Source organism: Sinohyriopsis cumingii, chromosome 7 (genome assembly GCF_028554795.1).
Source record: "Sinohyriopsis cumingii isolate HCF-2022 chromosome 7, ASM2855479v2, whole genome shotgun sequence".
In the NCBI taxonomy this organism is placed as follows: domain Eukaryota; kingdom Metazoa; phylum Mollusca; class Bivalvia; order Unionida; family Unionidae; genus Sinohyriopsis; species Sinohyriopsis cumingii.
In genome coordinates, this window is record NC_142967.1 from 18,761,154 (window position 1) to 18,882,899 (window position 121,746).

The 121,746-nt window shown below is 35.4% G+C and overlaps 1 protein-coding gene across 2 annotated transcripts; it reads left to right on the forward strand.

Moving 5' to 3' along the window:
- The first annotated feature begins 16,445 nt into the window (after positions 1-16,445).
- Positions 16,446-112,556, forward strand: LOC149794812 (triacylglycerol hydrolase DDHD2-like). Of its 2 annotated transcripts, XM_089964468.1 has the most exons (21): positions 16,446-16,706; positions 25,057-25,362; positions 27,027-27,431; positions 28,293-28,489; positions 31,973-32,116; positions 36,944-37,007; positions 41,102-41,191; positions 45,129-45,270; positions 53,170-53,272; positions 54,440-54,545; positions 59,657-59,787; positions 64,361-64,489; positions 71,647-71,742; positions 72,180-72,307; positions 72,919-73,138; positions 77,855-77,866; positions 79,168-79,261; positions 84,852-85,052; positions 87,732-87,870; positions 94,223-94,237; positions 105,269-112,556. In XM_089964468.1, exons 1-21 carry the CDS (start codon positions 16,565-16,567, stop codon positions 105,600-105,602), a joined length of 3,198 nt encoding a protein of 1,065 aa, XP_089820594.1. In that variant the 5' UTR covers positions 16,446-16,564; the 3' UTR covers positions 105,603-112,556. The 2 variants fall into 2 exon arrangements, with proteins under 2 accessions (XP_089820594.1, XP_089820595.1); XM_089964469.1 differs by lacking the exon at positions 94,223-94,237 and having other exon boundaries at positions 16,449-16,706.
- Positions 112,557-121,746: the final 9,190 nt, after the last annotated feature.

Genomic DNA, 121,746 nt, shown 5'->3' on the forward strand with positions numbered 1-121,746 from the left:
TAGTAAATCTGCGTTACTGTCACACACACACACACACACACACACACACACATATATATGGATTGGTTGATTGATTTACTAGTAATAAACTATTCCTCATTTTGTTAATTCAGTCGAATTTAATCATTTTAATATTAAACATAAAGCAATACTACTGCATCACCTACTACTACTCCTGCTGCTAATACTACTACTCTTGCTGCTAATACTACTACTACTCCTGCTGCTAATACTACTACTACTACTACTACTAACAATAATAAGTAATCAAAATTACCCTTCACTGCTTCTTCGATAGTTATCTAATGCATACTTTGAGGTCCTTTCATAAAAAATACGAACTTCCCATGAACAATTTAAAGCATTTCCCCCCCCCCCCAATATCAAGTTTTGTGTATAGCTACACTGTACACTGTTATGATTTTCACACTGAAGAAGCGACAGGTCTCTCGTGAGAGACGCAAGGAAATTTTATCCTGGGGAAAATATACCCTATCTCTCAGCCCACTACTAAGGGAAAGTATGACATACGAGTGAAATCCTTACATACTTAGGCACATTGTGCCGTAATTCTAAAAATCACAACGTACTTGTGAAAAGTAATTGATTCTTTGCATACTATAGTATTCAGCTAGCTACACTTTTGCAAAATATAAAAGGTTCGGGAGAAATAACACAAAACTTATTTCTGACAATCATTTAGCTAAACGTTCCAACTAGTCCTTGTTTCACAGTGGAAGATCCAGTTGAAACTTGGGTGAACCGGAAAGATGTATGACGTTGACATATTTGGAGAAAGGTAAGAGCAAATACTGGTATGGTTGTACACTTGTTTCACGACTGCTCCGGTAGCATAGTGGTTAGAGCATCCGCCTCGGATGCGGGAGGTCGTGGGTTCCAGCCCCGGCCGAGTCATAACAAAGACTTATAAAAATGATACTAACATCTGTCTCTCTTGGCGCTCAGCGTTAAGAGGTTAGTGTTAGGACTGGTCGATGTCAGGATAATGTGACTGGTGAGACATCATGCTACATGTCTGCGGCATGATGCCCATGTGTTAGACATCACTATACTATAAACTGCCACACTGCAGACATCGTAGCGATATGACTGAAAAATTGTTAAAGCTACTTTAAAAATCCAAATCAAACCCCCCACACACACACACACATACACACACACACAATTGTTTCACCTTATAACTAAGGCAGCGGCCTTTCCAGATCACTCACGTCTTAAATTTGTCCGCTTAGCCTCGAGTCTCGGTTTCACAAGCGTGCGTAAGTGACAGTTTGCCAGTAGCTTTTCGTGGGTCGTGGGTTCTAGAAGGGTCTTTCTTGCTACCGACCGGCATGTGTAACATACAGTATCATGTACTGAAAAATTGCATTAAACCCAACCCTCACCACGACACAGAAACAAGAAAAATACATTTTAAAAGAGATAAAATATTAAAGCATATAGAAAGATGATTGACACCAATGTATTATGTTAAGGTCAATGGGACGCATTGTTTAAAATTTAGACAACACTTGTTTTTTTTAAAAATTGAAATAAGCTATATCATTCCGAGATTACGCCGATGTACTGTACACTTTATTACAGAGTTTTACAATAAATGCGATCCATTTTGCTTGTTGATCTTTATTTTATTAGGATTAAATGCGTGGCCATAACCTAAAACGTATTAATGCACACGGATCACAGGCTATTACGACCACATGTGTGCGCATCATCTGGCTTCACTCGACAATGACAGACTTTCAAATCGACTATTACATATCCGACTGCTACTATAATTGGGAAGTTACAACGTAAAATATATTAATTTTGTGTTATTATATTCTATGATAATGAGTATGGCGATATTATGTATGCTTTGACGAAAGATCAATTTAAGTGCTTCTAGTGTTGATGACATTTTAAAGAGGGTCTCTCCTTTACACGATATATAAAAAGTATAGTTTTACTTGTTCGTGATTTCTTAAAACATTTTTCACATCATGCGCTGCCAGACATACATGTATACTTCATTGATCCTTTGCCTTGGGAGTGTATGCTAGCTACCACTAACCACTAGTGACGTGGTTAATGTTGTCCTTGCAGGTGATGGTAGCAGTACATAAAGAATTATGTTGCCTTTGCGTGCCAGATAGAGCGTGATCATTATAAATACTTCTTTGAACGTTTATTTGATTTTTGCTCACTTAACTACTCTTATAAAATTAGGTATAAGATGTTCAATTAAGAAATTGTCGGATCAGTCCTAATCCCGTTACTCAGCCACGCATCAATGAGCCGCTTGCAACCACTGTTGCAACAGTTCCGGCACCCATTATAGACGTTCGACATGGCTTGCGCAATGCGTGGAAAAAAGTGAGTGAATATACCGTATTCGAACATCTCTGTATATTTCTGTTCACTTGAAGGTAGGAATATATACCAGGAAATTTCGTTACTGTAAAGACATTTGATTAAAATATAGAGATAGGGATGAATTATGGTACTTAGAAGCACACACACACACACACACACACACACAACTTTTGAATGTGTAAGGGATGAAATAACAAAGAGATTAAAATGTAGGGTAAAACAGGACAACTGTGGGGGTGGGGTGCTGGAAGAGAACTTGGCTAAAATGGGATAAAATAAAATCACTTGCATATCTTATCTCCGTAAGCGTAGGTTTGAGTCTCCGATCGACAAGAGAGGTTATGTGAGAAAGTTTTCCAGCAGCTTTCCACTTAAACCTTATTTTCTACCAGTGTCTTTCTATGTAATTTATCCACAAAATATACTAATAGACATCTATAACATACCATATTAAAAAAATGGCACAAACTCATCCCACCGCATACACAGACACAAACCAAATATGTTTTGAAAGAAAAATAATAACTAGGGAGGGAAAACAAGTTTAACATATTACTTACAGCATGGTGATAGATGATTGGCACAAATGTATTATGTTAGAGTCATACTGAAAAATGTTTATTCCTACTCATCTACACTCCGCCCAATTTACCGTCTTCGTTAACGAGAATAATATATAGGACGTATTGTTTAAAATTTAGACATCACTTGCTTTTAAAATGAAGTAATTTTTGTCTTTGTGACAAATTATTAACTATTAGAAAATAAACTATGTCAATCCCGAGATTACTTTGACGCAATGCATACTTTAGTTTTTAGTTCTCCAATAAATGCAATCCATTTAGCTTAATAATGTGTGTTTTATTAGCATTAAATGCGTGGCCATAACCTAAAACGTATTCATGCAAATAGGTAACCAACTATTACGACCGATGGTAGGTACATCATCAGATGTCCCGCCACACTGACAGACTTTCAAATCTAATCTCAGTTACGTATCAGACTGCCACTATATATATCACATGCAAATTCCAATCGTTATCACTGAAATATTTTCCAACCAATTGTATGAACGTTTCAGTCTCGACATTAAATTAATACTAATTTACACTGGGAATCGTGAATGTAAAATACGTTAATTTTGTCTTATGTTCTATGCTTATGAGTAAGGCGATATTATGTCTGCTATGGCGAAAGATCAATTCAAGTACTGCCTATAATTAGAGATTCTTAAGTTTATTACGATTTATAAAGGGTCTCTCCTATACAAGATATATCAAGAGTATAATTTTACTTGCTCGTTAATTTTTTTTAATTTTTTTTTGTTGTACATCATCCGGTGCCAAACATTCGTGTATGGAATGGCTAGTGGTAGCATACACTCCCAAAGCAAAGGATGAAGGGAATCTTCATCCTTTGCTTTATTGGTATGGTCCCTCTCACACTCCATCATAAAGAGGACCCCCTATTGCCGAAAGCTGTAATGGTTTTTATGTGTACCTGTTTCCCCCATAGTGTGCATCGTGTTTGTGAGGTTTGAAGCGGAATTTTGTAAAAGGTTTATGAATTTTGATTAGGGTTTTGTACACCTTCGTACTCGATTATTATAATTGCTCTCTAACCCTGGCTGGTTTCGGAGCTTACTTAAATAGTGTGATCCTTGCCGTGGATCTATGGTGTCCAATGTATGATCTGTATTTTTGCTATAGTGTACTGTTTGTTATACTTGTGTTTTTGTATGGACTGACTAATAGTCAAATTCAGTAAGTTGTCTTAATTTATAAGATCTATCTATAAAAAAACATATTGCGGCTAAGGATGTCTGGGTTGGCATGTGATGGTGGCAGGAGGTTGTTGACCCACCCCCCACTTCCATCATAGCGGCCAGTTCCTTCGTTCCTATGCCTATCGATTTGGAGAAGGGAAAACGAGAGAAGAGAGAGAAGAAAAGAAAGAAAAAGAAAAATAATATTGTTTTTGTTAATTGTATGCGTGACGTGTTTATTATACCTCATAGTATTAGTAAAGTGTAGTTGTGATCCCATATTTGTGTTTTCGTAATGTTCTTATTATTCGTCATACCCTTTGGGGAGCTCCTTTGCTTTGGGAGTGTATGCTGCTACTAGCCACCTGTGATGTCCGTGCGGGCGACGGTGGTAGGTCATACATAATGATGTCACCCTAACGTGCCAGATAGAGCGTGATCATTGTAAATTCTTCTTTGATTTCTGCTCACTTAACTCCTCTTATCAAATCAGGTATAAAATGATAATTTAAGAAATTGCTGTGTACACTTGTCAGTCTTAATCCTATTACTCAGCCACGCATCATTGCGCCGCTTGCAACCACTGCTGCAAGAGTTCCGGCACCCAGTATGGCTGACTTGCGTAATACGTGGATAAAAGGGCGTGCATATACCGTATTCGAACATATATATATACTTCTGTCCGCTTGAAGGTAGGAACATATACTCCAACATGGCAATGTATGCTGGCGTTCAAGAGGAGCTTAGAATTGCTGATAACTTTTTCCATAAAGCACGTTTGCAGGTGTTCCTCCTGAATAGAAAATTGCAAGAACTCACTAGAAGACTGGAAAAGGCTGAGGAAGCGCGATTTTACCCATTGCGGAACCTGCTTTCACTCCGATTGTCCGTTCTTGAAGGTGTACGGAACATGTTTGATGAGTACGCCGCAAAAAAAGCAGAGCAGATAGCAGAGCTTCACAGGCAAATTATGGATATGGATCTTGTGATGCACAATATGGAAATGGATTTGCCTCTCGACGTAGACAATAGCGACGATGTCATCAATGGCGTATACAGAGGAGGAGACTGACGAGATGTCCGGTGACAATTTCGGCAGTTGATGAGCTGATCAGTTTGGTGTAGTTACATAAACGGCCCTTTTCAGGGCCATACAAATACCTTGAAAAGATAACAAAACCTTGCCATTTATTCACAGGTTCAATATTTTATTGTCCCATATGTCTAAGCATATGGAGATCACGGTATTATTTGTCCTGTTTAGTAACGGTATTTAAAAAGTGAGGAAAATATCCTTTTGCCATTTCTGTCATTCCAAACGTTAGAGGTATTCTACTAAAATGCATGGTCAACTAACTCATGTAATATTTAAATTTGATTATATGCTCATCTGTGTTCTCCGTTAACTTTACATTGTCAGAATCGGACAGTATTTACGATACTAAACACCTTTATAGTGTATGAGACGTGCGTCTAAAAATAGTATCGTGTATTAGAAACTACTTTGTAAACAAACCATGTACACCCATGTGGTAGACGCTTTGGGTTTTAGTTTATTAAATTGTTTATGGATGGACAAAAGAAGCTGTTTCGTCAATTTGAAAATAGAGATGATAAAGTTAACAACGTGGACGTACCATTTTACTAGTCAGTCAAAACAGTAAATTCGAGGGGAATAACTGCAACTGAAGGTTTTGGTTGGAAACTAAGAGCCTCTGAGCCAATAAGCCAAGACGATCAAAAAGTATTATTTCCGCTGGCTAATGGACTGTCACATAATAGCTGCTTTCCACGTTTAACTATTTTGATAATATGTTAGGCTAGCGATAGAAGACGTATGATACAAGTCATAGTTGGGGTACCTCCAACAGCGAACATGCAATTGACAGGGCATAAACAAATGTCTTCTTTAGCTGGTAATAAGAATAGTAATAAATATATTTACACTTATGCATCTTGAATTTCCTCAAAATTTAAATATAAATTTCAACGCGTACGTGTAAGAAGTGGTTCTAAAGTTTCTGGAAGTCATTTTGGAGGTCTCTAGAATATGAAAACAATCTTTAGAACCTACTGAACGACTTTCTCTTTTAGTGGACACAGGTTCTCTCGATCTTGGGGCTGAGTTAGCTTGATGGTTGATTCAAGTTCACTCGTGTCATCTTCGAAATCACTGGCTTATACTTGTACTAACCCTTCACTTAGTGTCTCTCGTAAATTGATACTACTACTACTACTACTACTAATAATAATAATAATAATAATAATAATAATAATCACTCTCATACGCATAATAAAATAATAATAAAAGTTGATAACGTGAAATAGAAGGTTATGTTACTTTAGCTTTGGCAGTAGTCACAATGATTACTTTAGTTTTGTAACTTTCAAAAACTTGCATCCGTAAAAATTATAGATCCCTTTTTCTTCAGTGGGCAAAAGTTCATTGATTATATAAAATCTTGAGTTAAGTTGAACTTGTGCGTGTCAGATATCTTAGTTTTGTGTATAGTGTAGTCCTACTGCAATGTTTTACAAAAAGAAATTCTTACATTAGATCTACCGTTCTCGACGAAAAAAAACCCAACAACAAATAACATGGCTTTACAGTATGATATTAACTTGAAAATGACCGGTCCTATTCTGCACTCTCATTCTAGAGCCAAAACATGCTATTCTGCACTCTTATTCTAGAGCCAAAACATGCTATTCTGCACTCTCATTCTAGAGCCAAAACATGCATAGTCATCTTTTCTTAAGAAAGACATAAAAAGTGTAACATTTGAACTTAGCATAAAATGGTTTATATTTAAATCAAAATTATTTAAATCATAACAATATCCGCTTCCACTAAATATACATACAATACTCTAAATTTTGTCCAAGTCCAAATATGTTTTTAAAATAGGAGATTTGGCAACACAAAGGATTTTTTTTAACTGCATGGCTTGAACAAAACGATATGTTGGGTACAATATTTACTGAGTTGTGAATCTAGGTGAATCAATCTGAAACGGAATGCTTTGAGGAAAACTTAATTTCATCCACTGCTCGCATTAGTGCGTAAATTTATTGAAATTAATAATTATTTTTATTATTGCGAAGGAATGACAAGTGATGATTTTTTCTGTACATTATGCTCGCAGCCGGATAAGGCCAAAATAGTGCACAAATCAGGATAAAAGTCAATAGCAAAATTATTTTGTGAACATTATCATCCATGCTTCTTTGTTCAGAAACGTAGTGTGCATCGATGGCAAAGTGGCGCTGTACTAAATAATTTGCGATCGAGTCTTACGTTACAGCGTTAACTTTTAATCATTGCCAATTTGGTAGGTTTGTTGGTGGATGTCTGTCTGTGTTTGCAAGTAAAGCGTAAGCTTCCTTATCCCTGTCCGATGTGTGATTGCGTAGTATGACGGTATGAGGATATAGTCGCGTGTCTATAAACACTCATTCCTTGTGTCATAGTGTATTATGTTTACGTGAAAGTGTGTCTATTTCATCCTCCCTCTCTTACATCATGACCCCTTCATGGATGAAAGTATATTTGTGTGTTTTGTAAATGCTATGTGTGTATAAACACTCCTATCATTTTCATCGGATTGTGCTCTTCATAATCGCCGCTCAGTATGGCTATTAAACATCCAATATTGGATATTAACCCTACCCCGATCATCTCGGAGTTCAGGTTTACATGATACGGGCAAACAAATTAGTTCCAAATACGTAGACCCATTACTTTATTTATTGTCATGACTTACTAAGGTCAGTCTAATATATTTTTTTATTGAAATTAAATTAAGCACAATTCTTTGTTAAAAAAGGCATGCAAAAATTGTGTTTCTGAAGCGCAAAATTGCCCACGCTTATTTGGAGCACTTCCCTTGTCGAATATTTAGTATTAGAGATGTATAGTTTTACACGTTGTTAACCTCTTTAATTTCGGAGGTAAGTAAAGCAAGTGGCGCATATTGAGGTCAGCTCTGATAATGTTCCCATACAACCCCGTTCGAGGTTAACCACTTCTAATAATGTTACCATCTACCCCCAATTTTAAACCTATGAACAATTTCAACATATGATTTCACATTGACCCCCAAGAGCAATTTCTATGCAAACCTATGTTCCCAATGTTTGTCTCGAATGAACCGCACTTTGTAGATATAAGTGCTATTGCACCTGTGGAATCATAAGTTCTTTTAAACTGTCTTGCATCTGCAGAGGAAAATGCGAAAGATAGAATAACTTTCGCGCGAAATCAGAAAATAAAAGCTTTAGGCCTTTTAATGGTCTTCCTGTTAGTATGCATAGTAGGGGTGAAACGATTCATCGATATATCGTTGCATCGATACTTTTGCTGAACGATACACATATCGATACATGAGAAGGAGAACCGATACAAAACGATACTTACCGCATGCATGTTATTTTAGTCTTCATCAGTCATGAATAATAATTATTAGTTGCCTTGTTATTCTGTAAAATTAAATTCCATCTGAAACAGCATTTGCAGTCACAGGTATTCATGTTTATTAGTAAAAACGAAAAAGATTATTTGAGAATACCCACTCAAAGTGACATGGTTCGTAATCTGCCCCACCCCCACCCGTTCCATGCTAATTATCTTAACCCAGAAGCATGCTGAAGCATATACTATTTATTCCAAACGTGTTCCACGTGTTTAATGAAGTACGTTACTAATCATTTAATAACCACTTTCACGCGAAGTTTCTACTTTCAATTGTATCTGGACTCCTTTGGTCGATTTCAAACATACGATACCGGTGTGTTGTACGTTGAAATATGTTTCGTTTAATTCTCATTTGTGGTTACTGCTTGTTCCGTTCCAGGCTAAAAAAAATAACCAACAATCACAAATCAGTATAGCTTATTCTCTGCGTGACAAACAGGAAGTATTTCCAGAGGAACAGAGACTTCGCGGGAAAGTCATTAAATATGTCAAGTACTTAAGCGGAGATGCTGTCAGGGTGTGCCATTGTGCGAATCGTGCAAACTTTGTACGAATTCGCGAGTTTGCGGAACAATGAGGCACGAGAACTTCCGCAAATTCTTTGGAAGTCCTACATATGAAAATGTGCTCGGTGAAGAATACAATTTTTATTTAACTATTCCTGTCGTGTTTTTCTGGTAGTAACTGTTTCACATCTGTGTCCTTCAAGCGTGACATGAATGGTTGTAAAACTAAATTTGATTAGAACTACGTGCCCAGGAATACAAATTATGGTTAGTTTGAACCATTCATGAAGAATGTTTTACAAATGCGTGTTTAAAATACGGGCTACCGAGAAAACCTCAGATGTCTGATTCCCGGCGTGGCAAATACTTGCTGATGATAGTGATGATGAAAATAATTTTTAAAGTTATGAAGTATATCAGATTATTGGAGCTGGGAAAGTGTTAATGGAGATACCAGTGAGTGATTTTGAGCCCGAAGCAGTGTTAAATGCGAGTCAGATTTACATGCTGTATGGACAAATAATACATGGCATGACCCTTTCAGGGGTATTTCGTAATTAAATGTACAAAGAGCATAATACTGAGCTAAATAATATACAGACAATTTAAAAGTATAATACAATTTTCATTTTTTAATTAATCAAATTCGCCCTGCGGATCATATGCTGCAAAATTATATACACGTATCCATATCTGGGTTCAGATAAATTGAATAAAGTAAGGGTGAAGAAAATGCAATTAAGATGTAAAGATATTTATTTTAACACCTCTGTCTGCACAGCCATTGATGGACTCAATACCTTTATACAGCATTATGGATTGTGTAAATCCCTTCATATTATTTTCTTTTAATCCTAAATCAACACAATATATTTTTATAACTTAATTGTCATATACGTTTCTAAACTGATGTTAATAAGATTGAAGATTCTGTATTGATGTCAAGAAAACTTGATCATTGCTTTTGAACAAGAAAAAATATTCATCCAGCAGATGAAAGACTCTGTCTTATTAGTATTGCATAACAGTACTTTGAGATTCCTCTGACACAAACAGAATGGAAAACTATCTAACATGGTGTGGGAAGGGTCATAGAAAACTGGATTAATTTAACAGCAAAGCACTGTATGTTGGTTTACTAAATGTTAACAATTATACCAACATTTAAATTAATCTCAAAAGGATATTGGCTAGTTCTTTTGAAGTCTTTTAGTATTAAATGCTTTTTTATTATGCTCAGATGTGGTGATTGAGAACAGATACCATTAAACTTGAAGAGCAAACAAATGCTATATTGTATATAATTATACTGAAATACAAAGTAACAGGATTCTTCGGATTAAATCTGAGCAATGTCTGTTTCAACTACCGTCAGACTTTCATTTAATTAAAGCCGAACTAAATATAATACCTTGGCCGGTACTTTCCTCATGCAGGGCCGGCGCTACCATATAGGCAAACTAGGCAGCCGCCTAGGGCGCTGATTTCAGGGGGGCGCATTTTGAATTTATTTTAATTGTTTATAAATTTGGAAATTGATATTTTCCGGGGGGTGGGGGGGGACGCCAGAAACTAACCTTGCCTAGGGCGCCAGATAGTCTGGCCGGGTCTGGCGCCGGCCCTGTCTTCATGCACATATTTAGATTGTCTACCTCTTTTTCAATAATGATTCGCGATTTCTGCAAAGGGCTTTGTAATTATTGGCAGGACTGAATATACTTTAGAATTGCTCTGTATTACTTTCGATTTTGTTCTGAACTTGGAATTTTCAGCATACGTTTCTCGATTTTCTGGCGACGAGGTGACGGTAAACTTACTCATAATGTCTCCCTCGTTCGTTTTAGAGAAAGTGTCAGTTGTTTCTTTAATTGCATGACTTTTTGCTCCATTTTCGACACCTTCTCTGTTGTTCTGAAGCATGGAATACAAACTCCATTCAGACCTACTTCACTCAACTGTAATTCGCCCATTACATCCTCTAATGAGTTTTGTATGTCAAGTGTACTTTTAATTTTTGACTGGAAAATGTCTTTATAACCTCATATAATCTGCATATAATGCAAATATTGTCCAGAAAATACACTCGCTTTTGTGTTTTGTGTTAGTTCTGTGGGCGCATCTATATTTGTTATGTTATATGCTATCTACTCAGATGTTTTCTATTAGCGTAAATGTGTCTCGAACGATTTAATTCACTGTCAGATTTCTGAAAGCTGCATTTCCATTGGCTAATTCAAAGGTCACCAGAACATGACCCATAAGCGGTGGTCGTCACATCTTCATGTAGTGCAGTGAAGATCTGATTTTAATCAGATTGATTATTACTTTTGAAAAGTTTTAAGCTCTGGCTTTCTGTCAGTTGAGGTTTCCCTTTTGTTTTCTTTTTATATCTTTGCAGACAAAACGTATTTGAGAAGTTTCAGTGTGCGAAAGATGCAATGGAATACTTCGATCATGCGAGTTTCATGATTGTTATGTGATGACACTTTAATGGTGTGGGACGTATATGAAGAATCTAGTTCAAACCAGATCCATTTTATTACAGACTGCTTACAATGATTGTACCGATATGTAATCAGAGACGATACCAGATGGAGATACGTACCTGAAGACAGAGTTTGTCACAGGTCTGTGATAATGAAACAAGAGGAGGTATTGATACGGCCTGTTTACGATACTTAAAGACCAATACCTTGTGTTTGAAGAATGTATGATCCGCGTTAGGACGATCACAGTCAACCAATCTGTTAAAATGGGACATGTTGAAGTACTTGTCGCAAGGGTGAGTCAGATGGACAATACATTCAATCATGTCTGCGAAAGATATTGCCTGAAATGTTGATTTTGAGACAGATAGATTTATACGAATATTTCAACAACTACGTTGGTTCCTGACGATTCTAATATCTACACAAACAACTGATTGAAGAAGGGGAGTACAAGCTTTCAAAAGTAAAATGTTAATGCATGCCTTGTGTAATGAGACAAATTATATTCTTCTCTGCACGAATCTCAAACATTACAAGAGATTAGGTAAACAGCCTAATGCAGTTCACAGAGGAATCGTTTTCTTTCAAAAGCCTTGATGAAATAATACATTGCTTTGAACATATTGTAATAAAATTTGGTTAAAGCGCCCCGTTTTAAGGAATTCTTAGATTTTTGTGATTTACTTGTTTGATTATGGGAACTCGGTCCTGTGGAAATATTCCTTAGCCCGAAATAATTAGGCAATTACGAGAAGCAGACATCACGGAGTGAAGTGTTAGTGAGTTTCCATGATGCCATGGTTTACGTTTGGTGAGTTCCGGTCAGAGCCGCGTGAGTGTCCCTGTCGTTCCATAGTCCTTAATAAAATCTAATAGTTTACATTGGTTGTGTGACACCAGGTGTATTATTTATGATTGGAGACTGGTAAAGTATGCCATGGAATAAACAAGAAAGGATTGTTCCGTCGTCGGAAGGTACAGTTTATGTCGCCATAATGGAAAATGTGATACAATTTTACAGGCGAAATGTGGCCCAAAAACATGATTTGACTGGCCTAAGGTTGCTTAGTAAAAATAGTTCCCTGTATTAGGGGAAGCTGTATAGTGAAAAGATTACGGTAGGGAAAGTTGATGAAGAGAAACCATGCAGATGTGTGGTTGATAGACAATTGGAAAGTTGTGAGATCTGTGGTCTTGTATTGATTAGAGTAACATTATTTATGGAATGGACACGCTGTACTTTTTAATTTACAACAGAAGTTACATGGAAATCTTTGTAAATAGGCGAAACTTATAACTTCTAGAGGGATCGCGCCAGGGTTTGACACCGCTCGGTCGAGCAAAACCCCTGGGTTGTAACAATACGTCTGAGACAAAAAGCGACGTTGGAAACCGACAATATAGTATTCAGTAAAACAAAGGAAAATGTCACCAACAACCCCCACCCACCCTAAAATCCCCAAAAGAAAAACAAATGTTCGAGTTATCAAGAATTCTAAATAATTCAAGAGATGTTAAAGAAACTGGTGCACCTCACTGTGTGAATTGCGCTAGCTGTTGACATCTATAATTGTTCCAAATTACAGGCGTCTGCGCGAACGGAGCAAGGTATGCTTTCAAAATTGTAAGGAGAGAAGAAATTAAATCATTTTCAGCTAGACTGCCATTTTGACTTATATACTTTTGGAGATTGAAGGCGTGATACGAGTCATAAGAGATCGGAGCTGACTATAGTTGGTAGAATCCTTAAATACGAAATCAAGCTAAGTCCATAATAGCAGAGAAACTTATTAAATTACATATATAGTATATTTAAGTAGTCATTAGATTGCCGATTTTTGTGTTTACTTTTGTTTGCCTTCTATTCCTAAGCAATTGACTCTAACTTGGTTTCTGACAGTCTAACAGGCTTTAACTAAGAAAATGACCGTTACGATGAAATGTTAAATGTTTAAGCAATTTAGGGCCAAAATCTAGCTTAGTTTGTACAAAATTCTTAACTCAGCTTCAAACAAATGGGTAGTGAATTCTGGCCTTTCAACAGAGTTCATTGGTGAATATTTGATGGCTGGAGGTCAAGTGTTTAAATCTGAAAATAGCTGCTTACTAACATTTTCATTGCGAGTGATATTATTCATTTTCATCTTCATGAAAGTAATATCTTTGACGCAATTATCATTGCCTTCGATGTCGTTAACGGATCAGCTTGTAAATGTTACCAGCATGTGCTTAATCTCACACACAGTAATGGACTTAGACACTCAGACGGTCTCTTTGTTGAGGTAAATGAATCATCACTTGATCTTCTATATTTGCCGAAGAAAATAGGATCTTTCGTAAAATATCTTCTAATGCATCTTACACATATGATATAGGCTTTAGGATAAAATATCAAAACGTATTCGTTCAGAGACCAAATATAATTCCACCTTTATGCATACAAAATTTGCCCTCACCTAAAACAACAGCAAAATCAGTGCTGGAAATACTGCAATAGTCTATGTTCCAAAATCACCTCCTGTGGACCACACTGAACCGCTTTCGGGCAGGACAGGGTCATTGTGCAGTCAGCCTTGTCCGATGGGGCCAGGTCACTAACTTTTCCTGTTGCTGTGGAGCTCTTCAGACCATGTTATACGTTGTGAACAACTGTCCACTGACAAAGTTCTCATGTGGACTGCAGGCTCTGCACCTTGCTGATGATGACGTTGTTAAATGGCTGAGCACGCACTGCACACGATAATAATAATAATATAATAACCTCCTGTTTCTTAATAATTTGTGCCAAATTAATTGATTCGGACGAAACATCAGGCTGAATCGGAGCATGTTAAACATTATATTATTTAGAAAAACAGTAGTATATTGTTTTGTAAACATCGTAAAAGAATGTTCAAGGTTGATTTTCAGCTCATAAATATGCATCTCATAGTTGCTATATGAAGATCTCCTGGTCTTTTCTTCATGTCATTTCAAACTATTTTTCGTAAATTTGTAGCGGAAATCAGGACAAAATATATATGAGCTATTATTTTTATTTTTAAAAACTTAAATAGCTTTTGCAAAATGCGCAGTAAATAAAGCATAAAGTTTATGTGATGCATATGATATTGTATTGAATTTAATTAAAAAAAATTGATTGGCCCAAGTTTAATTTTTTTAGTATGTAACTTTCATTTAGTACAATTAATGGTGCACTATACCGTATAAGATGAATTATACGTATATCTTATAAACAATATATTTAAACCAAAACAATTAATGCTGTTGTTTACGACTTCTTTTAGTGTATTTTTATTGTATTATTTATGAATAAAATAAAAGTCAAATTTGCATAATTGCGAATGAGCTGCTTTTAAATATTCACTATTAAATTGGCGCACCGGTGACCTAGTGGTTAGAGCGTCAGCCTCAGATGCGAGAATCATACCACAGACTTATAAAAATGGTATTAGCAGCTGCCTCACTTGGCACTCAGCGGTTAGTGTTAGGACTGTTCGGCCTGTTGTCAGGATAATGTGACTGGGTGTGACATCATGCTACACGTCTGAGGCATCATGCCCCAGTGCTGGACATCACTATAAACAGACACACTGCAGACATCGTAGTGATATGACTGCAAAATTGTTAAAGCTACTTTAAAAATCCAAATCATACACACATGAAATTGGCAATTCAAGATAAACAATCGTATGTTATTTCATTTGATTTGTGTACACAATGGCCTTATATCTCAAAATAATTTGCTAAAATTATTTTTGTATGTTTGTTTCCTTAAATGAAACTTTTCATTGCTCAGTGGGAAATAATGCCAAATATAATGTTTTAGATAAATTTAAATACCTCATTTGCATCAAAGACAAAACTTAATATTTCGCTTGGCCTAATCATCCTTAATAAGCCAAGTCAGTAACAGCCAGTGCCCGGATTAGTATTCATCCTCCCCACCTTGGTTACCACCTCCCCCAAAATTTGATATTTTCCGATTCAGAAAGTCTTACATTTATGTGTGTTGAGTAAATAAATTCAATGAAATCAAAACCTCCTGGAGTGGACATATGTTACGCTGTATGCAAACGGTTTGAAAGAGGGAAATAAGGTCGGAGCTGCCGTTGCGTCACATTGTAACTCCTACTCGAGCCGGTCACAAGATAAAGGCTCCATTTCGTAATACAGAAGCTGCCGCCATTTTCAGATCTCTGTACTGTTGAATAAAATTAATGTAGCATAATTTGAAACAGAGCATAGTAGATTCATTCAGTTTCTCAGTGTACTCACATGACTGATGTCAGTTACTAGCCTATGATGGAATGTGTAGTATGTATATGATGACCTAATAAAAGTTGTATTGCTCTGAGAACAACGTCTAGTTTTATCTGCCTGTTAAGCAGCTGACTGGTATGTCCCCTTGTAGTGGACAATATATCAACATGCACTACATGGAAACTTCTTCCAAAAAAAAGTTCAGTCATCTTTTCGGATTCCCTTTTACACCATAAGCCTTGCAAAATCTAAAAACTGACAACCCGTTAGTATCCTTGATCTTGCAAAAACATGATATCCTCATGCAATCTGGAACAAGAATTCGGTTCTGTTGGATGATAAGTCATCTTGGTAATAAGAGTAACTGAAAGGGCGGATAAAGCAACCAAAGCTGCTCCAGTCACCCTTTTCAGAAAGGAATATACCATATAGAATACACTGACTTCAAATAATACAGAAATCGGCATATAAGTTGAATTAAAACTCTGCTAAAAAAAATAATACAATTTAAAAAAAAAAAAGGCTTTCGTACAGTCGAACCCAACAGTGCACAGTGGCATCCCTCATATACATACAATAACAGCTATATGACATTATTGGTCGATACACACGTTTCTGTTGTGCTGTTGTTTCAGTGTTTCTTTTGCCATACAGTAACTAATTTCCGTTTCCGTTCTCGACGTGTTTCAATATGGCAGACAAGGGGAAGAAAGACCCTACCCCTCCCCCGTTGCTTTTTAAGCCAGCAGGAGGAGGACTTACGCTTGATCCCCCAGAACAAAGAGATATTCTTATGCCAGTTATTCAGTCAGAACCATCATTGTTTGGACCAGGTATAGTATTTGATCAAATTATGCTTCTTAGTATGAAGTGACAGGCAGTCATTGATGGATGTCTGCTAAATTTTTGTGGTTTTTCGTACAGTAACAGGTTTTGTCTGACTTGATTTTTATTATAAGGACTCACGATGCTTACCGATTTAGTCATGCAGTGTAAGACGTCTACCCTAGTATTTTGAACGCTACATTACAGGGATTGTATCCACGTTTATACACTTTTACACTTTATATCATTGTAGAGGTAAATATAATCATATAATGTAAAACGTGTCCCTTGATATTTATGTTTAGGTTGAAGCACCGGAGTCTGACGTTTTGTCAATAAAGCACGGCGAAATCTCTGACAACATGAAACCACCTTGTCAGTAATATAAATGAACACAATGAGTGCAAGCGTGACCACAACCCTACACTCGATTAGACTTTTCTCACACGTCTCTTATCACTTCAGAATCGCAAGGAGATTGAATAACTATACATATACATTTACAAGACAGTGATGTACCAACGCATAACTCTTCAACAATCATTGCTTGAAGCCACTCAGGCAAATTGATCTTTATTTTCACCATTATAGTCACAAACCCTTGCTAGTAGACTCCATCAGATGGAAGTAGCCCATTCTACCAGTTTCTACCCTGCACTAAATATGTGTTAGGATCTAATAATCATACCAAACATGGCACAGAATCTGTGGGTTTTTTTAATACTAGGGAAATTTAATAATGCGGAATCAATAGATTAGTTGAATTTGCTCAGAATAATGAGGGGCCCTGAGTGGCCAAGTGGTCTAAAGCACCCTTCGTTACAGATCACTGCCATCTCACCTCTGTCTGCGGTGGTTCGAGTCTAAGATTCAGCCAATGTGGGTATGTGAGAAAGCTTGCCAGTAGCTTCTCGAGGGTCGGTGGTTCTTTCCGGGGTTTTCCCGGGTTCTTCCTCCACCATTAATACTGGCCGCCATGTATAGCCTATCATGTGCTGAAAAATGGCGTTAAACCCCACAACAACAACAACAACAACATCAGAATAATGAATGCATCATGAAAATTTTATTTACAGTATTACATTACTACTATTTTCAAAAGTTGTAAATAAAATGCTCTCACTCTGCACATACATACATACACACACACACACACACACACATACATACATAGTGCAGGGCTTGAATTTAACACAAATTTTTTTTGTAGCTTGAAGGACTAATATACTGAGAAATTTACTAGTCCAGCCAAATATTTACTAGTCCTGTCCACAAAACAATGTCACACACTTGTGTACACCTTCTATAAAATGCCACATTTTGCCTGTCTTATAAGGCGGGAATTGTGCCTCGTTTTGGAATACGAGATGTTACAGTATAGCTGATGCAAATTATTAAAGTAAGAAAAGGAATGGCACAGAGTCCTTTATATAAGATAGTTCGAGCAAGAAACACGTTCCAAAACATGTGCCTTTGCTACCCCCACCCCTAAATTAAATGGCCTCTCCCTAATAAAGATTTGACTTAAGCGGATGTTCTGCAGGATCAAAGCAGTGGCTATTGTAAACACTGTTATAAAATATTAACATCAAAAGATAATGTTAGTTTCAGCTTGGAAAATGTGGTCCCATCAAACGAAGCCATCTGACTCGGCGTGTTGTATTTAACAGCTCCAATTACAGTCTCATCATTAATAGCGTAAGTTTGGTAATTGTTCCTAATTAATCAGACCTCAATGTATTGTTGAAATTAATAATAAGCTGGAAAATTTTCAAATTTTAGATGCCCATGCTGAGAGATTTTAATTCCCAACAAATGTATGGCATTCTGCTTGGATATCTCCACGTGTGTTCAATTATTTGTTCATTCTTGTATGGGGAAAAATTTATCATAGAAAAAGTAGTTGTATGGAAAGGATGTGTCAGTAATGTAATCATAATAAATTGATCTAATTCTTATAATTATTTCGATGCAAACGTAAAATATGCAGTTTCCCGTTTGTAACTGTTAGAGCATTTGGCTAGCAAGCAAAAAAAAATTTTTTAAAAATTAAACAAACAAACATGCAAACTAATTTCTTTGAATAGTTGATGCCATGTTCTTTGGTATGGTGTAACGCTTTGTAGTTTGTTACTGTAGTCACGTGAATAAAGTGTGATACCAGGTTAATTTTCATTTAATTCGCTATCAGATTAATTACCAAACTTCCGTTGTTGATGATGGGACCATAATTGGCGCTGTTAAGCGAAATGAACAAAATCAGATGGCTTCTTGTTATAGAAACACACAATTCTGAGGCAGAAATTGACTTCATCTTCTCATGGTAATATTTTATGACTGTGTTTACATCGGTCACTACATTGATTCTACAGAACATCTGCTAAGTCAAATCTTTATTAGGGAATGGCATAAACAAATGCTGACTGTTGATAAACAAAATTTACTAGCCCATCGGACTAATAACATTTTGAAAGTTACTAGTCCGATAGGAAATCTACTAGCCTCGGGCTAGCAGACTACCGCTAATTTTGAGCCCTGTAGTGTTCAGACTGTCCTCGCATTGTATACACATTAATCCTGATAATTTTAGTATTCATCAATGGTTAATCAGTGGTATAAAGTATCAGCTTTTCTCCTTTCCTACAGTTTTTGTACTCTCTATCATTATCATCATCATCATAATAAATAATTCATCTCTCATACAAGTATCATATTTTCTTCATTATTATTTTCTGTTATGAAAAACATTAGTACATATGATCTTACCAGGTAGCAACCTCTAGAAATTCAATCAAACACGTTTTTTAATCTACTGGGTCCAGCATCCATCTTTAATACTTAAAGTGTGATGATGTCATCAACCATGAACTGTTCTTTATACTATCTGAACTTTAACTACATATTTCTGTTCTGGAAATTTATATAAAATTATAAAACGATACAATCTGAATTAGAAAGAAAACTAAATGTTTTACCTTGTGAAGTTACTTTCATCATGTTATTCAGCCCATGGTAGAATGGGCTACTTCTGTCTGGTGGATTCTAATAGAAAGGGTTTGTGACCGTAATGGTAAGAATAAAGGTTAATTCACCAGATTGGATTAATGCAATGGTCATTCATGAGTTATGTGTTGATACATCACTGTCTTTTAATGTATATGTGTAGTTTTTAGTCTTCTTGTGATTCTGAAGCTATTAAAGACGCATGAGAAAAGACTAATCGAGCGGAGGGTTGTGGTCACGCTTGCACTTCTTGTTTTCATTTATATTACCAATAAGGTGACTTCAAGTTGTCAGAGATTTCGCTGTACTTTGTTGATAAAACATCAGACTCCTTTGGTTGAAGCCTTATTGCCTACATAATGGTGCTATGTAGTATGTTCCCTGGTCGATTGACAGGGAAAAAGAGGTAAAATTTTCAGGAATAGCTCACAAACTTGCCAGCCCATATCCACAAATTAAAGTCATATTGCTTTAGTTGGTTTGACTTCTCTGATATCTTTTTCAAAATGGTGTCAAATTCTGGCACAAGTAATGGACATGTTTTCAGGTCCCATTGACCAACATTTCTTTGACTGCAGTGTGATGGAAGCAGGAATGCTGAAAGTGGAAGTATGTTTCTTTCATGAAATGAATAAAAAATATGCTAATATTGAATATTGCCCCCCCCCCCCCAAAAAAAATGGTCTCTCAAGACAGGTGGTCTCTCATAACAGGTTTGTACAGAATGACTAGTTTCTAAGGTCCAGCTTCAGCAAAAAAATTTACGGTGAAATAACCACAATCACTGTACATATATTTTATTCTTTATTAATAGTTCTTGCTAAGCTATGGTAAGCATTCATCTGAAGAATTCTTTTATATAGTAATAAAGACAAACCTCTAACATTAAATATGAAATCACATTTACATGTGAAGATCACATGTATTAGCATATTAAATCATTTCTGATTTACTCCTTTTTGTTTATAACAACCTAAATTTGTTTCACTGACATTGAAACAGGCATTTTGTGAGTGGTCAGCTCTTTTACCTTCTTTCAATCACAATATTTTTTTTTCTCCAACATTAAAATTTGTCTTATTGTAGTTGGAGGTTCTTCCATTGTTATATTCTTCCAGTGTTATAAGGCACTGTGTGTTAACATTATTAGTGCTCAGTTTTAGTATTGATTGTAGAAACGGTTTTGACTAGGCTTTGGGAAAATATGAGAAAAATCTTTACATTGCAATGCATATCTGAAATTAAAAAAACAGTTATCTCATCCAGAAACAGAATCATTTACTCAAAGCCAGAAGTCAGTGGCTTAATTCAGAGAAGATGCCCAGGGTTAATTCAATAAACAAAGTGTATAGCCCAGTCACACCAACTTGAATAAACGACAGCTTGGTGGCTGGGATGAAACCATGCTAACATTGGGATAAAAAACAAAACAACAAACATCACAAGCCTTTAACACTATCAGTCAAATCCCAAAAACGATACTCACTTGCTGGTTTAATAGACAAAGACCTTATTCAACCCCAGGCAGTACAGGTTAACTGTAAAGACAAACAATATACGTGACCACTACCTTAATTTTGGCACCACATTGGGAACTTGTGACATGTACATAGCTTGGCTTATGGACTATACCATCTGTAACTATATACAAACTGTTAGCCAGAATGATTAGATAAAGATCAGTGGTGTCTGTCTCTGTTCTTGTGACATGGTCATTCATAGAGCTGGACGTTGGGTCCTACTCATACAATAAGGCAGGGAATCAGGCTAAATGCTGGGATACTCGACAGGTACTTTAGTCTGGTTTACAATAGAAAATAAAAAAACTACATAAGCAAAATTTCAGTTACCAGTATCCAGCCTCTTCTATTTAAAATAGCATATAAAGCAGTCATTGGATGAAATAAAGGTCAGTCAAGTTTATTCCTGTCCTTGCAATGTGGTCGTTCATAGCGGTGGCAAACTGCATATTTTGCAAGACATAGTGGTCGCTGGTCACTTTCATCAGGTGGTCGTTCTCGACAGAGCGTTTATATAATAAAATCAATCTGTGCATTACGATTGTGGTCGGAAATTACAGGTGGCTGCTCATAGCAGAGGTCGCTCATAACAATTTTTACTGTATATGCCAAAAACGTATTTTGATTTGATTGTTTAGATATTTAAGTCAGATATAGTAAACAGCCAACTAAACTATACTTCCACATTAAATTTCAAAGACTTAGTTACTTTTAATATGAAAGCTTCTCTTCAACTGGCATTCATGATTGGCCAAGATAATGTCACAGCATGGCAGTAGTAGATGTGGGAACTAGGATAAATAGTTCACATATGGAGCAAAATCACGTAAAAATTGTATCATGTCTTTTGTTCAGAATTTTCTGGCCTATTTTTAATCCATTTGAGAATTTGTAAAATTCATTGGTTTTAAGAAATTAAAGTAATAATCTCTTTTGTCCACATTGAATCTATGCAATACTGACACCCAGGGTGAGATATGAAAGGAGTTAATTGATGAAGTTGTAAAGTGCATGTAAGGGCTCACAGCATGCACATTCTGCATGAAAATGGCTTTCATCATCAACCCTCAATAAGGTACAAAAAAATGCATTTTGTAACTGCTCTGTGAACTAATGTTGTTTGCATATATCTTCATGTAACTTAAATTTTGTATGGACCATTCCATTGGCCAAAGTGGTTAGAGTGTCTGCCTTGGATGCAGAAGGTTGCAGGTTTGAATTCTGGCCATGTCATACCAAACACTTATTAAAAAAATGTTGCTAGCAGCTGCCTTGCTTGGCACTCGGCACTAAGAGGTTAATGTTAGAACTGGTTGACCTGGTGTCAGGATGATGTGACAGGGTGGGACATGATGCTACATATCTGCGTCATGAAGCTCCAGTGCTAGACATCACTATTAACTGCCACATTGCAGACATCGTAGTGATATGACTGAAAAATGGTCAAACCTACATTAAAAATCCAAATCACACACACACATTTTGTATGTCACAATAGGCCTTTTTTTAATGTTACAAATATTATTAGAAAAAGTTTCAAGCTTCCATCATGCTTCCCACAACTGTTCTCTGGCTGTCAAGAAGACCAATGTTGTAGACTTGTATTTGAAAAAATGTCTTTGTCACAGGACCAAGATATCCTGCTAGTGAGATGTTTTACATATAGTACTTAATCTGTCCAGTCATTCAATAATAGGATGCGGAAGATCGTGGGTTCGATCCCTTGCCAAGTCATACCAAAGACTTACAAAAATGGTACTAACAGCTGCCTCGCTTGGCGCTCAGCATTGAGAGGTTAGTGTTAGGACTGGTCGGTCTGGTGTCAGGATAATGCGACTGGTTGGGACATCAATGCTACATGTCTGCGGCATGATGCCCCAGTGCTAGACATCACTATAAACTGCCACATTGCAGACATTGTAGTGATATGACTGAAAAAGTGTTAAAAGCTGATTGTTATCTTGACGATGAAGAATTCTGATTTTGAAATGGTATAATAGTCATGATGATAAGAAAAATAATTTTGAGACAGAATAAGAACAATTCCTTTGGATGGAATGGCTAAACAATCATCTGTCAATCAAGAACATTTTTATGTATAATAATAAACCAAAATAATGTAAATACCCCAAAGCATGGAAACAATATATTAAACAATTTCCTTCCTGAAAACTTGCAACATACATCAAATGGTATGTATGAATTGATATATGTAATTTAGTCTTATTGACATAAATGGAAACAAATAACCATTGTAAATCAACCAAAAATAATCACAATTGAACATTTTGCAGAAAATTTTAGATTTTTATGTTTCTGTGATCTATTATTATTGAAGTCGGCCATATTCTCTTTGAGAACTGATACTGAAAGTAGCATGAAGTATGAAAGAAATGTTTAATAAATTAATAATTAATTAATTAATTCAAATGAATGATCACCAACTAACAGTCAGATAGGAATAAAAATAATCACCTTTCATCACAGAGGCATAATTGTGTTTCTCAGTGATATCTCTGGTTGTAATGATCTTGAAAACTGACTTTCATCACAGAGGCATAGTTGTGTTTGTCAGTGATATCTCTAGCTGTAATGATCTTGAAAACTGACTGTAGATTATTACTTTTAATTCTTTAATACATAATAGAGTAAATATTGATGCAGATAGATATTGTTAAAAAATTTCAACTCAAATAAATGTTTGAGTGAAATATTTATAAATTCAGACATAAAATATAGAGTAAATGAGCATGTACTATATCATGTAGATATCATTGAAAATAACATTTTTAACTCGACATTTGTTACCCAGATTTTTCATGCAGATTGTTAGGAATTCCAACCTAAGTTACTACTCTTCCCACGGCTTTAAAAACTGGTTCTTAATTTTTCAAGCTAATGGGCCAGGCAGCCCAAGGGCACAAAAAAACAAAACAACAAACACAAGATTGTTCCATTATATGATGGAAATTAATGTTCATTATCTGTGTTCCCCAGCTGTGAATTTAGGGGATACATTTGCTGAGGCATTAATATGGTAGAATCTAGGGGATATATTTACTGAGGCATTAATACAATAGAATCTAGGGGATATATTTGCTGAGGCATTAATATAATAGAATCTAGGGGATGCATTTGCTGAGGCATTAATATGATAGAATCTAGGGAATATATTTGCTAAGGCATTAATATGATATAATCTAGGGGATATATTTGCTGAGGCATTAATATAATAGAATCTAGGGGATACATTTGCTGAGGCATTACTATGATAGAATCTAGGGGATATATTTGCTGAGGCATTAATATGATAGAATCTAGGGGATATATTTGCTGAGGCATTAATATAACAGAATCTAGGGGATATATTTGCTGAGGCATTAATATAATATAATCTAGGGGATATATTTGCTGAGGCATTAATATAATAGAATCTAGGGGATATATTTGCTGAGGCATTAATATAATAGAACCTGGGGGGATATTTACTGAGGCATTAAACCCAAAATAAGATGCTTCTGGAATCAAGGTGCTTGGGTTATTATAATGTGAAACTGCTAATGGGTGAGATGGTATGAATCAAAACATTTTTCAATGTGGGTCATCTTTAAATTGGTGGGCAAAGAGGAAATTACTCCTATGTATTTAACTGGGAATTTCTTAGCCAAAAAAAGGTATTCCAGTCAAGTGAGAAATACAATGTATGCCATAAAATAAACTTAAATCCTTACACAAGAGAACACCATATCTGTGAGGAATCTTTAATGTTACATCAAGCTTTGCTTTTAATTATACTTTAATGTTTGCATGTTTTGTCATTAATTTTACATTAAAGATGATGGCTTAGGTGAGGTAGACAGCTTTGTTGGACAGTCTCCACCATCATCATCCTCAGCAATTCTACAGAAACCACCAGCAATTTCAAACCTGTTCCAGGGAACAGCTGGCTCCAGTTCTAGCTTTCAAATTGGTCATGGACCACCTCCACCAGGATTGCAAGGTATACCACAGGGATCACCAAGACAAACCCCAACACCCCCAAGCAGTCATTTTGGAGCGAGTGGGGTACAGCCACCTGTGCAACCTCCGATGAGCAATCCAAGCCCCTTGGGATTCACCCCACCTTCAGTCTCCAATACAGGTATGAACATATATGTATTTCTGTTGAGTCCACATTTTACAGCTCAATGGTCTAAAATGAAGTAACAAAAAAGTGGAAACCAACATGTAAAATTCAACAACTAAATCTATTTCCCTGCGATACAAAGTGAACTACCTGGAATGTACTGATGTACCAAAAGCCTCTATACCCCCCCCCCCAACCCAAACAAACTAGACCTTGAACTTGACATCTGTAAACAGTCTGTTTATAACTTACAATAAGACAAATAGATATGAGTAATCAGGTAGGCCTGCCTCTGCCCTCAATTACTGACCAAGGTAATCCACACAATGTAGCTATACAAAACAACATTAGTGGAAAAGCCAGACACAGTAGCCACATTTCCAACAGCAGCAGTTTCAACAGTTTGCAAAGATTTGGTGGTAGTTTTCATTTGAATTTTCCAAACCATTTCATGGATTCTCTTCAGGCTTAGAATGAATCAGTAAAATGTAACAATAGTTGTTACGCAACACGCTTGGGCTTGTGGCATGGCTGTACAAATATGATAGCCCGATGCCTGCAAATTATGTCAAAAAAAAGTGCTTGTTGGCAAGACTTTGGTTCTAGACACGTGCAATTAAAAAACATGAAAAGTTCCAATTTCATTCACAAGATTTATGTGCTGCTTTTTGTGTGCTGGGGATAATCATCAAAGACTTTAAGGTCCAGTTAACATTTTATTTGGCAGCTACTGAAGGAAGAAGAAATGGTATGAAGTGTCTTTAATTAAGTCTTAAGGGCTTGATATTTTATTTCAGATTCCACTATTTCGGTGTGGGTTACAGTAACTATAAGGAGAGTTTATAAATCCCTTTCTAGAGGAATATTCATTCTGGATATTAAAACCACCATGGTTGTCTTATTGGTTGAATATAAGAATTAGAATATCTAATAATTCGGTAATGTTACTTTGTTTAGAAATTAAAACAAGTATTTAACACGCATATTAAGAAAGCAAGGAAGTACAAATGTTTTGTATTTCTTTTTAATTGAAGTCTTGGTTGTTTTGTCATTGATGGAAAACTCACTTGTAGCACAGAATAAGTTGGGAATTTTCATTTACATGTCATTTCCATAACTGTCACTAAAAGGTCATATTGTTATTTTATCAAAATCTTGATTCTAGAGCCTGAATGCAGTATTCAGGAATATTTCCAGCCCAGTTTTGCAGAACAGTACTTGATAGACATTTCGTTTTACAAAAGTCCGTTTGATCATCAAACTTTTTATTTTAATTATGCAGAAATATTTTGGGTTTTTTGTGTATATAATGGAATTTAAAGTTATTGTAGCTAAGAGAAGTATATTTAGAAAGTCCAAAATCAGTTAAATATAAAACATGAAATATTGATAGAAGTATGGGTTATTATAGATCATATTTACAAGCCTTCACTGTAATTTATGTTTAGAGATTTTACTTCATTGGATTATTTTGATAACTGTCAGTTCCATGAGTTATCTATATTGTTGGTAATCATACAGTCTGTCCACCAGAAAGGTACACATATGTATTTAATTATACGTAGATAAAAACTCGGTACAGACACGGGGAAATATGTTTGAAAAGATGAAATCGTATGTCATGCCTAGTGTCTATTTTGTTTTCACTGTTCTTAAAATTATCTCATTTCTTTCATTAGGTTCTGGTAATGCCTTTAGAGTACAGGGACCCTTACGGCGAGCACAATTCCCTCAAGAGTCCTATGCAAACGCTGCCTCTTTGATGACTGGACCTCCAGCCCCCATCCCATTTTCTCAGGGATTTCCAACTGCAGCAATGTTGGAGCCAACATCTGCCACACCACAGATGTATACTGCTCCTAAACAACAAGGCCCTCCTCCACCTGTGCAGTTTGTAGGACCTCCTCAAGCACAAGCAGTTCCTCAGCTTAAGGGAATGGGGGTCCAAAGGGGTACTCCAGAATCTGGAGGTTATGTTCCTCTTGAACACCATTGGTGCTACTGTAAGACTGTAGAGGGAAGGCAGATTTGGTATCCTTTCTCTATTGTGGATTCTTTGAAACTGGAGGAAGCCTTCAAAATTGGTAAGAAGATGTACTGAATGCATATTCACCACTTTCTCGTTATAGTGTTGTGTTATAATGAAGGGCCTTATGATAAGGGAGTATCGTACATGTTTAATCAAACTAACCTTGCCAAGTTGAACATGATATCACTATGTATCAGGCACAGATAAATGTTATATTTTAAAATCTGGAAAACGTTTAAGCAGTTAGAACTTGGTCTTAATGTGTGAATGGGGATGAAAATTATATTGTTATAGATTTCATAACTCTTGTTTTGTGTTCTGTTATTTTCATTGTCAGCATCTGCATCAATTTCCACACTTGTTTCTGTGTAATATATATATTTCAAATTACCTTGAGTACATCTTATTCATAAAAAATCTGTTGTTGTTGTGGCGTTTAACGCCATATTTTAGCACACGATAGGCTATTCATGGCGGCCAGTATTAATGGTGGAGGAAGAACCCGGGAAGAGCCACCGACCCACGAGATGCTGCTGGCAAGCTTTCTCACATACCCACGTTAGCTGAATCCTAGACTCGAACCCACACAGACAGAGGTGAGATGGCAGTGATCCGTAACCTCGAGTACATCTTATTCATAAAAAATCTGAAAACTAGTAACAAGTTGCCATCTTTACTTGCTTACAAAGTGGGTCCAACTTTAAACAACATAGATCCTAATCTGCCATTATTTAATGCACTGGAAGATCAAGGTCATTGTTTTTTATTCTACTAATTAATCCTAGCAGTCTGAATAGGCCCAGGTCTGTCAGCACTATATGCAGTGGTGAATCAAGGGATTTGCAGTTTGCAGTTGGATATGACTTGTTTTAGGATACCGATTTTCTTAATATCAGATTTTATTTTGTATATTCAGGTGCCTCTCAAGATTCACGTGAAGCTGTAGTTGCAACAGATGGTGGTCGTTATGATGTAAATCTTGTGGACCGACTTCGACGTGCAGTCTACTGGGAAGAAGAGCCGACACAGGTGAAACGCTGCAGTTGGTTCTACAAAAGGGAATTGGACAATCGATATGTACCATATGATGAAAATATTGCAGACAGATTGGAGGTAAGATTTAAGTAATGTTTACTAAGAAAGAATGCTCAGAAATCTTGGAATAGAAAGTTGTTACGTATATGAAGACTTTCTGTACTAAAGAATTTGCGGCTTGGCGGAAAGTACACTGATTATAACTTGAATATGTAGAATCGTTCAGATTTTGGTGGAAGCTGGACATGGCAATCACTTTGGCATCTGTGCACATGTATGTCCATCTTTCCACACCTTTCATAAAGATCAGTTATAAAGTTTCTTTGATTAAGATCATTGATAAAGTGAATTCCATCCACTTTATCATAAAACAGTTGATTCTTAAAGTAGATACAACATAAAATGCTGCGAAGAATGATGAATTATCAAATAAACTTATTGACACAGGCACACTGGTTGATTTTGTGTTCAAGGCTTACTGGTTGATATTGTGTTCATTTCTCTCTGGTTGATACTGGGTTCATAGTAACATGGTACAGCTTCAGAACATTGGTGCTACTAATGTCTGACTCAGAGTAATTGCTGGCATTTATGTATCATCTATCCATCACAAAATTTAATTGGCATTTCATTTTCATACATGCCAACCATTATGCTTTTGGCATAATCATTATGCTTTTTTTCACTAAGTTATGCCTTAGGCATAAATGTATTCTGATTACGTGTTTTCGATATAACCCCTTCCCAAAAAATATTAATAATTTGTTTTCTCATTTTTATTAACATCCCATTAATCCCACAGACTGTATTCTAGAAAAAAAAACGGCTTCTATGTAGCTACAACATAAGAGTACGCTTGTCCATAGACATGCATGCACTTTCCTAACAGTATTATGTTCTATTTATTTCTGTTGCCCTATTTCCAAGAAACATTCTGGTTTCTACTTTCAACTTTTGACCTCGGTTTCTATTTATAGCAGCTGTATGTCTTAGTTAGGAGAGAGCAGACTGGTTTTCTAACTGTTGATGTTTGCTCGCAGATTCTTTGTTCTAATTCATAAATAGTACAGAACCAGTCTGTAGGCATTTGGTTCTAAAAGTCAAGTCAGATTTATTCAAGTTGATGTGTGCAAATAATTTCACAAATGGATTAGGAAAAGATGAAAAACCGATTCAGAGATGAATACATGGATTACACAATACAGCGTTCCATTTTCGGGCAGCTTCATGCCCTTGCAGGCTGTGTGGAAAGGATTTTAATATTGGTCATGGTGGTAAAACAAAGAAACCTTGAATTAGCTCGTTTTACTAACTCCAATACTAGGTATTATTTTTTTTTACAGCAGAACTAAATTGTGGACATGAAATTTATAAATGCAGAGGCGTTATGTACTGAGTTCTTAATAGAACACAGTCTGTCCCTAGCAGTAGAAAAATGCATTGGTCCTTTGTTCAAATGGATGTTTCCCGATTCCAAAATTGCAGAAAATATGCATGTGCAAGAACAAAATCATCTCATATTGTTAGGTGTTTAGCAGAAGATACTTCACTTAAAATTACAGAAGCCATGAAAATTGGGCCGTTTAGTATTGCAACAGACAGGAGTAGTGCTGATGACAAAAAGTTGTACCCAGTGAAAAGGGCAAAGTCAGAGTGCTCTTCTTTCATTACCAGAATTAACAATAGAATTCACTGGAGAAAACATTTTTTTTATTTGCTTGATAATGCTTTGAATAAACAAAAGTTGGTAGAACTGTATGGAGTTTTCAGCTGATACTGCATCAGTGATGACTGGAATTCATAAAGGAGTTGCATTCTATATTTTGAAAAATGTCTCCATCATTGTACATATCAAGTTGTCTCTGTCATATGATACACCATGCTGCAGGAAATGAAAGTTAACAGTGAATGGGAAAAGTATGCAATAATAATTTTAAAATTATTATTGCATACTTTTCCCATTCACTGTTAACTTTCATTTCTTTTCACCTTTAATTATTAGTCTGTCAGCATGCCATTGTCAGCAACCAAATGTTTTGAAATTAAAAGACAAAGTTTTCCTCATTAAGTGCAGTTTTTTATACTCTCTGTATGTCCATATCAATGTTCAGTGTCAACATTGCAACAACAGTAAAACTTCTAAAAACCAAAACCTTTGTATACCAGAACCCTCTCAAGACTGATTTATTTTTGTCCCAAATATTTTCTTCCTTAATATCTTTATTTTGTTCCTACCCAGTAAACCAAAACCCCTCAACTCAGAATACCAAGTTCTGAACCAACCAACCCCAAACCGAAACTCAATTCAGACTTGGAAATATATTTTAGCTGCTAAGTTCATGACATACGCTGAACAGATTAATTATAGTTAGCAAGTACTTTCATGATGTGATCTGTGAAACAAGACCCAAGTACATGTAAAAAAAACCAAAACAACAGCTTTCTTAATTTTATTTCACTCTTACGCACAGACAGTGATGCTCTCATAATTAAATTCTGTCTGTCTGTCTTTCTGCACATAAGCAGTTAGATATCTGCGAAAACCTCATTAAACCAAAAACTTGTCAAAATCAAACATTTATTGCGGTCCGAAGAGTTTTCGGCTTTTGGGGTTCTCACTGTACTGTTAGTTTTTTTTATATGTTTTGACCCAACATAATAAATGCAATTGTAACTGGAAGAAATGCAGATGATGGGTTTTTGCAATATGTCTACTGGTACTGGATCACCATTTCGGGTTGGCATAAGTACTGTAATGGAGGGAAAGGAGACTGAAATATGCAATAAAAGGAATGGGGATTTATTGCTCTAGTTTTATTTGTCTTGGCTGGAATGATAGGCATTCAGTGTAGGGTATATAGTGATCTTACAGTCATTGATCACAGTGTTTGAAGTCATCTTAAAACAGGTATTTAGATGGATCTAACTCCCAATTATGATCAGATTAAGCCAGTTGGTTGACCCGGTTTTCTTTTTTTAAATTCCTAAAAGAGTTGGTGTTACGAGGGTAAATGAAGATCAGGAAGGATACTTCTGTAGATCATTGCTCTGTTGGTTTTGAATTATATTCAGTAAAGAAGATTTGCAGATAAATATTTAATAATATTGATTGTTCAACGGCTTGCATTGCAATTATTTGTTCTCAGAGATGAGGTGGTATTTTGCATATTGGTCATAAATACTTACATTTGATTGATTTATTGGGGTATATTTTTTCATGCTTTATTTTACATACCTTGCAAAGAATGTTTACTGATTCACTTTTTTCTTGTTGGACCACATGTTTATGTTTTTCAAAAGACTAATCTTCCAAAAATGTATGTGCACTTTTTACCTTTAAATTTTTGACTAACTTTTAATCTGCAATGTATAGCCAGGATTGTGCAGAATTGCCATTACATCCAATGCACATCTTTTATCATGGCCAACAGCAAATGTAGCCAGACTCCAATACTGGCCTCTCTTTCTACTCTTTTGTCAGGCGGTATATTGGAATACATTAATAAAGGCCTGTCTATATTCTGCAGTAAATATAAGTAAAGTATTGTGATTTCATCGCAGGAGGAGTATCGTCAGGCAGTGATATCTGGAGTGTGGCACAAGCGTTTAGAGTTCCCAGGAGGGGAGACAGTCATTATGCACAACCCCAATGTAATGGCCCATTACAAGCCCTCACAAATAGATGAGTGGGGATCTCAGCTGCAGGTGGGTTTGTAATGCAGAAAAAATGATATTATTGTTATTTTTATCTGATTAATGATAAATATAGGATATCTATGTTTTTTATTTAATATAAGAAAATATTTCACTTGGGAAGTGTCAACATTTTATTGCCCCAAGTCACAAGTAACAGTACAAAATGTTTCCACTTCATATGTGAAACATTTCTTTATATCTCCTTAAAAAATGTAGATTTTCTTTTCATCATATATTTTTAAGGCAAAAACTGTCCATTTGCATGCGTTGTCTTTCACATTCTGTGCCAGTGTTATCAATAGCTGCATTACTGCATTTTTAAAAAAGTTTTGAAATTTTGGAATAATTTTAGGACAGTTACTTTTTACAAATTTAGTTTGTGTATATCATATTTTCTATTGTGTATTTTGTCATAGTAATGACTGTTTATATTTAATTTATATTGTATACTTGGTCTTTGTCCATGATTGAGGGTTGTTCCTACCAGATTGTCATGATTAGTAGTAGTAAATAAGATATTTATTAAACTCGAGTTCACTGTCTCACCTTGTTTATGAGTTAGAATGTTCCCGATACAAAATTGATGACTATTTAGTGGAATTTTCCATTGGAAGTTTTGGAATACAATCTCTTGTTCTGGAAGTAGGGTTTGTATGTAAAGAGGTTTGATAAACAATTATTCATTCCTGTTTCATATCAGTCTTTGGGAACCTATGATCAGAATTTTGATTTTAATAAAATTGGTTTCACTTATTTTGGTTTTACATATTTAAGACCTAGAGTTGTAACAATATTAATTTCCTTAACATTTCTTGTATGGATTGATACAGTCAACAGTATTGAGGTGTGGGTGCTATGGAAAAAACACAGAGCAGTTGTATTCAACAGACTTTAGAGTGTAGAAGCTATAAACAAAAGATTTGAATGATTCTGAGTTGTAAGGATTTCTGTTTTTTTGTTCTCTTTTTATGCATTCAAACTTAAATGTTTGTGTTGCATTGGCATGCATTCTTGTTTATTAATAGACACTGCACCCAATTTTCGATTGCCACTTAATTCCAATTGGCAATCAACACTCATCAATGCCTGATATATCCGTCAATTTCAAACATGATTATAAATGTGATGAGAGTTAAAATCTCTCCTTAATTAATCTGATTTTAACAGGTATATGATACACCATGGCTGACTCTGTATATTGAGTAGCAACAGGTCAAGTAAGTCCAGTAACTCACAATGTACATGATTCACATGGAAAACGTATTATACAAAAACATGAATACTTAAGCCTGCTTTGTATTATATTGTTTAGAGTTCATTTATGGGAATTTATTGATGGCATCCCCTCTATGTGACTGGACAGTTCCATCACTGGTTCCAGCTCTATCATGACCCAATACTAGCTATAGTGACACCATAGTCCTAGATTCGAGTATGAATTCCAGATCTTGGGTGATGCAAAAAGTGAATGCCTGGAGATAACCATGTTTCAACATGGACAGACCTCACATTTATAAAGGACTCCCTTTGATACATGTGTCCCAAAGACCCATTCAAAAGGATGTTCAGCAACAAGAATCAAAACTTTTCTATGAAAAAGGGTAGTTTGGATTATTCACATTGTAAACTCATGTGGATTTTAATCCTGGATCCCAAAGCTAATGGCAAGTTGATGAATCTAACTCTGCCATCTGCTGCAGTTGGACACCATGTAAAGACTAAAGATACCTTTGTTGGTTCTGATTGCAGTTCAGGAGGATGTTGCTGCAGTCCACTTGGACTGCTGCAATGCATACCTTCACATTCCAATTCACAAATCTTCCACCAGATGATTTTCTTATCCCATTTGTATTTGAACTTTGCCTTTTGCTCCCTAGACCAAATATCTAAAGTTGTGGAGTTTTGAGAAGAATGGAGTAGCCAACTTGGTTCGTGGCTGCAGGAGCAACAGCTGGAACAATGAGCTGCACAAACACCAGAACAGCAAGCTGATGCACCTTCTGCACATCTTCCTTGAAGTAACTGGGACAAGGCTCCCTCAGTTGATTCTGTATCATGGTCCTAGAGAAGAAGGTCATCTTGAATATCTTTAACTCATCATCAGGAAAAAGCATCTGCATTCTGTCCAACATCTTGTCTGACATCATGCTAGTTAGAACAAAGACTCCAGATCTCTGCCTTTTTGGCATGGCATTTTCTCACATGGTGTCATCTCAACAAATCCACCTTAAGGTATGCCACATTTGAGGCATTTTAAGTGTCCCACCAGAATCTGACGATTCTTACTGAATGGTCCATATACCCTAGCAGAATCTGTGCCTGCTAGGGTCCATCGTTGGTTGAGCTTTTTGCAAGGAGGTGGATATGCCAAGCTTCCAGCCTTCCTTTGTTCTGTATCAGAACCCAAGAACCAACCTGTTCTGATTGCTCTCCAGAGGCAAAAATCATTGATCTACCTTCGAAATTGAGAAGCAGGGATTCCCAGGAAGATCTTACCTTCTCTTCACCTATTCAGACAAATCCAAGCATTTGTATCTGTACCCAAAGAGACTGAACCTGCGTGCATGACTTAACAGACAAGTCCTTGGAAGCTCTTTGCAGAACAATGGATGAACATGATCTCTTAGTCAAGGAAGCCCACAACTCTGAAGGTATACAAAAAACAAGTATAGAGTTTCTTCTACTGGTATGAGCAAAACCACATCACTCCTTAAAAAAGTATCAGTACTACAAATAGCAAACTTCCTCCTCTAGCTATTCTTACAGAGAAAGCAAGCCCCCATCATCAACTATGGTTACCATTCAGCAATCTCAGATATGCTGTAATATCATGTACCAAAATGAGTATCTCTCAGACCTTCCCTCTTTTGTTTCTTCCCAACTGAAAGTATTGGCCCTCTGTCTAAATGGAAGTGACTGTAGGTTCTGACATGGCTGTACAAAGCACCATTTGATCCCCTGTCCAGAACATCAGAGACTCACATCTTCTTTCTAGTTATCCTGGCTACAACAGCTGGACCCTCTGAGGACTCTAGGGTGTAGGAAAGGCTTACTGTGACCTCCTGATTGTCAGAAGAGGCAACTAATGGGGGCATCCTTTTCACCACAGAATGTTTCCTATGATGATGTTTCAACTGAGAAGTTCTTGGTCCTTTTAAGAGAGTGTGTGATATATTACAATTTGGATTTAATATTTTAAGGATTTTTCCTCATTTATTTGCTTTATATCTGTTTTATATGTCTTGTTGGGATGACTGTACTTACTGAAAACTATATAGCCAGGATTGTGTTAATTTGCCATTAAACCTATACATACATACATCAGGGTTGATACAGTCTTTGACAGTAGGCTGAGATGACATTTCCACTTAGGCACTGTCATCCTATATTTGCTGGGATAGCACCTCAACATATAGGAACTAACCCAAGATCAGCTGAGTTTCTTGCATATTTTGGCTCATAATCTAACTGATACAATTTTGCTAATCTAACTTCTTTTATTTATATATATATATATATATATATATATATATATATATATATATATATATATATATATATATATAATGCTATCGTACAGGTTATGATATGATAGTATTATTTGTATTAAAATATTAATTCTTCCAACTGTTATCAAGCATTTTTCTATAGGAATCCAGGGATAGCACTTTCCATTTTGTTTGGTGTATATTTATAATTCTCTCTCTCTCTCTCTCTATATATATATATGTGTGTGTGTGTGTGTGTGTGTGTGTGTGTGTGTGTATTATTTTGTATATGACTTATTTTTTATGCATCAGTTAGGCTAGACTTTATCAGTATATAAATAGAATGATACTATGTACTTTGTATATAAAGAATAATCGCAAGCTATAATTCAAGATACATGTAGATTTCACAGCCCTCAGGTGTCCAGTATATAAATAGAATGATACTATGTACTTTGTATATAAAGAATAATTGCAAGCTATAATTCAAGATACATGTAGATTTCACAGACCTCAGGTGTCCAGTATATAAATAGAATGATACTATGTACTTTGTATATAAAGAATAATCGCAAGCTATAATTCAAGATACATGTAGATTTCACAGACCTCAGGTGTCCAGTATATAAATAGAATGATACTATGTACTTTGTATGTAAAGAATAATCGCAAGCTATAATTCAAAATACATGTAGATTTCACAGCCCTCAGGTGTCCAGTATATAAATAGAATGATACTATGTACTTTGTAATAAAGAATAATCGCAAGCTATAATTCAAGATACATGTAGATTTCACAGCCCTCAGGTGTCCAGTATATAAATAGAATGATACTATGTACTTTGTATATAAAGAATAATCGCAAGCTATAATTCAAGATACATGTAGATTTCACAGCCCTCAGGTGTCCAGAGGCCATATGCATATTGGCCATTTTGTAAAGAAATTTTAATAATTACTTAATATAGTTGAGATGATCATGCTATTATCTTGAGTTTATCTGTAACTGTAATTGTTAAAACATGGATTGTAATTCGATGTTCTACATACAAGTCCATGAAATTACGATTTGTCTGTATGGTTTTAAGAAAACAAAATTTCTGAACTTTTGCAAAGTAAATAAAAAGGAAAAGCTCTGATGTGGTATATTCCTATACAATATCCTCCCCATCTTTCACATCCTGAAATTTGGATTGCTGTTTTGTGCATTTTCCAACAAAGGAACATTTTTGACCATCCCTCCAATGTTACCATGTCATTACTGACAATTCTAGGCAAACTTGACTCAGCCAGATTTGATTGGCATTGTGTTTATATGTTTACTAACAGGGGCTCATTTGTATTTTAGGGTGAGCAAATGCGACCAAGAGTTGTAAAAAGAGGGGCACAAGACTTTGATACAGTGGAGGAAGGTAAATGCTATTTTTTTGCTCATAGTAAGCAATTGATGGGCACTATGAATGTTTGGATGTGCCTATATGCTTTGTTGTATTAATGAAAATCAATTTGTGTTATAAACAACTTCATGTGGGGACTTATCTCTTGTCTTTTAGGAAAGTAATAAAATCAGCTCAAATTGGACACTTTGAAGACTGTCATTAGTACTCCATGATTTATTTGATTATGGCCATCTTTAATTTAAGTTTTAGGTTAATCTCATTATTTACTTGATATAGAAACATAAACATTACTATAAATGTACCATTAAACATGGACTTGCTTGAAATATCACTACTGTAATTAAGAAGTTATTGATTTTTTTAAAGGAAATATCTCATCTAAATTTACCAGGTGATTATCACTGCAAGTTAATTTTCCAAATATGCAGCTGCATATAGGATACACATACCCAACTCCTTCATACCTCCTTGACCAGATAGTATCCCTTGCCAGAGTCCGCTGACAGTGGAACACGTTCTTGATAAATGTATTGAATTCCTGCTAGTGGGAAAAAATTTTTATGTGTACTCAAATAAGGAACTTTATGAAGATGTGCCACTGGAGAAAATGTAAAACTGTCTGAGGGAATGTGACTTTAAACTTTGAAGTTTTTATATTTCTTTCAGGGTTTTTTTCTCTTCTTTTATGTACATTTTACATCCTTACCATTTATGTACATTTTACAGAAATTTTACATCCTTACCTTTCATGTACATTTTACAGAAATTTTACATCCTTACCTTTCATGTACATTTTACAGAAATTTTACATCCTTACCTTTCATGTACATTTTACAGAAATTTTACATCAATACCTTTCATGTACATTTTACAGAAATTTTACCTCCTTACCTTTTCATGTACATTTTACAGAAATTTTACATCCTTACCTTTCATGTACATTTTACAGAAATTTTACAGCTTTGCCTTTTTAATTTTATCTTGTAGCAATTATGTTTATGTTCATTTAGAATGGTTTTTCTTTTTGAAGTATTTTGTGCATTTCTCTTTTAAAGGTAATGTTCATTGTATATAAAGCCTGTATTGTATGAGTTCTTTGGACTGTAAATATTTTATTCTTTCATGATATGGTATAATTCATTGAATGAAGTTGACCCATGAGATTTTGTTTAAATCTGGCATGCCAAAGTTGTGTGATGTCATTAGTGCCAAAAGGCAGTCTTTTACTGTTATCTGTTATTGTTGTGGTAATGATGGTCAGCATGGTCCAATGTCCAGCACTGCATTGTTCCTGTCAACAAGTAATATTGTCAGCCTGCAACTTTGTTATCAAAATGATTCTTGATCACTTGTATACAAAAATGATCTTTCATTTTATTTTTCTGATTGTATGAAATGGGATAAGTGACAGTTTACTTTATACCAATGTTAAAAAAGAACATTAGAAAAAACTTTCAAATTTTATCTGATGACCAATATAATACGTCATTAAGGAAAATTTAAAGACTGCCATTGTCATTATGTCACTAACATTTTATGTGGAACATGCTTACCTAGAAACATTTGTGGAGACACTTCATACGTTAAATGACCATAAATTGCATCATAATAATAATCGTCAAGAGAATAATGAATGTTATTATATTTTAACCCTTTAAAAAACATGAATGAATTTGTCAAGCTCTTGTGTGGCCTTCTAAATGTTCTTGATTACGTCCTCAGAAATGTATTTGCAAAAAGATCATTAGTTTAGAAAAGTGATTCTAATTTAGAGAAAGAGATACATTTGAGACAAACTTCTGTCATTTTCTCAATGTCAAAAGATATGGTAGATCAGAATAAACATTGTTTGTTGTAGGGAGACAGAGGGGGAATGCATTTATGAAAAATTCTAGAGCAATTTTTTTGTCCTTGTAGGAGGTATAGATTCAATTATCACTGAGTACATTACAATTTTAAAGACAATTTTTTTCTAAATTAGTTTAGGTTAAAGATCATATTAATTCAGTTTGCAATTTCACCAGTCATCCTTCAAATTGAAAAAAAAATGCACAACTATATGAACAAATAAATGGATATATAAGCAGTGATAGATAAAATATATGAAGAAATGAACAAATTAATGAATCAATGTCCAAAAAAAGAGACAAATAGAATTATAAAATATATAAATGCATGAACAAATGAGAGTAAGAAGAGAATAAAATATATTAAAAAAACGTTGCAAGAGTGTAAAAGAGTGCAAGATCAGAAATAGAAAACCTTTTTTTATTCACAACTTTGCATTTTATTTTCCATGTACACTTTGTAACTAGTGAAATTAGACAATGTACTGCAGTTGTTAGGTGTAAATTACAAGAATGATGGCTGTTGCTTGTAAATAAGGGTTTAATTTTTTAATTAAACAGAGCAAAGTAATTATCATCTTAGTATATCACCACTGGGTGCACCCAGTACACTTTCAGTGTAGGTGACAAGACACTAATCTTTCCTGATTAGAGGACATGAGATATTAAAGTTTCTATTATAATATAGTATATTATGCATGTGGGAGTATATAGTAATCCTCATGGGCATCCATTCTTTTGTCTTGCTAAATATTGTTAGCATGATGAGGCCTACAGTTTTAAGTGGATCACCAAGAAGCTTGATAAATATTATGACCATTCTCTGAAAATGTGCAAATTGAAAAATCATTTTGCTTCCACAATTTTAGTTAGAAATATTGTCCATTTTGTGTTGTGGCATGATACAATCTTGTTAACACAACTAGACCTGCAGTTATTTTTATAGGTCGCCATGAAAAGTTGGTTAATATTATAGTCAGTACCTGAAGGTCTGAATGTTGATAAATCACTTTGCCCTATTTGTATTGTTGTTTAATGCGGTGTATTATACAATCTTAGTGATGCAGCTAGTCCAGATTGACATTAAAGTTTGTAAATTGTCCTCACCTGAAGGCACACATGTCAGCAAATAACTTTTTTCCAGCAATGTTTGTTAGAGTTATTGCCCATTTTTTTCCTGGAGTTGTATGCAGTGTAGGAAAGAATTTGTTGAAATCAATTTGTTTTTTTTTTCTTTTTTTATTTCAGTGAAACATTGTATATAATATAGTCTTCATGTACATTTGTTTACTTAACAGCTGGACGTCAATTTACATGTATTACCAAATTTTGTGAATGCATCTACTCTTTGTGCCTTTGTAAAGTCCATAGTGGTCTGTAATTTTTACCTGGAAGTCTTTTGATGACATTTAAGTTGCAAAGCATTCAACTGTCATGATTAAATAGACTTTGGTTAAACTATTTTTATATTATATTATAGAGCAACAATTAATACTTAGTTTAATTCAAATAAATGTGCCTACATTACCACTTTAACCTTCTCATTTAGATAGAACTAGTTTATTGATTGTAAACTGACAAGAATTTTTAGATGATTCAGAAAAGCTGTCATTTATTAATCAGTGTCTGTGTATCTGTGTGTGTTTAAAAAATAAAAATAAAACAAAAAACCAGAGTAAAACGTAAGAACAAACGAGTGCCCATATTTGGAGGTATGTACAAGTGTAGTCTTCTATATGCATCTGACATCTTGAAATGAAAGTAGGTTGACAATAATAGGCACTTTTACTGTTTGTAGTGACAGGTGCTGAATGAAGAATGCTACTAATGATATCATGCTAAGAACAGTACCTCTGCTTGTATTCACTGAAACTGGGTAGCATTTTCCTTGCAGGTTAGGTGGTATTTATCACAAACTTGACATTAAACAATTGGACAAATCTTTGGTTTTAGTCAGCACCATGTAGCCATTATTGTGCTTATGTGCTTTGTAATCTAATAAGCACCCAAATGCACTTTCTAAATGCATCCATGGATTTTCTTGTTGTATTTGTATCCTGAATCATTCATTATTCTTATGATTGAATCACTTTCTGTGTGTCAGTATGTCTTTATATGTTGCAAAATGTTTGTGATATTTGATTTTCCTTCAAGTTACAGGCAATGCATAATAGAGAGACCTATCCTAAATAATCTTTGTAAAGATTAGACAAATGTTGACACTAACTCAGGTGTTTTTTTTGCTGTTGTCCTTTTCAGGAGAATGTAGTGAAGTGGATCACCTGGTGTTTGTAATACATGGTATTGGTTCAGTATGTGATGTCAGATTCAGAGACTTGGTAGAGTGTGGTAAGCAAAAATCTCTCTCTCTCTCTCTCTCTCTCTCTCTCTCTCTCTCTCTCTCTCTCTCTCTATATATATATATATATATATATATATATATATATATATACCAACCAATGAGAAACTTAGAGAATGCAGCTACTTTCCTTCTATAAAGAAATTGTAAGATTGATATAAACTTGTATATTGAACACAGTTGCCATGGAATTTTGATTGGACATGGTACTCCATGTAATGAGAATCTTAAAGTGAAAGACTGAACTCATAATAACTGAGTCCAACAAAGGAGGGATTAAGTTTAAACATAATTTCCATGTTTCATATACCACCATGTCATTTTATCATATATAGAGAAAATCTTTTAGAGAATTGAGCACATATTTTGAGACATGTACCTTTACTTTTTGTGTTTATATTGAATAGGTTTGAATAGTGTATTGAGTAGGTTTTAATTGTATATTGAGTAGGTGTGAATAGTATATTGAATAGGTTTGAATAGTATATTGAATAGGTTTGAATTGTATATTGAGTAGGTTTGAATAGTATATTGAGTAGGTTTGAATAGTATGTTGAGTAGATTTGAATAGTATATTGAGTAGGTTTGAATAGTATATTGAATAGGTTTGAATAGTATATTGAATAGGTTTGAATTGTATATTGAGTAGGTTTGAATAGTATATTGAGTAGGTTTGAATAGTATATTGAGTAGGTTTGAATAGTATATTGAATAGGTTTGAATAGTATATTGAATAGGTTTGAATTGTATATTGAGTAGGTTTGAATAGTATATTGAGTAGGTTTGAATTGTATATTGTGTAGGTTTGAATAGTATGTTGAGTAGATTTGAATAGTATATTGAATAGGTTTGAATTGTATATTGAGTAGGTTTGAATAGTATATTGAGTAGGTTTGAATAGTATGTTGAGTAGGTTTGAATTGTATATTGAGTAGGTTTGAATAGTATATTGAATAGGTTTGAATTGTATATTGAGTAGGTTTGAATAGTATATTGAGTAGGTTTGAATAGTATATTGAGTAGGTTTGAATTGTATATTGAGTAGATTTGAATAGTATATTGAGTAGGTTTGAATAGTATATTGAGTAGGTTTGAATAGTATATTGAATAGGTTTGAATAGTATATTGAATAGGTTTGAATTGTATATTGAGTAGGTTTGAATAGTATATTGAGTAGGTTTGAATAGTATATTGAGTAGGTTTGAATAGTATATTGAGTAGGTTTGAATAGTATATTGAATAGGTTTGAATTGTATATTGAGTAGATTTGAATAGTATATTGAGTAGGTTTGAATAGTATATTGAATAGGTTTGAATAGTATATTGAATAGGTTTGAATTGTATATTGAGTAGGTTTGAATAGTATATTGAGTAGGTTTGAATAGTATATTGAGTAGGTTTGAATTGTATATTGTGTAGGTTTGAATAGTATGTTGAGTAGATTTGAATAGTATATTGAATAGGTTTGAATTGTATATTGAGTAGGTTTGAATAGTATATTGAGTAGGTTTGAATAGTATGTTGAGTAGATTTGAATTGTATATTGTGTAGGTTTGCATGGTATATTGAGTAGGTTTGAATAGTATATTGAGTAGGTTTCAATATATATTGAATTGGTTTGCATGGTATATTGAGTAGGTTTGAATTATATATTGAGTTGGTTTAAATTGTGTATTGAGTAGGTTTGAATTGTATATTGAGTTGGTTTAAATTGTGCATTGAGTAGGTTTGAATTGTATATTGAGTAGGTTTTAATTGTATATTGAGTAGGTTTGAATAGTATATTGAGTAGGTTTGAATAGTATATTGAATAGGTTTGAATTGTATATTGAGTAGGTTTGAATAGTATATTGAGTAGGTTTGAATAGTATATTGAGTAGGTTTGAATTGTATATTGAGTAGATTTGAATTGTATATTGAGTAGGTTTGAATTGTATATTGAGTAGGTTTGAATTGTATATTGAGTAGGTTTGAATTATATATTGAGTAGGTTTGAATTGTATATTGATCAGATTTGAATTGTATATTGAGTAGGTTTGAATAGTATATTGAGTTTGAATTGCACTCTCGTTCTGATATTCGTAGAATCAGCTTTTATCGCATTGTCTTTAAATGAACAGTAATTGAACAAATTAAATAAACTACCCTTTTGTAGCAGCCTTTTGAAGTAACTATGTCCTTAAATGAACATTAGATAGGGGAGAGAGATTAATGTATGCTGGGTGAAATCATTAAAAATCCACACATGCACACAAATGATGTGGATACATGTTGGAAGAGTCTATTTTGATACAAGTGTATTCATAAAAATTGCAAAATTAATGAACTAAGTGCTTTTAGAAACCTGTAACAAATTGAGGCTTCGGCATCTGTTCAGCTAATACAAAACATTTTATTTCTTTCTAATACACAAAGTAAAATCATAAAGAAAAATAACCTTAATTTTAAGACTTTTTCTGGACACATTGGTATAAATTGGATAAATAAGCTCATGGTCATAAAATCAAAGTCAATTTGTGTTTAAATGTATAAGGAAGTATTGTTTAGGATGCATCTGCATTTTTAGATTTTGTTTTATTTTAATTTTTTATTCATGAAAATGAAAATTTAATAATGTGTGAGAAAGGCATTAACTTTCACCAGGTAAAAGCATCACATCCTGTAATATTTAGGTGTCATGATAAAGAAATGCTGTAGAAATGAAATACAGATGATGTAGAAATGCTGTAGAAATGAAATACAGATGATGTAGGAATTATTAGATCATCCAACAGTCAGTGAAGATTTCTGTTACACTTGAGACAAGATGCTGAGGAAAACAGTGAAAGTTGATTCTTTACACAAAAGTCCTTGAAACATGACATAACTCTTGTTAATCATTGTTTTTGAATTTTATCATTAGATTTTCATGTTTTAAAGGAAAGTTTCTCATTGGAATATATTGCATCAAAGTACAGTGGTGAAACAGTCCTAAGATACAAGATACTAAATATGTCCCATATATATTCTTGCATCTGTGTCCCATCCAAAATGCACAGACCCAGATTTGTCATCACATAAAGTGCCAGCAAATCGAGGTCTGTGCAGTTTGTTTGGAGTAATCAGTAGAACAGACAATATTGATCCTGACCTGCCAGCATATTATATGACAGCAGATCATTGTCCTGTTTACAGTTGGACGTGACTTATAAGTAAATATATATGGTATATTACCTTGAGATAATACGTATAGAAGAATATTCATATATCAGTGCTTGTTATAAAGTGCAACCAGTTTATCTATTTTTCGTATATATGTTGTTTTATTCAAAGTATGATAATACACAAAACTGCATATGTGTTTGGTTCTGAGAAATAAGAAGGAGTAAGTGATATGGTGTAGGAATAAATTGAGGTTGTCAGACCAATCAAAAGAGTTCTTTCCCATGTGGTTTTGTAAGTATTACATACTCCCATTTTGATGCTAAATATTGGTGGCTTTACTGTATGAATGAAATTCAAAATGAATTGCGATTTATTAAAGTTTGATTCACTGTATTCAAAGATGTGTATATCAAGAAGACATTATGTAGCTCCGATATGGGTATGTGATATGGAAATAAGATTGAACAACTTTATCAAACAGCTAATTAAGCATGTAAGATTAAATGGATATGTAATTAAACAACTACTGCTACTGGTTTTCAAATTCAGACTCTTATGCATTTGTTAATGTTGCATATGTCTAAGAATACTCAGACCTTTCATTGTACATCAAAGACTGCAGAATTTTGTGGGAAATGATGTGTGTCTTCAATTAGCTGTGGTGTTTGTAAGAGTGTGCCCTTGAGGTAAGTGGCCTTTAAACCTAACCTTTATATTTGAGTTTCTCTTTTTCTTCAGTTGTATACTTAGTAATGTTGTAATAAATATCTTTTTCTTTTTAAGTTGATGATTTTCGATCAATATCCATGAACCTTCTCAGATCCCACTTTGGTCGTTACAAGGATGAGAGACGGATTGGTCGTGTAGAGTTCTTACCAGTTCACTGGCACAAAGCTTTACATGGGGATGCCACAGGCATTGATATGTAAGATATTTTCATGACTGTTTGATCTAAGTGGTTATCTTATTCCTTCCTTTGTTACTTATCTTTATTTAATTGAATGAAGGCTTTAAATTGCCCATAAGTGAATAGTCTTACTTTAATGTACATTGTGATTATATAAGTCTGTTACCTCCTAAATCCAGCCATACTAAAAACAAAAATTTCCCCATTGCCATATGTAACATATAGACAAAGGGAAGTAAGTCTTGCTCATTACACCCCCTTGCTGCTGCTAGGTTTTGTTAGTTTCTAAGCTTCACCGTCTTACATCATATAAAAAAATTCCCATCAGTCCGTGCCAATAGTGATGTGAATTTTAACCGTCCATCCAGGAGTTTGAATTATATTGTATATTAATCATTTCTGAACAGGTTGAATATTTTTTAAATTTTTAAAATATTTTTGTGACTTTTTCATTTTGTTGGACTATTCAGGCTGCATGGTACAACACACAATTGTTGAGGCATGTTGTGATTCACTTATTTGTGCACATTGCCCATTGCTCGCTCACCCATTTAGTAATGAGTAATGTTTAGCACCTTATTAAAACACTGCATTGTTAATTTATACATTTTTTTGTTGTGTTTTATTTTATTTTGTTGTTTGAGTGAAACTGTCGATGAAGTGTGATAATTGCAACAAGTTCAGTACCAAGGAAGACATGCTCAAGTCCTGCATTGTGGGTACAAATTTTAATTTGTCTCTACCATGCAATGTATACATCATTTGATCCAAGAGTGTATGGAGTATGGTTTTGCACAAGTCAGCCAAGGCAAAGAAAGAGGGTGACAATGATGTCAATTTTTAAAAAATTCCTACAATTAATTATGACACAGTGGGGAATTATACTCCCATTCTTGGTCAATCCAGTGGCTTAAGTCCCACTTCCTGCATGTACAAGCTTGGCCTGTCTGTAAATCAGGGTGCATGGGGTTTGTAACTGATCCATCCTATACTATCCTGTCAGTGTCCAGATCTGTCCATGATCATCCAACCTGCCAAGCCAATGAACCAGCCAGTCCAGTCATCTCAATCCATGGATCTTACCAAAAGATTTTTCTGTTTTGCAAGGCCGGCGGCTTCATATTTAAAAAATTCAATATTTCTATGATATTAAGCATAGATCTGTCCATCCTACAATTGCATATACAGTATTCCATGTTATTTTTCATACCAATTAATTTTTCATACTCCATCAAGCCATAAAAATAATAATTCTATCATTTTCTCGTTCACAACAATTAATATTTTTTCGGTCTTCCTATTATTTTTTTGTACATAAAATGATCTACTTTGAAGATTTACTTTTGCCAATGTGATTAAAAAAACTACGGCCCTATAAATTTTACACCTAAGAATAAGAGATAAAATCATTGTTTTAGTTTTGTTAAAATTGAAGACAGGTTCTCATTTCAGACGGATTCAAAAATATACCAAAGTTCAATTTAGGTACATCAAATGACCAGGGTATTGTTTTGCTAAGCAAATTATGAGTAGCGACTAACTTTGGGCATGTTCTTAACTGAGGCATCGAATAGTGAAATGGGATATTCACGTAAAATAACAATATCATTTATAATCATGCATGTAGGTCATTGATAATTTCTTTCTTTTATTATTGTATTTCACTACATATTTTTATGTTTTTATTTGCATCACATTTCAAACAGCGTCAGAAAAAAAATGGTGATTATCACTTAGATATGCAAAACAACTAATTTATTCTTTGCTGAGTATATTTGGTATAATCCCATATGAGAAATATAAATATTTGTTTCCTCAATGAAACACAAACCCAAATTATCTGTTATCTTCGCGTAAATATGTATCTGAGGCATCTAATAATGAAAAAGAGAAGAAAAAACTAAAGAAATTTTCACCAATTATAAGTGTTTAGAAAGCCTTTTGCTCAGCTTACTTGGAAAGGCAACTGTTTTGTTAACTGAGAATCTATTCACATTCATTTTATTGCCCTTCTTTGTCTTTTGTATCGGCAAGAAAATATAATGATTGATGTTTTTGTTCTGTTGTTGTCATTACAATATATACCGCTATTCATTAACAGCTGGACACTGTTGTTGATGAGCACTCTTGATTACGTGAGTCGGTGTAACAAATAAACACATGCATTTGAAAATTAGTTCAGAAGCCATTTGAGTTTATTTATCCAGTAAAATAATATCTCAGTACATATAGACGCGAAGACCACAGACCATTGGGCAATTAATCTTATTGTCTCAATATAGTAATGCAGTAAAAACTATAAAAACCCAGTTAGTTTTAATCATAAATGCAAAGGTCATTGACTCCATGAGTTTGATTTATATATAGTTAATATCTTGTGCTTGGGCATGTCTTCATTATTAAGTTTCTTCAAACCCCTGCCAAAGGGAGAGATTTTTATCCCACAACAACCTAAATGCACTGAACCACTAAACAGAAGGCAGACAATTGGATCTGGACAGCACAGAAAAGACAAAGGTGAAGCCCATCACCTGTCTGTTACTTCAGTTACCGAGATCACCAATGTAAAAGATGATGCTGAACTGCACAAACCAAATATTGATGCAGCAGATAATGCCATCATACCAAAAGACACTATTGAAAAGGTGCCCATTGTTGCGGAAAAAATTTCTGAGCCGACAGTAGACAGCTGGACTACAGCAAAGATATGAGGGATATAAGTCAGTTTCCTGGTACTGCAAAGTCACCAGTAAGAGGAAAGTATAAGAAAAGAAACATCAATGATAAAATAAGAATTGTTGAGGAGGCAGAACTATGTGGAATTAGGTCCATAGCTGCAAAGTACCACCTTACACCAAGTACTTTATCAAGCTGGATGAAAATGGATTTTTTGAAAAATATTCAAAGGACAAAGAAAGGATCTATCCCAGGTACCTGCCAACCCTTGACGTATTCGCATGAGAAGGAGCAGGAAATTTTATCCTGGTTACTCTGTATGTGGGACCATTACATGCCTGTAACAACTGATATGTTGCAAGATTATGCTTCTGCAGTTATTCAGGAGGAAAATCTAAAGTTTCAGGGTGCAAGAGGATGGGTTGATGGATTTTTCAAGCGAAATGGATTTGCACTGAGATGTAGAACTTCAATATCTCAAAAACTTCCTCTAGACCTAGAGGAAAAAATAGACTGCTTTACAAGATATATAAGAAGGCTGCAGGAGGATGAGGAATTTGATGAACATTTAATTGGAAATATAGACGAAATGCCAGTGTATTTCGACTAGTTTCCAGGGAAGATAAATGATAAAGTCAGAATGAGAGAGGTGCGTATTAGAGGTACCAGCAGTGACAAATGCCATTTAACTTGTATATTGACATGCCTGGCATCTGGTGACTTGTTGCCACCCATGATAATCTTTCAGGGGAAAAGGAAACTTAAAAAATATAAAAATCTCAAAGGGAGATATAGTGAAAGTTCAACAAAAACATGGATTGATGAACACCTAATGTTGGATTATATTGATGAAGTTTGGGAAGTACACACAAAGCACGCACCTTCTCTCCTAGTGTTGGATTCATTCCGTGGCCATTTGACTGATGGAGTAAAAAAATCCATGAAAAAGTCCAGAACAGCAATGGCAGTAATCCCTGGTGGATGTACAAGTAAACTACAGACACTGGATGTATATCTAAATAAGCCCTTCAAGGGACTGCTGAGGGAAAAAAAAGATCAACGTACATGAAGGACCAGGCTTCCAAAAATATTGCAACCAGGGAAGCTGGTGAGGAAGCAACTGAAAAAAGCAGCAGATGATTGACTAGATTTTTTAAGCCAGTGAAGAATTATTAAGAAGAAAAGGACATGATAATCAGTAGCTTCAAAGTTACTGACCTTTCAAATGTAATAAATGGTAGAGAGGACCACTACATAAGGAGTGACAATGCAGCTCCATTGGAAAGTCTTTCTAGTGATGAAGAATGTGAATTGTTTGAGGGTTTTGAGCTGGAAGACTTGTAAAAACTCTTGAAAATTATGTTTCATTGCATCATGTTTTTGCATTTGTTTTATGCATTTGTCCACTGTTGGATCACAAATTATATCCTTGAAAATAACATGCAGTGTTTATAATACAAAATATTTTTTTATGCACGTTGCATTATATCTCTCTCTCTCTCTCTTAAATTCATTTCAGCCTTGAAAATTACATGGCCTGTACTAGCACCAACCAGACCACCTTCCACACAGCTGGTAACTGCACTGACCATAATCCCTGTGAACCAGCCATCCATACTGGTAGAACATATGGATCCAGTGGAGCCAGTTTACCATATCCTCACAGCTTAATGACAGAGAAGTTACTGTGGCTTGTATAGATATGATGACATTAAATCATCTGTGCAATATGGGATAGTTTATTCAGATATGGAAGTAGAACCAGAACAGGGCACAACACACAGTGAGTGTGAAGATACTCCTGAACAACAGCTGTATTCAGATCCAACCATGCTGTGGAAGAGTTAAGCTTTAAGGCTGCTGTCAAAGAGAGTTGTTATTTGTTTCAGAATGCCCTCTAATGGCATGCCTGGCTATAGGTTCATGGCTTGAGTAGATATCAACAGTGAGGTAGAGATTTCATACTTCCAACTTCAAACTGCTTCCCTGGTCAGCGAAGATCAGGGAGATTAATGACTGTCTTTTGGAAGAGTTAGTGATCTGGGGAAGGCTAAAATTTTCTTTTCTGAAAGCCATGTACCAGTGACATTCTCATCATGGTACCAAACACACACTGACTCCTTCAATACTGACGACCCGACTCAAGATAATAATTTAGCAGCTGTTCACATGTCTGTTCCAGTTTTTATAAAAGTGGACAAGAATGTGTTTTACACCACATCAGAGCTAGTTCATAACATTGTCTCCACATCTTCAGTGAAGGGTTTGGCCTCGTAGGCATTTCCCAACAAGTGGAAAAATTGGTCAACCTACTAATCGAAGGCCAGAATTGCTTGTGTTATTAACAGAGCAGCAACTTTTGTTCTAAATAAAGTGGGCCTTTCCATTTTGCATATCACTAACCCCAGACCAAATGAATTTGCTTTGCATGTCAACTTTTGAAGTTTAGGCAGTCTCCACAAACATTGCATTAGAGCAAAAATGTACTCTGCCATTATTGATGCTGTGGGACTCAGAGTACAGTTCTCCAGGTTTTTTCTTTCTTCATATCAAAAGGCTCACCTCGATCTGGTGAGACCTATAGCAGTGTTGCAACATGTTACCTTTCCAGGTTGTTTGACAGCTTCATAAAGACACAGTTTCACAACTTTGTGCTGGATTTGCAGGAGGGAAAATTTAACCTTTCGAAGTTGCTCCCTAATGTGGAGTCTATACTCTAGTTGGGTTGTCTAGAAACTGTCTCATTCCTTAGGGGACAGGAGATAGTCTCTGCAGGGTAAAGGGATGTATTTCCACTTGCTTCTTACCTGTTCTTCTAAGGTATTATGATCAAGTAACATATTTGAAGTAACCAATTTTTTTCTAGTGATATGATATTTCATCAAAAATTCTTACCCAAGGTTCATATGGTCTTTGAAGGTCTTTGACAGTTTGGGGAAAATGAGGTAGCATTTTCAAGGCCTTGAAAGTTTGGGAAAATCGAGCAAAGTACCCTGAGGTCTTTAAAAGTCTTTGAAAATTGAAATAAACCCAAACATTTTAATTTCTTTCCATAATCACAAATAAAATTGTCCAAGGTTGTTAGATTCAGATGCAGTTGAGTTTTCCTCTTTTCTTTCTTTTGATGACCCTTTCAGTTTCATTTCATCATTAAACAACATTGTAGTATTTTGCTTTCATTGTTTCCTCATATAACATAAATTTTATACAAAATGTTAGTGAAAATAGGTCTTGGAAATCTGTTTGTGATCTTTGAAAGTTTGGGAAAAGTCTTTGAATTTATCATTCAGAATTCTTTATCAACCCTGTTACCCGACCATAATACACATACACCATCTCAGCTTCCTCCCAGTTACACCCATAGAGAGAGTAATTCTTTTGACTCCAGTAGGAACTGAAGTATTCATGGGATTTGGTGTCATTTCATTTATCAAGGGGAGATCACTCTGTCACCTAGGTAGGCAGATAACTTTTAGCGAAACATTTTAGCCAAGGCGGGCTGGATTTGTGAGGTACTAGTTCTGCTAAGATATGATCAGGTAAGTATTTTTGAAGAAACATAAATTTTTTTTCTAATATGGTTTCATTAGCTCCTAAAATAACAAGTTGGCTGTGACTACCTTTTCATTTGTTTGTGCAACAGGTAGAAGCTGACTCTGAGTGTTTTGAAACTGGCATAAAAACATCCATAAATATTGGAGAATTGATAATTGGTTGTAATTGCTTACTTTTAAAAGAAAAAGCAGATAAAAAAGGCAGAAAAGACATTTTGGGCAGAGGGGAGGTCGGTGGAGAGGATCTGATGATGACTTTGTAGCAGGTTATAGCACTTTATGAAGCAAATTATTCATTGTTGGCCATGTACAGACAACATTTCATTGGTCTCAGTTAAGTTGGAATGGGATGGTCTAGATCAGAGGTGGGCAGAATACAGCAAACAAGCTGGAGCCAGCCTGTGACCTGGTTTAATCTGTTTATTTATGCCATAGAGTGTTGCTTTAAAAATCACTTATCTGACAAACCCTGTAGGAGTTTCCAATGCCTGATCTAGATATTGCTGTTTTTACAGGCACTTTGGTTGGTGGGTGTGGTGGCATTAACACAACAGTGGTAAGATTTAGTTATTAAGTTTCATGTTAAAATATTGTAAATCACCTAAGCAAGGTATGTTGTGTGGTATAGGTCAAAACTACTGGTATCTTTGCAATGGTATCCAGATATCATTGCAGTTCTATCCATTTATTGTTGCAGAGCTAAAATTTGTTGATGCAATGGTAAATTTTGTTATTGCAATGGTATTTTTAATGCTGCTGTTATTACAGTTGTAGTTTTATTTTATTGCAACAGTATATTGTTACAGTTGCAACACTATTCACCTACCCTTGCAGTGATATTTAGATTCTGGTGTGATGGTATATTTTGTTGTTGCAACAATTTATTTTACATTTGAAATTTTTTCCATTATGGGTGGTTCCAGGAGACAAAGTCCCATGATGGAGGTTGGGGTTGGCTTGACAGGCAAAGACTTCTTCAGGACCAGCAATGTAGCACTTTTATTTGCTTGTGATAAATTTTCCCTGGCACGCTGGCAGCTGCTTTTCTATTGATAGTACACTATACATTCGCGCACTGACGGTAATTACAGCAACACAAGTAAAAAGCTGAAGATTCCTAAGATTTGTCTTTGCAAAGAAATACAAGCACTTTTTTCAGTGGATTTATTGTAAGCAGAAACAATAACAACAATAAAATATACTATTGCAGTAATAAAATATACCACTGCAACAAAATTTACTGTCACAATAGTATTTGGATATTATTTCAACAATAGGTGGATATTTATTGCCAATGTATATGAAAACCTCTGCAAATGGATATCAATACCATTGTAACAAATCCAGTGTTAAAAGTACTGTTGCAGTGGTAAAGTTTACTATTCTATTAACATGATATAGTGTTGCAATGATAAATGGATACCTTTGCAATGACATTTCAGTACAGTTATGATGGACATGGTCATTTTGACCTTTTAAGTACACTAAAGCAAGGTGCTTTGGCATGGCAAGACGTCCTGCAAAGTGCTTGTGAAAGGTAATTTTTCATCTGTAAAAAGCTATCTCACAGATTTAGGTATAATCAAAAAATCTTAAAGAGTCTTTCATTTTTGTAGATTTTATAAAAAGTAGAATGGTAAATAGTTACTTGCATATTTGTATAAATAGATGTCATTTGCATTTTCAGGCGACTTAAAGCCATTACCCTTAAAAGCACACCAAAGCTGCGCCACTTCATAAACGATACACTGGTTGACATTTTATTCTTTACAAGTCCCACATACTGCCAGGTAATATTTGTCTTACTGTACCTCATATTTGTAACATTTGTTTGTAATTTGTAACATTTACTTGTAATTTGTAACATTTGTTTGTAATTTGTAACATTTGGTTGTAATTTGTAACATCTGGTTTTAATTTGTAACATTTGTTTGTAAACTGTTAATAGAGGGATGGTGGTAGAAACATTTATTTCATTAATGCAGAGAGTTGGCCAAGGTTAAAAAAAGTTCATGATAGTGTAAAGTCATTCATAGTGCAAACATATTGATTTTAAAATTTCAATAAGTAAACCCAACAAATCAGATTCTCATTTAAATCATATTTTGTCAGAAACCTAATTATCCACATGCATTTTCAAAAGCATCTGGATATTGTAATTGTCTCTGTCCATCCATCTGTCCATTCATCATGCTATTTTAACAAACATTTACAAAACCTCGTCAGTGATGGAAAATGTGTTTCAACACAAAATTTGTTTCCAACTCCAGCCCCTTGAGATCCATGTGATGGGGTCAAAAGGTTATTACTTCAAAAAGTGGAATTACTGCTGATGTATAATTTGACTGAAATATTGTGTGGTGAATTGATTTTTATGGATGCAATATTTTAGATATGAAAGGTAAATTTAAATAAGCATCCAACGTTGGCTTTTGTATCAATCCTTATCCCAGGAACTTGGCCCCAGTTGGAAACTATTGAGATCACAAGCCTATAACCATATATACAAAAATATAAAAATATGAATTGTATATGCAACCAGTATTAGTTCCTTGGTTTAGTTTTACATACCTAAAGACAGAGCCCATAGGCTGTTACATGGGAACTATGAAGATCTCCAGTTTTATAACTATTTACTGGATGTGAAGAAAAAAAATACATGAATGCAGCTAACTTTAGTCTCTGGCTCAAGCCTAACACTTACCGATGTAACCAAGATGGTTAATTGGGGTGGGGTGGGGCAAAACAGGTAATACTAGTTATATTTTTATTGTAACAATAACGATAAGGAAAATGGTGGCATTATTGATAATGTATTAGTAGATTTTCAGATAAAGTGTTCGAAGTAAATTATAGTTAAAGGTGTTATTTTTTATGTATCAGCTAATCACTTTAACGGAACAGCATTTTATATAAGAATATATCTGTTGGCAGTTGATATTCTCCCTTATTTTCAGTGTATTGCTGACACTGTGGGCAATGAAATAAACAGAATATACAAGCTGTTTCTAGAGAGAAACCCTAATTTTCTGGGTGGAGTGTCAGTCGCAGGGCATAGCCTAGGTAGGTGCTTATTTTTCTTTTACTTTGAATTTGTTATTAGAAATGCCAACATCTCCAATTTCACCAGAGTTCTCTTTTTTTTAAAAATGAAAATAATACACTTAATTATATTCCTTTTCTAGCATCTTTGCTTTGTAAAAATAGTGATTTAAGCAGTAAATATTTTTTCAGGTAAGAAAACATACCATCACAAGTACTATTTCTGGTAACTAGTAGTCCTCCTTTACTGTTTTTTCGTTACTTTTAGACTAAAAATGCTGTGTACCAGTCTGCCTGAGAAAATGGCAGCTGTAAGACCATTTAAATAGGCATCTCTCACTTCTAGTTAATGATATCTTGTAGAATACACCATAACTTACCCTTAATTTTCCAAGCCACAATTAGGAGAAAACAAGCTTTTAGCAGTATCTCTGCTAGTGATATTAATGTTGTACATGGAGGAAAGATTGATCTGTCCAGAAATCTCAAGCCAATGATGCATGCAGATCTGGTGAAAGTGTAAACGAATGACGTGTAATTTCCTCATTGAAATAGTTATTTCTATGAATTTCAGCATCCCAAATTTAATGATTTGTTTCCTCTGCATCCATTTTGAGAATTGATTGCCTGATAAATCTGCAAAACTTTATATGATTACTCATGGGTGGTCAGAGTACAAAACCTTGTCGACAAAGCTGGAAAAGAGGGTGATATTTTCAAAGTAACTCTTCGACTGCTTCAACTCTTCATAGCATTTGCTATCAACTAAATAACATTCTTGTGATTTTAGAAGCAAGTTGGCCCATTTCCTTTCTGTTTACAATAATTCCATTGACAAAAGGTATATTATATCTATGCCAAGCACAAACAAGGTTCAGGAATTTTCAGCTTTTACTTCAACGTGTCTGTTTTTGTATTCACTCTCAGTGCATGAATGTACAGTTTTTCCCAAATACTAGTAATTGTCTAAATTGTATGCAGGTCTGTTCTGGAAATATTGGCATGGAGCAAAATTGCTTATTTTAATGAACAGGTGACATGATACCCACAAATCATCTGCCAGTATCAACACAGATTTGGGGTTCTGATTTATCAGACGAGTCTTGAGGAGGAATTTGCCTGTCAGGCTTCCCTTCCCCTCCATCAAGGACATTGCCTGCTGGATTTTTTTCTGGTGGCCACAGTTCCCGTCAAATGTGATTTTTGTTTTATTCACATGTTAGCACTTTTATTCAGTATCATGTTATAGATATAAATACAGTTAACTTGCCTTGATCCAACATCCATTTAACAGATGATTTACGCTACAAAAAGTTCATGAAAAGTAAAAATCATTCTGTTGAATTGAAGTAAAGTTATCAGAAATGTAATTTCATAGTTCACACTAGACCACATGACTCTAAGCTGACTTTGGCAGAAGAATCTCAGACCTTGTGTTCATTGTAAGTAATTCAAAGAAGAAAACTTGTTTATTATATGCTCATTTTTTTCCCCGTTAACTTTACATTGTCAGAATCGTTCGATATTACCCGATACTGAACTCGCGCGACAATACACATATAGCATTCACGTGCATAAAGGAACTACTTTCTATTGTAAACAAACAATGGACGCAGATGCCAGCACTTTTGATTTGTACACAAATCATGTACACTCGCATAAGAGTGTTTCTGAATGAACTAAAACATGTTTCATGGACTGCAAAAACACCTAGCTGTTTTGGCACATTCCACGTTGATACAATGTTACAGATTTAGGCTAGCTACATTATGATACAGACGGAAGATAAGGTCCTTACAAATAACATACAAGTGACAAGTCATATACTCTCTTCTTTAGCTGGTGATAAGAATGGCAAAATAAAATATACTTACAGTTGTACATCCTGAATTTCCTCAAAATGTATTTTCTTAATTCTGCAAATCCGAATTACATGAGCCATGTCATAGGTTTTCAGTCTGGAATACACATTTCGAAATTGTGCTGTAATTTCGATGATAAGTGCAATTGCATCCTCCTTACTGCACTCAAAATGAAATAAGCATTAAATTCCATAGTGTCTTTTTGATAATTGCAATTGAAAGACTTCATATTTTTCCCACATTATGATTTCAAACATTCAATGACAGAAACACTTTTGCAGATGTAAACACTCTTCTCCAGCGCCACTTAAATCCGATGTATTTCATGTATAATTTGCACAGATGAATCTAGTCAAAAACACAAACTTACGTCGAATCGAAACAAAATACCAAAATATATTCATTCCAGATCAAATGGAAAAGTTGTTGCAATGCGCATTCATTCACAATATCACTGCAAATTTCAATTTTAACTAGACACGCCATTTTCTTTCGAAAGTTATGTCGAGCGCGCGACTAAGTTCAAATTTATCTGGGTGGAGTTATATGCGCATTAATAATGATGTCATTGTGTAATGACAAATCTGCACTTGTGTATTTAGTTTGGAATACAGCATTCATTCATTTATGTTGTTTCTTGTAGTCTAAAAGTGTATTTTGTTTATATAATTAAACTTTAGGTAGAATAAAAAAAATGAGCATATAATAAAAAGGTTACTGCCTTTGTATGGGAAAATATGAACTCGTTTTGTCGGAAGGATATACTGTACTCCCAAGGTCTTGCAGTATTCCATTCCAAAACTCGTTCATATTTTCCCATACAAATGCAGTAACCTATAATTATTGGTCATTACCAGTATTTATCGAGGGGCCTCAAGTGGCCGAGTGGTCTAAAGTGCTCACTGTTACAGATCATTGCCATTTCACCTCTGTCTGCGTGGGTTTGAGTCTCAGGTTCAGCCAGTTTGAGAAAGCTTGCTAGTAGCTTCTCGTGGGTCGGTGGTTCTTTCTGGAGTCTTCCTGGGTTCTTCCTCCACCATTTATACTGGCCACCATGTATAGCCTATCTTGTGCTGAAAAATGATGTTAAACCCAACAACAATACCAGTATTTATTGTCCATTGTATAAACAGCTATTGCAAAACATTGTTCAGAATTAAGAAAGGAGTTTATAGCTGTCATAAAAGAACTGAAGGAACATTAGTATTTGCTTGCCAGCTCTTTGACAGTGCATATACGTTAGAGCAGGGGGCTCAAACACATTTCTTGCAGGCTGCATGCAGCTCACCAAGCTGTATCCTGTGGCCCACAAAATGACTAGCGTCACAAGGTGTCATGAGACATAACATAGGTAGTGAGGCCCTTGTGCCATCAAAAATGCCCTCATGCAGCCCTCAGGGTGATTTGAGTTTGAGACCCCTGTTTTAGAAATTTAGAAAATTGAAATACTTATTATGTTTCAATGCACTTTAAACCAATGCAAAACTTTTGTATGATCAAGATGACTTCCATTTAGGAAAAGGATAAAAATGAAACTCAAATCCGATAGCATATGTTACAGGTATGACTAGAATGAGGGGAAAGATTTAGCAAGCAAGATTTATTAAATTCAGTTGGATATTTCAGAAGAAGAATTACAATGCTTGCCAGTGGAAATTAAGACAGGTCACTGGTCCCAATTAATGTAGCAGAGTCATCCCTGGTTACAGTTACTTTGTATTAATTAAGCCTGATGTATCAGAGTCATCCCTGGTTACAGTTACTTTGTATTAATTAAGCCTGATGTATCAGAGTCATCCCTGGTTACAGTTACTTTGTATTAATTAAGCCTGATGTATCAGAGTCATCCCTGGTTACAGTTACTTTGTATTAATTAAGCCTGATTAGAACATGGTAAATAAAGTAAAAGTGTCAAACATTGAACTCTGTCATTGGTAAAAATTTGTAGTTCTGATAGTCATATTTATGAGATGATTTTTGTGTAATAGACTCCTCTGGATAAATGGGATATATTGACATATATGTGACAGAACCAGGACATCAGACCAGTAGATTTACAAATTTTGCTAACTAAGTTGGCTTCAAAACCAGTAGATTTGTTAATCGACATAAATGGTATGTGTTGTAAGTTGACTGCAAAGAAAACAAGTGTAGTTTTTTACATGATATATATCTTATAAAACACAATTTTTGAAGATGAATCAGTATCTCATGGATAATATTACAGTAATAATTAATTAATGTGAGTATTTGTCAATTAAATGAAAAAGGAAGAGTTGAGTATCTCATAGTTAACTGCAAAGATTTTTTGGGGGAAAATCAAAAAGTATTTTAAGTTTCTTTCACAAGATGACTGACTGATGACCACTGGTGACATTTACTGTGATTATTAAGTTTCACACCTAACAGTCTCTCAGTGGTTTTCTGAACCAGATTTCCCCTTGAATTTAGTTGCAAAGTATGGAGAATGTCCTCTCTTTATTAGTATTAGAATAGGGCAATGACAAACAACCATGCCCAGGCTGCCAAGAACGTTAAACTTCAGTTTTCCTATGGCTGTTTTTTTTTAAAGCCTGCTGAATGCTCTGCAGTACTCCTCCAAACAAAGTCTGCCATGAGGAGGAAGTTCCTGAATCGGAATTAGGTGTATTCCTGAGTCGTATATTTTTTAGTAGGTGGGTTTTATTTATCAAACAGCATGAACAAGGCAATCACAATTAATACAAAATAAATTAAAAAATACTTGATTGTATTTGCCAAAATAATTTATGGGTCAGTCTATCCTTTTTTATCTCACATCCATCAAAGTAGGCTGGTTTTTATTCAGAGATTTTAAAGTCATCATGTACCACCTTACATCCCTTTATTACTTATAGCACATCATAAAACATCTCACATCTGACATGAAACTCCCCAGATTACAACAATCAATTAGCTTGTTGTGTACATGTGTTAATTTGATTTCTCAGCCATGCATCATTGCTCTGTCATTGTGCTATAGCATTTCAGGTCCTCAATACACAGGTTCCCACTAGTTTTCTATACAGTGAGAATAGAATAGGTATAAATACTTGGGTAGATGGTGTGGTGTCTTTCCAAAAGTGTTAATATTTTATTTTTCAAAATGCAGTAGATTTCAGCAATAAAAAGGCATATGCAGTATTGTAGTGATGTATATATTCATAGTATTAGGCCTTGCCTGATATGAATTACACTGACCCTGTAAATTCACATATCAGGTCAGTAACAAACTTGAAATGTTCATTTCAGGTTCCTGTATACTGTTTGATTTACTACAACATCAAAAGGAAGACACTGAGTCAGTCACTGCAATAGACTCATCAGAGTTTGTAAGCAATGGTCAGCCAGGATCCAGAGAACCAACACCTGAAATCACAGAGGTAAGCATTTGGAACGCACTAGGTTTATATTACACAAGCAAAATGACATTGAGGTCTTTCCAATCTTAGCTGAGATCCATATATCAAAGACTTTTAAAACCGAACCATTGATCCTCTTAGTGCCTCAATGGAAAATTCACTTCTCACTCCAAGCAAAATAGGGAGAAGTGAGAGACTCAATGGGAGTGAGAGTAAAGGAAATAACTTTGCCTGTTTATGAAGAATGTATAATAGCAATGTATATATTTTAATCTTGCACTTGTTAGATATTCAGACATAATTTATTACTGCTCCTGTGCCCTTGTGGTTAGAGCGTCGGTCTCAGATGCGATAAGTCGTGGGTTTTATCCCCAGCCAACTCATACCACAGACTTATAAAAATGGTACTAACAGCTGCCTCTCTTTGCGCTCAGCATTAAGAGGTTAGTGTTAGGACTGGTCGGCCTGGTGTCAGGATAATATGACTGGGTGGGACATCATGCTACATGTCTGTGGCATGATGCCCCAGTGCTTGACATCACTGTAAACTGCCACACTGCAGACATTGTAGCGATATGACTGAAATATTGTTAAAGCTATGTTAAAAATCCGAATCACACACATACACACACAGACATAATTTATTTTATCATTCCTTTTTTAGTGAATCATTTATTTTGAAAATATTGTTTAAAAGTAAATATAACTAGCATGGAGGGAATGCAATACATTAGATTAATGAGACTGAATTAGTGGTTGTGTCATGTGTGTTGTGTGTTTGCAAGTGTGTGAGATAGAGACAGAAATTTTGTTGTGCCTGTGTGAAAGAGACTATTTGGAATATGTTTGGTGCTAGTATAAAATGACAGATAGTCTAAGAACATGTTTTAGAAAGATTAGATTGTGATTAGTTGATTAAAATCAATAAGATTGTTTATAAGCATTTGTTTCTTTTTTGTCTGTTAGTCTACAATTTATTAAATTATTATCAAGTACAGGACAAAGCAAGAAATAAACTCAACATGAACCAGTTAGAGTTATGTTAATCTTCAAAGTAATTGTGTTTCTTTCATTGCTGTTTCCAACAAACTTTTATTTGATAAGGATAATATCAGTGGCTGGAGTCTTATCAGGGGGTTTGTCGCAGAATATTTCACTATGCAAGTATTTAGTTGACTTAAGTTTTTGTTGTTATGGTGCAAAGTTTAATAGTGCAAATTGGCTCATGCTCTGGCTCAAAAAAAGAGGTGTTACTCAGAGTATTTGAACACATTGGTATTTATCATCTTTATTGAGAGTTAAGAAGATCTATAAAGGTCAGTAACTCTGACTTTACTGTAATTTAAAATTTGTACAGTTGGTGCTGGCCCAGCTTAAATATGGCCACCACTGTTAAAAACAGAATGTCTTGAAACATCTTTTTCCCCAAAAAACATTTAAACTGAATTTATCCATATTTGATAAAAATCATTATAGCATAAAGTTTTGACAAATAAAGTTTATCCATCTTCACATATGGCCCACATTAATAAGGTGTTTGTATAGTTTTAGTGGTGTGGATCCTGCCAGTGCATGTGATATGGAACATTGTGAACAATTTTTTGTGATATTTCAATAAATTGTATACAAATAACATTCTCTATTGAAGGTTTTATTGTTTTGTTAGAGGGAAGTAGGACATAGCAGTCACTTTTCTACTCCCCCCCCCAGCATATGCATTATCAAATTGGGCTTGATTCATTAGGAAGCTAAAATAATTAATTCTACATCATGCATGCTAGCCATTTACCCGTAGAGTCCAAGTCATAGTCACAGAAACATTTGGATTGTTTTGGTTGTAGTGTTTTATTTGCTTATATTTCCTAAACCCCTTGATAGAGTCTCATCATATTTGGCATCAGTCAGTACAAAACTAGAGCAATTTATGCAGCAACATGCACACTTGCCCCTTAAATCACAGTCATAGAATTTCGGGTTTGGTTCATTTTCTAAATTCCATTATGGATTTTCATAAGACTTGGGATGAGTCATACAAAGCTAAGACTGTACATTCGCCCACATGCTCACTTGCCCCTTTAACCTTAGAGTCATGTTCACAGTCATGCAAAGTTTGTGCTAAGGTTTTGGTTGAAGTTAATTCACTTAAATTTCCTAAACCCTTGATGGCTCTTTTTCATACATGAATGAATCATTATGATACTAAGTTAATGCAATCTGTTATGTGTTTACTAAGTTAATGCAATCTGTGATGTGCTTACAAAGTTAATGCAATATGAGATACGCTCGTTCATCCCTTTCATGTTGGGATCATGGTCAAACTCTTAGAAAATTTGCATTATGGTTTATCTAATGTGGAGAGTGTTATGTTATGACTGTGTCCATCTCTCTGTTACCAGTTTGGTTTCTGAACAATAAATTTAGTTGTCCACCATCTACAGTTACTACACTATTGATTTTGGGCTAAAAAGCTCAGTGATCAAGGTCACTGACAGAAAGAAGGAAAACAGTTTTCGCACAGTATCTTAAAATGTTCATCATTTACAGTTACTTAACTATGTGGATGGCATGCACTTGATGTAAGGGAGAACACTATTGATTTTTTAGTTTAAAGGTCAAAAATATAGGTTACAGAATAAAAAAACAATTTCCACACAATAACAGTTTTACATGTCATTCTTCAGCCATACTTTTTGGATGACTAAAGTTTAGCCCAAGGAAGAAGGTTATTGATTTTAGGGTCAAAAGGTCAAATGTTAAGGTTACTGACAAGAAAAAAAAAGAAAAATGTGGTTTCCACATAATAATCTTAGTTCTACATACGTGGGTGAAACTTTTTTGGTCTTGCTTGTTAACCTTTTGACTCCGTAATCAATAGGCGTCTTCGTTACTACCAGTTCAAGTAATCCAAAAAGTTAATTCTAGGTGTATCCTCGGAAGTGGGAGGTTATGGGTTCGAATCCCGTCCAAGTCATGCCAAAGACTTATAAAAATGGTACTTGCAGCTGCCTTGCTTGGTGCTCAGCATTAAGAGGTTAGTGCTCATGGCTTCTGAGTTATTTTTGGTTGAAAGAACCTTTTGGCAATTTGTACAGCAGAAAATGCATATTCATTTTGGAGTCAAAAGGATAACAGTCAAGATTACTGGCGCTGAAAAATTACAGGTTTTTGACACACACACTTCAGTGGATGGTCTACACTTTTCATAAGAAGCATTTTGATTTGTTGGTCAAAAGGTCTGAGGTCAAGGTAACTCTGGAAGAAGAAAAGTCGTTTTTGCATGATACTTTAGTTCTATACTTTGTCACTTCGTGGGCTTGTATATAAGATATGTAAGAGAACTATTGAAGATATGGTCAGAAGGTTAAAGGTCATGGTAATTTTGTCACCAAGAAATATGTGTTGGTAGCTTTTGTTATAGAGTATGTTCTATGACAATATGTCCAACATTTAGGTTGGCAACTTGTGATAGTAGAGATGAATTAGAGTAATATACAATTGTTGATTACACTGGTTGTTCTTGCAGTTCACGATGTTGAATGTAAATATTTAAACGTGAAAAGTTATTCCTTTATTTTAGTCAGATCTTTTTATGATAGTATCTGCAGTCTTCCCATATTTAGCACAAGGAGCTATCCATCATTTACTACTAAGTCAGAGCAAATATGTCTAATGTACAGAAGTCAGAAAGTTTCTCCAATTTGTATATTGAATCAAACTTTTGTCAAGTTTTTACTCTTGTGTATGCTATTATGCTATGGTCATTACTGACTCCTAATGTGTTAAGGGTTTCAGTAGCAACCTGATTCTCTTTTATAAGGCAAACATCAAATGATATGTAAATGAGAATCACTGTACGTGTTTGATGTGTGTTTAAATTATCACTGTTTCATTGTGCTGTCTCCATTTTGAGAGAATCAGATATACAAATTTTGTCTTTGACTGTTCTTCCTTTGATCATTGTAAGCCATAATGTGTGTACTGCTGGTATTAGTACCAGTCAAATATTTTTTCAAAAATTTGTTTCATTCAGTTCTCATGGCAAACATGGTGAAAAGAGGGATGAATTTTGAAACAGTTTCATCTGGAATGTTTCAAATTTATCCACTATTTTGTGTGATTTTTAATGAAAAAGTAAATATGTTTTCGAATCACCTATGGTGAAGCTGTCTGTTTGCATGTGGAGTGAATGGTTATCTTATGTTAAATTCATCATTCACTGACGTAAGGCAAAGTAACCAGTCTCGCTGAACCATTAATCTTTGTGGGTCAGGTGCTCATCTACATAATGCACATCACAAGTAAAGAGATGAACTTATAACAGGGATCAAGTTGGGCACAGAGAAGTGCAAAATTTGATTATTTTGGCATTGCTGTGTGGCTGAATCTTTCATATTAGAGCGGACAATTGATCATCTTTTGTGTGTCGCAGATTCAGAAGTGAAAGTTAAAATGAACCCTGCCTTAACAGTACCATTAACAGTACTCTTTCATTATTAGACTGTAGAGCTTTTAGCTTCTGATATGATTTTCTTTGAAAATAGTCCAAATGTGCAAGTAATCTATGTGTAATACTTGATTATCGACCATTTTACAGATTAATCCCTCAGAGGATATTGCAGAAGATGAGGAACCAGAGATGTCACTAAAAGATCTTCTGACCAAAGTGGGGCTTCAAGACAAGGCTAAACTTTTTGAAGCTGAACAAATTGACAAAGAGGCTTTGGTGAGTAGAGGAACTACTTTTAAATAATTTCATGTATGTTGGAAAGCCAGTGGACATCAGTTAACAGGGCCCAGGGTGGCCAATTGGTCTGAGGTACTCACTTTTACAGACCACTCATACATCTCACCTCTGTCCATGCTAGTGTTAAAATCTTGGCTCATCTAATGTGAATAAGTGAGAAAGCTTGCTAGTAGCATCTGTTGGGTTGGCAGTTTTTCATGGGGTCTTTTCCAGGTTTTTCTTCCACCCAATATACTGGGTGCCATGTATAACTTATCATGTGCTTAAAAATTGTATTAAATCCCACACAACCAAACAACATCGGTTAACATGGACTGGTGTGTGTGTGTGTGTGGGGGATGTATGTCAACACAAGGTGCATTCAAATCATTTATATCATTTTTACCCCTTATTTGCATTTCACTTGATTCATGCTTACATGCCATTCCAATGGGTTTTTTATTTGGAGGGGAAAATGCAAAATTAGCAGATATCCTTTTTCCTTCAGTGATCCTATTGTGTTGTTTTGCTTATTGTTCCTTTTCTTTAGCTTCTCTCTTCCCTTCCTTATTTGTACATTTATCTATCTGCTCCCATAGTGATATTTTCTTTATGTTAGCAAGTCCATTACTGTATATGTATCTGTTTTATATTGTAATGGATGTTCTTTCTATTGGAAATATTGGGCTTTGCTGCAGTGTTCTGGAAGTCAGTCGTTGGGAATAGCTTAGAAATGACTTTATTAATTATTTACAGTAGAGCAGTAAAACTCAGTCAGATTATCTGTTTTGAATAATTATATTATTGTAGATATCATATTGTATGGTTTCATAAAAACACATTTTCATGTCTTTCAATTACTGGATTGGAGAAGGAGTCCTTTCGTTTGCTCAGATGGATCATTGTTCCTTGTGTATTTAGTTTCAATGTAGGTACCTCAGAATCCACAAAATAGATCCCTAAGAAACAAAAAACTGAATTTATTTTATATTAAACCAGTTTAGGCTCACATACTGCTTGAAATGAATGATGTTGTAAACTTTAAAAAGTCATTTTAGCATAAATTATTACCAGTCCATTTGCTGTGATCAGTGTACATGGTCTGGTGACTTCTTTCAGGGCATACAGTTAAAATTACCTCTTGATAAACCACTGGTGCCTCTCTTAACCCACCCAACCCACCCCCCAGTTAAGAAAATTGTGCTGGTAATTCATTTACAGGTATACCCCACTTGATGTTGGGGAGGTATACATCAGAAGCTGGTAATTCATTTACAGGTATACCCCACTTGATGTTGGGGGGGTATACATCAGAAGCTGGTAATTTATTTATAGGTATACCCCACTTGATGTTGGGGAGGTATACATCAGAAGCTGGTAATTTATTTACAGTATACCCCACTTGATGTTGGGGAGGTATACATCAGAAGCTGGTAATTTATTTACAGGTATAGACCATTCTTAATGAGATCCTCATGAATATTAATGTATCGCGAAAACGAGGCTACGGTAGGCAGACTGAGAAAAAAATATGGCGTCTTACTGTACATCGAGTAACGATCTGAGCTGTTTGCCAGATATTTCTTTTGCATTCGTTGAGAATTTCATCACGGGTGTCTCCAGCAGTTCAGGGAATGAACAGATGACAAAAGGATTCAAGTATTACAGTGAGGGATATGTCCATTCTCTTAAAGGTAAGTTGATTTACGTCCTATCTTGAGTGTACTTTTTCTCTACTGCACACAAAACACAAGTTAACGATATAGAAATGAAACTATTTAAAGCATAATTTTTTTTTCTGAGTAGGTCTGATTTAAATGTACAGCTGTCAGTCAGTACTGTGGTCAAAACACGCGGTCAAAATAATACATTTACAAAATGTGCATAGTGACACAAACTGCCCTTTTAACCAACCACGCCCCCTTCCTCACCAGTAGAGACTTTGTGGTGTGCTTTAAATAGTTTTGGGTACATACCTTGCATTTTAACATGTATCAAAAGTACACAACCTGACATTTTTATATTTACCCACAAAACAGCAGGATTATTTGTTCAAAGCTGTTTTATATCCATTCATATATATATATATATATATATATATATATATATATATATATATATATATATATATATATATTTTATCAAAGAGCACCCTGCCCCCAAACACACAAATTGGTCCCTTATTTATGTGAACTTCTTCATTGTTCATTGATTATAATTATTATTAGTTTTGTGGTGTTGGTAGATGGATGAATTTTAACACCCAGTATGTAACTGCACACATTAGATCAAGTAAACATAATAGGGAATAATCGTGTCTAAACAATATAACATTTTGTCATTTTATGTATGGGATATTATGTTAATCTGTTTATTAAACTGAGTTTCTCTTTTATTTTCAGTTTATAGAGATGGAAATGAATTCCTTGTCAAGGGACGGTGTTTTAGATCACAAAAGAAGAACGAGTCACCACATGTTGTTGAGGTAAACCTGTCATTTTCATTCATATTTATATTATAAATTATTAAAATTATATTCAACATGCACAGATATTTTTAATATTTCAACACTTAAAATATTATTGAAATTCAGATCTTGCATAAATGCTGTCTATGATACAGTTTGGCCATATCATATTTCTTCAAATAAACTTTCCAGGGCTGTCTATTTTCCTAAATTAGGATTGCTTTTGGAATACAAAATGAGTATGCTGTAAAGAAAAGAAGAAAAGAAAATTATCTGATTTGTATCCTTTTTAAAAGAAATTTCAACAACAAAAATTTGTAAAACCTGCTTAAGAAATCAAGGAAAATAATTTGCATTGCATAAATGACACCCCAGTGTGTAGGAACATTTTATTTGAATAAGAAACAAAACCACCTTTTAAATTATTGCGATTTATGATTTTGGTTTGTTTTTATATAAAAAAAATAACTTTTTTCTTCTAGAGAATGAATGACAATGTCAATCTGTACCCAAGTGGCATAATTGTGAGCCCATTTTGTCATTGGCTTGCTGCAACTCCTGATCGTAAAGTCTACAACCCCAACAGGACCCCCCCCCATGGTTTGTTGGAGATTAAATGTCCAGTTGCAGACACTTTACTATCTCTGAAGTACCTTGCGGTCTCTAATGATGCCTTGAAATTGAAGACAAACCACAACTACTACTACCAAGTTCAAATGCAGTTGGCAGTTACAGGACTGGAATGGTGTGATTTTTGTGTGTGGTTGGAAAATGACTTTCATGTTGAGACTATTCTGTTTGACAGGGAATTTTGGCAAGCTGTCAAGGACAAGCTTGATCTCTTCTGTTAGATTCTACCTCAATTAGTATGTTCTCCTGTTTGTATATATGCATGTGAATGTTTTGTAAGATATATTAAAATGAATTTTCTATGCCTTTACATTATTAAATCATTCTGACAACTCCAAGCAAAATGGCTGCAAGTCAGTTGCCAATGTGGACTTTGTTGCACTGCTTTTAAAATCTACTTACATAAATTGTCAATTTTAAATTCAGCGTAGCTGGTTTTGCTTACTATATATGTATATAGGCTGGAACAGTCACCCATAGATGCATTATAGAATTGTGTATCATTTTCACATGAACCCTTTGAGTAATTGCATGTGTGTATATATATAGATATATATATACATATATATATATATATATATATATATATATATTGACATACACACATCTTACCAAAGGTATTTGCATGAAATTCAAGATGTCATTGAAATATTACACGATGTTACTAAAGGTGTTTTAAAAAAACTTGTATATTACTGAAATGTTAATAAAATGAACAAGATTCACACATCTAAAAGGTATTTGCATGACAAGATGCCAATGAAATGTGGCATGATTTTAAGGTCTAAAAATAAACTACTGAAATGTCAATAAAATGAACCTTATATGGTACTTTCATAATGTCTCAGTATCTTTGTTTTCATTCACAAGTTCTACATGATACTTCCATGTCACAAAATGCTATTTCTTTTGTTTAATTAGTGGTCATTTGAACAAAGTCAGTACATTTGCTACTGTCCACAACTGATTTATTGACCCAGAAATTGTCAAAGGCACCACAGACTGTAATAACTTTGTATTCTTTCACCCTCTTAATGTATCTTTACACATGTATCCTCAGGCTTGCAATTTTTTGATTGGTTTCCACCTGGGAAGCTGTGAACTGCCCATCACTACACCGAAAGTGTGGTGTTGCAATGGAAACACCAGTACCTTCTAAAACTTAATGTAAAACAAAACCTTTATCTGCCATGATTTGGTCCCCTGGTTCTAACAAATCTATAAGCCCTGACAGCTTTGTGATCTCCACATCACTCATGCATCCCGAGTACAAGGAAGACACACGTGATTGCACCGTGTGGGGCTATCCCTACCAAACCTTTTCAGGTGTTGTGAGTTTTGTAGTTTGAATAAGTCTTTGATGCAAGCACTAGAGATGAGGGTCTTTCTGTAAATATTTCTGTGCAGTCAATAATAATTCTAGTTCCTGGGTAGGACAGTTGAAAATCGAGAGGCATATTTGCTTGAACCTGCTCACGACTTGGTAAAAAATACAAATAATTTGTCCACATGATTATTATCCGACTTACAGAATACCTGTGAATATTAAATCGAACAGACATATCTTCAATCGGAAATCCACATCTCAATCTACACAAAAACATGAAAAGTTCATCCACTGGGTCCATTGCCTTTTGCCGTCCCCTGATGTTGATGTCATTCCCTGTGCTGTAATATAAGCTCTTCATTCTAATTGCAGTCGGTTTGATGCTATTGAAGAAGGTTATAAAAACCTCATATGTGGGAAAACCAGTGTAAAATTCTATCATTTCATCATCATCTGTAAATCTGTTCAATCCAAGCTTCTCCATGTTTATTTTTTTATTCAAATCTTGCAGTTGCCTTTCCTTCTCTTCCAATTCTGTTACTGCTTTCCTCAGTCTCTTCTCCAGCTCTGTAATTTTACTTTTGCATGCTATATGCAACTCACAGGATCTGAAGAAGATAAAATAATAATGTAGCTTTTCATCAACATTTGTTAACTATAATGGAGACAAAAAAATATAACTAGCAAAGTTACCAGCTTCACTATAATTTAAAATTATACAAGAGTTTTAACAGAGGCTGCTTTCCACTGATTGTCTGCTCTCTCTCTCTCTCTCTCTCTCTCTCTCTCTCTCTCTCTCTCTCATACACATAAACACACTGTGTCATGCACACACACACCATGCACACACTATGAAATAAATGTGTAAAACAAAAGTTACAAAGCTATGGTTTGATTAAATGTCAGTGCCATCTGGAGGAGAACAGCAAGCAAAATAAGCCCCACATAAATCAGGTCTTTTCAGAGTAAATAAGAGAAATTATGCAGTGATGTTTTATCAACAGCTTCATTAATTCTTATCCTCTCTCTCTCTCTCTCTCTCTCTCTCGCAATTTCATTCAACTTGTACTCTCATCATTTTCATTGTACTGGTGCTATCTCTCTTCTCTATCGTGGTCATTTACATTCTACTTGTTTTTTTTAACTAGGTAACAACTTTACCTTTTCTGTACTTAGTACTCCTACGCAAAATTCATAATTTCTTATAAAAATGCGCTGCTTGGAGGTACGCCCAGTTTTCGATGACCCCGTTATGTGGAATGGGACTAGGGGTAACATTTTTAGAAACCTGTCATTATGAAACACACATAAATACAATCATTTACTTCATCGACAGAATCTATTTTGCGTTTGGAATTCTTATTCTTACATCATTCAGCTGCAAGAAAATATAAACACACCAACAATCATCCAGTTTCTTACCTTAAAATTCAGCCCCTCATCACGACGTATTGCAACAATCCATTTTCTACGAAGCTCCATCTTCTTCACTGATGGGATATGGTGGAAGCTTAAATCTATGTGAATTCTAGCATTCCCATTGCACAGCGGAACACAACAATAATTGTCACGATTTTTTCTGTTGCCGGTATCAACTGTAGCAACCATGGTTGCGAGGTAAAATGAAACTGGTGCCTATATTAGCCTCGTTTTGGATTCGCTGACCCAGGGTCACATGAATATATGAATACATTCTAAGAATGGTCTATACCCCACTTGATGTTGGGGAGGTATACATCAGATGCTCCACATGTAGTGAAAATGCATATTTTGAAGCAATTGTTTCCATAGTAATTAATGTTTTAGTTGGGAGGAACCTACACATATGCAGAATAAAACCAGCAAGGTTTAAAACATGGCTAAGTTTTAAATATTTAATTGCAATTGAAAACATACTGTACCTAAACAAAAAAACGCAGTTTATAACATTTTTAAAGCACATGAATGGTATGAATATAGTAAATATTTTGAAGACATTTTATAGACATAGCATATACAGTATTTTAAATGATAATCAGGGAGATGAGATCTGAATGATATGATCGGAGAAAAAGACATGATGCTTTCCTGTAGCAGTATTGGAGATGCTCAATAGATCCATGTACATCTCTTGTGGCTGGCAGGGCTGCACAAACAGTGATGTAAAAACGAATAAAAAAGGAGATGCAGCAACTAGCAGTATTGGAGATGCTCAATAGAGCCATGCACATCTCTAGTGGCTGGCAAGGCAGCACAAGCAGTGATGTAAAAATGAATCACAGATGACTTGTAGTGAAAAAGGGTATAATTATTTGATGATGTTACACTTAAACAGCATAGAGTGAATCAGCTTATAGTGGGGTGTACCTATATATGGTACTTATTCAATACAGGCAGATAATGAGATTATATATATATATATATATATATATATATATATATATATATATATATATATATATATATATATATATATATATATATATAATCTTGAAATTCAGACAGGTATATTACAATAAATTAATTTAATGTTCATGAATGCCAGCTTTTTCAATTTTGCAAAAAAATCAAAAACATCTTAGTGAATTGATGGGTGTAGAAAGGGGTCCTATTGTTCCTACAGAAAGAACATTGTTCTCATGCCATTTTATGTGCAACCATAAAACCCACAGACATACTTACCTAATGAAAAATAGTGAAATCATTGTAGTGGTGTGTTTCATTATAGCATTGTAACATTCCTTATAACTGCAGATTATGTGCAGTGAGTCAGACCTGAAAGATCTTGGTTTGCCCATGGGACCAAGGAAAAAGCTCCAGGGTCTACTCAAAGAAGAAATTGACAGAAAGGTAAGTTTTTCTGTTTCATTTTTTTGTAGGCAGGAAAGGCAGTTTTAAAAAGAGATCTTGCAGACCAGACTACCTTTGTATCTAAAGAACTTCCCACTGTAGTTTAAATTGCATCTGTAAGAGAGTTCTTGGATTTTAAAGTGTCTTCTATTTATCCATTTTATGTTTTACTTTATGAGGTCTTGGTAATTATATTTTTGGGATGCTTCAGTTGTAACTGCATAAAGTCTGTAAAACCATTCCAGAGCTCCCACTTGAAAGGCATGCCATAGACCAATGTTATAATTCTCTGTCAGCTTTCAAATGCCATATCCTGAAATATTTCATGATCACTTCATCACCAATGTAGCCATTTTAGTATGTTGTATTTTAAAATAGCTTGGTATGAACAGATATTTACTTCATCAAAATGTGTTCTTATTTCATAATTTCTCTAGGATAAAAGGAAGAAGGAGTCTGAACTGAGAGAAAAACGTGAGACAGAGAGGTTGTTAAAGAATAAACTTAAAGCAGAACAAGCAGCTATGAGAACACAACAACTTCAACAAGAAACGATGGGAGAGGCGTACGTAAAGAAAAACTTATTCTCTGATAAATTTGCATGTATCTAGAAACTGTGTACACTTGTTGGTGTAATATTTCAATAGAAGTAACTACAGTCAGTGTACTGCATTAAGAGCAGTTAGGGGAGTTTTTTATTCCGGTATCTAAGAAACAAATTCACTGTTTTATTACTTTGGTCTTCTAGATCGTAACTATCACATACCATATAGCAGTGAAAATTGCCACATCAGTGATCAGTTAACTCTTTAAGAATTACAATGCTGTAATTTGAATAGTCATTTGTATGGAGAGTTATAATGCTATAATTTGGATAGTCATTTGTATGGAGAGTTACAATGCTATAATTTGGATAGTCATTTGTATGGAGAGTTATAATGCTATAATTTGGATAGTCATTTGTATGGAGAGTTACAATGCTATAATTTGGATAGTCATTTGTATGGAGAGTTATAATGCTATAATTTAGTCATTTGTATGGAGAGTTTATGGAGAGTTGATGTGACAAAAAGGAATAATCAAAAATTGAAACTTGTGCATAAATATCCTTTGTATTAGGGAGTGTCGTGGCAGCTGGGATGCAAAACAATTAATTTGTAGCTTATTATTTTTCAGTCCTGTTAAGAAAAGTTCAAGTATTACTGTGGATTATGTCCAGGGGCTTGCTGGCACAGGACAGCCATATGTGAAATATCCTCAGTTGCTGTTCAAGCCAATGTGCTTCTTTGCTTTGGGCTCCCCAGTTGGAGTATTCTTGGCAGCCAGAGGGGTTGAGCAACTTGGAGAAGACTTCAGACTGCCTACCTGTCACAAAGTCTTCAACATCTTCCACCCGGTGAGGAGACTTCACTATGACTTTTGTATTACTTGTGACTAATGTGCAATAAGCAACACCTGGCAGTTACTCTCTCTTTATTCCATTTCCTCACCTATAACAGCATTTGGTTTGTTATTTCCCCATTTCCTTTTCTTCAGCATCAGTTTTTTTTTCTTCTTCTTTATGAAATGCTGAATTGCCAGTTTGCACCAGTTGCTTATACCAACCTTAGCACGTAAGGTCACCAGGGCGATCCATAGTTTCAGATTAAGTTAACAGACAGGTAAACATGTGTTCAAATTACATGTAGGAGGCACAAGAATCCTTTTCATTTCATATGCAAATTTTACAACTTTCAAAAATGGCTTTTTCAGCAGAATAATTAGCTAAGAATATGGTATGAAAGCAGTCTTACTGTTGAACTCATGACATAGAGTGGTACCTGTTGCAGTCAGGTTAGCCAGGAAAAAAATAGTAACAGACACCGACTGAAAAAATACTAATAGGTATTTTTCAGATTTTGACCACATAGACACACATTCATGGGTAATATATTGCATTCTCTGTCATTGCTGTATTGGCTGTGTCTTCCAGTACAGCTGTCAATACATTAGAATGTTTTCCAAGTACTGACATTTTTTAAAATAGCAAAATAGAATTCATTGTCACACAAAATATTAGCAAAGATATATGCACTTCTAGTAGCATACCTTTGGTAACACTCATTGTAATGACAACAAAATGTTCACAGTTCAAGTGAATTTTTTTCTTCTTTTTATGCTTTAGTTATCCTGCTTTTTTATATAACAAACTTGAGGAATTCTTGATCAGTTTGGATGAAACATACAAATCTGCAGAAAACTGGATATTCTGTTTGTATAGATTCTTAAACATAAGTAAATATGTTTTCAGCAAGACAAGTAGCCATTTCGAAAGTTTTGAACCCAGGATTGTTTTCAAGATAGTATTAGAGCCATGACTAGCTTTCCTGTGTGCTGTGTAGGCATTGTGTGCTGTGTAGGCATTGCCCATAAGTGTGATCTGTATAGACATAACCCATAAGTGTGATATATGTAGACATAATCCATAAGCGTGATCTATATAGACATAACCCATAAGTGTGATCTATATAGACATAACCCATAAAGTGATCTATATAGACATAACCCATAAGTGTGATCTATATCTATTAGACATAACCCATAAGTGTAACCTGTACAGACATAACCTATAAGTGTGATCTATATAGACATAACTCATAGATGTAATCTGTATAGACATAACCCATAAGTGATCTATGTAGACATAACCCATAAGTGATCTATGTAGACATAACCCATAAGTGATCTATATAGACATAACCCATGTGTAATCTGTATAGACATAACCCATAAGTGTGATCTATATAGACACAACCCATCATTGTAATCTGTATAGACATAACCCATTAATGATCTATGTAGACATAACCCATAAGTGTGATCTGTATAGACATAACCCATAAGTGTGATATATATATATATATATATATATATATATATAGAGAGAGAGACATAATTCATAAGTGTATTCTGTATAGACATAACCCATAAGTGTATTCTGTATAGACATAACCCATAAGTGTGATCTATATAGACATAACCCATACATGTTATCTTTCTAGACATAACCCGTAGGTGATCTGTGTAAACATAACCAATAAGTGTGATCTATATAGACATAACCAGTAGGTGATCTATGTAGACATAACCCATAAGTGTGATCTATATAGACATAAACCATAAGTGAGATGTATGTAGACGTAACTCACACATTGCATCTGTGTAGACATAACCCATAAGTGAGATCTGTGTAGACATAACCTGTTAGAGGGATCTATGTTCATAGAACATACAAGTGTGATCAGTGTAAACATAACCTGTAAGTGGGATCTGTGTTGACATAACCCATTAACTTGATCAGTGTAGAAATAACCCGTAAGTGTGAGCTTTGTAGATGTAACCCATAAGTTTGATCAGTTTAGACATAATCGAGATCAGTGTAGATGTAATCCATTCATGGTCTGTCTTTAGGCAACCATAAGTGAGACAAAGACATAACAAAAATGTGTGATCTATGGAGACATAACCCATAAGAGTGGTGCATGTATAGCCCATAAGTGTAGTCTGTGTAGAAATAGCCCATATGTGTGAGCTATGTTGACTAATCCATAAGTGATATCTTTGTAGAAATAACTTATAAGTGGGATCGGTGTAAACATTACCCATAAATGTAATCTCTGTAGACATAACCCATAAGTGGGATCTGTGTAGACATTACCCATAAGTGGGATTTGTGATTTGTGTAGACATTACCCATATGTGGTATCTGTGTAGACATTACCCATAAGTGTCATTAGTGTAAACATAACCCATAAATGTAATCTCTGTAGACATAACCCATAAGTGGGATCTGTGTAGACATTACCCATAAGTGTCATCAGTGTAAACATAACCCATAAGTGTAATCTCTGTAGACATAACCCATAAGTATAATCTCTGTAGACATAACCCATAAGTGGAATCTTTGTAGACATAATCCATACTATGGATCTGTGTAGACATAACCCATAAATGGGATCTGTGTAGACATAACCCTTAAGTGTCATATTAAGATTAGGCATACATGTATTTCTCGTTCAGGTACATTATCCAGTGAGATTAACATGAGGGAATTAACCTATGCTGCCTCTGAATCCAGCCATCCCTGAAAGATGAAAAAATGTCTTCCCATTATCTCAAATATCAAGAGAAATAACTCTTCCAAGTTATCTCCCTTTGCCCTGTTATGTTCATACCCATATCTCGGATGTCTGCCACTTTTAACTTTTATTGAATCAGTTATCACTGCCTCCAAGAATCCATTGTAATTCATCATAACTTTCAGCCATCCACCATTTCTTTCAGTGGTGTTGTAAGTCAAAAGGTTGATATACCTGGTATATACAAATTTTGTGGTGGGGGCTTTGGTGAATTTTTTCATATTTATTCATTGTTTTTGTCCATATACTTTCAGTTAGTATCACTCACCTGTAGTTTTCACTGGTGTTTTTGTATTACACTATTTCACTTCAGTTTATTATGCATTTTTGTAAGTCATCTTGGTTTTGTAAGTTCACCTAATTGAATTATTTATTTGTTGTTTCAACCTGTTTTTTTATATCTCAGTCATTTCAGAAATGTCAAACAAGTGCAGGAAAAGCAAATGCTATAAACTTGTTGAGGATAATCATCAAATGTGTTCAAAGCTTGTTTTCTCATAGCACTTGTAACAGCTTGCAGGGTGAAGGAGGAGCATGCAGTGTCTGTGGATTGGAACTAAATGCAGTTCTTTTCCAAAAGCTGAATAATACAAATGAGGCAAGCTGGTGTTGTATCTAAAAACAGGTTGCTGTCTGTAGGCCAACAAAAAATAACTCTTCGTCCTCTCTCCTCAATCCTGTTGCAAGAATTGAAACTGCAGTAAACAGTATGCACACTCAGATGCTATCTGGGGCACATGGAGATGATCTGCAGTACCCAGTATGCACACTCAGATGTTATCGGGGGCATATGGAGATGATCTGCTGTACCCAGTCTGCACACTCAGATGCTATCTGGGGCACATGGAGAACATCTGTAGTACCCAGTATGCACAATCAGATGCTATCTGGGGCACATGGAACATCTGCAGTACCCAGTATGCACACTCAGATGCTATCTGGGGCACATGGAGAACATCTGCAGCAGCCATCAGAGGCTTTTCCTACCAGTTATGGTGGGAAAGCAAGACATAACCACACAAGCACTGGCTGTCTGGCTAAAGTGGGTTATTAGATCTGCATACTCTGAACTCTCACAGGATCAGGTACAGCTCATAAAAATTTCAGGTACAGCTCATAAAGATTTCAGGTACATCTCATTAAGATTTCAGCTCATGGAATATGAGTAATTTCCAATGGCCTGGCATTCAAATGTGATGAGTCCATTCAAGTCATAGTGGATTCAGTTTACTGGTATGCTCAAATTTCTCCCAGCTTGTATTTATGTGACATGGTCATTTAAATGAAAGAGCTTGCCTTGACATTTTTCACTCCCCATTCATGACAGCTCAGCCTCAATCCCATTCATGACCTTAAAACGTTCACTGGATTTGTCTGGATTATTTACATGCAAGGCAGGAGCCAGTTGCAGGATAACACAAGGATCTAAATCACATGAGTATGAATGAACAGTCTTTGATTGTGCTGCCTTCCTGTAAATCAATCAAAAGAGGTTGATTGCTCAAGAACATATCTTCCACCACTTACCTATTCTTCCAATGTTAATGTGATAGGGGAATGTATTTGATGGAGAAAGTAAATTTAGCAGTAAATCAGTTTTTTTCCGAAACACTTGCCAGATCACATTACTGTAAAACCCTCCCATCCTTCTGTGTGACAGGTTACAGGTTTCACTCAAGTTTAAACTGGTAAACATCCACAAAACAGATGGATGCCCAGTGGGAAAAAGAGGAGTTAATCTATAAGAATTACTTCCAACATCTATATGATACATAGATGGAAAAGTATTCTTTGGTCTTTCAGAAAGGCTGGATGCAGGTGTAACAGAGGTTATTTCCCTAATGTTAGTGTGAGCTGTTAAGTACTATCAGACAAACATAATTTACCAAAATATTTAGTGTCTTCTTAATTTAATTTTTCCATTTCTTTTACAGTTTGACCCAATTGTAAGTATATACTTTGTTTCTAACTGATTATTTCTGATTAAAAGCTCTGTTTGCAGTTAGAGCAAGGAATGTTCTTATCTCTGAAATACCTTTTCTTTAATGTTAACTGTTTTACAAGGAAGAGGTTACAAAATATGAATATCCTTAAAACAAAGCTCTGATCATCCAGATATTAAAAATGATTTCATTTCTGTGGCTGCATAGGATATCACAGGGTCATTTCAAAGCTGTACACACACACACACACACACACACACACACACACACACAGCAAAAGAGAGAAAATAGTTTCACTAATCCAATCCAGACTTGTTTCTTTATAAATTGTCTGTGAGATTAACAGATTTGATCTTGAAAGACCTTTCCTGGATCTTAAAACCTATTACGCTTAAAAAAATTCTTTTCTAACTTTGATGCATGCACCAGATTTTAAACAGTTGAAATGACTCATTCTTAGACCCAAATTTTCATATATGTATAAGTCTAAAATTGATTAAATGACAGCTACATGTGAAGTATATATTTTTGTACAGCAGTCAGACTATATTCCCATTAGTTTTACTTATAAGTGAGTCCTTGACTATTTAATTGTCAACCACTCTTTACAGTACTGACCTTTATAATTCAGTTAAAAGAATTTTGAGTATTCTCATGTATAGTAAATTAGATAAAGAATTCCATCCAGTGTATCGCCTAGCTGATAGACTTTGCAGCTTTTGAATGGTTATTTGTTTGCCACCTCATTGAGAGACAATGGAATGTTTACTAACTAATATAATGAGGTGTATTATATAGAGTGAGAGGTATATTTTGTAATCTGTATATGAAGGGCATTATAATAAGAGTTATATTTTCTACACTGTAGTGAAGGGCATTATAGTATGTGTCTTGTAAGCCATGTATGATGGGTATTATAATTAGTTAGAGTTGTATTTTCAGCACTATATTAAAGAGCATTATAATGTGTTTTTTGTAAGTCATATATGATAGGCATTATAATGAGTGAGAGTTGTATTTTGTAAGTGATACATGATGGGCATTTTAATAAGTGAGAGTTGTGTTTTGTGTGCTGTGTATGAAGGGCATTATAATGAGTGAAAGTTGTATTTGTATGATGTGTAAGAAGGGCATTATAATGAGTGAGAGTTGTACTTTGTATACTAAGTATGTAGGACATTTTAATGAGAAAGTTGTATTTTATTAGCTGTGTCCTTCAGATTTACATTTCAAGTTGCACTGCGCTGAAAGGTTGTTGTAATTTCTGCCATGTCCAAAGCTGTTGTATTGATTTCACTCCACAGGCCTACAGGATTGAACCACTCATCCACCCATCTGCCCATGAAGTTAAAGCAGTCCTAATGCCTCACCATAAGGGCAGGAAGAGGTTACATCTAGGTATGTAACTTGTAAGATATATATAATATAGTGGTCCCCCTCAGATACGGCCCCCCTCACAGCAGCCACCTCCTTAACATGGCCAGTTTTCTCTGTACCGATGAGTTTGTGTAGCAAAATACCCCTGTGGGTGGCCACCCTCCAGTGTGGCACGCAGCCAGCATTTAAGGCCGAAAATTTAACATTTACCACTCACAAGTGGCCACATTTTAATTTAATATGTATCCAGAACCAATATTTAATTCATACATTAAGGTAAGTTAATCTGATTATCTCTACCAATGTCTGTTTCCTGATGTCAGATTTTCTTTACTGAAAGAAGATTTGGCTAAAGTACATTATAACATGTACCACTACAGTTAATATTATATCATTATATATAAACACCAATGTCTACAAAAAACTAGCTAAACAGTTTTGTGATGAGAGTTTTGGGCTTCACACAGCTGTAGAGTTCATCTATTTGATGATTACACAGGATGTCATTGTCAGGATCATAACATGGTCAACATAGGCTAAATATAGATTTTATGGATTCGCACAAGGGGAAATAACCCTTGTACAAAGCCGGATATCAGAGGAGAACCAAAAAATCATGTGACAGTACATTTAACATTTCCTTTATAAACAAGGCATTTCGTCTTCTGTACAAACATTTTGTCTCCAATATTTAATTAATTGCTGTATTATACAATTCACAATGAAGGAATAAATTGTCAGAAACATTTAAAGATTATCATGTAAACAAAAAATTACTTCTTTAGAGAAAAAGTGAAAGTTATTCAGCTCCATGGAGAGAGTTCCAGAGTACTTGCCAAAACATTTTGATGTTGGAAAGACTCAAATAAGCAACATCATATGGAGAATATTCTGCAGGAGTGAGAAAATGGAGTAAGTGAAAGACAATGATGCCAAGTCATGTTTTACCAAGATTTAAATTTAAATTTGATTTAAATGACATTTTGTAATGGTTTTGCAGTATGAGTGACAACATACCCCACTTGCATGTCATGCTTAAGAATCAAGAACTGTGAATGTATGTTTAATTTAAATAAGTCTGTTCTTAAGAAGAACCTATTAATAACACTGGACAACAAATTTTTACAAAAGTCATGTTACTGAAATAAAATTAGTCAATTCTTATCATTTTTTATGTGCTGAACACGAATATGACAGTCAAATTGCAAAATTGGCTCTAGTTTTTTTGTAATCTGCAAGAAATTAATGTTTACATAACGAAATGCATTCCAATAGTAAAAGGTCAACTGTAATAGCCTACCTATAAAAAATCAAGTCATTGACTACATCTTAGATTTCTTCGCCTGTCTCTTGTACAGCTGTTCGGGAGCATCTCTGAGGAGTGTCCAGCAGTAGTCAGCCAGCATTGTAGTGGACCATTTTCCCTGGTATCTTTGTTCCATTGTTGCGATATCTTGATGAAAACGTTTGCCGTGTTCATCACTAACAATACCACAGTTGCTAGGAAAGAAATCCAAATGGGAATGAAGGAAGTGAATCTTTAGAGACATATTGCAGCCAAGTTTCTTATACTTCATCAACATGTCTTCTACTAGTTCCTTATAGTTTTCTGCCCTAACATTTCCGAGGAAGTTTGTAGAAACTAGGCGAAAAGCATTCCATGCTTGTTTCGCGTCACCTTCCAGCAAGTTGTTGAACCGGTCATCTTTGAAAAGCTCTCGAATCTGAGGACCCACAAAAACTCCCTCTTTAATCTTTGCTTCGCTGAGTCGAGGGAATTTTTCATGCAGGTATCGGAATGCTGGCAAAGTCCGGTCAATGGCTTTCACGAAGTTCTTCATCAAACCTAGTTTGATGTGAAGGGGTGGTAGCAAGATTTTCTGAGCCTCAACCAGAGCTGGGTGTTGGATATTCTTCTCTCCAATGGCTACATTCTGCCTGTGAGTCCATTCCTTCCTCATGTAGTGCATTTCCCTTGCTCGGCTATCCCACTCGCATAAGAAACACATGTATTTTGTATATCCTTGCTGCAGTCCCATTAAAAGGGCAACTACCTTCAAATCACCACAGAGGTGCCAGCTGTACTTGTTATACTCAATGGAATTCAGTAGCTGCCTTAAGTTATCGTATGTCTCTTTCATGTGGACAGCATACGCTACTGGAATAGATGGAAGAATGTTTCCATTGTGCAAAAGCACAGCCTTGAGACTCAGTTTCGAAGAGTCCACAAATAGTCTCCATTCTTGTGGGTCATGAGTGATTTTTAAAGCATTCATGAGGCCCTCAATATCGGAACAGAATATCAGATTACTTTCCTTTCTGAAGAAAGGCTCCAATTGCTGGTGGCGCTTTCGATATGCAGTAATTGTGACATCTTCTTCTAGAAGATTCCATTGTTGGAGTCTTGATCCTAGCAATTCTGCCTTGTTCTTTGATAAGTCCAAATCACGAATCAGGTCATTTAGTTCTTCCTGTGTTATTCTGTGTGGGGTTGATGATGCACCACAGTGAAAATCTGGATCACTGCATGCTGATGGACCAGGAGAAGAACAGGTCGACTCACCTTTGTCTTCGTCAGATGAATCAAGAGAATATTCTGCTGGAGGTTCTGGAATAGGAAGTCCCTCACCATGTGGAACTGGTCTCAATGCAGACGGAATGTTTGGGTAGACTATTCTCGACTTCTTTCGCTTCGTTATTCCGCCGGAAAGAGGAGGAACCAAGCAGAAGTAACAGTCATTTAGGTGGTTGCTTGGCTCTCTCCACACCATTGGGACTGCAAACGGCATTGATGACCTTTTGCAATTCAACCACTGTGAAAGCTGTGTTGTACATGTAGCACAGCATATATGCGGAGCCCAAGGCTTGTCTTGGTCACCAACCTTGCATCCGAAGTAAAGATGATATGCCTTCTTCACTTGAGAATTGATACTTTTCTTCTGGTTGGCAAATGTCACTTCCCCACAAATATAGCAAAAATTGTCCGCGGTATTAACACACTTTCGAGGCATTACTGTTCTTTATTGTACGTAAATGGATAAAATAATAAGTTTTATGTAACAGTAGCTTGAACTGTCTCGCACAACGTCTAAAATATTTTAAATGCTGAACCTATCTGATTGGGCTTTATATAGTACACTGCTTACGTCAGCTTCAGCAGCCGCCTGGCATTAGTATAATAGGCCTACACATGTATAGTACACTGCTGACGTCAACTTACTTCAGCAGCCGCATGGCATTAGTATTGCATTGCATCAGAAAATGATGCAATTAACTGTGGATGATGTGAGCATGATGGTATTATGCAATGTTACATCATTATTCCGGATGTTGCTGCAGTCCTACTGGAGAAATTTACACAGTGAAACATAGAAAATGAGGTATATGAATATCTTCAAAACGAGAGCCAATACAAATTTTTCACGGTTATATTCGTGTTCGGCACACCAAAATACTACAGATTAGGGCCTTTTCAAGTCAGTAATGATTTCACTGTTGACCAGTGTAATTAATGCCAATTTCTAATTAAGATATTAAATGCTTTGAAGTTATATGTAGCTTAAACAAACATATACTTCTCACAAATATATTCCTCCCTCTGGAAAGGCCATTTATTCTATATATCCACTTTCCCAGTGCAGAATGGGTGGCCATATAAGAGAGGGACAACTGTAAACTATTGTGCTATTTTATGGACCATGGAAGAATTTTTTTTTTGTGGTTAATATCCATAACATTTTTGTACTCAATAAACTTCCGTTCAGTTATAAAAGATGTATACACCCTGACTATCATTTATTATAGCTGGTATTATTACATGGAATTCAATCCTATATGTTTGTTTTTGTTTGTGCTGTTTTGGGAGCATAGCTCAGCTTACTTGGCACTACATAGCCAGGATTGTGCTGATAAACTGTTAAACAATATATATATATATATATATATATATATATATATATATATATATATATATATACTGATGTAATCATCTTTCAGCAATGTAAAAAATCCATCAACATGGTGCTTCATAGTAATGTATGGCAGAAGTGAAGCAAAAGTATGAATTTGTATGATGTTACATTCTGGAAGATTTACCATAATGTCCATGTTGGTCAAGATTTTTTAAAATAAAAAATGTCACGAGCTTGTCCTTAGCTGTTTTCAGCTTCCACCGATCTTGCGTGGTCATTGTATGTGGCATGAAATGAATTTCATCCTGGAAAAGACCTGGAAATTTTTATTTAGAAAAGCGAAGGAACCATGTACATGGTCATTGTATGTGGCACACTAACACTGATTTCCTAAAGTTTGTTGATCCAGGTGATAATTTTTATGATGCTTTTGTCAGAGTTTATAAAACACAGCACTTAGGCTGCTATCATATCTGAGCCAAAGAATAACATTGTCCACTTTACATGAAAAGATTGTTTCTTAGCCAGATTGCAGTTTTCATCCATATTATGCCTTCATCTTGACCTGATGTTTAGTACTGTCTCAAGCAGTAAAACTAAGGCTGATACTTACTATGGTTTCATTGACATGTATGTAAGCCTACCAATTAATAAAATCTTTTACAGTAACAAACATCTGTACTTAGACACCAATCTTTGTGAAATTTACTGCACTGCTTATTGCTCACAAAAAGAATAAGTTGCCCTTCTCTTTCCCCATTTAACCAACTAACTGTGAGTAGGATAGCCTTCAAGCAGTTGAGCTGTAACAATGTTAGTTAACATTTTCAAAGAAAGAAGCAGATGAAATATTTAAAACTGTCTTTTGAGAGAGAGAAAGAGATTTCAGCTCTTCATGTTGTTTTTTTTTTTAATGTTTTTTTTTATTATACCTTACGGCCCCTGTTTAGCTGAAGCTTTTCTCAAAAAGAGATTAATAAATTAAAGTGATACAGAGAATCAAAATGCAGAGGATACAATGATTATGCATGATGAGCTCTCAAATTACATGTGGATTAAGCTCCAAACACCAGACTTAGTGCTCAGGAATTGGATCTGTTGTCTCCTCTTAGCCTTATTCTTTGCTAACAAGTTATGGCCCACAAAATGATATGGTAAACCTGGTCTATGAAAAGTCCTTTGTAATAAATATGTTGTGGTGTGTACGATAAATCCAACACTTTTGTGTCTTTGCTGTGTAATATTTTATCTGATTTCTTCCATTATAAATTCTAAGAATGAATGGGTGTTGGGGGCATATTCTAAAGAAGCACAGAAATACATCAAAACTTTGATCACTCTCAAACACTTTCTGATTACAGGGGAAATGAGAAGTGGAGTAGATTGATAAAAAACTATATTTGTCTTGAACATCAATGTAGAAACCACTTTTACAAATTAGAAAGACTTTCTGTTATGTATAAGGCTCTTTTTGTTAACAATAGAATTGAAAGAGAGCATTGCCAGAGTTGGTTCATTTCATGATGCACTGACAAGGCTTATTTTTGTCAACGTAGAATTGCAGGAGAGCATTGCCAGAGTTGGTTCATTGTATGATGTACTGATAAGGCTCTTTTTTGTCAACATAGAATTGAAGGAGAGCATTGCCAGAGTTGGTTCATTTTATGATGTACTGATAAGGCTCTTTTTTGTCAACATAGAATTGAAGGAGAGCATTGCCAGAGTTGGTGCTGACATCAAGCAGAAGATAATTGACTCCTTGAAGAGCACATGGCACTCCATCAACAGTTTTGCACAGGCACACCGAAACACTAACACGGCAGAGATTTCTCTGGAGGAACAGGTAGACAGCCAGATGTCCTCAATGGTGCAGGAACTGTCTAAGGATGATGACTCCACATGTAAGTTTGGAACCTTTTGCTGCATATCAATTTAAGAATTAGCCCAGAATTTCTGATTTGCATATTTGATTTGTACCTAAAAATTTCAGTCATGATGTTTAGTGATATTTAGATGCTACAATGTTTAAAACTAACATGGCTAGTATTAGGCAAGCTGGGGTTTTTATAAACACTTGAAATTCATTCTTGCCCCATGTTATTTATGACCAGCTGGTCATTGGTTTGGTACAACTCAAATAGCTCATGTACATGCTCTGAGTCACTTTTTACAGCTACAGGCATCATTTTGGAGAATTTGATTACACATACTTTCAAAATTCCATTTGAAGAATGTTATATAAATTCCTCGAAAAATGCTTAATGGCAGCTTCATTGATAACGTACTTAGTCATTTTTAGGCACAGTCAAGCAAGCGAGGTGATCTGGTTTAAACCGGTTTTGTTGTGTGCTATAATGCAAGAGGGAATGCACCTCTGGTTAGGAAGAAGTTTTACTACAAACATAAACAGAGATGTGACAATGTTTTCATTTATAAATTTATAAACAATGCCCGGGAAAATACCAGCAGCAATTAAAAAAGGGCACACAAGTCCAATAATATGGAGGCATTTTGTAACTTCATATGTATCTTCTGCATGGTATGTTATGTCATTTATTTCAATTCTTACAAAATACTTATTTTTCCCATAGAAATATGTTTCTTCATATATGTAAAAGACAGTAGAAACATGTCTGTCAATTCAGATTTTTTATGTTAAATTTTCCATCATGCTAAATTAACATTTTGAAGAAATGTTAATGTAAAAGTTAAGAAAAAACTTACTGTATATTACTCCTCGATCCCATTCATAGCCAAATATCCATCCATATCTGACCTTGATTCCCCCAGCACTAGTAATAGTTCATTCCAATATCAACTTTCTTGACCCAGTCTAATGCCAAACTGCCATTGTGAAAGTCCATAGCAATTGATTAATTTTGGTCTGGAAGTTTTATTATGACAATCAATATTCACATCACTAAAAAATCACAATGGAATAAACTTTGTTTTAATTATATTATGATTAAATTTTAAATCTAAAATTAGTTTTTAAATTTATATCAGTAAATGCCTTACATGACCCATGTAACTTTTACTACAGAGATAAATAGTGTTACCTATATCTGTTTAACTGTCCATCACATTGTGGTTTGAATTTAGGTCATATCAGGCACTGTGGTAAGTCATCCATCCTTCATTAACACATTTTTGGAATATATATGTATGTATGTATATATTTATATGCACACACACACACACACACACACACACCAGACAGAACAGAAAGTGTTATCCCTGGATTCTGTAGAAGAATGCTTGATAATAAAAGGAAGAATTAATATTTTAATACAATTAATACTATCATACAGGTTAGAACATTTTTAATTCATACTCTATGGAGATTCGAAACCAGGTCCATGGGTAAACTGCACCCATCGCCTTGCCTGCACACACAAGCCCATATTCCCTCATGACTAAGCACACATCACCAAAAAATTATGCTACTCAGTTGATGTTATATGCAGTGTGTAGCAGACACACTCACATGATGACCTAGTAATTAATTCTCTTCTATCTACACAGTCATTATGGATTCCTATGAAAGAAATCAAAGTATATAGAATTAATTATAAAGAATTATTAATATAAACCAGACAGAACAGAAACTGCTATCCCTGGATTCTATAGAAGAATGCTTGATAATAGTAGGCAGAATTAGTATTTTAATGCAAGTAATACTGTCATACTGGATAGAGAATTTTTAATTTGTACTCTATGGAGATTCGTAGCCAGGTCCACTGGTTCCAATCTCCATAGAGTACAAATTAAAAATTCTCTGACCTGTAGGTAGATGAGAATTAATTACTAGGTAGTCATGCAAGTGTATCTGCTACACATGAGTGCATATAACACTGATTGAGTAGCATCATTTTTGGTGATGTGTGCATAGTTGTGATGGAATATGGGGTCATGTGTGCAGGCAAGGTGATGTATTAATATATATATATATATATATATATATATATATATATATATATATATATATATACACACACACACACACTCAGACAGACAGTGGAAGACTGACTGTAACATCAAGGAGATCTGCCTTTCGGATCCATGCACTCCTGTCTTTGTTCTAACAAATAAGCAAGTTCATGGTCATTTTAAAATCTTTTCCTAGTCTTTGGTTTCATTTATCATTGACTGCACTGTAGAATAAAGGAACTTTTCCCTTTAATATCCATTCACTCACTCAGCCATCCAAACAAGGTCAGTGTCTCTTGAAAAGCTTAGTAAGTTTTAGGGTTCAAGTCTTTTGTACATTGGTAAGTCCTGAACCCTGGAAGGCTAGCTATCATACATGTACTATAGAATCAGTAAGTATTATTATTATTCATATTGATATACTTCTACCCTCTATCTGATCCGTATGTAAGGTCAAAGTGAAAGGTCATTTCCAAGTGAAAATTTACATGTATCTGTACCAGACATGGGAGTAGGCAAGACATATAATTCCTTGGAATTTCCTCTGTTTATATATTGTGATGTTACCTGTTTTTATGTTTTTTTCCTACAAATGATTTTTTGAAACTACAGTCTCCCTGATCCATTTGCATTCCTTACGTTTCTAACAGCTATAGCATCTAGTCATGAGGATGAGATTCCTATGGGCCAGCTGAATGAGGGTCGGAGGATCGACTATGTTTTACAAGAGAGGCCAATCGAAAGCTTTAATGATTACGTCTTCTCCCTATCTAGTCATGGATGTTATTGGTAAGATTTGATTACGTCTTCTCCCTATCTAGTCAAGGAAGTTATTGGTAAGATTTTATTATGTCTTCTCGCTATCTAGTCATGGATGTTATTGGTAAGATTTGATTATGTCTTCTCCATATCTAGTCAAGGATGTTATTGGTAAGATTTTATTATGTCTTCTCCCTATCTAGTCATGGATGTTATTGGTAAGATTTGATTACGTCTTCTCCATATCTAGTCAAGGATGTTATTGGTAAGATTTGATTACGTCTTCTCCCTATCTAGTCATGGATGTTATTGGTAAGATATTGATTACGTCTTCTCCCTATTTAGTCATGGATGTTATTGGTAAGATTTGATTATGTCTTCTCCCCATCTAGTCATGGGTGTTATTGGTAAGATTTAATATTACAGCCAAAAGTGAGCATTTGATGTCATACCCACAGCGGCACTTAAAGAATTATTATTATTAGGTTATTTATGTGAGGTTAAAGCTCATCATGCTCCAGTGGTATCATAAATTTATCTGGCTTTTAGCCATACTCCTCACAGGTGTTGCCTCCCCTTGAAAAGAAATCCCCACTGCTGCAATGCTGTAAAACTTTGTGACTGCCTGCAGAAAACTGGACTTTCTTAACTTTGTGACACTTAATTTGGTGAGGAATGTGAAGATTTTGTATAAGATATCAGAGAACAACCTTTTAGGCCAATGATGTGCTAAGTATTTTATGTGTCAGCAGACATAAATCTAATATGATGTCACACAGTGTCCTGCATCTGAACCACCACATTTAGTCTGCTTCCTTTATTTGCATTCCTATGGGGATTTTAGTTTATGCATGTGGAATACAAGATGGAAATAGTCATGGTTATCGTATACTAATCCATGGAGATGATATACAAGTACATAGATCATCTAGAGTTTAGAACATAATGTTAGCAGTGACATATTCTGAAAGAGTTTGATTTCCTTTTGCCAGTGTTATTAACTCTCCATATTGCAGGTGAATTATTTCTCCTAAAATTGTCAGGCAGAATAAAGCCCATGTCAGATTCATTGATATTGATATACCCCATGGTAACATGATATTAGACATGCATATTGATATGCCCCATGATAACATATTAGACATGCATATTGATATACCCCATGGTAACATGATATTAGACATGCATATTGATATACCCCATGGTAACATGATATTAGACATGCATATTGATATGCCCCATGGTAACATGATATTAGACATGCATATTGATATACCCCATGGTAACATGATATTAGACATGCATATTGATATACCCCATGGTAACATGATATTAGACATGCATATTGATATGCCCCATGGTAACATGATATTAGACATGCATATTGATATACCCCATGGTAACATGATATTAGACATGCATATTGATATACCCCATGGTAACATGATATTAGACATGCATATTGATATGCCCCATGGTAACATGATATTAGACATGCATATTGATATACCCCATGGTAACATGATATTAGACATGCATATTGATATGCCCCATGGTAACATATTAGACATGCATATTGATATACCCCATGGTAACATGATATTAGATATGCATATTGATATACCCCATGGTAACATGATATTAGACATGCATATTGATATGCCCCATGGTAACATGATATTAGACATGCATATTGATATACCCCATGGTAACATGATATTAGACATGCATATTGATATACCCCATGATAACATGATATTAGACATGCATATTGATATACCCCATGGTACTATATCAGTACTATATTTTTAAGAATAAACTTGACATATGGTGTCCTTCATATGTACAGCACTTAGGCTCGAAATAAACATCTAAGTGCACCAGGAGTTGACCACTCTGGTGGCCTATGTGGTTAGAGTGTCCACCTCGGATGCAGGAGATTGCAGGTTCAAACACTGGCCAAGTCATACTAAAAACTTTTTAAAATGTTACTAGCAGCTGCCTTGCTTGGCATTCAGCATTAAGAGGTTAGTGTTGGCCTGGTGTCAGGATAATGTGACTGGGTGGGACATGATGCTGCATGTTGGTGGCATGATACCGCAGTGCTAGTTATCACTATGAACTGCCACACTGCAGTCATTGTAGCAATATGACTGAAAAATTGCTAAAGCTACATTACAGATCCAAATTACACAAACCCAGGAGTTAACTCCCATATGAACAATAGTGCACCAGGTAGTTCACATACGCAGCAATTCATTAGAAATCCTTGAAATATTCAGACTGCCTGAAGGATCTGATAATGGCAACATTTAAATTATTAATTCAGTTTAATTATGTTTTGTGGCATACATGTTTATTTATTTGTTCATTTATTTATCTGTCTATCCATTTGCTACCTTTTATTGATCAATTTGATGTACTTGCTAAACCAATCTATTTGTTAATGGTTTTCCTAATATTTGTTTGATCATTTGTTTATTAATCATTTATTCAATCACAAGTAGGAATAAGAATAGTAGAGGAATATATTTAGTTTTTCAAAAGTATTTTGACTTTTTTAATCTCTGAATTTATTAAAAATGGAATTTCTAAATCACATACAACACCCAATTGCATTAACGTTAGGAATTACTTCTGCAACCTCCAGAATCCAGCATTCCAGTAGACGTTAAAATTATGTCTACACCGTCATGGACAAAGGGAAGTAACTCTTACAGATTACCTCCACTTGATCTAGCTAGGTGGCACTCCGTATATTGGATATTGTCAGTTTAAATTTTGCTGCAAACTGTCAACAGGTCTCCAAGAATCAATGGATTTCTATTTTTTAGGTTAGCCATCCAAGTCTTTTTTGGTGATAAGGTCAAACAAACTAGGGGCCCCAAATGGCTGAGTGGTCTAAAACACTCACAGTTACAGATCACTGCTGTCTCACCTCTGCATGGGTTCGAGTCTCTGGCAAGTGGAGACAACAAGGGAGAACCCTTCATATCATCCACTTGGAAATGAAGGCAATCCTCGATGCCTCATATGTTTGACAGGAATGTCTTAATTCATTAATAGTCCTAATCATGTACAGTTCAGTATTAGTAAATTACTTTCACAAACAAGAATGAAGTCACCACAAATATACATCCTGATATGGGACTATCTTTCTTGGTAATCTCAACATCAAAATAAACATTCAGATGTGACACATTCTGGGCAGGCTGAATGTTCTGACCAATTCTCTATCAAGGAGGGGACAGCTGCTGCACAAAGTGTGGTCCCTCTATCCATCACTCTTCCAATGAGCATGCAGCTTGTGGGATCGACTGATGGTATACCTGTTTTTGTGACAAGTCGGAACAACAAGCTGCACACATTCATCTCGCCATTCCCAGATCTGAATGCATGGGCTGTTGATGCCCTTTCAGTTGACTGAGTAAATCTGGGCCTGTGCCTTCCCTTCAGCAGTTTTGATTCTGAAGATAATCCCGCAAATGAGGGGATCAGATTGCCAAATAACCCTGATTTTCCCTCTCCAATTGGAGAGGTCATGATCAGCTTGACTTGACGACAGATGTGCACAGGAAAATCCTACTGACCCTGAAGGGTCTCCAACAGCCATGTCTGCTAATCTTTCACCCACGCCCAGGGAAACATCTACTTTACATATGGCTCTTGTCTGGCAGGCCTTGCACAAGAAGTACTTCCAGTCTTCAGTTGTGGAGATCTCATCACTTATCACTCCACATTTGAAGTATACAAGACTGTGACTGATGTTATGCAAATGATGTCACACCACTGTCAGCCTTCAATTTCCGGCTGACTGACTGTCTTTTTCTCTCAGAAATTAAGAAGCTAGCACTGACATTATTAACTATTAAGGGATATCACTGCATGATTTCTGAAACTTCGACATGATGGGCTTCATAATATTTGCCACAACAATGATCTCTGACTTGCTAACCAACTTTGATCTATCTGAACCTCTCATGCTAACCCTGTTCCTGAAGTGGAATCTATAATGGGCCTTGATATGGCTCAACTCGGCTAAGTTGAAACCTCTATCCACTGTCCCACTGAAGCAACTATCATACGAGTCATTCATCCTAGGAGTAAGCAAGCTCCATGCTCTGTCTGCAGATCAAAACTACCCATCGTTCTGATGGTTCATTTGTATTAGAGACATAACGGGGTTTCATCATAAAGAACGGGCTTCCTTCTACTGGCAACCAGAAAATAACTTTACAGCACATCTAGTCAATAGCCAGTCAGTACTTGAGAGAGGGAAGGCTACAGGAACCAGTACATGGTCTCCATATCCATCCGATTCAGATGTCAGAGGCTTTTCCTCCCACTAAAACCAGCTAAATGGGACAGAATCCCACAAGCATTATCATCTGATCTAAATTGACTTCTCCAGTCTGCATACTCTGATCTCTCATAGGAACAAATATGTCTGATGATTATTTCAGCTCATAAAATATTTTCTGTTTCTATGAGCCTTGTTTTCAGTGCATTTTCTAAATTAAAGATGGAATCGGTTGGTATGCCTGGTCCACATTTTCTTCCTTCAGTTTGCATGATATGGCCTCACAAAACATGGAACTGAGTCTAGTTGGTCATGTGGTTGTTGCCCACACAGTCACCAGACCATGCCAGTCCTGACACAACAACATCCTTGGGTAGGAACTGTCAACATTTGCTGGATTTCTCTGAGAAAAACCTTCCATTATAATAAATTACCAAAACCATGTGTCCACTAGATAGTTCTGTAGACATATATATACTCTTATATTCGTTTGTGTCAGCTATTGTTAGGAATGTTTTATCCTTAAAAGGAGAGTTCTTTTGATCCTACAGGTGCATTTAAGTTGGATGCTTGGCACTTCCTCCTCCTCTTACCTATTCTTCTAATGTTAATAAGATTGGGTATTTGACAAAGGGTATTAGACAATGTATTTGACAAAGGGTATTAGACAATGTATTTGACAAAGGGTATTTGACAAAGGGTATTAGACAATGTATTTGACAAAGGGTATTTGACAAAGGGTATTAGACAATATATTTAACAAAGGGTATTAGACAAAGAAAGGAAATTTTATAGTAAATTATGTTTCTTCAAACATTCTTACCCAATCACAATACTCTAAGTCCCTTCCAACCCTGCCAGCAATGCAGGCATCCTGACTTAGACAGTGCTGAAGTTAAAACCGACAATATCCTACATACAGAGTGCCACCTAGTGGGGTAGGAGGTATCTAAGTTACTTCCCTTTGTCTATACAAAGTATAGACAGAGAGACTTTTTCAAGTCTGGGAGGGCTGGAATCTGTAAGTAATTCCATATATCTAATACAATACATAAGCTGAGTATTCATTTATTGATTTGTTTATTAATTCATAAATTAATTAATGTCTTCAGTATGATTTATTTCTTTGTTTATTCTTTCAGTCTGGTAAATGCATGAAAATAAATTGAAAGTAATATTGTTTATATCTAGAAATAATTTGTTTGTTATATTTGGTTGCAGCTTTATGCTATGGTATGGTATTTAATGTAAAATTGTGTAATATTATGTATTTAATAAATAAGTGAATAATGAAATGAATGAATGAATGAACAAATGGTTGAACAAGAGAATGATCTGCATTATAATTTCAAGACTTATCCAGTAAAAGTGGTCACAGGTGGCTGAGTGGTCAGATACACTCGCGTTTACAGATCACTGACATTTCACATCTGTCTTTGTGGGTTTGAGTCTTGGCTCAATCAATATGGGTATGTGAGAAAGCTTGTCAGTAGCATCCCATAGTTCACTGGTTGTTCTGGAATTTTTTCAGATTCTTCCTCCACCAAACATACTGGCCACCATGTATAGCCTATCATGTGCTGAAAAATGGGATTAAACCTATAAAAATCCCCAAAGAAATCATCCAATAAATGGTCTATTACTTCACACACATTGTTATAATTAATATGTCAATCTAGGCAGTCAGTGTGGTGAACTACAAGGTGTACAATTGTTACTTCACTGTGAACTTGTTCAGTGTGTCTTGTTTAAAGATACTGAACAAAGAGTGCTCAGGGATATCAAGTTCAGTCTTAACCATACTGTAAGCTGGAAGTGTGTTTTAGCAGTTCCCTTCCATAAGACATACCAAGATAGAGAAATGTAAACTCATTAGGGATATTTATGTTAAAAGCCTAGGATGTGTGCTTTTTTTTGTAGTGTCCATAACATACATGGTAGGAAGAAGAATATTGATTTACTTGTATCAATAGTGGTGGTATTGACGATGAGTGTAAGAGAAGACTGTGGTGATGATTGTGATAGTAATATTAGTGGTGATATAATAACACGTAATAAACTAGTATCTGTTCCTCATTTTAGCTCTAATCATTACTGGTAAGTCAGGGAGGAAGTTGATGAGCATATAATCCAAGCCCAGTCCTAGCTGGTTACTGGTGCTTAAATACACATTTTTAGCTCACCTGCACAAAACTGCAGGAGATTTGTACTATACACCTGGTCTTGTAGTTGTCATAGGTGTTACAGAAGTACACCTTTGCATTAGGTGCGTTTCTTGGACACTATTGCTTTTGTAGTTATGACTACATCACTGTACCAAATGTATATGACTGTGACCTCTTTTTACACTTTACTTTTCATGCGGTTTTGCAGTTTAGGTCAATTTTCTTTTACAGACAAGAAAGTAAATCTGTCTTTGGATTCTGAAGATTACTATACCACCATACAAAAAGTATGTCACTGACCTACCTTTCATGATCTAGTGATGAGATAATCATTTGAAATTTATGTCAGTTTCATGGACACATTTGCTTCTAGTCTTGCAAACAGATTTATACCTGCATCTTGGGGAGGACTACACCATAAAGATAGGTCACCATGACCTATTTTTCATGATCTAGTGATTATATTTTGTATATTGTGGTCAATTTCTGGGACTCCATTGCTTGTACTGTCATGATATAGGTACCTGCATCTTTAAGATAATTACGCTATCATGCAAAAAGTAGGTCACTGTGACCTATTTCTTGCCTTACCGTGATCATGTACTCTATTCAGGCTAAGGTAAGTTTCTCCAACACTGGCTTGTACAGTCATAATACTAGATATTTGCATGCATCCTGAGGAGACTGCTCTGGTGGCCAAGTGGTTTGGCGCTCAGCATTAAGAAGTTAGTGTTAGGACTGGTCAGCCTGGTGTCAGGATAATGTGACTGGGTGGGACATCATGCTACATGTCTCCGGCATGATGCCCCAGTGCTAGACATCACTATAAACAGTCACACTGCAGACATCATAGTGATGTGACTGAAAAATTGTTAAAGCTATGTTAAAAATCCAAATCACACACACACACACATCCTGAGGAATAACACACCATGATATAAAAAGTAAGTTGTCATGACCTAAACTTTGCAATTTATTAATTATATACACTTTTTATGTTAACTGTGTTTGTTGTACAAGTTGCATGTGCAGTCATCAAAGTAAATAAATCTACCATTTTGTCATCATGATCAATCGGATTGATTATCCTCAGTATCGACATATACTGGACATTCTTGTGTGTCATTATGTGCAGGTGAGACCGCTCCGGTGGCCTAGTGGTGTGAGACTGCTCTGGTGGCCTAAGTACTTAGAGGATATGCCTCGGATGCAGGAGGTCGTGGGTTCAAACCCCAGCCAAGTCGTACCAAAGACTTATAAAATGATACTAGCAGCTTCCTCGCTGTGCACTCAGCTTTAATATGTTAGTTAGGACTGGTCGACCTGGTGTCAGGACAATGTGACTAGGTGGGACATGATGCTACATGTCTGTGTCATGATGCCCAAGTGCTAGACATCACTATAAACTGCCACATTACAGACATTGTAGCCATGTGACTAAATTTTTTAAAGCTACGTTAAAAATCCAAAACACACACACATGTGCAGGTGAGCTCTGCTGTGTTCTGACAGCTTCATTTTATTTTATTGGTTTTATGCTGTCTTATATCACAGTTTGAGCATGATCCAGAAAAGCTTCCCCTCTTTCCCTGCATTGGTTGTTACTTAAAATATGCATTGAAAGTGTAGAATGCATGCTGATACTGTGAAATGTTTCATATTTAAGGGTGTAAATTTTTGTGGATTTACAAAAAATTATACTTTCTTGGGTACTTCAGTTAGTAAACTGGCAAATCAGTTCATTGTCTTCTGCAGAGGGATCGAAGTTTATTCATTCAGTAAATTTATGGTTAGTAACAACAGTTAAATCCACAAAAAAATCGTTACCTGCAAAAGATGCTGACTTCATAGTATTTGTATTTATTAGATGCATCTACTGCCTCACCCACTGAGACACAGTCATGCTTATAGCTGGTTGAAGCACATAGGATTTTTCATTGATCTTTATAGAGCTATGTAACATATCTTTTCATAAAGCTTTTTGGTGAATTTTTTATGAAACTATTTACATTATGAATAAGTATGGATTATAGTTTATGTTATTTGTTTTCATTCTTATTTATGTTAACATTTCATCAGTTTTGTTTGGGAGTTAATTTGGGTTTGTTGTAAATTTGTTATTGGCTTATAATCTTGACATCAAAACTGATCATTTTGTAAGATGAAAAAAAAATCCTGTGTATGTGTTATTGTTCATTTCTTAGTTTTCAATAAAAGCTTAACACAAAACCTGCAGAAATGACAGTTGGTCTGTGTGGTGCATGTATTTTAAAACTTCAGTTCAGAGACTATCCCCTACTCTCGTTGAAAAAGTGGGTAATCATTTCTCAGTCAGGGTTATGTTTTGAGAAATGAGAAACCATCGGGAGGACTTTATAAAATTTGTATGATGATGCCAAACTGATTTATTATAGCTTACAACAACAACAATAATAATAATGATAATAGTAATAATAATAGTAATGCTTGAACCTGCTGAGGCTACTACTGCTATGATGGAATATTATTTCTGCATGTTTTTGTATGACACTAGATTGAGAACAATTTATTTTTTCTAAACCGATCATAACGTGGTGGAAAGCATCGTATTATGATGTTGTCCATTGGTTTCTGCACAATAACTTGTGTTCTCCACTAATGGGAACTACCCATTGTCAAACTTTGGAAATAGCTTCTAACTGGGATCAAGGAAGAATCATTTCAACTGTATCAACTGAAAGATGAAAAACTGTTTTCTGTTCAGTACATTGACTTGTATGACACGTGTCTTGATCAAACTTGAAAATGGCTTGCACCTGAGGTAGGGAACACAGATATTGACTTTGTGGTCAAAAGGTCAGAGGTTAAGGTAAAAATGATGCAGAAATGAAAACTTGATTCTGCACAATAACTTTAGTTCTTTGTCACCTGCTTTTACCAATCGCTATGGACAGCTTGCATTTTTAGACAGAAAAGACATTGAATGATTTTGAGGTCAATTGTCAAAGGCAAAGGTCATGGACTGAAAGAAGGAATAATTATTGTCACAAAACTAAGTTCAACATGAAATGCCTTGACTAAACTAAGACAAGAAAGATGCCTATTGATTTGAGAGCAAAAAGGTTGGAGGTCAAGGTCATAGTAAATCCAAAAAGATAAATGGTTTCCAAAGAATAACAAAGATTCATAGAAGAAAAATGGTTTCTGCTTAAGTTCAAATATTTAACCAGTCAAAGAGGATTTTACATAAAAGAAATACAGTAGGATTTACAATATTGCAGGCATATCAATGCACCGTTTATGGTGTTTTTGTTTTTGATGTAAAGTTTGTGACTTAAAATACAAATTGTTACTGTATGTTATTTCTCTTTCCTGTTCCATAATTACATGGGTAAATATTTTGCACATCATCGGTAAAGCTTTGTCGGTCAATGAGCTTGTCATTGCTATCATAATTACCTGCCCAACAGTCCTTTCTACTTACAGTTCAACTCGGTAATTAATTCTGTCAGTGAATAGCTTTGTTATATCATATTTAAAATCACTCATTTAACTTCCTAGGTATTTTTCTTCATTCATAGCACCCCACTGCACAGTAAGTTCAGTGTGACGCTTGACAGATTTTACCTGTGTGTGACATTATTCTGTTGTCTGTGTCAACAGGTGTCGACACAGTGGGCATGAGTAAGTGTATGGGGTGCAAAGCATTTAAGCTGGTTAAACTCCAGTGATACATGCAACACATTCAAACTTGTAGGAGGATGTGGGGGCAGCCATCGCATCCAAACAACTAACTTGGATGAATGATAAAGCTAAGAAATGCATGCATCACCACATACAAATCAGATCTTCTTGACACACTTAATTACTGTGCCGGTATGGACATCGTATAATGGCCCATCTGGCCCAGTTGTAGTATCTCACCAATCCAGACAAGCCCTGGTACTGGCTACAGTGAACTTTCTTGACACTTAATTACTGTGCCGGTATGGACATTGTATAATGGCCCATCTGGACCAGTTGTAGTATCTCACCAATCCAGACAAGCCCTGGTACTGGCTACAGTGAACTTTCTTGACACTTAATTACTGTGCCGGTATGGACATTGTATAATGGCCCATCTGGACCAGTTGTAGTATCTCACCAATCCAGACAAGCCCTGGTACTGGCTACAGTGAACTTTCTTGACACTTAATTACTGTGCCGGTATGGACATTGTATAATGGCCCATCTGGACCAGTTGTAGTATCTCACCAACTCAGACAAGCCCTGGTACTGGCTACAGTGAACTTTCTTGGGATAGGAAGTACTGGATGTTGATACCAGACAGTTAACAGCTGCAAACCACACCAGTTCTGACACAGCCTAGACAACCTTCTTGGGATAGAAAGTACTTGATATTGACACCAGACAGCAAACAGCCTAGACAACCTTCTTGGGATAGAAAGTACTTGATATTGACACCAGACAGCAAACAGCCTAGACATATTTCTTTGCTTTCAAGGTGATCTGTTTTCACAGAATACCCATTTACAGCTATAAGGTACAGATATTGCCAGCCACTGACATGGTACTACAGCCCATGTAAACTATTTCTGGTTTTATTGTTTGTAATAATACTTTAAACACATTAACAGCTATATCATGCTTAGAAAATGACAAGGACTATGGGTCAGTCCACATCCTCTAAGTCCCAATGGTACACCAAGACAGCCAACCAATGCTGGCCTGGGCAGGTATTACACCAAAGACCCTCTGATTACAAGTATGATGCTACACAAACTGTGCTACTGTGGCTCCCATTCCTAGATATTTCAACAGTGCATGTAGACTCAACTGATAATTTCCTCGATAGATGTTACTGGGCATAATTACCAGAAGTTAGCTGGCCCTGGACCAAGTCTCCAGCTCTCAAACAATTGTGACTTTACCATCTACCTGCAGGGTACAGTCATCTATTTTCCTGTTATATCATGTGCATAGTGCCACAACCAGAACATTCCCTCACAGCACAGAAAACTTTGCCAATACCAGCATGAATCAGTGGCCCAGCAGAACCATTCCTGGACATTCGTTGACCTCACACAGATCCTGGGACTAACTAAAGTGATCTTTCCTTTGATAGCCAATACTGGACTTGGGCACTAGAAATCAGCCAGCCATGAACCATATCTCATGCTGTGGTACAGTTTTGAACTTGCTATCTACCAATGGGACTAGTTACAGTGATATATCTTCTTTGTAAATTGCGTTCCAGTCAAGAAACACAGATAGTGTCTGACACCTGGTCATATCTTGTCTAGCCCCAGTTCCATCATAGATGCCCAGCATAACCAGCACTGGATTGTGAACCTTTCTTCCATGCTGTCCAATACCAAACCCATGGTAGCATTGCAGACCAGCATTGGACAGGTTTATTATGGATATCAGCTCTGTCTTCACCCTTTACTGGGTATGGCAGCTCTCAATTCCTAGACAGTCAGTACCCTCCTCCCACCTTTTGCCAAAGCTGAAGTGAATGCCTGGAGATCATCATGTCCCATTATTAACAGACTCACAAGCACCATCACTCTTCCTTGATCCGACTTTTTCCAGGGAAGAAGAGTCTTCTGTGTATTAACTGAAATAGTCTTCCATCATTTATCTCCTTCAGCTCCATCAGTGGAACTGATCTAAAATACTGCATTCATAAATCTGTTGAAATCTTTAAAGACCAGTCTTTTTCAACATAGCTTCTTGTCAAGTCAGTGACTTTTTGACTGCTGTAAAAGGCAACTTCAGGACCACTGCATCAGCAAGACTATCATTTCTCAATCCAATCAACTAACCTTGCTTTTTATTAGATGCATGCTGGTCTTCTCCATTGAAGTCCCAACAGTCCCAGTTGTCACCATAGATGATGTGGGTCTGGGCATTTTGATACTTTTCAGTTTGTGCATGGATGGAACCCACTTTTAATATCCAACAACTGGTTCACAATATCATAGTAGATGGCCCCATGCCCAACTTGGTCTCATTTGTTATTTGTCAGTAACCTAAAGACCAGACCCTTTCCACAGCCAGGAGTCAGTCTTGAGTATGGCTCATATACTCCTTACTCATTTGCAGTACTTGCTCTCAAATGACACAGGCCCCCTGATTCATGGGGATGTACAATAGCCCCCAATGTACCCTTGTGTGTATTCTAAAAAGCAACAAACGGATACAGGAGCTGCAGTGGTGCAGTGGTTGGAATGCCTAACTTGCTAGCCAAAAGTGCAGGTTCACATGGTACCATTAAATCAGCCTAGGTCAGCCAATATGGTGCGACCTCCAGCAAACCATTTCCAAGTGTCCAAAGAGTAAATGACATACTTGCATTGCTTTGTCATAAAACACCAGTCAGTCAGTTCTAATGCCATAGCTGCATCCATTAAGCTCTAGCTCATGGCTTTCCAACCTTTTTGACACCGTGGGCCACTGAAAAATGTTTTTCTTGAAGTCGAGGGCCACAGCAGAAAACTGAAAAGCATGGACTATATAGCTGCTCAAGCTCTGGCGGGCCATTTAAAATCAGCCCGTGGGCCACATGCAGCCCACAGGCCATGGGCTGAATAGCACTGCTCTAGCTCATGGAAAGAGATGCATTCCTATCCATGTCACAATGTGAAAACACCATTATAAGGCCATCCTCAAATTGCACCCTCATTCTTCTAGTCTCTGATTTCATGGCTAAATAGAGATCAGAAAATTGGCCACCAAAGGAGCACACCTTATTATCCCAGTGACCCAAAGCATAACATCCAGTTTTGAGCCTGTTTTCTCTTCAGAAAATTATGCCATGCCTGTGTCTCTCACTAAAATATACACTTTCCACACAAAAAGAGTAGTCAAGTTCCATCACAACACAACCCGACCAAAATCCTACTGCAGTACTTGCAAAGTTGTATCACTCTCCAACAGCATCTCTGAGAACCAAAATTCAGCATGGATACCTAAGGTTAATCTCTATTGCAGGGGTGTGTGTGATTTGGATTTTTAACTTAGCTTTAACAATTTTTCAGTCATATTGCTACAGTGTCTGCAGTGTGACAGTTTATAGTGGTGTCTAGCACTAGGGCATTATGCCGCAGACATATAGCATGATGTCCCACCCAGTCACATTATCCTGACACCAGGCCGACCAGTCCTAACACTAACCTCTTAATGCAGAGCGCCTTGCGAGGCAGCTGTTAGTACCATTTTTTTAAGTCTTCGGTTTGACTCGGCGAGGGATTGAACCCACGACGTCCCACATCTGCCAAGATAAATCATATCCTAATTTAGTTCCAGCTGTTCATTCACCTGGACATGGCATCCAGACATGAAATCCTTGTTTCAATAGACATGCTGGTGAGGACAAATCCAGTGTGATTCAGTCATAGATATTATTCATCTAGGCATGGGATCCAGAAACGCATTTGGTTTCTAAATCACCCTGGTGATTCCATCTTCCACTTAAAGAGTCAAATCTTAGTTTGGGAATCTCTTTGACTCTATTTTTTTCAATGTGATAACCTAACCTGGTTCAAAACCAGGCACATTTCATGCATGTCTCCTGGAGATGAAGGTCATAGTGATTACATTTCATCCGACTGTAGGGGAACCAAGTTCTCAGACCTCAGCCTTTCAGTCTGGGATTTCTCAGGTGATTTCACTACTATAGGCTCAGTGTTATAGTGAACTCATTTCCCTGACAGAATCAAGCAATATACTGTGGATTGTTCATTCATTCACCTGTCAGTCTTCATTCAAACCTGTACCTGTTTGGATCAATCTCTTACTGATCTATTTTACAATATGGTGGAATGCAAGCTTCTGACCTCCATCTCCAGCCCCAGATCCTTAAGCCTGGGAAGTAAGCGATTTTTCCCTGAATTCAAATGGTCTCAGTATCATACCTGCTTATATTTCCAGACAGTGTTATTTTTTTAAAACTCAAAAACTGCATTTTGAATTGGGGTTGGGTGGGGTCAGTGTATTTGACAAAAAAGGCATTGTCATCCAATTGAAAATAAGCCTATCATTTCATATAAGCCTTTAGAAAATTATTGAAAAATCGAATCTGAATGAAAACTTGTCTGAGTTTTTTTTTTCAAGCATTTGATCCACTTAGAAAGATATAGTTGGTAGACTTAGCATTGTCAGATAGTAGTGCCATACACATGCATATGTGCAAACACTCACGTCACAAACACTGATATTAGACTCAAAAATCAAGTTTCTGTCTTAAATGCACTCAGTGACAAATTACATGTGTATACTTTATTTGCTGCTGTCTTTGCTGCTTTCAGTAATTCAGTAAGGAGTTTGACATTAATGCAAGTGTCATTAGTGTTCATCTCTGCATTCAGTTGAAACTGGATTGTACAGTTGTCCAAACTTCCTTGCTGGATTTTCTGAGTGAATCCTGGTTGTAATGGATTTGTTCTTGATGACCATTATGTTAGCTTTGTGAGAACTGTATTTTGATGCAGTTTGACTACCCTAGCTATTGTCAGCTCATTAAATAATCTCCATAAAATAAATGTTGTTTATGTTGGATTACTTTTAATTGTCTTATATCAGTTGCATGCCCCAAAGATAGGTTTAACTGAGTTTTGAGCAAGATAGTTTACTTCTTATACATACTACAGATTACAGGCATATATTGCAGTTGTCAAGAAATACATTGAGATTTTTTGTTTTTAAAAAAAACTTTGGGGCTATGATTCCTGAAAATCATATATTTTGAAACAAGATCATGTTGTGGTGGCTTGTTGTTTTTTGTGCAGCATGGCATATTATGGCAGGTATGTCAATATACATACAATTTCCCCTTTCAGGAATTGGAATGCCTTATCATCCTGTTTGCTATTTTCAGTTGGAAAAAAACGGGAACTCTGCAACCAGAAAGATTCTGCCTTCTCCCTACCTGTTCAGAACAACTGTGAATGCTGGTTTCCAACCAAACCAGATATTGTATGCCTGGCTCATATCACACAATCGCTCAGAAGAAATGCTTCTCAGAACAAGAGGTCTGAATTGCTCAGTCAAAAGGGTCCACCTCTTTCAAAGTCCATGCTTTCATTGTCAAGAGCAGGTGCACTGATTGGTGTTTTGTCAAAAAAAAGCTGTCTTCAGTGGACCCTTCATCCAAAGGGCATCTACAAGATCCCATCAGGGTTCCAATGTAGTATCTGTAGTGAACTGAACCAATCAGAAGAGGGGATGAACTGAACCAATCAGAAGAGGGGATGAACTGAACCAATCAGAAGAGGGGGATATTGCTTGGTCTAACCACTCAAAGTTGGAATAGACCATTCTTCTTCTTAGGTTCTGTTGTCCTCAATATGATCTGTTATCCTTTCAGTCTACATGGACCTAGTCCAAGACCAGATTAAGTTCTTATTTGTATTGGCTCAAGAGGTTAGGGCAGTTACCACTTGCATAACACTTGAGTGCAATTGTACCCTAACTTTTCATCTCAGCCATGGGATGGTGGTCAGAAGACATTTCTCTTGCTTTGACCCTTAGAGACATTTTGATCCCAAAGGGCGCATAACAGGCTGGCTACCTTCACAGGTTGTTGAACAGATTTGTAACAATGCAGTTTCACTCTGCTTCCTCTGGATTTCCATCAGCATCCATGCATAACCCATTGCTAACCCAAGCCTGTATGTCACACAACTCACAGCTGCTTCATGTATTTTAGGAGGCTGGAGACATGGTCAGCTCTGAGGAAAAGAGATGTAACTCCCTCTTACCTGTTCTACTAGCATGTTAAAGCCCCAATGCTGCCATTTATCATAAATTTCACTTTTCTTTCAACCCAGCTCAAGTTTGGAGGGATGAAAATGATTTTAAAAAAATGTTTTCTGACATAAACTGTTCTTTGAAATAATCATGATATTAGGTGTTCAAATATTCAGCTCAGAATTAAAAGTGCCATCCGTTAAATGAGTTAAGGAAGTCGCTCTGTTCAAAAGTGGTGATGTGGACAAATGTCATTAATGACTAATAAGAACAACATTCACATGTGGCATACAGATTGATTCAAGAGAGAATGAAGAGAGGCAGGCCCACTTTTTTAAATGTGGATCTGAAAAGAAAAAGCATGTAATAGATAAAAAATAAGATTTTTGGGTGAATATTGGCGATCAGCTAGGATGCTGCAATACTTAGAAGGGTTTAACTTGAGCTGAAGACAATCCCACAGTGTTGTATTAGCTTCTTATGTTTAAAAAAGTAATGTCATCATCTTGTGTTCCTGCTTTTGACTGAAATTGGTTCATCCAAGGATGTTGCCAATCAACATCAGAATAATTTGTACACATGTGAAAAAGGACAGGGTTTTTCAGTTTGCGGGAGAAATTACATGGCTCATAATGTGATGAAATGTCTTTATTATCTGTTTTAATTGAACCCAACAATGTTTAGGACCAACATCTTTCAAGATAGTACTTTTCAGATAACTTTTTGCATGTAACAGTGGTTATGAGGCTTTAAGACTTAGAAATTCAGTTAAAGAAGAAACCAATTTTTGTTTATTAAAAAACATATTTCTTCAGTAATACTTACTAGACTGTTATATCGGCACACACTCCAAGCCATCCCCACAGTTACATGCCTGGAAGAGCATGCATATGTACTGCTGTAGTAATTGATGATTGAGGGGATTTGGGTACCAACCCCTCTATCCAAAGGGAAATGATTCTTGTCTAACTTTCAGCATGCAAGCAGATAATTTTGTAGCACAGTTAATGACAGTTTAGCTTGGGATGGTTTAGTTTGATGGGGCAAATCCTATCAAAGAAACATTTTACTTGGAAAATTGGTGTCTTATTCATTTTCAGTTAATCAGAAGGCTTCACTTACTGATAGAGGTAGTTTAATATATCCCATATATAGACTGATTCCATTGCTCAAACAAACAATAATTTGTATGTATCCATCTTACAGTTCTGTTTTTATGTCTTTGTTGCAGGGATTCGGAAGACACTGTGTTGATGTGCCTCAAGGAGATTTACAGCATATATGGCATTGCCCCACAGATGCCAGGACCTGACGGCTCACAAAGACATCAGGCAATAGGGCCTCCACCCTGGGGCCCTAATTCTCAAGCTCCCCCACCTCCTAGTCATATTTACTCTCAGAGTCCAGTACCTCCTCCCAATGTACCTTTTAGTCAGCCATCATTTCTTCCCCCAGTACAGAACAGGCTTCCTCCCCAAGGATTGAATATAGGTCCACCACCACCAGTCTCACAAAGTACACATTTTGGTCCACCCCCAATGTCTGGATTTATACCAAAGTCTTGAGAAACATGTATCCACCATAGCCAATCTCTCAAAGTATATACATTGGTCTGTCCAAGAGCTAAGATTTGTACCCAAGTCTTAAACATGGATCTGGCATGAAGGGGGACAAATATTGGTGCAGGTATTATCTATTTTAATACATGTAATATATTCTAAGAATTCAGTCACCATTTGGATTAGATACAAATGCCCTCAGTTCATTCTGTTTTGCAAAACACCTTGTGACAACCCCCAAAAATGATTAACTAGTAACTGTCATAATGTCAGATTGTAGTTGAAAGCAGTAAGCAAATGCCAAAAATTAAAGACCTTCCAACATTATTTAAATAATTTGCAGGACACATTTAATATATATGCCAAACATAATCTCTGCTGATAACTATGCCCCTCCCCAGATAATCTGGGATTGGATCTTGTTTTGCCCATTCATTTTTGTGCCCATATTTTTAATTCCATAATTTGTTACCCAATATTTCAGATCCTATTTTGATCACAAATGATAAAAATTAGTATGTGGATGCATCTTTGGAAGAGTAACACAGCCGTACTAAAATCAGCTCACTGTGATCTCATTTTTGTACGTCAAAGTAGTCTGTATGTACATCTTGCTGAAAGTACCCCAACCGTACTAAAACTTGTTCACTATGACCAATTTGTATGCTTTATTGACTTTTCTGTTTTAAGCTTTTTGTTTGTTTGCTTGTGACACCCATAATATATTGGGCTCTTATTTCAACTACATTCCTGAAAGTTCATATGTAGATATATATGAGCAAAATAAAGCTCATCCACAATGAAACTAAATCAGTTTGACCCAATTTTCAATCTTATGTTTACGACTAGTTTTGTTTTAGCTCTATACCTGCAATATCTTGACCCAATTTTACCTGCACACGAAAATTGGCATTAGTATATGTCTCAGTGAATGTATCTCAGCCATACTCAAAACTAAGTCAGTTTGACTTACTTTTCATCCTTGATCGACCTTGTATTTTTGACCATTTGTTCATTATTCTGTCAGTATACTGATTCACCTGCAATCATGAAAATTGGTATGTAGATACATCCATCTTGACAAAAGTAAATCAGCCACACCAAATTAAGTCATTGTGACCTAATATATACACTTGAGTGACTTGTGTCTTCTTTTTCAATACAGCCTTGACTCTCTTGACCCTATGTCACCCCATTCATGAAAGTGTTTATATGGATAGATCACAATAAAAGTAATTCATCCATACCAACTTTTATGCTTGATTGACTTGTGTGGATTTCTCTTTCTGTTCATTACACCACAATAGTTTGACAAATTCAAATGAAAATTGATATATGAATACATTGGAATGAAAGTAACTTGGCCACGTCAAACTACATCAGTGTGACATAATTTTCACACTTAAGTGACTTTTGAAGTTTCAGCAATGTTTTCATTAAAGCCTTAATACAATTGGTTTGTGCATAAATTTTAAAGAGAGCAATTAAACTATACCAACAATATGTTGATGTAATGTTATATTCACAGTTGAGTCACTTTTTAGCTATCCATTTTATTAATATGGTAGACCCGATTTCAAGTACACTTATTAAAATTGCAGTGTGGGTTCATATCAAGGTAATTCTTTCATTTCAAAATCAATTTCCATGCCTGAGTGACTTTTGCATTTGTTACATTCTTAATATCTTGGACTCTTTTTTTTTAATGTTTTTTTTACATACACATGAAATTGGGTTTACTGAGCCATCTTTAGGAATGTAACTCACTACATAAAAATAAGCTGTAACCTAATTTTCAAAGTTTGAGTGACTTGTATTTTTAGCAGTCTGCTCATTTCACATTTCCCGGACACAATTTCACTGACTTATGAAGATCGGTATGTGAATGCATCTCATAGAAAGTAACTCAACCATGCCAAAAGTAGGTCACTGACCTAATTTGCAGGCTTGAGTGACTTGTATTTTTCTCTATACCAGTTTTTGTATTGTCAGCTACTGAAGGAACAAATGGTTGGTGAGGGGATCTATAAGCAAACACCTGGTTATATTTTGGAAGACCAGAACATTTTGTAACTGCAGATGTGAAGTGTTGTACAGTAGATGTGCAGACTAACAGGCACCAAACAAAAGTAAAATTCCCTCTATATGGATAAAAGCCAATGTATTTGATCAACCTCATTACCTTACCTTGTATTACTTCAAAGTTTAGCAGGCATTTTGCATGGAAATATATTTGCAGAAATCTTTTGAAATTAATTTCCTGTATTGTCAGAGAGGGTATTTTAATTTTTCTGAATTTTAAGTTAATGAGGCACTGTTAGTGGAGAGTTGATGATCTTGTATACAGTTTTAATGTTTCACAGATGTTCTTCATGAATATGAAGACAAAATGAAAACTGGTAATGTCATTTTCTAGGTTGCATTATCTCTTCTCATCTCAGATATTTGTCATGACTGATGCACATGATGCAATTAACCAGTTTCTCAGAGAGCAGATATTTTATACACTGATGTTGTCAGATAAGTAGAGCAACTTAGATTTGTTTTTTCAGTCTTGAAAAAAATAATTTGGTCTTCTTTTCCATGAGTCATGACAAACAATATAAATTATCAAATGTTTGTAGATTTCAGTTTGTCTTTTTCCAGTATTTATGTATTTCATTGAAAATGAACAATTTTTTGGCTGTACATCACCAACCTTGCTGAACATGATAGAAATGAATAACACAGTTGATAGATTAAATAATTATTACATACTTCACTTTACCTTAGGGAAGTTGCCATTTAAGAGAAGTACTATATACATGTATGTAAATGATGTAAATTACAAGTGTTACTTTTGATCAGCGAAAGTGAAATGTATTCTTGTTTGTGCTAAATTTTGCATTAATTTTGTTTGACTTTCATTTCTTGTTTTTATTTAATCCCTGTACAGTAAGATTTTGCTGTGTTAAGGACTTGGAGGGAATTGACAGCATTGTACATTATCATTAAATCATTTTCCATCTGTTATTTAAGGGAAATGTTCTGTCTGAGACTGTTCTTCATGTATCAAAACATATACCTCACACAATACAGAATGCTTTGTATCATGTAATATCTAATCTAATTATCAGATGTCAGAATACCATACATAACTGGATTTGTAATGACCCAGTTGTTTTGATTTTTGTTGCACAGGTGTTTTTTAATTTGACATGGGTGCCACATGTAGAAGTAATGACGGTATTGCTAGCACATACACTGTTTGTATGAATTTCAATCATATGAATGGTATTGTCAAAACCTCAAACCAAAGAAACTTTAATATCCATTGTAAGAAATGGTAGCTCTGATCAGTCAGAATCTGATTTGAAAATTATATTCTCAAAATCATGTCCTAGAAGCAAAGCAAATACTATGGCAGTGATGTACTATACATACTTGCTGGTAAGTCTGGTCCAGCTACAGACCGCACTGACTCAGATCTGCTGTCTTATTATTGCATTAGTCTGGTAGATCTGGGTCTGTGGAGTTATCAGTTCAACAATATAAACCCTGATCTGCTAACACATTAGATCAGGGTCTATGTTTTCTGCAGTTGGAATCTACTTATATGTGATTCTTCTCCAATGTTATTGACCATGTACCTATCACAACCAGTAATTTCTATTTTTCAGTCCCATGACTCATGATGTACTTTTGAATAGTGATCATTAAGTCTTTTTTTCTGGTCAGGTATGGTACTGGTTTTTGTTTTTCAAAGGTTGGCTTCTAGCCACTTGCTAAATCAGTTGCTTGAGTCAAAGTCATTGTTATTTCATATACAAAACTTCAAGTGCTCAAAGACCAATAGAAAAAATGGGATTGGAAGATGATAATGGCTTCTTTTTTATGTACTATAACATGGTAAATGCAGTTTGTTTATGGCAGGTTTTATTTATCAACTATGTCATTTGAATATCTTCATTATTGTTAATGGAATATAAATATACCCATGTATGTTCATATTTCATGTCGGAGTAATGTCAATACATTGTTTGATTTATTTTGTATTGGACAGATTTGTGGGAGTAATGTCAATACATTGTTTGCTTTATTGTATTGGACAGGTTTGTGGGAGTAACGTCAATACATTGTTTGATTTATTTTGCATTGGACAGATTTGTGGAAAAGAATGTGCTTAAGATCATTTATCTTGCAGCACACACGAACGGAAATAGTAAGTCATTATACCCACACACATACAAAGTTGGGGGTGAGGGTAGTCTGTGAAAAGCTTGGCCATCCATCTGTCCATCCCACTTTTGCTTACTTATTAGAACCTGAACCCTTTGAGATATTTTTATGAAACATGGTATGCTTTTTTGTCATGACTAGACATCATGTCCTGTAAAAAAAAGGACTCTGATCAGTATTTTTCAATTTGTCTATTTTATATTTCAAATTCAGATCTGACACTTATCCTGATGTACTAGGGATAATGCTGATTTTTCTTAATTAACTCTGAGAATTCTGATTTTTTTTACCCCAAACTCTGATTTTTAAAAACACACCAAAACATTAAAATTTTGATTTACAATGGCTGCAGTTCCTTCAAAGAGAGCAAAATTGATGCAGATATTCTGCAAGGAAAACTATCATAGTATAAAAATCTTTCATTTTTGCATTTTCTTTTCTTATGCTGATATTTAGTGTGTTAATTGAATTAACACTAAATATCAGCGTAAAAAATGAAAATGGAAAAATGATAGATTTTCAGCGTATGATGATAGCATACATTTTTCATATTAGTAGAGAGAGTGGAAACGTCAATTCACCTGTAAAGCTTTTGTAAATACATGGTCACAATCTGATCCTGTTTTTTTTTTTCCTAATCCTGATTTTTTTTCTCCATAGGAATACTGATTTTCATTCTACTCAAGGTGGCAGGTCTGCAAATTGTGGGCTTGATACTTGCCCAGGTTTGCCTGGGTGACTCCTTGGTGTGTCCTGGAGAAAGACACTTATAAAGTCCCCATTTCTACAGCATGAATATATCCAGTAATATGTTGAAGTACCATTAAAAGTCAACCAACCATCTGAGTCATCTTCGTCAAACTTGGTGTGCATTTATATCATGACAATAATTTGTCCTCCATTTGAGATTAAACTTTGTCAGATTAATACTTTCAGAGCTTTATTATAAATTGTGTCTGTCCATCCATCATTCTTTTTCTATTAAGATCTGCTGAACTGTTTGAGATATCTTTGTTATACTCTTTTTTTTTCATGACTGGACAGTGTGTCTTGTAAAAGAATAAGCTCTTAAGAGTTACACTCATTTGTTTGGATATTTTTTTAAATTGTGTCGATAAGAGTTTACATCACGTATTAGAAAGGGCTTTGTCAATTATTTTTAGAGTGGGGTAATTCCATAAGCATTTGCTTACTAACATACCTTGTTATAAATAGAATAATTGTAAGCAGTTGTATGTATGAATTAAATGCAGATGTAAATTTCATCCTTTTTATATGAATAATTTCTATGCATGTAATGCTGCTAGTGATGAGTTGTTTTCTTACATTTGGGGGGCCCCGAGTGGCCGAGTGGTCTAAAGCGCTCTCCATTATGGATCACTGCCATTTCACCTCTGTCTGCGTGGGTTTGAGTCTAGGAATCGGCCAATGGCGGTATGTGAGAAGCCAGTAGCTTCTCATGGGTCGGTGGTTCTTCCCAGGGCTTTCCAGGGTTCTTCTTCCACCATTAATACTGGCCACCATGCATAGCCTATCGTGTGCTGAAAAATGGCGTTAAACCCAACAACAACAACTCTTAAATTTGGTAAAGTCATTTTGCATGTTTTTGAATTCCTTATACAGTGGTTCTGATTTCAATGTACTCCTGTATACACCACCTGTTTTCACTTGTAAAACTTCATGTCAGTTGCCACACAAAAAAAAAACACAAAATGGACTGAAATTTTAGGATCTTTCTTCATTGCAAGTGACATTGTCAATATTTACCATTTACTTGTTTTGTTAAGACTGAGGAAAGAGGGTTTCAGATTTTTCAAAAGTTTATTCTCTGCCTACATCTCATAAACACACTTAAGAAAATACTGGGTTATTGTTACTGTTTGCAGTGTTATAGAGCTCCTCTTTTTTTCAGGAGTTTCTTTTTAAGTTCAGCCTATAAGTTACAATCTTTATTGTTTGTTTTGTGCAGAAGGGCTTAATGTTCCATCAGCTCTAACCAACACAAGGCAGAGTACTACAAAGCTGCCTCTTTGTAGCAGCCTTCATGGGAAGCATTAATGTCACCCATGTTGCAAGGGAGGGATTTGTCTGCTGAAAGATGTGTACTGTTTGCGTATTCAAACACATGCAAAAAAATATTGAATAATGTGCAATACATTATAATTGGTTGTAATGAGCCCCGAACTAAAATAAATTAAGACTAATTAGGTAACAGTGATAAAACAAATCCTTTTCCAGTTTAATTGCACCCATCATCATGCCTACATTATGTGAGGGAATTAATAGGGAGGGATCACTGTACTTAAGCTAACCATGTTTATTGCTGGGGGAATGGCAGATTGTAGAAGCAATGACAAACAGGAATCTGTAACTTTTTGACAATAAGTTATTTTTAAACAAGCTTTTCTTTTCCTCGTCTAGTTTTTAAGGGGCGAATTGCACATTTCCATGCAAATATTAAGTTGAGAATGATGTCTCAACAGGTTAACAAAATGCTTGGGATGAACAATGTGGTCACTGCCAGGTTCTTTGTCAAGTAAATTTGCTGCCTTATCACATAAAAAGACTTTAGTCTGGATATTTGTTGTAGATGTTATTTATGAAACTTCTCATACATGCCTTACTTATTATGTTTTGTCAAGTTAACAAAAGAGTTTAGTATGGACACATTCTTTTGTGAAATACTTTGAATGTTCTTATTTATGAAACTAAACTAAAAATTAAATAAACACAAAAAGGTTTTGCTTTTTTTCCCCTTTCTATATGTATTTATCTTACCATCTACACCACCATAAATAATATGCATATTATTTGCTTGAAGCCATGGTGGCATTGTGATTGCGAAGTGTCAGTAAATGGAAGTTTTGTTTTTCATTCCAAGATTTACAAACATTTCTCAATGTTTGACCGTTCTCAGTTGATGTTTGATATAAGGGGCATATTAAGAATCAGTTTAGGCTTTTCATTTATGTGTGTCTGCCATTCAGTTTGCTTTTTCTATCTATTTTCCTTCTAATGCATGTGTGTGTGTATATATATATATATATATGTCTCTCTCTCTGTCTGTCTGTCTCTCTGTCTCTCTCTCTCTCTCTCTCTCTATATATATATATATATATATATATATATATATATATATATATATATATATATATATATACACAAAACAGTTGCCTTCCTTCCATTCCATTTGTTCAGTAGATATATATTTACTTATCCATGCATGTGATCTAATTACTATTATGTGCAGATATTAATTAGCGAGACACATGACAGCTTGTAACTATTATAATGCTTCCATAAAAAATTTATATATAAATATATTGAAAAATTCTCCATTAAAGTTTTACACTTCATGCTAGTTGACAATGTCAGAATGGAAAGGCAGTTTTCTTAGTACAGAGAGCCAAGGTAGCTCAGCTGATGGAGTGTAAGGCACGTAATCCAAGGGTAGCAGGTTCAATTTACATCCAGGCTTGCCCAGGTGTACTACCACATTTTGTCCTTGAGAGAGGCAGTTAGTTCCCATTTTCTAAGTATGATATCAGCAATTAGGTATTAAAAGTGCCATTGTAACCACCCCGCCATCCATCCCCCCACAAAAAAAAAAAAAAATCACTGCCAGCTCATATCCGTCTGCGTGGATTCGAGTCCCGGGTTCGGCCAATGTGGGTATGTGAGAAAGCTTGCCAGTTGCTTCTCGTGGGTCGGTGGTTTTTTTCTGGGGTTTTCCCTAGTTCTTCCTTCACCATTTATACTGGCCACCATGTATAGCCTATCTTGTGCTGGAAAATGGCATTAACCCTACAACAACAACAAAAACACTTTGATTATCTATTGTAAAAGCTTTTGTGCTTAAAATACGGTTCGAATCACGCGAAAGTTTATTATTTTCTTGTTACATTTATATATTAAATGTCAATTAAATAGGCCACATAACGTTTAACATCGATCCTTTTGTCCTGTGTTAATATTTAAGATCAGAAATTTGAGAAACAGTTCCAAACCAGCCTGGGGACCGATCACTGATATCTCACCTTTGTCCGTGTGGGTTCGAATCTATGGCTTGGCCAACGTGGGTATATGAGAAAGCTTTCTTTTAGTTTCCAGTTGGTCGGTGCTTATTCCGGGAGCTTTCCCGGCTTCTTCCTCTTCCAAATATACTGGCCGCCGTGTACAGCCTGTCGTGTGCTGAAAGATGGCGTTAAACCAACAACGACCAATTATACTGGCCGCCATATATAGCCTATCTTGTGCTGAAAAATGTCTTAAGCGGCAACTGATGTAGTCGGCTTTTTGCCGCGAGATGTTCCCAGTGATGATGTTACAGCTGGCATGGTATTTAATTCTTTTTAAAACTGATTTATATAAAATCAAAACATTTGAATTTATATTTGAAGGATCGTACCTCTTTTTTTTTTTTTTGTCTGCATCTTTCTTTAATTTGCCTTTCATAGGGTTGCTAAACTTAAATAGCACAATATAGATAGCGTTGTACATACATACATATTACCGCTCCGATGGCCCAGTGGTTAGTGTGTCCGCCTTGGATGGTGGAGGTCGCGGGAACCCCGGCCGAATATACCAAAGACTTACAAAAAATGGTACTAACAGCTGCCTCGCTTGGCGCACACCTTTAAGAGGTTATTGTTAGGACTGGTCGGTCAGGTGTCAGGATAATGTGACTGGGTGGGACATCATACTACATGTCTGCGGCATGATGCCCCATTGCTAGACATCACTATAAACTGTCACACGGCAGACATCGTAGCGATATGAATGACTGAAACATTGTAATGGCTAGTTAAAAATCGAAATCACTCACATACATACATACATACATACATACATACATACATACATACATACATACATACATACATGCATGCATTCATACATACATACATACATACATACATACATACATACATACATACATACATTTAATTATGTGAGTTAATCACGAGATCACAAATTAATCTACTAAAAATAGATGGTATTTGATGTACATTGGTTCAGTTAAGTAGAGGTAACCAACCTATTTAGATTAGGTATAAACTTTATAATTCGATAGGGGTATTCATGTAAGAAGGAACAAATGGCCACGATTACCGATCTTTGTACTCGGACTTTGGGACTCATTACTAGATATTAATTTTTTTCTGATACATGAGAGTCGTTAAAATAAGACTCACAACGCAGAAAATTCACAGCTCTTTTCTCTTACAATACAGGGCCGTAAATTGGGTAGGACGAACTAGGACAAAATTAGTAGTAGTATTATTAGTCCCAAATTAATAATATTACTCCCAAAGTAGTAGTATTAGTCGCAAATTAGTATTATTAGCCCCAAAGTAGTATTATTAGTCCGAAAGCCAATGAGCACTAAAGTTACTCAGATGAATATTTTAAATAAATAATTCCGATCCAATTAAATCTAATAGACTGGTCTAAAATCGCAAGTAATTATTTGTTTATCAAAACCATATCTATACACATTTTCAGTCGTCTTAAAAGGTAATATAATGTCAACGTTAACAATGGAAAAATTAGCATAACTCGGCAAGACTGAGATTAAACTCTTGCTACGTAAACAAGTTACAACCATGGACAAAGTTCAGCTGTGTAAAAATTCTCTTAACTTGCAACCATGGGCATACGTTATTCACACAGTTAAATATAAATAACACATCCTTTCATAAGGAAAAATCAATTTTTATGATAAAGTTACATATTTTATCAAGTAAGCATATAGTGTTATATAAATGATAATTTCATAGGAAGATATCTTACGAATGGCAATAAGATTAATTACGCACAAATGTACACAAAATAAAACAATAAAGTACTTCAACACAAGTGAGATTGCATCTGTAATCACATTATATTTGCCAATGGTGTGTCTAAAGTGAATGTTACATTCTTGCAATATTAAACTAACTCAATAATCTGTTGTTCAGTTTGTTAATCAAAGTAAGGGAATTTTCATCACTGAATACAGTAACCGGTAAAAGAACTGAACTAATCTACACTTCAAAATGTTGCAGGGCCAGTATCAAAGCCAATTGTCATGGGTTTTTTGTGCATGATCCACACCATTTTTATCTTCTTGAATGAATATCAACCCGCGCATCACGTTCATCGAGAGACACTTCTTTTAAAATAATTTATTGAAACTTGATGCTGAAAGAACCGGTGAACCTTTCGTTCACTCTTTTCATGCAGTTGTGTGTGTGTGTGTGTATATATATAATTCCGAAGATTGGTTAAACCAAAACCACTATAGTCAGGTTGCATTCAATCCTTAAATATCACTGTATGGGTCAGGTACAACTAAACTAACTGAATAAGTAAATGAGCTATCTCTGTCAACATACTCAGCTAACATATTTACATGACAAAGTTGTTTCTGCATCCCCCTCCCAGGAGTGTTAATGATATAATTTAAGTCATTAACTTTCTTTTCGACTGTATAAGGATCATAAAGAGGATGTTATACTGAGGTGTCGAGAAGAGAGACTGAACTTTATCACCCGGCTGACAACTCCTTTTCTGTGTATTTCTACCATATCTTATTTCCATTTCTGGCTAGGCAGAGTGAGGATTAGTTCTTGCTACTTCACAAGCCTTTGACAACTTTCATTTGAAGTCCGAGATATAATCAAGAAGAATAATTAAGCTTTGAATCTTCATTTGACCGATGTTTATATTTTGATAACTTCAATAGTCCACGGACAGTATGCCCAAAAAGCCGTTTAAAAAGGACTAAAACCCAATGATTCTTGAAATGACTATTTTACAGCAAACAACACCAAAATTAAAACTTTCATCCAAATCTTTTTCCAGCATAAAAGCAATATGACCGAATCATGTTCTTCTAAGTTTCATGAAATCTTTCCAACACCCCTTGACCTTCAGGGTGATAGGCACAAGATTTACAATGTTGGATACCTAATTCACATAGAACTTGCTGGTAAATTCCAGACACAACATTTGACCCTTCATCAGACTGGACATAATTGGGAAGGTCAACAAGTGTAAAATCTCTACCAAAGCCTATATTATGGCTTTATTTTTAATATTTCTCAAAGGCATTGCCTCTGGAAATGTTTTGGACGCACACATTGTGGTCAACAAGTATTAGTTTCCTGATTTTGTGTACCGACCGGCACAGTTTACCATGATGCTGCCAAATCAGGAGTGTCCAACTTGCTACCCGCAGGCTGCTTGTGGCCCATTCCTTCACAATGTGCGGCCCGTGGCCATGAAGGTAGTCCTTTTGAAATATGGATTTAATTAATATGTTTAATTAGTTATAAGGAACTGTTTTTGTTCATGTGGCCTGCAACCTTAAACAACTGTTTTGGTCCGCGGCCGAATAAAAGGTTGGATGCTTCTGTGCTACATGGTTCATCAGATGCAGGAATAGGTTGCAGATGAGCCTTATGTATATTTTTATTGGGCTGTCGTATCACTTGAAAAGTGTGAAAAAGTCTATAGTATTTAGAAACATCAGTTTTAATTTTCGGCCAATAAAAATCATTCACGATCTTGTCCAAGAGTTAGAATAAGAATTTCCTGTCTTTATAGCCTCAGAACAACAAGTTCGTATCTCACTGACCACTCGTCACCAGCGGATACGGCAAGTGGTCTCTATGTTCTCATAAGGACCCCATTTTTCACAAAGTAACAAACTGGAATTTTTATGGTTTCAGATTCACTAATAGCCCCCTGGAACAATAGGATATCACAGATCTTGTTCCTGTTCGACAACGACTGATTGCCTTGTGTCACCCTATTTTGAAAGAGAGAATGAGCAGTAAAAGGAGGATCACTCTCATCAATACCCTTTGATTCTTTAATACCAGGAGAAAAGGTGACTTCATAAAAAGATTGACTAATAAAAGTGTCAGCTAAAGAAATTATTTCCTGATCAACATCATTCTCCGGAGCTTATGTTGCCATTGCTATGGCAACTGCACACTCGGGATACCAATCAGCGATACCACTCTCAATAAGATCAACTTTTTATCCAAGCTAGGATTGTCAATTATTAGTGGACTAACAACATTCTTATCTCCGGCTAGTTCTTTGACTAAGAATAAATGAAAACCTTCCTTAGGTAAAGAATATACTGCTGCAACAGTCTGATGCCAAATTGACGCAGTGGAGATTAACAAAACCGCTTTCTACTCCCTGAATAAGAACACTTTCACTAGAAGAAGCCTTTTGAGACAGACACAAAGTACCTGATAACAAAATACTCAGAGAAGCTCTTGTGTCACTTAATATTATAATAGGGGTATGCCTGGAAGAATCACCAATAAGATATATAGAACCTTCTGACATGAACGGTTCATCAATCTCCGAATCTCCAAAACAGAATCAGAAGACTAGGGTTTGTTTGTCCCAACTTTGAATTGCTTTCGATACAAGACCGTGGCTTTGACCTCTTTGAAATAGGAGCGTTTGGAATAGCTCTGACTTGATTACATTGCTTATTGTTTTTAGCCTGTCACAATCAGTAATGATGTGCCCTTTTTTAAAATAATGCAAGTAGGAAGAGACAATGATTTCTGATCAGTCTTGTCAGATTTTGATTTGTAAAAGTTGTGCCGGATTGAAATTTGGAAATATTCCTATGAGACTGAGATGATTTCGTTACCACAAAACTGCTGAGAAGAAAACTTCCTGACAAATGAAACATTCTGAGAATAATAAACAGCTGTGCTAGCGGCTTTTTCCAAAGATAACTCATTAAGCTCATCAAGATAGATCTTGACATCCCTATGAATGCAATTCTCGAACTCTTCCATTAATATGAACTGTCTGAGGTTGTTGTAACCTTTGTCAACCGTTTTGGCTGAGCACCAGGTATCCAATAGTTGTTATTTTCCCTTTGGAAATTCGATATGGGTATTCCATTTTCTTTTCTACAGTTCCCAAGCCTTTATCGATATGTCTCGGGTAACTCATAACCACTCAAGAGATATTCCATAACCACGTCATAATCAACACTTTGTTGTGCCGAAACTCAAGTGTAGACTGACCGAGTTTTGACAATTAGCACATTTTGTAAAGTCCAGTCCTCTCTTGATCATTTTTGGTTTTAGCAATTCTCTCAAAGTTAAGACAGTATTCATCTACGTCTTTTTCCAGAAAGAAGGGGTGCTAGTCTAATAGTTTTGGTAACACTAAAACCTGAACTTGTGTGAAAATGGGGTGAGGTCTAATATGTATGTATGTATGTATGTATGTATGTATGTATATATATATATATATATATATATATATATATATATATATATATATATATATATATATATATATATATATATATATATATATATATATATGTATGTATGTATGTAATGTATGTATGTATGTATGTATATATATATATATATATATATATATATATATATATATATATATATATATATATATATGTATGTATGTATGTATGTATGTACGTACGTACGTATGCATGTATGTATGTATGTATGTATGTACGTACGTACGTACGTGTGTGTGTGTATGTATGTATGTATGTATGTATGTATGTATGTACGTACGTACGTACGCATGCATGCATGCATATATATATATATACATATATATATATATATATATATATATATATATATATATATATATATATATATATATATATATATATATTGCATTTCCTTTTCTTCTCTCTGGAAAAGCTTTTGTATTCACCCCTCTCCCTCTCTCTTAGATTTACGTCTGTTTCTATCTGCATTTGCTTTTCCTTTCGCTGAATTTGCATTTGTATTTCCGTATCCTTTTCCACTGATTCTGCATTTCCGTCTTTTGTTTTTGAACCATCTTGCTGAGTATTTTTTTTATTTAAAAACTGTTATTCTTTTAATCAAATCCAGATATTGACTTACCCAAAGATCTATTATCCCAAATTTCCTTTCCCACCAAATACTGAATCAAAACATTATTTACCTCTTGCTTTAATAATGATGTCTTCGCTTCAGAAAGATCATAACGTCTGATTTAAAAAAACAAACAAAAAACAACAAGATCTCGACATTAGATGACGTCGTGAAAGCTTGGTGGTTTCACTAAAGATGTTTCAAATGTGTGAAATTAAATTCTTTAACAGGGTCAATGAAAATTCCGATAGAAAGTAAATTTAAAACTTAAAGACAATTTATAACATCTCTGGAATATTTGAAGAAAGTTCAGATCCCGGATGAGACGCCAAATTATATTACGAATCTAGGCCTGCAATTATATAATAGAAAGGAAGTGAAACCAACAATTTTAAGTAATTTATTTGTTTATAATAAAAAAGTGAAAATGTAAGAGATAAGTACAGTATTGTGAATTGAATCCCAAATATTCTGAAAAGCCTGATCACAAGTACAAAACTATAGGCTGTTCCAAGGAATTAAAATAGTTTTGAATATCCTTATGCAACACAATTATACAATCCTGAATGTCTTTAAATGAGTTTACAATAATCTCATTGAACCATGTATTAATCTGAACGTTAATGAGAGCTTTAGTTATTCTAATAATATTTTAAACAAAAGTATAACCTTAAATTATATCTGAATAACTGACCGACAACAAAAAATAATTATTTGTTTATCAAATCCCTATTTATGCACATTTTCATTTGACCTATAACGTAATAGAATGTGAATATTTCCCACGGAAAAATCGAATCAAACTGTAAACAAGACTGATCTTGAATTTTTGCTACGTAAATAAGTTGTTTGCAACTTACAATCATGGCCAAACGTTACCCATGTAACGATTCCCTTTATAATTTACAATCATGGACAAAAGTTAAGCACACACGAATATATCTGATTAGCCTTAAAATACTCCGTCAATAAGGAACAACTATCTTCCTCTCCTTACATTTAAGCTCTATCAAATCGGCCATATCATCTTTAACATCGGATCCTCCTGTATTGTGTTCCAGCTTAAGAACATACATTTTGTGCCACACGAGCCTTTATAAAAGGATGTATCTCTAAAGTTGAGTAAGCATCTCATAATTTCATTCATATTGTCACGAACATCTTATACACTACGCCAACCATTTTCAGGGTCGGATCAGGTCAAGTGTTTGAGGTCCCTGACTTTCCTCGAGAGGACACCAAAGTAAACATCTATGTGCCTATTTACTCAAAGTGTGCTTAATATCCGATAAATGTGCTCAATAATAAAACGATGGTCACATTTTAAGTGAACAGTGACTGTACGTGTGTATATGTGCACGTTGTATATATATATATATATATATATATATATATATATATATATATATATATATATATATATATATATATATATATATATTATAGCGGGGTGAATGGGTTCGTAAACCCTGGACCACCTTACCCCAGATCCGGCAATGATTTTATTTGATAAACAGTAGGAATGAATTCCAAACATGCTTCCTGGCACCCCTTAGTTCTATCCTACCGACTGAATGATCGAGGATAGACCTGATGCGTCCTACTGCTTGCCGTGTGAGATGACTAGTGCTCCATAATGGAGGCAAGCTTTGAGATTTTACTATTGTATGTTTCCGTGATGATGTTATAGCTGCGAAGGTCCTGAACACTTTAAAGGAATGCGATTTCTATAGAAACGTTCTGTATTGAAAAATATACTTTTTTCAGCTAGAAAGACGTAAGTGATTGAACCCACACACGCGAGCGCGCACGCCGTGTGTGTATGAGTGTGTTTGTGTTTCTGCGTAGTAATGTATATTATAATTTACTTACTGCAGATAGAAATAATTTGAATAATTGGAGATAGTGTTTTTCTTATTCTTTTTTATTTTTCTATTTTGTGTTTGGTCTTGGCGACGGCTACGACAGCAGGTGATGTTTTGTGGTAGTGGTAATAATGGATGCTGTTTAGTCCCGTGTACTCT

Excerpts from the sequence above, each read along its gene's own strand:
- LOC149794812 (XM_089964468.1), top strand. The coding sequence starts at position 16,565 with ATGGCAGACAAGGGGAAGAAAGACCCTACCCCTCCCCCGTTGCTTTTT. Across the intron at positions 54,546-59,656 it reads AGTCGCAGGGCATAGCCTAG|GTTCCTGTATACTGTTTGAT; the intron begins GTAGGTGCTTAT and ends TGTTCATTTCAG. Across the intron at positions 71,743-72,179 it reads AAGAAGAAATTGACAGAAAG|GATAAAAGGAAGAAGGAGTC; the intron begins GTAAGTTTTTCT and ends TAATTTCTCTAG.